Source organism: Rattus norvegicus, chromosome 6 (assembly GCF_036323735.1).
Source record: "Rattus norvegicus strain BN/NHsdMcwi chromosome 6, GRCr8, whole genome shotgun sequence".
Taxonomy (NCBI): Eukaryota; Metazoa; Chordata; class Mammalia; order Rodentia; family Muridae; genus Rattus; species Rattus norvegicus.
The window spans coordinates 120,115,143-120,259,321 of record NC_086024.1 but is presented as its reverse complement, the minus strand read 5'-3'; the positions used below and the strand labels follow the sequence as shown (position 1 = coordinate 120,259,321).

The following is a 144,179-nucleotide window of genomic DNA, read 5'->3' as shown; positions in this document are numbered from 1 at the left end:
CTGATGACTCTAACTTGTATGAAGTTGACACAAAACCAGCCCGAACAATGGTAAATGGGAGAGAAGTTAATTTCAAGTGACTAATGCAAACAATATTAAAGCAGGCATTAACTAACAAAATTGTATGTACTAGACTGGGTACTATGCACACTTACGATTATTGCTTAAAATCTACCATTGTTCACTAGGTATATACTATCACATCTCTGTGATAAATAAATGAATTTATCTCAGAGAAGATGAGTAACAATTATGCAACTATTCAGCACAGTCTTTATAGAAAATAGGAATTATTTTAATTGCATCATTTCACGGTGCCTTTTACACTACCATGTCATTAAAAGTGGTAGTGAATATAACTTGTTTTTTGATGACTCAAACCATCACTTGAAGGAGCAGTTATTTGGTTGTTTACAATACACTGATGCATGAAGAAGAAAGGGGTATGGGTGGGTAATTTCTCTTCCCCCAAATCAGCACAGCTTAGTTCATTTGTGATTATAACAGTTGATTTTAATGGCTCTCTTCTTTGCTTTCCTATCAGATCATTAGCTGTCATTCTGCTTTGCTCTCAAAATATTGACCTCTGGCAGTAAAACTCTATCCTGCACGAAAATTCTACTTCAAGTCTTTATATAGTAAAAAACTACAAAGCAAATGCACTCCCTTATAGATCTAAACCAAGAGTAGTTGAGTCTGAGGGAAAGCAGGAGGACACTTTCCAATTTTTGTTCGAAAGCATCAAAGTTTGCAAAGCATATATATATATATATATATATATATATATATATAAATTTTGCTTTGCAAACTTTGGTATGTGTGTGTGTGTGTGTGTGTGTGTATGTAAACATTAAGTGCTTTACCTCCTAGGTGTGCATGTTGCCTAGATGTGATCATTGTATAACAGCAATTTTATAGACCAGTTCAAGCATTAACTTTTCTCTCAATTTCCAGTTGCCCCACCCCTCTCCCTTCCCAGCAATCTTAATCTTCCTTCCCTAACTGTTCCTGTCTCATTGCATGTTTCCATCTGTATTTTGCCTTATGCCCTGCAGAAAATGCTCCAAGATACTTTATCCAAGAACCTCAATGCAGTTGGTTTATTGTTTCGTTCATTTTTTTGTTCATTTACCACATAAATTAAACTCAAGTATCATGTTCTGTGAAGCACTTAATGCCCATCTTAACATTGCTGTGATTCGGTATGAAGCAACTTCCACATCAGAAAAGCTAACTGCATCTCCAACAAAATGATGGTGGCTAGTGCTGTGGAATCGGTACATAGCTAGTGATTTCCATATGCCTCCTGATTTGATAATGTAATAAGATGACAAATCAGACACTGTATTATGACTTTAGGGGTAAAAGGGCTAGGTCAGAAATTAATTAGTCTGTCAAATATATCATAGCATGTACATTTGGAATTCACATAGAGTTACTGAATTCCCAAACTGTGATTGCAGATAAACATACTTAAATAGATTGAAATGATATATGTTTTATATATGTGTGTATTATATGTTATATATATATGTGTATGTGTATTATATGTATATAAAAATATATTGCATATCTAGATTCATTACTTTCTATGAATACATGTTCAATTATAGGTGAATATATGTGTAGATATGTATAAATATAGATATAACTAACAAATATAGAAGATCTATAGCTAGACAAAAAAAGAATAAATTTTGTGGCTAATTTTGTTGTAACTCTCATGAATGTTTTGGTTTTCATGTATTATGAAAAGTAGATCAATAAGGTGTCACAGTCCATTGATATGCAATAAAGTTGTTCCCAAAATATATGCCCATAACTTCATTCAAAATACCTTTACTTAAGAATGCTCAGGTTCATCTCAGCTTTTGATAAGATACAAAGATTTAGCTGATGGAGAGTGTTGCTCAATATCGGTGACTGTTGACTGACCAGGGTTGTTGGCTCTAATTAGCGGCCATTACATTGACATGGGAGAATATTGAAACAACTATTTTAAATTGAATAACTTTTACTATCATGAAGCACTTCTCTGAATCATCCCGTATTTTTTGGAAGCCTTTTGTCCAGTATCATAAATATTCCAAACCAGAGTTTACCCTCTCAAACACTTTTACTTAATCATAAATTAGGAAATGTTCAAAAATATTTCCTGTCATTTAAACAATAACTACAGCCTCTCACCATGAGGAAATGCTTTGTAAAAGACGATTTTCTTTGTTTATGCACAAGAATCATCTCTTTTTATTAAATATTTATGAAGATACTGAAGAAATTGGTGTATCTTTAACACCTATGTAACACATCTACTATTACTCCTTCCACTTGCCTTTATCTCTACAAAGTCATCAGTAAGGATTCAAATCCATGTCTTCCAAATTTCTGTTTATGTGAAAAACTCACCTTTATAAATCATAAATTTTCTAAATGCAGTCAGAGTGGCCGACTTTTTCCAGAATGTTTTCTACTTTTCTTAGATACATCAGAAGAAAATTATGTAGCAACTGTGGCATTATACAAGAAGTTATTAAACACAATGACTTCAATAACTAAATTGTTATGATGTATGGGAGTATGGAATGGATATTGTATTCATAAGAATGAAAGTCAACTCATACATTTCTATAGAATCCTCTGAACAATTAGGGATGTTGTTAGTGAACAGTAAAGTTTGGAGGGGATTTTTAAGTTACTTTTTGAGGACAATGTCTCAATAGTCAACTTGAATATTTAGTAAAGGTTGAGAGACCTTCTTCATATAATATAATATCTCGTTTGGATATTTGGCTATTCTGTATTTGCTTAATTTTAATTGACATTTTAATATTTTAAAAAAACTTTAGATAATTAAATAAGGATTTATAGTATTTTTTATTGTTTGAGAATTTCACATACCTATATAATACATTTTGTTCTTAACCATTCCCTTTTCTTACTCTCCAATTCCTCTCTGTTATTATATAGCAGTTTCCTCTATGATTGAAACATTCAATTTTTAAGGGAAGTTCATGAGGACATAAAATAAACAACCTAACGTATCTACAGGAAGTTTCTAAAACTGACCAGATACATGAGGCACCTCCTTTTCCTGGAATATGTAAATATTTAAGATTGCTGAGAGTATTCCTTAGGCAAAGCCAGCCACCTGAAAGAAACAGATCAGTAAAACTGCCTGGAAGAAACAGAAGGAAAAGAGTTGCCTGTAGGAGGCAATACCAGCTGAACCACCTGGAGAGGATACTCACCCACTTTGTACAGCTGCCTATAAGCTGTGCAGTACACGCCAGGTTTCCAGATTTTGTGAGCTGTCAGCAATGCTGGAATTGGACTCTGGTGAGGCAGCTACCATAGGTCAAGTCTTACCTGAAAAGAGCCCCTCTCCCACTCACTCATATTCCTTATAAGCTAATCTCAAGAAAACTCATGGTTTTACTCACTGACTTAGATTTGGTGATATCTGTTCCCTGGTCTATTGTCATTCCTTATCAGGAGGCAAGTAGGTGTTTATCCTCATCTTCTACGAAATAGAGTCACACAACAGGGACCTTTAGCACTGTTTCCTTCCTAACATCATGTGCTCTTCACACACACACATTCCCATGGGTGTGCGCATGCACGCACACAAGCACAGCCCCACCCCAACACACCACAGTGCTCATTTAGTGCTATTTATATGTTTATGGGTTTCAGATATTTGCTGGAGCATCCCCAGGGAAAATGGAGTTTCCCTATTCTAGCAGCCATCAATGCCCTGCTCTAAAAATCTCTAGTTTTTTAAACTAGGGGTTTCTGAGGATGTCACCTGGATTTCTCACACTTGCAAAGCAGGATTTGAACCACTGCCCTTTCTTCCCACTCCAATTTCCTGTATTTTACCCGACTGTTATATTGGCAAGCCTTCTGCTACCATAATGAAACAGAGTCTGTGTTCTTTCTAGAAGAGATGAATGAGAATTCCACCAATGGGATTTAATTCAACCAGACCCCAATTTCCTCAACCTTAAAGTGGACTTCCTACATCACACTGCTTTTATACTGAAGATACCAAACACTACCACTTATAAAACACTGCTCAAACAAATGTCATTAGTGAGCCTGCACTAAGGTCAGGATACCTCCTAGAATGGTCTCCAATCTTTACATGGGATATAACAGAATCAGGAAAACAAAGGAATAAAGCAAATGCTGAGCTCCTGGTCTCAAAAAATAAGGCAAGTTAAATTCATAACAAAAATAACTTATAATGCATTTCAATCATAATCATTATATTTGCCCATATATTCAACAAAAACACAGATACCCACTAGGCATTGTGATGAAGAATATAGTAAATATAATGTCTTGTATATAATATAGTAGATTATAGTTAATGTTAGTCTTTATCACAAAAATCCCTGCAAATTTTGTTCTATAAGTGTATACTGAGTGCTGGAGCATAGTATGTACATCAATGTGAATGGGCAATGCATCTTTGATCAAATGTAAGACATTCAAGCAGACAACTTTCCCTGTGGAGTTGAAGAAGTTGAATATCAGTTCAAATGCTCCTAAATACAATGTTTGGACTTCGCTAGTAAATTTCAAGGGAAACAAATTTAAGGTGAACAGCGGAGGATGAGATGAAATTCTGTGAAGATAAATGGCTGAGTACTGAGTACAAAGATGACTATTAAGGAAAATTTATCATAAGGTGTAGGATGAAGTCATACAGGTGAAGGCAGGCACAAGATAAAACAAGGCCTGTCTTTGGAAGAGAAGGATGGGCGGAAGAAAAGTTTGAGGGAAGAGGAGGAGACCGTAACGGAAGGAGACTGGAGGGAGAAGCCACTAAAAGAATATGGAGGCTGATGTTAAGATTCCACTCTGTACCTTTATAGGTTGTTATGAATGTTCTTAAGGGATGGATGTGTATAGGGCTTTGTGTGTCTAGGTAGGCAATTAAATCTTATCAATAGGATATGAGGTTTTGTGTTGTGAGTTCTTTCACATGGCAATTTGAGTCAAGAGAGTATGTGGTGGCTGTTGACACTGGGCTGCCATGGAATTGGGATGTATATTTCCGGCATGGTGGCAGCCTGCCTTGGGAACTGGATGGGTAAGGAGATTGTTGCCAAGTTCAGAGAGAGACCATTGGCAGATATGAAATGGATCAAAGTGGGTGAAAGGCTTTGCTGACTGAAATTAAGATATCTATGAGAAATCTTGGGGCACTATGGTGCCGGCCCTAGTGGGGGTAAAAAACAACATTTTATTTTTTATTATTTTACAGAACAATAAGTTTGAGAAAAGACAGAATAGAGTATGGGATAATCTAGAAATTGTAGGTCATGCTTACAACCAGTAAATGACAAGAAGGTAAATCAGAACAAAAGTTCCTTAGTAAACTGGACACATCAAATGTGAAAAAACACAGGAAAGAGAATCCAGAGAGAAGCCGATCCAGCATCATACAGAGCCTTGTAAACAGTAATAAGACTTTTAAATTTGGCATGGAGGATTACAGCAAACCCAATTCTACAGAAGAAAATTTTTATCTGATTTGTCTAGTCTTCATTTTCACTTTTCTACCCCTAAATATGTAAGAGAAGGATATTAAAAGTCAACAACACAACAAAATCTAATGCAAATAGGAGATGGAAATGAAAAATATAATACATGGATCATTCGCTTCTAAGAATATATCTGTGCCCTTACTTTTTTTAGGCACATATGTGATTTTTAGATATGTATGATTTGCAAGTATATATGATTAATAACCAAAACCTTTATAGATGTACGCAATCTGGGTCACCATTATAATCCCAGCCTCAAGGGCAATGTATAACATATAGTATTTGAGTGGTTAAACAAGAATTAAAAACAGAATACAATTGCTACTAGCTCTCAGGACTTGATCATATTATACTGTTCTATGTCAATAAATATGGCTGCCTGTGAAATTTAGTTATAATCAAAACATTCAGTTAGGAAAAGAAAATAATATAATTAAGATAATCGCAAAAATGCAATATCTTTTGTCTGAAAGTAGGGAAATCATAATTTTACCAGATATTTGGCTCCTCTGAGTTTTTCTTGTACTGGGACTGAGAGCTTAAGATTTTATCCATTTTTTTAAATGTAATAACAATTAATGAAGGCAATACTTTTAAAAGTATATTGTGTTTTATTTCTTTTTTCCATTATGCTGTGCAATATATGAGCTAACTCTATCTTTAAATCTTTGAAATCACACAGCATGTTACAATACTTTTCATGATTTTCATTAAAACCCAATCTCCACTGTGTCCCATGCTCAAAGGTCTAGAACACCCATGGTTTTGGTTATTAATACTCATGCATGGAATGCAGTATTTCTCAGTAGTTGTTAGCATTAACATCATGAAATTAAAAAGGAAGTGAAATACTCATGTTTCCTTTAAAAGCAAGAAAAATAAGTATAATCATCTGAAGTGTGTCTCATTGGAAATATATCTTAAGCCTCAAACTCCTTCAGAGAAATTCATTTATAGCAGCCTCAGTTAAATACACCAGAATCTAGTTTTTAATTGAGGATGTTGAAACAATAATTAAAAAGGAATGTGGCTTATTGTAAAATGAATCAAAATTAAGTGTCTGGTTTATTCCTGTTCAAAACAATGCATTCTTCTTCAACTCATTCATTGACATAATTATTTTTAAATGACATCCTTTTTTCTACATGAAGAAGTGAATCTGAGTCTATATGAAATAATGTAAGATTGCTAGCATGGTGCTTTGAATTATAAGTTGCAGCTTTCTCTGTTAGCTTGATAAACTGCATCTTGGACAAGTTAAATACAACCCCTTCATTTAAAATATCTGAGATAGACTTGTGAAGTATTTTTTTTTTGCATCTGACCTACATTTCTAAAATTTTCATTCATTCATTCATTCATTCATTCATTCACATCCCTCCTAGACCTATCACCATATTCCTGTGCCATCATTAACCCTCTCCTTCTCCTCAGAGCAGGGGAGGACACCATGAGTACCAACCCTCACTGGCACATCAACTCACAGAAGGACTGAACACCTTCTCTCTCACTGTGGCCAGACAAGGCATAAATTTAGGGGAAAGGGATCCAAAGCAGGCAACAGAGATAACCCCTACTCCAAATGTTGGTGAACTCACAAGAAGACCATGCTGCTCATCTCCAACCAGGGGCCATAGGTCCAGCCTATACTTTGGTTGGTGGATCAGTCTCTGTGAGGCTCCATTAGTTAGCTCTGTAGGTCTTCTTATTGTGTGTTTGACTCCTCTGGCTCCCTCAATCCTTCCTCTACTCTTCCCCAAGATACCCTGAGCTCTGCCTAATGTTTGCCTGTGGTCTCTGCATGTTTCCATGAGCTGCTGGATGAAGCCTCTCAGATGACAATTGTACCAGGCTCCTGGCCATCAGCATTTCATAATAGCATTAATAGTGTCAGGGGTTGGCTCTCTCCCAAATGATGGGTCTCAAGTTAGGTCAGTCTTTGGTAGGCATTCTTCAATCTCTGCTCCATCTTTATACCTCTTGTAGGCAGGGCAAATTTTAGGTATAAGGTTTTGTAAGTGGGTTGGTGTCCCCCTTCCTCCAGTAGACTTCCTGCCTGGTTAGAGGAAGTGGCCATTTCAGGCTCCATAGCCCTCAATGTTAAGAGTCTCAGCTAGAGTCATATATAGTCCCTTCCAGGAGCCTCCCATTCCCAGGGACTCCACTAATTTCCTTTCTTTCTCCCAGCCCTCCCCTGACCCCCATTCCTGCTTGTAAGATGCCTTAAAATAATAGAAATACATCTTTCTGCGTGACATGTAAAACAACAACAGTTTGATATTGCAGTAGCAAAAATTAATTTGTAAAACTGTAGTGTTTTGTTTTATTTTAAGTCCACAGAAGAATTAGAAGAATCAGTTCTTCCAGCAGATGAGATCACACAAGTGGATTCTGTCACAACTTCTATCAGAAGAGGCAGTACTGTTTGTTCAAATCATATCTGCCACCTGACTCTATGGCTAATTATATTAATACACATTTCCCAGTACTATAAAAGCCACTCCTAGACTCATAAATATTGGTTTTAGATTGTATTTCTGTGATGTTTATGTCAGTCTCATATCTAAAAGTTATATTTTCTTGCTTTGTAATGTTTTAGAACATTACAGTTTCCTACATAATGTGTTATATTTTAAAGACAGAAGATACAAAAGGCCTGTGAAGAACCATTTAAGAGTAACTGCAATCCTACTTCCAGTGTTTTCACTGTAGGTTTGTGATCTAGAGAATCATGACCCTTCACAAAATATGTCTGTGACAAGTAGCACAGAGGACTGAGTTTTTAGAATGTATAGAAGCCAAATTTTCTTCAAAATAAAGCTATGTTTTAATACAAAGAACAAGACTTTCTAAGAACACTGGAAACCACAATCTCATTTCACTCTGGATGCTTTGAATAACTTAATGGAATTGCTTAGTGGACCCATCTGAAACTAAGAATCTGACAAAATTATGTACAAATTACATTTTTTAGAGGTGTATAAGCAGAAGGTCCTTGATGATCACTATCAAACTCTTATTTTCTTATTACTGTTTTTTTAATAATCCAGTCATTACACCTCTTTTGGTCTGCCCTCCCACAGTTCCTCATTTCTTCCCCTTACCTACAAGAGGATGTCTCCCCAACCCTAACCTGCCAGGCCTCTCCATTCCCTGGTGCTACAGTGAGGACACACACACACACACACACACACACACAAACACACACACACACACAAACACATACATACAACACACAGACACATAAGCACACACACACATTGTGTCTGCAGTATATGTTTATATTACAGAAATATATATTATATGGTCTCAACCAAACACACTGATAACAATTTTTGAGGTTCTCATATTTGTTTTCAAACAATGGAGTTGAAATGCCAAAGTATGATGGTTTATATATGCTTGGCCCAGGGAGTGGCACTATTAGAAGGTGTGTGTTGCAGGAAATGTGTCACTGTGGAAGTGGGCTTGGAGACCCTCATTCTAGTTGCCTGAGGATGCTCAGTTTGTTCCTGGCTTCCACCAAGTGAAGATACAGAACTTAACTCCTCCTGCACCATGCCTGCCTGGATGCTATGATGCTGCCACACTCATGCCTTGAAGATAATGGACTGAACTTCGAAACCTGTAGGCCAGCCCAAATTGAATATTGTCTTGTATAAAACTTTCATTGGTCTTAGTGCCTGTTCACAGTAATAGGACCTGAACTAAGATAGAAGTTGGCCTCAGAAGTAGGATATTACTGAGATAGGCCTAAACATGCTTTTATTTGGAAAAAAATGAAGATTTTGGGACCTTGGATTTGGAAAGCAGTAGAATGCTTTAAATGAGGCCTAATGGGCTATCTGAGTAGGAATTCGGAAATCTTTGTTACCGAGAGTGATTTGAATTGTACAGGCCTGGCCCAAGACGTTTCAGAGGAGAAAAATTTCAGTATGTTCTGTAAAGACTTACTTTTGTGTTATTTTGGTGAAGAATGTGGCTGTTTTTTGCCCTTGTCTGAAGAGTCTGCCTGAGGCTAAAGTGAAAAGACTGAGATTAATTGCATTGACAAAGGAAGTCTCAGAAATGCCCACCATAGACTTTGTTCTCTGGTTAAGTATCATGAAGAACATTTTAATGAAAAAAGAGAAGTTGAGAAAGGAAAAATACAAAATATATGGTTCAACTATTAAAGGGACACCGAGAAGTGAAATGGAACTGAATCCTGTGTTCAAGAATATAAAATTGAATTAAGGGAGTAATGACCTTGGGGCAAGAACCCACCCAGCTAAATTAGCTCCAGGCAACTTAGTACCAACTTTAATCCCAGGATACAGGCATTCCAGATACAGGCATTTTCAGATCTCTAAATTTAAGGTCAATCTACAGAGCAAAATCCAGGACACCCAAACTTAGGTAATGAAGAAGTTAGAAATGTAATAGAACAAGGGGTCATAAAGAGTAGCTGAGACTGGACACTGTGTGTGGTCATGGAAGTCTATTGGTGAAGTATGTATAGCCTCAGTCACAATTGATGATTCAGGACTGAAGGGGTCATGCAAAGGAGTTGATGCTTGGCACCATGAAGAGAGCCTGCGAGAGGCTACTGGTGAAGCCTAGTTATAACAGAGGACCCCAGTGTATAAGAGATGCTACTAGCATTAGATGATCACCAAGAACAGCTGAGACAGTGGAATGGATCAACCTGAGTGCTACAGAGGACAGAGCTAGAGAAGTAAAGTCAGCCCCTTGGAAGATCGTGTGTGGATTCTAGACACTAAAACAAACTGTAGCATTGAAGCTGCATTGGAGACCCAAAGATATTAAAGATGCCAGAGCCATGGGATATCTGCTGAGGAAAGCTGATAACAGGAGGTGAAACCAGCCCAGGAGAAAGAAGTTTGTTACAGTCAACAAAGATGGAAAAAAGAGTTGAAGACCTAAAGACTGCTTTGACATCAGACATAGAGAAGGCAGAGTTTAGAGGTTGCCCAGCCGGTTGCCTGTCTTAATTCAGGGATTACAGTTAAGTGGTTAGATAGATCTCAGAAGAGACTTTGAACTTTGGACTTTTAACATTGTTGATACTGCTATAGACTATGGGGACTTTGGAAGTTGGACTAAATGTACTTTTTTTATTATACTATGTTTAGATATGGCCTTTCTAGACTCATGTGTTTAAACAAGCATATGGAGACCAGGGAGTGGAATGTGATGGTTTACCTATGCTTGGCCCAGGAGGTGGCACTATTAGAAGGTGTGGCCTTGTGGGAGGAAGTGTGTAACTGTGGTTCTGGGCTTGGAGATCCTATTCCTAGCTGCCTGAGGATGGTCAGTCTGTTCCTGGCTTCCTTCTGGTGGAGATGTAGAACTCAGCTCTTCCTACACCATGCCTGCCTGGAAGCTGCAATGCTGCCATACTCCTGCCTTGATGATAATGGACTGAACCTTTAAACCTGTAAGCCAGCCCAAATTAAATGTCCTGTATAAGACTTACATTGGTCATGGTGTCTGTTCACAGCAATAAGGCCCTAAGACACAAAGTTTAAATCAACAATGACCATTGTTTTGTGGTTGATGAGTAGGAAAGTAAGTCTTGCATCTACTCATGAGTTTCCTCCAAAAGTGAACCATTTGTTCTGGCTCCTACTTAGGATTTGTTTCTTTGTATCATTGCTTTTATGTGATTTGGCATTTATGATGTAACAGTGTTCTCTTAGGTTTCCCTTGTCAATTTCTGACTTGAACTTTATCATTTTTTTTACTTCTTTATTAAGGAATTACATATTCAGTTAATGTAGAAAGTGTGAACATAAATCTGACTAGTTCATTCACATAAAATTATTTCATATTGTAGAAAACTAAAAAATTAAGTCACTGCTCTTGGTAAATTACCAAGCTCACATTTGAGTTAATTTGATTTATACAAAATCACAATCCATGTTGGATATTGCTAGCGGAAACGTTCGTGGAATGAAACATCAATACTAATTCTAATTTATCACAATTATCTAACACAAAATGATAATTATTTAAAATATATGTGCAGAGGTATCTGAAGGGACCTTGAAGAATTGTCAGAAGCAGCAAACATCCCATGCTGTATGCAGTGACAAGCAGAGCTTATACAATAAACATATTCACTTCAGAGTCAAAACACATGATAGAAAATTTATCCATCATCATTTTCTAAACGAATCTAGGAAAGTAGGAATGCATGATCTTTGAGTTCCAGATAATGTTCCAGATAAATGTTATGAACTTAGTGTGACAGGTATATAGATAAGGGTAGACTGTGTCTCTCACCTTCAATAAGCTGTGACTTCAATTCCCACCACCCTGTGCATTTTTCTAAAGCTGAATGATTGCTGTGATCCTGTTCAACCTGTTTTATGACATTGCATTAGACACAGCGAAGTGTTAGGAGGTAGTTTTCTGAGTCCAGACATCTCAGGAACAAGTTCCACCCTGTTGGCAGGTTCAAAACTAAGTTCCTGTTTCCAATTCCTGCAACACAAGTCCTGTCGTGCTTCATGTTTCCTGTTTATCTGTTAGCCAGGAAAGGATGTAAGGAGAGAAGATGTTGTTATCCTGTTGGTTTAGTCACCACTGTTCTTCCTGACTGGACTTAATTGACTACATGCTGCTTGCCCACTGCTTTGATCCCTTATCATTCTGAATTCTGGGACTCCGGGTTCAGTTGACTATGTGGTGATTCCCCCATTCCTTTTTTCCTCTAAATTCCAGGCTATAGGTCAGGAGCAGACTTGAGTGCAAAAGCTGACTCAAGACATTGAAACCCAGTGGCCTGGATTATGTCAAATCAAACTTCATTCTTTAACTCTGGGTGTAAAAGTAGGATTGGTCAGTGCAACACTCCCCCTTTCTTTGCTTTCCCATTGTATAAAATTTTCCAATCTTCTTTCAGGGACATAGTTCAAATCTTAAACAGACTGCTTCTTAAAACACTCAGAAAATAAAACTTTAATTTTTAAACTTCCATGTCTCAAATAAGTTCAGTATGCTTCCACCCCAAACCCAACAAATGAACTTAAATTAACAAAGATATTTACTATTAATTAAGTTTCACATTTTAAAACCAATGATAATTTATTAAATTTATATTGACTTCATTAGTAATAGTTTAATGCCCTTTAAGAAGAAAGATGGTTTAACATCTAAACTACTGCTCCATTTCAGTTTCTTATTATGGATAACCCAGCTCATATCTGTGTGGACATAGTAATAAATGCTAAAGACAACTGGAATCTCTAGGTGATAAGCTGATTCACAAACAATATGATACTTGAGGCTTACTTCGTTCTCTAGTAGCTTGTAAAGCATCTTCTTGCACCCCGAACATTAGCTAGTAGAGATGGTGATTCCAAGTGAGTACCAACTTGATCTCTCCATGGTCCAGAGACCAAGTATATGGCGTTCTCAACAACAGATTCTTACCCTCATGTTCTGGGTGTGGGTAAGCCAGAGTATTAGTGATAGCTTCTTACACATTGAAAACCATGTGACCCCACTAGTCATTAATTTAAAACAAAGAGCAATTCTCAATCTCACCCAGCTTTGAACCCTGCAAGCTATACCAACACTCATGATGATAAAATATGTCCACTGCTACAATAGTGGCTCAAATATTATTGTACTAATCAACCATTTTCTAATTTGATTGGAGGCCTACTATATAAGATGGAACCTATCAATAGCATTGTTATAGTGACCAAGAACACTCCTCCCCCATTACTAGGCAGGGTATAGCCCCTAGGAGATAAGTCAGTACTGTTATTCTGCTAAATGGACACAGTATTAAAATGATAATGATTTATACTTATTTTCATAGGTAAAAACATCTCTCAATTCTTATTAGTGTGGGTTTCTCCTTGCAGTAGACAACATTAACCTAGAGACCTGAAACTGGTAATGTGTAGAGAATATAAAGGCTTTTATGGGTTCAGCCCTAAATGGAACATTCATATATCACACCCATCATCAAATGTACTCTTTGAATCAGGAATCAGAGTGCTTCCAGATACGTGTTTTCGCAAATGATATTCAACCTTCTAACCAAATGTCATAATTTTATTGGAACATCGATGTAAAGGATGTAGTTAGACAGAATATTGTTCTACCTCTGAGTACAAAAAGCCAATTTGTCATTGACACTAACAAGAGTTCAGTGACTATTGTCCCTAATGGATATAACTACACCAGGAGTGAAGAAGAGGCAATCACAGAGAGACACAAATGCAGTTATTCTAAGAGACAATGGTAAGAGTTGTGGGGCTAACAGGAGGGCTGAATGTGGCCCATGTTTAGTAGTTGTACTACCTTTTCAGTATATGTAAGCATGCCATTTTTGTGTTACATTTTGAAACCCCTTACACTGGTACAGTGTATTATTATGAAGTAAATAGCTTATCAACAAAATAAGCTTGCTTTTCATAGTTCTGATATCTAGGAAGACTATGGTCTCGCTGCCATCTGAACTTATATCTTTAGATTTCAGTCCATAGTCAACTGGCTATATTGTTATGGGGTGGATAAAGTGTTTCACCTTAGAAGCATACAAGGGAGTGAATCTACTCAACTCTATGACAGGTTTGAAAGATAGAAAGAGAAGGGGGCTGGGATCACATATTCCAAGCTCATATCTTCAATGATCAGAGGCCCTTCCAGTAAGCTCCACTTCCTAAAGGTTCTGACATTTCTCAGTAGGGCCTCATTAGAGGGTAAGTTTTTAACTCACAGGACTGAAGGATACATTCCAGATACAAACTACTGTGGCTTGCTTTCTTATGAATAGGCATCTCTTTACAGAGATCTTACTGTGTAGAAATCAGAAGAGACATTCCTTCAGCCTCTTTTACAAGGTTCCTAGTTTCATTTATGAGGGCTATTCTTTCATTCACTAGTCATCCCATTGAGTACTGAGATTCCAGGATGTGAATTTATAGAAGAAGATATCATGTATTTCATCATGCTAAATTCTTCCTTGGGGAAAATTCATTTTCTTATTCATGCAGGCTATATTCACTCCATGCTAATCTCCTCAGAGATCTTAACTTGTTCAGGTGTAAAATGAGAAGTCTGAAGTTGAAGCATCTCATGTATGTGTTGGAAACTCAAAGGTTCTAGGGAGACAGATAATTGTCTCTATGCTGAGCCTAATTCCTCTCTAGATTGAAAGCCTGTAAATCAGATAAGTTGTGTGCTTCTAAAATGAAATGATGTGGTAGGCAAGAAACAAGTGTTCCCATTTCAAGAGGAGAAAAGTTAAGAGGAAAATAGTGACAGACCCTAAACAATTATAAATATTGAAGAATTTAGAATATACTCTCTTGGCTCTGGACTGTGAGTCTCAGAGCACATGGAAGGGAGTCGTACTAAGATGTGATTTTATTCTCCAAGACTTTCTGAGCACTCATGCCTACATTACTTTTCTTGTTCTTTGTTCCTTTGTTTTCTTCAATAGAGTCCCATGTACCCCTGATTGTCCTTGAATTTACTATGTAACTGATTTATAATTTATGATTTATGATTTATGGTTTTTCCAAGTTCTAGGACTGAAGATTGGTATTACCATGCACGGTGTTTATATGATATTTGGGATTGGATACAAGCCTTTATGCATGTTACCCAAGCATTGTAACAGCAGAACTATATATCCAGGATGCTCTTGGAGTAGTATCTGAATGTTGAACACACAGCAAATTAATTCCTATTTATTGGTGGGTATAATTCCCTGCTATCATTTATCTAGCAATCTGCTCATGGAAATATAAAATTGTGTTTGCAATTAGAGACAATAGAGAATCAAGGACTTTGAAATGATCTCACATGACCTGAATCATAAGACATCATCAGTCAAATGTGGACTATCACAGAAGAATTTCTGAAGCGACCTCATCACATCTTTGCCACTTTATAAAGAACAACATAAATCTTTGTATGTGAAATAAATGTCTCATTAAACTTACTTTTTCATCACATTTGTACAATTAATCAATGAAATTTATAACTGATTTTTTAGAAAGTATATTTTGAAATACTTGATTCTGATCCTCCAGTCTTTCATTAACAATATTGCTGTGTTACTGTGTGCGTGTGTGCGCGCGCATGCACACATCTGTGTGCATGTTTATGTTTACCTGTGCATGAATGAGCATGCACATAGACACACATTTGCAATAAAATTTGTATATAGGCTTCAAAATGTATTCACAGTAGGGAATTCAGGCCATTTTCTAAGATCTTTTTAAAGTCCAATAAGATTTCAGAAATCAAATTTTCTGACAGAAGTTATTCTCTGTACCTCTATCATATAGGCAGGTTGTCTTATTCTTGGCTCTTTCTGGAGAAGATGAAAATCTGACAACTGTGTGATTTTTATTAAGACATAGTGGTAGGGCATGATGTAAAAAGATCCAACATGTCTTTTATCAGGACAGGATACATTTTTATCTTCTTCTATGAGTTTTCTACTGCATTTGACAATTAATAGCTTGTAAATAGATTAACTAATTCAAGAATTTGTTTTATTTTAAGCTAAAATACAGCAATTCCATAGCCCTTGAGTCTATAGATATTTTAATGATTTCACTAGATTTCTCAAAAAATATTAATAAAACAGCATTTAAAACAGCATCTGTCTCACAAAGGCCACTTTAGAGGTAAAATGAAGGTACTTTGGCAGTTTTAAAATTGCTAACTCCATAGGCTAAAAAGCACTCTCTGTATATTAAAACTTGTTTTAGGGCCATGAAAAGACATTAAACATCAATAACATTGATATATCCAAATGGATGTCTTATATCAGGAGGCCATTAAACTATGGCGCAATGAAGTAACCTCATGATATTCTGATGCAAACTGTGCTAAAGCATGGAGTATTTGAACACTGCAAAATTATCAATGACCTGCTATTCATGCTTTAGTGCCCTATGAATGTGGAGGCTTACATTAGAAATGGCCTCTAGCCTGAAAACTCAAAAAGCCTTCCCTTTGAGATTTGGCATATACTTAGAATAGAATCACATTATTAGACATGAAGCCGTGGACAAAAATTATTCAGTCTGAACACAAAATTCTTAATTTATTTTCCATTGATGTAAGAAAAGCAACGACTTATGGAAAGTAGAACAAGTTCTCTGGTTCCCCAATGTTTTATCAGCAAGAGAGTATTTTGTTTTTCATTAGGTAAAGATGAATGAAGGAATTCTTTGCATGGAAATAAAGTCCTTTGACTGAAGTTAGGTCACTGCCAATTGCCATCTCCAGATACTGAAACTTGGAGGAAATTGCAGACCGCACTGTGCCCTTCAAAGCAGTACTTTTTCAAAGTAGAATACCTTCTTGGCAACCTGTTTTCAAATCAGGACTTTAAACATTGTATAGCAACTGGAATGCTGGCGTTTAGACTCTCCTGTACACTTCAGACCTCTCTGCATCTCAGCTTGTAAAATATGACAACTGAATTTGAAAAGATTATTTCTTTCCCTTCTGAATCTTCTCATGAGAATTTTCAGACATATTTAAGCCAAACAGTTATTTTTAATATCAATTCTCCCTTTCTAAAATAATCCTCTGAATTTTCAAGTGTAAGGGAATCACATGGCTTCACACCATCATATAGATAACATTTCCTACACAAATAAGATTGAAGGATAACAACATTTTGTCTATATTTACCCAGGATCGGATTTGATCTGTAATGCTTAAAACAAATTACTGCTACCAGCCAGTCATCGGACACACTTTCCCTTGTTCTTCTCTGCTACTTCAAAATTTCCCTTGATTGGCACAAACCATGGAATTAACTGCTTGGAATGAATTTCTGTGAATGGTTTACAAGGATTTCACGTGGTGTTCTTTGGATGAGTAAATTATGATTATAAAGAGCTACACCTTGGGATGCACTTGCTTTAAAACCACTATGAGTTATAAAAAGGACATTTAGTGAGTAGGAATGAGGATTGATACATAATAGTATTGGAAGTCAAGAAAGCCAGAAGTAAACAAGTGTTAAAACACTACATTCAGAAGCTTTCAGCAATGTGTTATCTAAGGGTGTACAATTTTAAACTGAAAGGAGCTACAAAGAGTTACATGGTCCCTTTGGATTCTTTTTCTGCTTTATTCTGACCAGTTATAAGAGAGAACACCTATAAACATGTGAGAAATGTTAATTATTTTGTTTCAGCCATGTTCAGGTAGGGCGATAAGCTTTAGGAAGTGAATGTGTAATCATGACTTGACCTCAGAGCTATGCCACACAAGGTGCCATTTACGGTGTCCTAAATTAAAACTACGATGAGGGTATTTGTTATTAAGACTTAAAACCTTTATTATATGAAAGCATTTCTTACTTACAAATTTGGAAGAACAGATATGAAGTGGAAATAATGGTTTGCAGATTCCACTTGCCCTGGTTGATCATATTTTCTGAATAATCTGCTATTTTCTTGATTCTCTTTATTTACTTTCATGTCTTTAATTAAAGCTTTCTACTGTTTCAAGTAAATCAATATTAGTGGCTTTGTGACTGTCCAAATACTTGTCCACTCATGTTTCCCCCTCAACATCATCATTTATTAATTCTTTAATGTATATCTCAATGCTTTATTCTATGATTTTTCGAACCACCCCTCTCATGTACGTTATCAAGAACATCCATACATTTCTGCACTTGAAGCCTTAATATACATTGAATTCTCAGCACGCACATGTTGCATGAAAGGCAGCAAATATCTGGTGTCTTTAAGTCATTAATCTGGAAATGGGACAGGACTGGTGGATACAGCCTGTAATCACCACAAGTGAGAGGCTGAGGAGAAGGCACAAAGGTTGAATAATATCATGGTCTATGTAGCAAATATGAAGGCCTTCTTAGAAAAAAACAAACCTAGAGAGAACATTGTTGCAAATTATGATGTGCAATTGAGGGGATCGTCAGAAAGAAGAAGAAGAAGGAGGAGGAGGAGGAGGAGGAGGAGGAGGAGGAGGAGGAGGAGGAGGAGGAGGAGGAGGAGGAGGTAAAGAGACTCACAGTTGACCTGGTGCACTCTGGACATGAAGGCATGAACTAAAGCCTAAACACTGGAAGCTGCTTCCCAAGGGTGGAAAGGGGGAAGCAGTAAACTCTTTCCTGAGTCTTACGGAGGTTGGTAACCTTGTCTAGATCTTGATTTTAGGTTTTTGACCTCTACAACTGCAGGGAAAGGAACTATCAGCGTTTGAAGCCATTACATTTGCAGCAGCATGACAGTGAAATGAATATGCTGTGTAGAAGCTGATAAAGCAAGCGCTCAATAATATTTGATATGTAAATTAATAATGAGGTGACAGAGCATATTCATATCCATCAAATCGGTTTTCTGTGCTTTCCCAGCTCCCACGGGTGTTTTTGACAACAGTTTCTGAGTTAAAAACGGTATTTGCAATAAAGGTTGCTTTCACATTCTCCAAATTAAATATCAACATAATCTTATTTGCTTACTAAGAGGTGAGAAGCAGACAAACTCCACATTGCAGTTAAGATTATACCCTCTCTAAGCTGGCTTGGATTCAAGTGTTGACTGTGCCCCATGTCTAATCAAGTTGTGTCAGTGGTCTTTTTTTTTTCATCTTTATTAACCTGAGTATTTCTTATTTACATTTTGATTGTTATTCCCTTTCCCAGTTTCCGGGCCAACATCCCCCCAACCCCTCCCTCTCCCCTTCTCTATGGGTGTTCCCCTCCCCATCAGTGGTCTTAGTAACTAATTTTTATCCAAAATACAAAAATATCTTCATGAAGATTAAATACAAATTGAAATGAAATAATAGGAATATTGCCTCACTTTCATCATGTGTCAATAAATTTATCTTTTATAATAACAGTTCTTATCATATTTGAAACTCTTTCATATGTGACTTTAGAGTCACAGATATAAACAGGCCAAGAAAACATTTTAGACATTCAAATGTTATCAGCTGATTAAACATATTCAGCTAATGTTTATACTGGAAGGAAATTTTACTGAATATTCTGCAAGTGGCTTCTATGTTGACATTTTCTGAAGCAAGAATTTTCAGTGATAAAAAATTTATCATTTGGGCTTTGAAAATCTACCAGTTGCACACAATCAAATAGAAATGTTTTCCCATTAATTTACTTGTGGTTTTTGTGGTTTTAACCACTCAAAGAAGAAAAGTGCTAAGTGAATAATGCTAAAATTTATACATGCCATTGATAACATCATTTCGTCCTGGACAAAATATCTGACTTAGAACATGGTTCGTAAATGGGAGATTGAGAGTGAAAAGCAAACTAGAGTCCTCCCTTGGTAGATACAGAGACTTTAGACAAGGAATTTTCAATAAGCAGGTTTTTTTCTTTTTTCCCTTTCTTTTTTCTTTTTTCTACATATACAATGAAACATTATTTTTATTACTATTTTGGCCCAGTGTTTGTGAATTTGGCCTTGGCAAGATCCAACTCACTTCTGCATTTATGTTTGTGACTGAAAATTTACAAGTGATCTGCCTTCTATGAAGGGTTCCCTCCAGATAGGAAGGTCTCTGTAATGTCTGACTTTATAGGCTTAGGTCATTCACACTGAACCTGCTGGTACCCTGTATGCTGACATAAAATGAACACATGACTAACTTTTACTAAATTAAAGATATTTACGGAGAAATTATTAGAAATGACATTACATGCCTCTCGGGTTCACTTATGTGAAGAAGAACCTACTGAAACCATTTTAGAATGTCTCTTCTGTTTTGTGTGTATGTGTGTGTGGTTTGTTTGTTTGTTTGTTTGTTTATTTATTGTATTTTTCCATCATATAAAACATAATAATTTCAAGCAATATGTCACAAAACACCAGATATTCTTTTTTTAATAGTCACAAGTATCTCTTTTAATAGTCACAGACTCTTTTTTATATTTATTCATTTGTTTATTTTTTATTAAATTATTTTATTTATTTACATTCAAAATGTTGCTGTCCTCTCAGGTTCCTGCTCTGAGGGAGTTCTTCACCCCATGATCTCTCCCCTTTGCCTCTGAAAGGATGTTTCCCACCCACTCACTCACCCACCCACCCATCTTTACCCTTCCAGCATCAAGGGCATCAAGTCTTACAGGATTAGTCATATCCACTCCCACTGATGACAGATGAGGCAGTCCTCTTCTGCATATGTGCCAGGGCCACAGAAAATCCCATGTATGCTCTTAGGTTTGTGCTATAGTCTCAAAGGAGCTCCCAGGGTCTGTTTAGTTGACACTGTTGGTTTTCCTATGAGGTTCCTATCCCCTTTAGGTCCTTCAATCCTCCCCACAACTCTTCCAGAGGTATCTCCAACTTCTGTCCAATAGTTGGCTGTAAATACCTGCATCTGTCTCAGTCATCTGCTGGTAGACTTTCTCAGAGGACAGACATGCTAGACTTCTGTCTGCAAGCACAACATGGCATCAGTAGTAATATCGGAGTTTGCTTCCTGCCCATGGGATGGATCCTAAGTTGGGCCAGTCACTGGATGACCTTTCCTTCAGTTTCTGCTCCATTTTGTCCTGCATTTCATTTAGACAGGAACAATTCTGTGTCAAATATTTCGAAGGAAGATTGGTATCCCCATCCCTACACTGGGTACCCTGTCTATCTACTGGAGGTGATCCCTCCACTGTTTGGCATTTTAGCTTAGGTCACCCCCACCGAGTCCTGGGAGCCTTTGACTTCCCAAGTCTCTGGGACTTTCTAGAAGTTTGCCCCCAGCCCCACATCACGCCCAGCTGTCTAATTCCATTTATTTTCCTGGTCCTCTGTCCCTGTCCCATCTTCCCCCAACCTGATCCTAACCTCCTCTGCTTCCTTCCTCCCTGTCTCCCTCTGCTTTCTATGATTATTTTGTTGCCCCTTCTAAGTTCAATTGAAATGTCCTTACTTAGGCCTTCCTTCTTGTTAAACTTCTTAGGGTCTTTGGGATAGATCATAGGTATTCTATAATTTCTGGCTAATATTCACATATATTGGTGTCTATTTATTTTTAATTGCTGTTAAATTAGAACACATTCTAAAGTTTATGGATACTTCATAAAATCATTTTGTGAACATTGGATATGGAAACATAAAATTCTGATATTTGCTACACTATTCTTGAGTTATCTTTCATATCTTTGAGTACACTTAGCAAATACTCCTTTCTGAACAAACTCTTTTGCTCAGTAAGTCACTCATGGGTTCACTGAGTGACTGAAAAGAACATATATTCCTCATTTCATACTATATGGAGCACCAGCATAAACGCAGGAGTCTCTGATACAAGATAGAGTGTCATTTATGTTATAACAGCAGTACAATTGCCATTTCCAGGTGAGTCTGTTGTGGTTAAAAAAATAAAATAAACACAGTGCAACTGATTCCTGCTCATACCTCTTGGTGCTTTTCTCCTGACCTCTCCCTCTGACCCTGTTGGTTGCACCATAGGAACTAGCATTAATTTATTTCAGTGCATCTATGCTGGCCCCATGGTACTCTCTAACCCAGGAGGTCCCTGAGCCATTCCAGCTTGCCATGATGCTTTGCTTTCACTCATAGTTAACTTGGCAGGTTGTTACCACCCCAGGCATACACATCCCAATTCCATGGAGGGCTTGGTGTGTCCAGCTACCACACTTTCTTCTTGAACTCAATTAAGTCGCCACATGAAAAAACACACCACACAATAACCTCTGATCCAATAGATACGATGTAATTTGCCCATCTAGAAAGCACAAAATCCTGTCCGCACCCATACCTTAAAAATATTCATATCAACCTGTGTCTATGCACAGAGAAGAATCTTAACATCTACCACCATGTTCTCCCAGCTCCTCTCCTGCTCCGGCTCCTTCTCTTTCTAAAACTTTTCTCCCACCCATCCTTCCTTCTCATCCAATGACAGGCCTTGTTCTATTCTGTACCTGCCTTTCTGGATAAAGACATCAAGCTATATGAGTCAAATTTTTCTAGCATGCAAAATATTGTGGTTTGAGGATAAACCATTTGAATGACAGTCATATTTGTTGTTCTGTCTGCTGGGTACTAAGCAAGGAAGACTTGACACTGTCTCTGCTTATGCATCATATGGTGTTTTACATGTTTTCTTAGTATGAAAATATTTGGTTCCTCCTGATTGTCTCAGAAGATAAAGTCAACTGAATTCAATGAACATATGAAACTATACACTGCAGCACAGACCAGGTTCTGAGTGATAAATTCCATAGAGATTGGGTCTGAGCAGAACTTGTAGTACAGATGCCCAGAAAGGTTAGCACAACAAAACAAAACAACTGTGAGAAATGAAGATAAGCTATAGGTCTGGTAAAGGCTTCATGGTTAGAAAGTTTTTGGCCTGAGGAAATCAGAAAAGCATTTAGGAAACACCACACTTCCTTGTTCATTGGCACTTTCATGATAGAGACAGGAAAGTATTAGTGGGAGATATTAGAGTAAAAAGGTCCACTAATTCTCCTGGCTGGACCAGTGTGTGTGGAAAACGTTTTCTACGCTAACTATGTCAGCTTTCATTAAATGACTGGACTTGGCTAATACAATGTTCTCCGTTTCCAAGAAAAAGCTTTCAGATCCTTCACATCGCCCCACTGTTCTCTGTTCCTTTTGCCCGAGGAATGCTGTGTTCTCAAAAGCTGCTCCATTAGATGGTCCTGAAAATGAGAAGGACAAAGCGAAGACAGATAATGAAAAGAATGTTGGCAGGAAACACACCTCTGCCCAATTAACCCAGTACTATTTGTGAGCTATTAGGTTTTAGAGTTAAATGCAGTTAACTTTACTGATAAAAGAAAGGGAGAATGCATTCTTGAAGGCTGTAGCTGTTGATCTCTTTCTCCCCACTCACCTTTCTTTCTTTTTTTTTCCCAGAGCTGAGGACCAAACCCAGGGCCTTGAGCTTTCTAGGCAAGAGCTCTACCACTGAGCTAAATCCCCAACACCCCCACTCACCTTTCTTATACACACATGCAGCACCAGAGAGAGAGAGAAAGAGAGAGAGAGAGAGAGAGCGAGCGAGCACAGGTGGGGAGGGAGAGATGGAGATGAGAGGGAGGGGGAGGGAGCATAGAAACATGGTGATAAGTAAACATCTATTGCATTCACTGTAGGATGTTACAAAATTGTCAAAGTAGTGTGCTTTACTTAGGGATAAAATGCAGGGAAAGATATGCATGGAAATATATTCTGTGTCCCAATTGTAGAAGAACTCATGAAGTCTGATTCTCATAATAATAGTCTTTATTTCCGGCTTAATAAGTCATATGTAAAAGCATAAACTATTAGAAGTACATCTAAGGAAGCACTAAATCTAAGATATAAAAGATAAAGCTGATGTCATCATTAATATCTTCAGGCTCTAAATTATTTGAGAATGTGTCAGATTCATTAGCAGAGATGATTATTATGAAAAGAATTCCCAAAGCTAAGATTGACTATTTTATAAATATTTTACAAACCCAAGTTATAACCATGATAGGGGTATGCAGATGTCCATTGGACAAAGACTCCACGAGTAGAAATCCTGACACAAAAATTGGAACCCAGTGAAGCATATGCCATCTGCGGAAGATCCGGGATTTGAGTTACATGTTTTATGGAGCGGGATGAGGAAGGAGTCATTCTGAGGAGCTGTTTGGAGAGACAAGGGAACAGAGCTTACTTTGACTAGTCTGTTGTTTGGAATGCCAGGGGATACAATGTAGTTACACACTTGTTCCGCACTGTCAGTTCTGGATCTTTGTGATTCAGAACATGATGCTATGATTCTTATTATTTTTGGTCATCTATTAAATGAGGCAAGAAGTTTTATCTTGACTGTAGGTTGAATGGACTGGTTAAATGTCCCTAAATGTCATGCTTAAATGATTTATTTCTTTTTTCTTTTTTTTCTTTTTTTTCTTTTTTTTTTTCTTTTCTTTTTTTTTTTTTTTTATTAACTTGAGTATTTCTTATATACATTTCGAGTGTTATTCCCTTTCCCGGTATCCGGGCAAACATCCCCCTGCCCCCCTCCCCTTCCTTATGGGTGTTCCCCTCCCAACCCTCCCCCCATTGCCGCCCTCCCCCCACCAGTCTAGTTCACTGGGGGTTCAGTCTTAGCAGGACCCAGGGCTTCCCCTTCCACTGGTGCTCTTACTAGGATATTCACTGCTACCTATGAGGTCAGAGTCCAGGGTCAGTCCATGTATAGTCTTTAGTTAGTGGCTTAGTCCCTGGAAGCTCTGGTTGCTTGGCATTGTTGTACATATGGGGTCTCGAGCCCCTTCAAGCTCTTCCAGTTCTTTCTCTGATTCCTTCAACGGGGGTCCTATTCTCAGTTCAGTGGTTTGCTGCTGGCATTCGCCTCTGTATTTGCTGTATTCTGGCTGTGCCTCTCAGGAGCGATCTACATCCGGCTCCTGTCGGTCTGCACTTCTTTGCTTCATCCATTTAAATGATTTATTTCTAGGCTGACGGTACGAGGAGATAGCACGTTTTGAAGAATGAATATATATATATATATATATATATATATATATATATATATATATATATATATGTTAGCTACATAGTTTATGACATTTCATGATAACAGTGTGAAGGACCAAGGCAGTTGTGAATTTAGAGGACGATTAAGCGATAAGTTTGGCTAAAACACTTCTCACTGTGTCCAAAGTAAGGGAACAATGTTTTCCCTCTTTTTTCAATATCCTTTCTTCAGTGATCTAGTGATTTTGTGAACTTCTGACTAGAATCTCTCGCCTGTCGCGAACTTTCTATCTTATCTCCATTCTTTCCAGGTATTTCCTGACCACTATTCAATGGCACACTATAGTCATAGTCTAACGAAAGATGCATGTCTGAGTTAGTGATTTGCTTGAAAAATTCTTTTCTCTGATGCAAGATGGACCTATAGAGATGTTATGAACTTTATAGGTAAAAGTTAATAAAATGGAAAGCCTGTAGTGTAGGAAGATAATGTCTAGTTTAAACAGCAAAGGTAAAAAAACCAGGAAAACAGCATACAGAAGAACAAATGCCACTGTTTATCTACATATGGAGAATTAAAAAAAATGCACACATTCCCTACACATCTGCCCTATGTCTTTTGATTTCTCGTCAGAGATAGACTCCTGTTTGAAACTTGAGACTACAATGTAATGTTTACTATGTGCTTAGTGTTGAGCAAAGACAAGCCCATTTTGGAATTCTAGTGGCTGTCTATTCAGTGTTAGCTTCTAGATATAAAGATAGCTGATTGTCTGTTCATTGGTATCTTCTAGATCAAAACATAGGCTAATTTTTGTCCTTTCTCAGGCTTACTTGTCAGTTTTTCATTTTTAAACACAATTCAGATGTGCTAGTTTTCCCTAAGCCCAAAGGACATTAAGAATTTTTCATATTGCATAGTATAAATCCAAGTAAAGCTAAATGTTGTTACCATTAAATGTATCAAGTAAATCTGCAATTAAACATTTTTTAAATTTTCAATTTCTCAGATCCTCAATTGTGATATTCTGTTTTCTTTAAGGCTGGGTTTTTGTTCCCATTCTCTTCTTTGTTTCCACACACTTTTTAAAAAATTATTGCCATGTATGGTTTGAAGATGACCCTAAGGATGCAAGGTTAGTAATATGAGCCACGGCATCATAGTTCATAAATCTAAATTCTTGTTTTCCAGCATATTAGATGTTTGACCTTGGCAAACCACTTAAATTCTTTGTACAACACATTCTTATTCTCTAAAATAGAGATAAATAAATTTTCTTACTATAAGGATCAAATAATATTCTGAAAAGTATTACATGATCTTAGGCTAATGTTCCAAGGCATCTTATTACGATTTCTATTTTGCATTTTTAAAATTATATGTGGCATCTTCTAAAGTCTGATGCCTTCTTCTTGTTCTATGACTAAATTTACCAATTTTTAAATATCTATCATTTAAACCCAGGTTGAATGAAGCCTTTTTCAGTCAGTCACCAAGAATAGCTCCATGTGCTTTGTCTTTTGAGGCTGAGAGTGGAAATGTCATTGTCTGTCAATATACATCATGATTTCTCTTAGCAGAAAGTTCTCTTAGTCTTCAAGGTTTTTATCTCTATGCATAAACATTCCTTGGGTTATTGTCATTGTTGTTGTTGTCGTTGTTGTTGCTGTTTTTTAATATTTTCTGAAACCAATGAATGCTATGTCTATGTACTATCTGTCTTGAGTCCTTTGCATGTGGAAGAATGTTTCAAACATCGTAAGATCAGAAGGTGTTTGTTGAGAAATATCTCTTAAAAATCATTTCACATTTTACCCTCATTGTCTTTCATTAAGAAAGAATAACTTTTGGTAAAAAAAAAAAAGAAGGAAGTAGAAAATATGTCAAATGATTTATTTACTTATCAGGGACTCTTGAGCTAACAGAGATTTCTTTTTCCCTGTGATGTGTTCCACTTCTGAACTTGGGCTCTAGGACAGGTCACGCATCTAGGCATGTTGACAAGTGAGGAAACAAGAGTGATTAGGATTTGTTATCACTCCTAACCATAGGTTTGCAGTTTGAATCATATATAGATGTCCATTCTCTACAACTCTTAAAGATGGTTGTGAGGATGTGGCCCATACATATACAGCCATCCAATTAGACAAGATGGATGAAGCAAAGAAGTGCAGGCCGACAGGAGCCGGATGTAGATCTCTCCTGAGAGACACAGCCAGAATACAGCAAATACAGAGGCGAATGCCAGCAGCAAACCACTGAACTGAGAACAGGACCCCTGTTGAAGGAATCAGAGAAAGAACTAGAAGAGCTCGAAGGGGCTCGAGATCCCTTATGAACAACAATGCCCAGCAACCAGAGCTTCCAGGGACTAAGCCACTACCTAAAGACTATACATGGACTGACCCTGGACTCTGACCTCATAGGTAGCAGTGAATATCCTAGTAAGAGCACCAGTGGAAGGGGAAGCCCTGGGTCCTGCTAAGACTGAACTCCCAGTGAACTAGATTGTTGGGGGGATGGTGGCAATGGGGGGAGGATAGGGAGGGAAACACCCATAAAGAAGGGGAGGGGGAGGGATTAGGGGGATGTTTGCCCGGAAACCGGGAAAGGGAATAACACTCGAAATGTAAATAAGAAATACTCAAGTTAATAAAAAAAAGATGGTTGTGAGGGTGGGTTATGGAAAGGTGATAGTACCCAATGGGAGGAGAACCCATCTTACATGGGTGTGACCAATATTAGATTTCCTATTCTCCAGTGGATGTCTCCATATCCGTGTGTATGTAGGCAGCATTCATTGAACTTAGTGGGTTATCAAAAAAGAGGAATGGAGGAAAAAAAGGAATGAATGAATGGTTCTGGGGGTCTCTAAAATCACCAGGCCTGGTAAATTAACAATCTCTGTGAGGCAAGAAAGAAGATTGTTTCAACAGAACTCAGTAGCTGTGTTGGTTAAAACTTCTAGAGTCTGACATGGGGTAGGTTATTTTAGGCATATTTAAGTACAGTAAAAATGGTGGGGATTCCTGTGTAATATTATCTCATATTTCCAGTAATAATTACACTGACACTCTTCTCAAAGGACATGTAATTTCTTCCATGATAATGGGTGTTATAGGTAGGCTATATGTGTTGTCTTATAGGCTTAGAGGAGGATCTGGTATGGTTTGTGTCATACAGAGAGCATAGAAGTCATTGGGGCTATCAACCACTTCTGGTCTTATTTGAGGGAACATGTGGGAGCTCCTGGCCATAGAAATAGCCCAAAGGTCATCTGAACTATTACCCACTGCTATTCTCAACCTTCTAGGTGCAAAGCAGCTTTTTTGTGAAGAGACAACACTGGATAGCTAACATGTCTGCTTCCAGTACTACATACCGGTGAGTAGAAGGACCTTTTGTGCTTCTGATCGAAAGGAAGGAAGGGAGGAAAAAAAGAAGGAAGGAAGGAAGGAAGGAAGGAAAGAAAGAAGGAAGGAAGGAAGGAAGGAAAGAAAACAGAAAGGAAGAAAGGAGGGAGGGAGGCAGAGAAGGAGGGAAGGAAATTAGTGAAACAGCAGAAGAAGGAAAAGGAGGAAGAAGAGGAGAAAGAGGAAGAAGAGGAGGAGGTGGAGGAAGAGAAAGAGGAAGAGGAGGAAATTTAGAGGCTGCTATAGATAAATAAACTAAGAAAAGTTTGTTTTCTGTCATGGAAATTTTTTCTCTAGGGATTTCTCTCTTCTTTCTATTTATTGTAACTCAGTATATACTTTTACTGAAAAGCACAATTAGGTCTAGGAGAAATCGCTGGACCCTTGTCTGTTTAGGATCCATGAACCCAGCTACTTGTTGATATTTGTATAAAAAGATTTGCAGATCAAAATGGAAACCCCAAAAGAGAATCATGAGAAAAATAGGCTGAGAGCTGTAGATTGTTCAGTACCTAAGGACAAGTGTTGCTGTTACAGAGGAGACATTCAGATCCAAGAACTCAGAGAACCCATGTGGTAGCCCACAATAGACTCAAACTCCAGCTCCACGGAATCCAATACCTTTTCCAAGTTCCCTAAGCAATAGCAGGCAAGTGCATGGTCTTAATGAATACACGAAAACAGGCACTTATATATCCTAAACATTAATTAATTAATTAATTAATTAATATATTGAAATGTATAGGCTTTGCAACTATATGTTAAAATCAGTGAAAACATTGTTTTTATTACATTATAAACAATCCTAACTGTAAGGAGTAAATAATTTCATGAATTTTATTTCTGTTTTTTGAGAACTTTGTATATGAGTGTTGTATTTATAGCATTCCCCCTTTTCTCTCTCCTTCCTGCAACTTCTCTTATGGCTCCTTATCAAATCTATCATCTTTTATTCTTTAGTTTATATCATTATAGTTTTACACCCACATGATACCACACAAACAGACACACAAATACATATATACACACACATGTATAAATACAGCCTAATAGATTCATTTAGTCTTGGTCAGATGTATATGTATTGTTTAGGACTGATAGATTTAATATCAGTCGATCATTATTCATGAAAGTCAAAGGAAAATGATGACAGCTCCCTTCTTTTTCTTTGCATGTCTCTTAAATATTACTAAGGACTTGCTTTAAAATAAGAGAAAATAAGATAAACACACACACACATAAACACATGCATAATCACTGCCACTAAAATACATATATAGATAAAGGTGATGAAATTAAAACCTATAACAGAATAGTTTGATTAAAGTTTATTGTCCAAATAAGGATAAATAAGTTATAATTACTTTTATTGTTATTGTAAACAAATGCCTTTGGGGAACTGGTAAGGAAGGGTTTCTTTTGCCCATGGAGCTTTCTTCCCCCTGAGCCATCAGAAGCTAAAACCATCTGTATTTAATCTTGCATTGGGATAGATAAAATTGTAGTTCATCTTCCCTTCTTCTCCAGTGATTAATGGAAACACTCCGTTGTCCAGGCCCTTCATGCTGAGTAAATGGTTTGTGATTACAACTATAATTTGAATATTTAAATGTAGGCATAAGAGACACACTGGAAAATAAAGTATGCAACAAATGTAGCTAAATGAATAAATGAGACAATGTTCAAAATCACTGAGAGAAAGCAAAACCAAGGACTTTTCTTGTTCCTCTTAAAAAACAATTTAATGACTTAAGGAGAAAAGAAAGCAGATATCCATGGTGCCAGGGAGAATCCAAGAAGAGAATACAATCTGGTAAATTTTACTTGTGTATATTTAATACGTTGCATTCTACCAAAAGGATAAATATGACATGCCAAAACCACTTTTATTCCAACTTTCCTTAGGAAATAATTTGGTCCTTAATGACACTCCCAGATTTATTTGTATGTGGTTTATGGCAACATAAAGGGATTGAATGGCATAGGTAAATATGGAGAGAGCAAAGCTGGCTTCTCAGGCCAGAGGAAGTGTGCATCAGCCAAATGAGCTTGTAAAAGTCTTTGCAAGGCATTGTCCAGAGAGCTTCAAATTACTGTGTCTCTGAGCCCAGAGATCATTTTAGAAGACTCTGTAAAACCAGTAATGTGGGATTTTTTTTTTCAGTTCTTTCCTTGAAAATAGACTTCTGTGTCTCTGCTTCTCAGAAATACCAACCCACACACTCTACAAATTTCTTGGATTTATTCTTTTAATATTGACAGAAGGATAGCATTGCATAAGTCAGCTAAAGCACTGTGATCTCTGACTGACCTAGTCACCGGTGCTGCCAGTCCAATATATAAATAAACAAAGCCAACAGAATAACAAACTTATGCCCTGTGAGACTTGACAAAACCTTGAAATTAAGGCTTTAATTGTTGCTAAGTGAATTGCCCTCAGGCAGAGTTAGAAGGGAAAATGATTTTCTTCAGGAAAATGTATAAAGCTAGAGAGAAAGATTCTTTGCTTCAGTCCTCCTATCTAAGTAACTTCCACTTTCTAGTCATACGTATACAAGGCCACTTCTCCTGTCTCCACTGCTACTGCCTCCCTCAAAGCTGACATTTCCCATTTCTCCTCAGAGTTCCCCTACTTCTACGACCCATCACAGAAGGTGCCTTTACATCCCATTTTCTACTTATTCCTCCCTTACCTCAGACATCTGTGAACAGGACCACATTGCTCGGCCATATCCTTGCGTAGGAAAGTTCAAGACAATCTCCTAATTCTCTGGAATAGGCCCAAAAGTCTTACTTTTTACAGTCTTCATCCCTCTGGTCAGACATTGTTTAAAGTGGACCTTTTAGGTTTTGGAGATGGCAGAGTCGGAAAGAGCAATTACTACGCAAACGTAAGGACCAAAGTTTGAAGTGCATTACCCATTTAAATAGTTGGGCATGGCCACCTGAGCCTGTAATTCAGGTTTTCAGTACATAAGCAGAAGGAGGGCAGAGACTATAGCTCGATTAAATAATGCAAAGACTGATAGCAGCAGAGGAACACATCCAGAAACTTCTTAGAATTTCTTCAGGGGACTGTTACAGGTTTACGTACATTTCCACATGTGCTCAAATACCATATACCAAGAATAGCCTTCTTTAGTCATGTCTAAGGAAGCAGCCTTTATCATGATCTGCTTTATGGCCATGATTTCTCCTTGAAATAATTTCATATTATTTTTTATTTGTTCTTTCATTAGACTTTCTGCTCCATGAAGTTTGAGAGTTTATCTTGTTTACATCTGCCCACATGGAAACAGGGTTGATGTTTTACCTTCGATTGGACAATTATCCTTTTTATAATTTTGTAAAAGTCCTTCAAGTGTTTTCTCTTCCAACAAACCCCTAAAGCACCAATCCATGCATCACTAACCATAGATCTTTATTCTCCAAAAAATGACATCAAAAGAATAAGTTAATATTTTGTGTAAAGTTTACAATGTAAACATTGCCAAAATCAAGCCTATGAAGGAGGTGTGAGATTTTCATTCTCATCCAAGAATAACAACTTATTTAAAATGTAGGAATTTTATTTTTATGCTATTGACACATTAATAGGAGACAAGCAGAAACCTAGTCATAACAGGAAGCATAGACACAGCAAGGTGGACACAGTTGCTCCATTGGAAACGTGTGGAGTCCTGGACCTCAGACCATGTACACAGTATTCAAAGGGTGGCTCTTCTTTTAGTTATTGAAAATATGACTGCTGCGTTTGCTTCTAAATTTATTCATTCATCGTGTGGGATCAGGTTTACTTGAAGATTCAAAAATATATTCAGAAACATGCACCTTTTCAGTATAAATGAAGAAATGAGGACCCATGCTCCTGTCTTATACACATTAACACTTGGAAACATACAGTCTCCTCCTCTGACTCATAAATTCCAACTACTGCTTTCACTAGTTTTAAAAGCATTGCTACCTTTAAAACCATTTTTTTTCTTTTTAAAACATTGTTTCGAGAGTAATTCAACATTGATAACAGAAAGCAAAAAAGTGAAGAAAACTTTGTTCCTCCCTCTGACTCCCCTCCTTTACTTTTTATTCTACAACTCTTGGCCTTTCCAGGTAGATCAGTGTCCTTGGTTAATAGAGTCATCTTTAGTTTTGAGAAGTAGGAATATTCAGATATAAAGTTAACTAAGAGAGACACGTTATAGATTTCTTGGCAAGGCAGGTCTATAATACAGCGTTTCTTTGGGACACATTATTGGCTTTTTTCTACAGATTTTCTTGGTACCATTTTCTAAAGTAAAACCTCTGATGGGCAGTTCAGAAGCAAATTGAGATCTGGCATTACTGCCTTTCACAGGCCACCGGTGCCCAGTGCCTCCCTCCGGATGCCGAGTGCAGGATAGAGCGTCACGGATGTCACCTTCAGAGTGAAGAATGGCAGCTGATTTTGTTGTTAACAGGAGTGCTATTATAATAACTTCATACCTCAGTTGGAGCAGTGAGACCAGGCACAATTATAGAATACTTTAGCTAAGCAGATGTGCCTCAATTCTTTGTAGAGATTACTCAATTCTTTCAAAACTCAAGAGCAGGAATGACTTTCTCATAATATTAGACTTGGGAAATCAAGGCAGAACATCAGCACTTTTTGCCCTGAAAACTTTATGCCAGCTTGTTATGCTGCATGGGGAGAAATATTCACAACTCATAATAGTGCTATTACTCACAGAGAGGACAATGATCTGGAAAATGGGCATAGATTACTGAGGAACATTCAGTCAGGAATGTTCATCCAGGCCAACAGCAGGTGAAGACTTGTGGAGTTGCAGAATGGGATGCACGGAGAACACTGGCATTCTACAAATATAGTGCAAATATAGAGTGGTCTTCCTGAAAAAGTTACAGTACAGCCGAGTTCAGGGTCTGTGAGGGGACATAGGTTTAGGTTTTGATACCCAAAGTGGGATGGTCAGAACACAAAGCATCCTTTAGATAGGGCAATGGATCTGATTATAGCTCTCAGCCTCAGTCAGTTCGTCCTGACGTTTGCAACTTTGTCTCTGGAATGAAAGGGAACACCCTGGCCAGTAGTTTCCTATCTTAAATCTGGTACCCTCCAGAAAAACAGGCCCTACTTGGTGAAATATTGATGTACTCTTGTAGTAGGAGAACATAGTTTCTGATGAAATTTGTGCTGAGACTCAGTGATTTTCCATACACTCCACTTGGGCATTTAAGCATCCAGAAAATAGTGATTGTGAACCTGCAAGTTTCTGCTTAGGGAAAAAAAATAGGTTTTCTAAGGAGGAGCGAACATTTCCAAGTTAATTTTATTCCTTCATTATCAATTTTTAGTAGAAAAGCTTTTTGTGCATTTAACCTCCTAGTTCATAATAAATTAAGCATATGTTTACTTAAAAATTCAATAAGAATGCAGAATATTCATATCATTTATAAAAGGATAAAGGAGGAAGAAATTTTCCAACTTGTGGCTAGGATTTGACAAGGTCAGTTCCGTGCCTGTTGCAAAAGTTGGAAACTTCAGTTAGGATCCCCAGGACCCATATAAAAATGCCAGATGTAGTTGTGCATATTTGTAACCTCAATGTGTTGGACAAAGGGGTTGAGACAGGTCGAGCTTGCTAGCCAGCCTGTCTATCCAGCTGGAGAGCACCAGGTTCATCTGTAGTACAAGGAACACACACACGCACACATGCACACACCTGCGCGCGTGCGCGCGCGCGCGCGCGCGCACACACACACACACACACACACACACACACACACACACACACACACACACACATACACACACACACCAATCAACAGGCATTGCTGTTACTTTGGTACTTTTGGGAGATTTTTTTTTGGGTGCCTCACTCCTAGCTTTGGGTGCTTATAATGGTCTTTAGTTTTCCTTCACTCGTTGTGGGATCAGACCAGTGTCTACTTCTGTTGCAAGTTATTCATTATGTACACTTCTGTGTCTCTGTGTCGTTACATGATTTCTTATAAGAACAATAAGCACTTGATTTTGGATATGTCTTCCATTAATCTGACCTTATCTTAACTTGATTATTTTTTACAACTAATTCTATGTCCAACATGGTTCCCGGTCCTTCCATTTATCAGCACAGGGTCTAGAACTACAGAATATGTTTTGGGAAGGACAATTTAACTTGTCACACACATTTACACTCCTCATTTACATATAACATTGAGATACTTCTACCTGAAAAGAAGTGGTTTTGTTTTTTTGTTTTTGGTTTTTTTTTTGTTTGTTTTTTGTTTTTTTTTTTTTTTTTTTTTTTACTCCAGATGTTTTGTTTTTCAAGGCAGAAAGGGTATAGAGTGTAGAAAAACACCGACCATGGAAATCACCCATGTTACTTCTTAAAATATGAAGCTGATTATAATTCTGTGAAACTTGTATCTAATGTTTGGAAAGTAGACAAGTAAAGAATTAGCAGTAACCATTCACGAGTCTTTTTTCTCAATTACAAACCCCTGATTCTGCTTACTTTCTTAACGAAAAACATGTGCACAGAAAAGAAAAAGAAAAATCCATAATTCTAATTAAGATTAGTGGCATTCATGTGTGCTACCCCATGGGAAATTGATCTAGGTTGCTGCTCCTCTGGGCTTCCTCACCTCTATAAATTCCAGGTAGGCTTACTTCCTGCCCTGGGAAGCAAAAGCCACTCTTGAGAACGTAACTCATTTGTAAGGTATTTCCAGAACAGAAGAAAAGTTGTGCCAAATGTTGCAAATCATACATGATCTCTGCCATGAGACCCTCAAATGATTTCATTTACAAGCGAGTAAAGCTAACTGTAATGTGAGCTGCAGGCCTTCAGGAAGATCTGTGTACATTTTGTTTCGCTGAACTGCGGAGGCTCAGACATCAGAGGGTAGGTGCCAGTTATATTTGTTGGGACTTCCACACATTTCTTACTGCAAAAAGGAATGTACAATGTTTAACCATCAGGCAATGACAGGCTACAATTTTATCTTCCAGTGGCCATGAAAAGTAAGTTTAAATATGTCTATGGTAATTTGACCTATTATAAATTAGGTAAAAGAATTTAAAAATGTTCTTGTTAGTAGATGAGAGGCACAGAAAAAGTTTTAATGCACCAAGGATTAAGAATCAAACTTTCCTAGATAGAGTAAAGAATGGTTTTAGCAAACAAAAACATATGGGCTATAAATAACACTGCATTGGTAAATATCTAGGTCAATTTTTGGAGAAAATTAAGATAGCATGTCAGATATGACTTACGTATTACTGTAGCTCTTCAGACACATTCATTTTTCTTTTCACTGATGAGAGGGCCAGAGTGTGAACTCTAACCAACGTTCTGAAACCATAATCCTATTCAAATATTATTTACCTCTCACCTGAGTATCCTTGTGCTGTGGTGACCAGACCCACATAGCTTTTAGCATAAATATCTCAACTTGGAAAATCCATCAGTTCCAGGCACACTAAAACAATTCACCTTCTGACGTTGGCCCCTGTGATGTGAGCCACAGCGGGATGCAGTTAAGAGTGTACTAAACACTGTCTGTGCATTGGGTAATGAAGGAGGAAGGGGACTCTAAAGAATGGGGTAATTTTGATCTAATAGAAACTTTGAGGTGAGTAGCACATTATTTGTCCTTTGTTCTTCAGGACTCTTTGCCCTGGAATAATTTGTGTAGTTTCCCTAAAGATAGTACCCATAGAACTTAGCACTCACTTCCATCACAATGAAGATATCTGGAATTGAATTTGACACTTCCTTACATCTGTGGACAGAATGTCCCCACTACCACTGCTCATTCCCCAAGGTGATGATGTTGAGACAGGTATATTTATTTAGGGAACTAAACCATAAGTGCGAATCCTTCATGGATAGCATTCACGCAATTGAAAGAAACTGTAGGGATACACAGTCATGCTTTCTACTATGTGAGTACAGGACGGGAGAGCAAACATGTGAATCAGAATGGGACTCCTCAAAAAACAGTAAATCTATTGGCTTCTTATTAGTGATCTTTGTAACTTCCAGAAGTGTGTGTGTGTGTGTGTGTGTGTGTGTGTGTGTTGCTTGTATTATAGACACCAACTCTGATGCAACTTTGTTATAGTAGCTTGAGGAGACTAATACAGCAATTTTATAATGTTTTTATCTCAGAATTTAGTAAGCAGACAACATTCCTTTCCCATAGGTTTCTCTTTTACAAAATTTTTAGTTACAGAAGCAAATCTACCAATGGTACCTTCAGAAACAGATTTTGGAATAGGTATGAACCATGTTACTCGTAGTAAGATTTAAGAAAATGGATAGATTCAGCATGTATAATATTAAGGGAGGTCATAGGCTATCAAAGGAAAAAACCACACACAGTCTGCCTCATATGGGAAAAGTAGATAATAATATATGTATATATGTAGAACATAAAATAAAAAATGTTAGTTTAGCAGATATAAGAAAAACTGAATGGGGTCAATAGCCATAAATTACAAATGAGGGTATAAATCTAATTGTTTTCTAGTTCTAATTATGTCATGAATTTTCAGTTTGGCCAAGGATAGATGTGTGTGTGTGTGTGTGTGTGTGTGTGTGTGTGTGTGTGTGTATGTTAATGAAAGTGAAAAATCTAAATTTAATTATCTGGAAGTACACTGAGATACATAAACTTGGAAGTGGTTAATTTTTAATAATTTGTATATTTTTGCTTCCAAGCTTTCAAATAATAGATTTGGTTTAAAAAAATTAAAACAAGGAAAGCCTGGGACAGTAATGGTAGCCCTGTATGCTCAAAACCTAGAAACATAACTCCTAATATCTCCATATCCTTTAGGTTGATGACCTCTCCTTGCTTTGAAATATCCTTTCAAGTAAGTGATTTGCTATATTGAGATTGAAGCATAAAATTATTAATTTATGCTGATTATCTGATGGCCAGTGATGAATCTTAATACACCACTGACCAAGAACTCCATTTCTTGTTATAGGAGGAATATGTTTATACATGAATGGAGTGACAAGTTGCATCCATTATATGCCAGCTACTATAAGGAATAGCTTAACAGTGGAACATGAAAGCTCTATGATGTAGAATTCTCACAAAAGGAAAGACGGACAAAGGAGAGCATATTGTCATGGAGAAACTCAACCGGAGCTAGAGTTTCAATATTACAACAAAACATCTCACCATCTGTTAGTCTAGGGTTGAACTTGGTGAGGGTCACCTTACACAAACAAGGTGAACATATCAGAATTGACCGGTCTTCACCTCTTTGCCAATCTGCACACACACAAACACACACACACACACAGACACAGACACACACACACGCACACACACACACACACACACACACCACACACAGGCACATATACATGAACACAACATATATACATACACACATTCTAAAATAAAATAGATTATCAATCATTCCTTATTGACTGGCTGAAATCAAATATGAATTTTTCTTGGGACGAGGTCCATGACTCTCCAAAGTGAGTAAGGTTCCATTTTAGATACTGCCATTGCATCTTCCGTTATGTTTTTTCTAAGTAACTTACTTCTGTAGGAGCAATTATTGAATATCTGTCACCTTCACTAGATGAAGGTTCTAGAAGGAAAGGACTCAATTAGACTCATATTTTTGCTGCAAGCCTTGAATGTACAAAAGTAGGAAGGACATGGAGAATATTAAATAAAAGAAAACAAAAAGATTTAAAATGAAGTCAGAAGTCAGAATAAAGATGTTAACTGAAACTTGAGATATATCCACCAAGCTACATAGAAAATTCTGGGAAGATATTCCTTCCTCTGAGGCAGAAAAATAGTGCATTAGCTAAAAACATTTTTAAGAAATTACTTAGTAGCTTTCTTTTGTATGTTGAAATAAAGAACGAAGTACAACCATGGCATCGGGATTGTGGCCACTAGTGGGAAAGACTGGCTTTCGGAATGGCAGTGAGCAGGTGGCTACTCCATTCTTAATATCAGAAGGAAGATAGATTAAATTGCTGCAATGAGAAACAGGTCCCTATGACAGAAGGGTTGCCCTTGGAGGACTGTACTAATATTTAACAAGTCACAGTCTTGCAGTTGAGTTTTATTACCATTGTGTAACAGAAGAAATCAAGAGTTGCCAAGTACACTCACACAGCTGTCTGGATAAAATTTGCCATTTCTCGCCTAATTTATAATCTAATTCTGTTCCAAATTCATAACCTACACAACAAAGGACAAATGTCCTCATTTTGAGGAAGATTCCTACAGTGACTCTACAACTATCTATTGGCTAATTCTTTATTCTTTCTCCCCATCCCCCCCAAAGGTGGGACAACAAAGACTAAAAGGATGTCTGGGAAAGGAAAAGCCAAAAACAAAAAACAAAAACAAAAACAAAAACAAACAAACAAACAAACAAAACACAAAACAAAACAAAACAAACAAACAAGAACAAAAAAATCCCTCAAGAATAGATTTAGAGATGGATTGAACTTGCATCTCACCTGATACAGAAGTTGAGACTCCACAGTTTCATAAAAGCTATTTACGCTGATAGAAAAGACAGATCTATATTGTGAAATGCACAATTAATTGGCTAGAATGTTTCTTTTAAAACATTTTCAGTACTAGTTCAGAGCATTTCCTCATTCTTGGTCCAGCAGTTACCACAGTAGCCAGGTCAGCACTCATATTCACTTTCATCCCCACAGGTACAATGTGCTGATCAAACATTTCACATCCTCACAGGCCCTTATCACTTCACTGCCCTAACTATTCTCCAGATTACCCTAATATGGATATTGTGGGGCCAAATACCAGGCTAGATGGTAAACACGGAAAGGTTGGTGATTGGTAGAGCAATCTGTTAGAACTCTGATCATTAGGTTATATAGAAACCCAAATTTCTTACTTGTCTTTTCTCTGAAATTTCACTGCTTCTCAAATAGACAATTTCTTTGGCAGAAGGGAAAAAGAGATGTTAGAATTATAAGGAATGTTAGTGCAAAATAGAGATGGGACATTGTGGAAGGTAAATAAAGGTCTTGCAGCTGGATTTGAGATAGCCAAGCTGACCAGATAAGAGAAAGGATAGGGCTTTAAGAAAACAAAGCCAGGCTCAGCAGGATCTGGAAGGCTGCTTAGAAATAATGCTGAAAGAAAGACACATGAAAAATACTGTCTCTCACCCACATATTAAGTAAGAATGACTTCTAAATGATTCTCTACCTCTTCCAGAAACTAGACCACTTCAGATTGACTTGATACACAAGGAACAGACTATGAAGTTACCAAGAAAAACTATGACAACTCTTGTCATCCAAACATAATGGTGAGCTCTGTGTACCAGTCACAAAGATCTATGGTAAAAAACAGGATTCTATAGTGGGCATAAGAACAAAGACAAAACATGGTCTAATTGATGGCTAGCAGATCCCATCAAGATCTAGACAAGGGATACATACAACCTTATTGGCTGGCAATGTAAAGCAATATTGGCAACAGCCAATTGACTGAGTCAATATGAGCAGCTAACCAGCAAGTTAAAAATGGAAACAGGATGCAGGACTCAACATGGGGCGCTCCCTATTATTCTCAGAGTAGCATGGAATTAGCAAATAATAGAGCCTCTCTTTGATTGGGAGCCAAGGAGACATGGACAGAGCTTTGGGATAGCATTAATTCAGCCTACAGTTAGCACATAATAGTGTAATATCAATATCAATTATTCCAGGCTTTCTCTAGCTTTCTCCATAAGTACTATAGAAAACCTTTAGCCCAAACAGCACAACGGTAACTTCATTCTTGGGTCCCCTTTATTTATCCCATGTAGGCATTCTAATTGTTCCTATAGTTCTTCTACTATGTAGGGGTTCTATTTTTCTCTCTGCAGTAAATGCTCCTTTCATAAGCTTTCTGTGTATAATAAAACTCCTTTGTTAACAGACCCATCATTGACCATGAAGCTCATTCTTCAATTTTATGTGACAAAAGACCCAGAGCTATTGATTCAGTGTAGGCATTGGTCACTCTGAACTTCCATTGACCTAGTCATGGAGATAAGGCCATTTGAGATAAGAAAGTCTCTGTTGTTCTCAAAGATCTCCAGTTTCTGGTTTCATCACGGCAAATGAAATGTAGTCAATTCAGTCATGGCCAACTTAGGTATTCGCCTTTATATTTGCTGTCCTTACATACTTCACTCATGCCAACTAGAATTTCTTTTTTTTTTCCTTTTTTTTTTTTTTATTAACTTGAGTATTTCTTATATACATTTCGAGTGTTATTCCCTTTCCCGGTATCCGGGCAAACATCCCCCTCCCCCTCCCCTTCCTTATGGGTGTTCCCCTCCCAACCCTCCCCCCATTGCCACCCTCCCCCCATAGTCTAGTTCACTGGGGGTTCAGTCTTAGCAGGACCCAGGGCTTCCCCTTCCACTGGTGCTCTTACTAGGATATTCATTGCTACCTATGGGGTCAGAGTCCAGGGTCAGTCCATGTATAGTCTTTAGGTAGTGGCTTAGTCCCTGGAAGCTCTGGTTGCTTGGCATTGTTGTACTTTTGGGGTCTCGAGCCCCTTCAAGCTCTTCCAGTTCTTTCTCTGATTCCTTCAATAGGGGACCTATTCTCAGTTCAGTGGTTTGCTGCTGGCATTCGCCTCTGTATTTGCTGTATTCTGGCTGTGTCTCTCAGGAGCGATCTGCATCCGGCTCCTGTCGGTCTGCACTTCTTTGCTTCATCCATCTTGTCTAATTGGGTGGCTGTATATGTATGGGCCACATGTGGGGCAGGCTCTGAATGGGTGTTCCTTCAGTCTCTGTTTTAATCTTTGCCTCTCCCTTCCCTGCCAAGGGTATTCTTTTTCCTCATTTAAAGAAGGAGTGAAGCATTCACATTTTGATCATCCGTCTTGAGTTTCGTTTGTTCTAGGGATCAAGGTAATTCAAGCATTTGGACTAATAGCCACTTATCAATGAGTGCATACCATGTATGTCTTTCTGTGATTGGGTTAGCTCACTCAGGATGATATTTTCCAGTTCCAACCATTTGCCTACGAATTTCATAAACTCGTTGTTTTTGATAGCTGAGTAATATTCCATTGTGTAGATGTACCACATTTTCTGTATCCACTCCTCTGTTGAAGGGCATCTGGGTTCTTTCCATTTTCTGGCTATTATAAATAAGGCTGCGATGAACATAGTGGAGCACGTGTCTCTTTTATATGTTGAGGCATCTTTTGGGTATATGCCCAAGAGAGGTATAGCTGGATCCTCAGGCAGTTCAATGTCCAATTTTCTGAGGAACCTCCAGACTGATTTCCAGAATGGTTTTACCAGTCTGCAATCCCACCAACAATGGAGGAGTGTTCCTCTTTCTCCACATCCTCGCCAGCATCTGCTGTCACCTGAGTTTTTGATCTTAGCCATTCTCACTGGTGTGAGGTGAAATCTCAGGGTTGTTTTGATTTGCATTTCCCTTATGACTAAAGATGTTGAACATTTCTTTAGGTGTTTCTCAGCCATTCGGCATTCCTCAGCTGTGAATTCTTTGTTTAGCTCTGAACCCCATTTTTTAATAGGGTTATTTGTTTCCCTGCGGTCAAACTTCTTGAGTTCTTTGTATATTTTGGATATAAGGCCTCTATCTGTTGTAGGATTGGTAAAGATCTTTTCCCAATCTGTTGGTTGCCGTTTTGTCCTAACCACAGTGTCCTTTGCCTTACAGAAGCTTTGCAGTTTTATGAGATCCCATTTGTCAATTCTTGATCTTAGAGCATAAGCCATTGGTGTTTTGTTCAGGAAATTTTTTCCAGTGCCCATGTGTTCCAGATGCTTCCCTAGTTTTTCTTCTATTAGTTTGAGTGTGTCTGGTTTGATGTGGAGGTCCTTGATCAGCTTGGACTTAAGCTTTGTACAGGGTGATAAGCATGGATCGATCTGCATTCTTCTACATGTTGCCCTCCAGTTGAAACAGCACCATTTGCTGAAAATGCTATCTTTTTTCCATTGGATGGTTTTGGCTCCTTTGTCAAAAATCAAGTGACCATAGGTGTGTGGGTTCATTTCTGGGTCTTCAATTCTATTCCATTGGTCTATCTGTCTGTCTCTGTACCAATACCATGCAGTTTTTATCACTATTGCTCTGTAATACTGCTTGAGTTCAGGGATAGTGATTCCCCCTGAAGTCCTTTTATTGTTGAGGATAGCTTTAGCTATCCTGGGTTTTTTGTTATTCCAGATGAATTTGCAAATTATTCTGTCTAACTCTTTGAAGAATTGGATTGGTATTTTGATGGGGATTGCATTGAATCTGTGGATTGCTTTTGGTAAAATGGCCATTTTTAGTATATTAATCCTGGAATCCATGAGCATGGGAGATCTTTCCATCTTCTGAGGTCTTCTTCAATTTCTTTCCTCAGTGTCTTGAAGTTCTTATTGTACAGATCTTTTACTTGCTTGGTTAAAGTCACACCGAGGTACTTTATATTATTTGGGTCTATTATGAAGGGTGTCGTTTCCCTAATTTCTTTCTCGGCTTGTTTCTCTTTTGTATAGAGGAAGGCAACTGATTTATTTGAGTTAATTTTATACCCAGCCACTTTGCTGAAGTTGTTTATCAGCTTTAGTAGTTCTCTGGTGGAACTTTTGGGATCACTTAAATATACTATCATGTCATCTGCAAATAGTGATATTTTGACCTCTTCTTTTCCGATCTGTATCCCTTTGATCTCCTTTTGTTGTCTGATTGCTCTGGCTAGAACTTCAAGAACTATATTGAATAAGTAGGGAGAGAGTGGGCAGCCTTGTCTAGTCCCTGATTTTAGTGGGATTGCTTCAAGTTTCTCTCCATTTAGTTTAATGTTAGCAACTGGTTTGCTGTATATGGCTTTTACTATGTTTAGGTATGGGCCTTGAATTCCTATTCTTTCCAGGACTTTTATCATGAAGGGGTGTTGAATTTTGTCAAATGCTTTCTCAGCATCTAATGAAATGATCATGTGGTTCTGTTCTTTCAGTTTGTTTATATAATGGATCACGTTGATGGTTTTCCGTATATTAAACCATCCCTGCATGCCTGGGATGAAGCCTACTTGATCATGGTGGATGATTGTTTTGATGTGCTCTTGAATTCGATTTGCCAGAATTTTATTCAGTATTTTTGCGTCGATATTCATAAGGGAAATTGGTCTGAAGTTCTCTTTCTTTGTTGTGTCTTTGTGTGGTTTAGGTATAAGAGTAATTGTGGCTTCGTAGAAGGAATTCGGTAGGGCTCCATCTGTTTCAATTTTGTGGAATAGTTTGGATAATATTGGTATGAGGTCTTCTATGAAGGTTTGATAGAATTCTGCACTAAACCCGTCTGGACCTGGGCTCTTTTTGGTTGGGAGACCTTTAATGACTGCTTCTATTTCCTTAGGAGTTATGGGGTTGTTTAACTGGTTTATCTGTTCCTGATTTAACTTCGATACCTGGTATCTGTCTAGGAAATTGTCCATTTCCTGAAGATTTTCAAATTTTGTTGAATATAGGTTTTTATAGTAAGATCTGATGATTTTTTGAATTTCCTCTGAATCTGTAGTTATGTCTCCCTTTTCATTTCTGATTTTGTTAATTTGGACGCACTCTCTGTGTCCTCTCGTTAGTCTGGCTAAGGGTTTATCTATCTTGTTGATTTTCTCAAAGAACCAACTTTTGGTTCTGTTGATTCTTTCTATGGTCCTTTTTGTTTCTACTTGGTTGATTTCAGCTCTGAGTTTGATTATTTCCTGCCTTCTACTCCTCCTGGGTGTATTTGCTTCTTTTTGTTCTAGAGCTTTTAGGTGTGCTGTCAAGCTGCTGACATATGCTCTTTCCTGTTTCTTTCTGCAGGCACTCAGCGCTATGAGTTTTCCTCTTAGCACAGCTTTCATTGTGTCCCATAAGTTTGAGTATGTTGTATCTTCATTTTCATTAAATTCTAAAAAGTTTTTAATTTCTTTCTTTATTTCTTCCTTGACCAGGTTATCATTGAGTAGAGCATTGTTCAATTTCCACGTATATGTGGGCATTCTTCCCTTATTGTTATTGAAGACCAGTTTTAGGCCGTGGTGGTCCAATAGCACGCATGGGATTATTTCTATCTTTCTGTACCTGTTGAGGCCCGTTTTTTGACCAATTATATGGTCAATTTTGGAGAAAGTACCATGAGGAGCTGAGAAGAAGGTATATCCTTTTGCTTTAGGATAGAATGTTCTATAAATATCCGTTAAGTCCATTTGGCTCATGACTTCTCTTAGTCTGTCGACATCACTGTTTAATTTCTGTTTCCATGATCTGTCCATTGATGAGAGTGGGGTGTTGAAATCTCCCACTATTATTGTGTGAGGTGCAATGTGTGTTTTGAGCTTTAGTAAGGTTTCTTTTACGTATGTAGGTGCCCTTGTATTTGGGGCATAGATATTTAGGATTGAGAGTTCATCTTGGTGGATTTTTCCTTTGATGAATAAGAAGTGACCTTCCTTATCTTTTTTGATGACTTTTAGTTGGAAATTGATTTTATTTGATATTAGAATGGCTACTCCAGCTTGCTTCTTCTGACCATTTGCTTGGAAAGATGTTTTCCAGCCTTTCACTCTGAGGTAGTGTCTGTCTTTGTCTCTGAGGTGTGTTTCCTGTAGGCAGCAGAATGCAGGGTCCTCGTTGCGTATCCAGTTTGTTAATCTATGTCTTTTTATTGGGGAGTTGAGGCCATTGATATTGAGAGATATTAAGGAATAGTGATTATTGTTTCCCGTTATATTCATATTTGGATGTGAGGTTATGTTTGTGTGCTTTCATTCTCTTTGTTTTGTTGCCAAGACGATTAGTTTCTTGCTTCTTCTAGGGTATAGCTTGCCTCCTTATGTTGGGCTTTACCATTTATTATCCTTTGTAGTGCTGGATTTGTAGAAAGATATTGTGTAAATTTGGTTTTGTCATGGAATATCTTGCTTTCTCCATCAATGTTAATTGAGAGTTTTGCTGGATACAGTAACCTGGGCTGGCATTTGTGTTCTCTTAGGGTCTGTATGACATCAGTCCAGGATCTTCTGGCCTTCATAGTTTCTGGAGAGAAGTCTGGTGTGATTCTGATAGGTCTCCCTTTATATGTTACTTGACCTTTTTCCCTTACTGCTTTTAATATTCTTTTTTTATTTTGTGCGTTTGGTGTTTTGACAATTATGTGACGGGAGGTGTTTCTTTTCTGGTCCAATCTATTTGGAGTTCTGTAGGCTTCTTGTATGTCTATGGGTATCTCTTTTTTTAAGTTAGGGAAGTTTTCTTCTATGATTTTGTTGAAGATATTTACTGGTCCTTTGAGCTGGGAGTCTTCACTCTCTTCTATACCTATTATCCTTAGGTTTGATCTTCTCATTGAGTCCTGGATTTCCTGTATGTTTTGGAACAGTAGCTTTTTCTGCTTTACATTATCTTTGACCGTTGAGTCAATGATTTCTATGGAATCTTCTGCTCCTGAGATTCTCTCTTCCATCTCTTGTATTCTGTTGGTGAAGCTTGTATCTACAGCTCCTTGTCTCTTCTTTTGGTTTTCTATATCCAGGGTTGTTTCCATGTGTTCTTTCTTGATTGCTTCTATTTCCGTTTTTAATTCCTTCAACTGTTTGATTGTGTTTTCCTGGAATTCTTTCAGGGATTTTTGCGATTCCTCTCTGTAGGCTTCTACTTGTTTATTAATGTTTTCCTGTGTTTCCCTAAGTGTGTTCATGTCTTTCTTGACGTCCTCCAGCATCATGATCAAATATGATTTTGAAACTAGATCTTGCTTTTCTGGTGTGTTTGGATATTCCATGTTTGTTTTGGTGGGAGAATTGGGCTCCGATGATGGCATGTAGTCTTGGTTTCTGTTGCTTGGGTTCCTGCGCTTGCCTCTCGCCATCAGATTATCTCTTGTGTTACTTTGTTCTGCTATTTCTGACAGTGGCTAGACTGTCCTATAAGCCTGTGTGTCAGGAGTGCTGTAGACCTGTTTTCCTCTCTTTCAGTCAGTTATGGGGACAGAGTGTTCTGCTTTCGGGCGTGTAGTTTTTCCTCTCTACAGGTCTTCAGCTGTTCCTGTGGGCCTGTGTCTTGAGTTCACCAGGCAGCTTTCTTGCAGCAGAAAATTTGGTCTTACCTGTGGTCCTGAGGCTCAAGTTCGCTCGTGGGGTGCTGCCCAGGGGCTCTCTGCAGGGGCAGCAACCAGGAAGACCTGTGCCGCCCCTTCCGGGATCTTCAGTGCACCAGGGTTCCAGATGGTCTTTGGCTTTTTCCTCTGGCGTCCGAGATGTGTGTGCAGGGAGCAGTCTCTTCTGGTTTCCCAGGCTTGTCTGCCTCTCTGAAGGTTTAGCTCTCCCTCCCACGGGATTTGGGTGCAGAGAACTGTTTATCCGGTCTGTTTCTTTCAGGTTCCAGCAGTGTCTCAGGCAGGGGTCCTGCCGCTCCTGGGCCCTCCCCCATGGGAGCCCAGAGGCCTTATACAGTTTCCTCTTGGGCCAGGGATGTGGGCAGGGGTGAGCAGAGTTGGTGGTCTCTTCCGCTCTGCAGCCTCAGGAGTGCCCACCTGACCAGGCGGTTGGGTCTCTCTCTCACCGGGTCTGGGAGCAGAGAGCTGCTGCGGGCCAGGATCCGCGGGTGTCTAGAATTTCTTTAAATTGCTTACCTTCATTGTTTTGAGCAAAGTCAGTACTATAAGATAAATAGTTATACAGTGTAGTAAATTGAAATAGTTAACCACACAAATTGTATGCACTTTCTTTGTGGTGAAAGATAAAGTGAAATCAAAGAAGAAAGCATAAAATTAAATGCAGAATAAAAAAACACTAGACAAATTGGAAGAAAAAAAGAAAATTCAATTTGTATAGTTTATATGAAAGTTGTCCACCCATAGTGAAGAAGAACATGACATAAAAGGTCCCAATTTATTTCTTGCTTCCAACACTTAACTAAATAGGGAACAATGGATCACATGTTCATTCACTCATTGACTCACATATCCTTTCTTCCTGCCATTTATTTGATGATTACTGATTGTTGTCCTTCTCTGAGGTAGGGAATTGAGGTAATTTTAAGGAACTGGAGCTACAAAGTATTAGTTTACATGGTACTTTGTTCTCAATAACATGCAATTCAAAGAGTAGAAGATTCAAAATGTAAGAGTTGTCATTCTTTTTTTTTAAGATTTATTTATTTGTTTTGTATAAGTACACTGTCGCTGTCTTCAGACACACCAGAAGAGGGCAGCAGATCTCATTACAGATGGTTGTGAGCCACCATGTGGTTGCTGGGATTTGAACTCAGGACCTCTGGAAGAGCAGTCAGTGCTCTTAACCACTAAGCCATCTCTCCAGCCCAAGGGTTGTCATTCTTAAATATATATGAAAACTAGGAATGAACATAGTCCGTGAAACCTTGAAAGAGTGTTGTAACTCTAGAGCCTTGTGAAACAGAAAATAATATGTCCCCAAGTATGAGACTGTTCTTCAGATGCAACTCTTGAAGCAGGTCCACATCTTGTTGGAATGTGTTTGTCCACTGGTGCTCACGGACAGTTCAAAAATGATCGCTGCTTCCCCAATCTAGGTGGACTACTTTCTTTGCGCTTAGTATATTTTCTCTAACAGCAGACAAGTTTTCTCCAGATGCAATTTTACAAAGAATGACAGTTCTTATCTAGAGAAGAATGCTACTGTTAAGTCCAGGAAGATAAATTTCACTACACAGTTTCTAACAGATTGAAACAAAGGCATGGACTAAGTGGTTTGTGAGAGCAGTTGCAGTGGAATTGAGGTCTGAGGGTTCTCAGTAGTAACCTAGATATAAAGGTGGCATTTCCTGATAGTTCCCCTCCTTCTCACACCACAGCCTCATTATTCAGTGTTTGTTGTTGGAACAAAACAAACTAAAATAATACTCAGCAAGTTGTAAAATTTGTAATTTGTCATCTTTTTTTTTTTTTTTTTTTTTTTTTTTTTTGGTGTGCTTCGAGCAAATTATGTAATGGATCGATAGGCAATTTCTTTGACCTGATTTGGAACAATGACGACAACAACAACCAGCAACCAACAACAACAAAGAAGAGGAATAGATATTAGCAGAAGAGTCAGGAAACAGAATTTGCAGAATTATCATTTGACGAGACAGAGAAGAAAATGAACTCTGTACCATGTACAACTTTACAGCTACTTGTGATGATTGGATGCAATAGTAGTTTGCACCCCATAGGTGTGTGGGTTATCTAGTGTCTGATTCATGAGAGTAGGTGTTCTGTCCTTGACAATGATGATTGAGTTTGGCCAGAAATATTGATATGATTTGTATTATTCCATAAAATCCTTATAACAATTGTATCCTTGTAACAAAGGAATTCTATTGAATTTCTTTCTTCACAAAGGGGAAAGAGACACATAGACAATTAAGTCTTTATAGCTGTACTGGGAAAACTGTGAAAAAAAGAAATTAGCAGTTTACTTTATCTTCAAAGTTCAGAAGAAATAAGTGTCTGAGTTCTGAGAATATTGCAGGTAAAGAAACAGAATTTTAGAGCAAATTACCAGAAAGTGCACCAGAGACTCCTGAGTACAAGACAAAGCATATGACATTTCTATTATAATATCTCTCACCGTCAGCCTCTGAGAGCCACAAGACAGTTCTTAGGGGAATATTTGAACAGTTTTTTTGGTTATGTGTTCATAACCAAACATGATCAAATTTCTAAAAAAGTACTAAACTGTAAGTTGTCAGAGGGCCAAGGATTAATTTGTATTTGATTTTTCCGGGGAAATCATGTGTTTGTGTTTGTGTGTGTGTGAGTGTGTGTGTGTGTGTGTGCACACAAATGTGTATGCACGTATATACATGTTGTGTGTATGCGCACACATATATATTGCCTAAATTATTTTCACAATTATCAATTATTTTGCTTCAATGTATTCTATATATATAATATATATATATATATATATATATATATATATATATTCTTCAATTGGCTTCACTGCCTCACTCCACTTCAAATACACAGCATAGACAATATATATATACATATATGTATATATATGAATAAAGGCATACATTTGTGTGTATATGTAAATTCATATAGAATGCACATTTTATGCACATTTTTACATTAGCAGTCATGGAGCTCATTTTCTTGTCACCCTATTTTAATGGCTTTCTTGCCTCCACAGTGAGTCTATGACTTAGTCAGCATTTATTCATGACCATTTGTGCATTTCTTCCTTCTGCTATGACAGGCAATGCCATACAAGCATGTGTGAGCATTGTCAGGAAGATAATTTCTTGGCACATCGTCTGGAAGATCAAAGGATATTTCTATCTTGCTTTTTCTTAATTACCAGTTGACATATTAAACATACTCATTCCCAGAAGATCTTTCTCTGACTGATGGGTTGTGACAACATTTCTTTCTTCAAAGAAAACAGAGGGCATTTTAGGTGGCCAAGGTCTTTGTAGTGTTTTCGACAAGCACTGATGTTGGGGTCAGTCCTGGCCTCCTTAAGTTTCTGTTTGTCCCTTGGTTATTGTTTCAGTGCAGGCTACCCCTGTGCTGTCTCAGGTGCAGAACAACATCATGTAAACAGAATTCCAGAAAGCAGCCCATCTCAATGGGGTGCAGGAGCCTGCTGCCAAACCCCAGATTCATTCAGGAGCAAGATGCATTCTTCTAGGAGAAACACATGACCTTTAGGTCTGTAGCTTAGTATGTGGTTCAAAACAAAACCTTTGATTTAATGGAAGCTTGAATTATCTGAACTTTCATTAGAAAAGAAGAGGTCATGTTCCCCTCTCTGCCCACCACCATCCCCTTTCCTTCATCTCTCCCTCCCTCCCACCCCTCTTGTGGTTGCTTTCTTCTCCCTCCCAATTGGGATTGAGGCTTCCTCACTAGGGCCTGTCAACTTGTCGACCTTTTTGAGTTCTGTGGGCTATAGCTTGGGTACTTTTTTTTTCTTACTAATATCCACTTTTAGTGAGTACATACCGTGCATGTCCTTTTGGGTCTGAGTTACCTCATTCAGGATGATATTTTCTACTTCTATTCATTTGCCTGCAAAACTCAGGATACCCTCGTTCTTAATGGCTGAGTAGTATTCCATTGTGTAAACGAACCACACTTTCTGTACCCATTCTTCTGTCGTGGAACATCTGGGTGATTTCCAGCTTCTGGCTATCAAAAATAAGGCCGCTATGAACACAGTGGAGCACATGCCCCTGTGGCATGGTGGGCATCTTTTGGGTATATTGCCATGAGTCATATTTCTGGATCTTTAGGTACGTCTATTTTCTAACGTTCTAAGGAACCTCCAAATTGATTTGCAGAGTGGTTTTACCAGTTTGCAATCCCACCAGCAATGGAGGAGCATTCATCTTTCTCCACACCCTCACCAAAATGTATTGTCACTTGAGCTTTTAATCTTAGCCATTCTGACTGTTGTAAGGTGGCTGAGGGCCAGCAGAAAGAATAGAAACAGGTGACCTCTGGAGGAAGAAGGTTGGGGGACCCTCCAAACTGAACCAGAGGCCTGGAAAGTGAGAGACTCTCAGGACTTAAAGGGGGTGGGTCCTAGATGAAAAATGCCCTACAATGGGGAGAGGGAACTTGTTGAGCCCACCTCCAGCAGAAAGACAGGTCACCAAGTGAGGGATGAGGTTGCTATACCACAGTCAAAACTGTGACCCACAATTATTCCTGTCTGTAAGAAATTCAGAATGGAAATGGAGAAGAGCCTGAGGAAAGCAGGTCCAGTGTCAGGCCCAAAGTGGGATCCAAATAAAGGGGATGCCCCAAGACCTGATACCATTACTGAGGCTATGGGGCATTCACAAAAAGGGACCTATCATGACTGACCTCTAAAAGACCAAAAAGGAAGCTAAAAGAGTCAGATACAGATTTGTGCACCCAACCAATGAACAGAAGCTGTGACCCCTTTGGTTGAGTTAGGGAAAAACTGGAAGAAACTGAGGAGGAGGGCAACCCTGTAGGAGTACCACCATTCTCAATTAACCTGGACCTCTGAGATCTCTCAGACACTGGATCACCACTCAGATACTGGTTATACCAGCTGAGGTGAGTTCCCTAACACATATATAGTAGGGGACTCCCGGGTCTGTGTTCAGTTAGAAAAGATGCACTTAACACTGAAGAGACTGGAGGCTCCAGGAAGTTTAGAGGTCTGGTAGGGTGGGTTCATCATCATGGAGAAGGTGGCGGAGGCAGGGGTTGGGGGGGCTTGTGGTGGAGGAGGAATGGGATATGGAACAGTCAGAGGGTGGACCAGGAGGGGAATAAAATCTGGAGTGTGGAAAGAAAGAAAGAAAGAAAGAAAGAAAGAAAGAAAGAAAGAAAGAAAGAAAGAAAGGAGGGAGGGAGGGAGGGAGGGAGGGAGGGAGGGAGGGAGGGAGGTAAATGAAAGAAGGAAAGGTTAAACATTTTAGCCACTCCCAATTAATTTTTTCACATCTTGAGATAGTCAAAGCTAAAAATTCATTAATATACCCAAAAAATGATGACACTTAAAACAAACACACTGTGGTTCCAGTTTGCTCAGAAGGTAGGAATTCGTGCACTTGGCTTGCCAAGTTCTCTCTCTGTCTCCTTGTGATGTTCCAAACATGCAGATTCCTTTCCCAGCCTGTCTCCGTTCTTTCTGACCTTCTGACACCATCTATAGATAAAGCTGTTTCCAGGAACATGTCACACCTTTGCTCTCCCCGTGCCAACATTTTAAGTTCTCCAAATATTAAAAGGAAATAACATAGTTCCAGAGTGTTTAAAATCTTGTGTGAATTTTCTTTTTTCTGAAGCGCTGGCTTGTTTCACCTGGAGGGTTCCAGTGATAGAGTCTACTTCCAAGCCTAGTGACGAGAGGTCCATTAACATGTCGAACTGTCTTCTTAGAGTTTTAGTTCTCCTTATTGGATTTACAGTGTCTCTTGATGCTGCTTTCTACTGTTTCCTCTTCTTTAAATGCTGGCTCATTTGATTTTTCAAGCTACTCAAAAATAAACTTCCACCACAAATGCATGTTTGCTGGCTGATAGAGCAGGATACTGTGTGTACCTTGCTCCCACACTGCATAGTCAGGAAAACTCAGCACATCAGTCTGCTCAGCTACCTTTTCAATTCTGTCAAAGTGCCTTTAGACTGAAATACGTCCCTGGGAAGACACTGCCAGAGCTGAAGCAGACTAGGAATCCAGAGGAATGTCTGTGAGACAGGCATAGCTGTTTTCCTTTTGGAGACTTGAATGATTTAATATTGGCAGAAACATCTGCAGATTGACATGTCTCTATTGAGATCCCAACTGTCCCAGGTTGGGGGACTACAAAGGATTGGTTTAAATGGGGTATTAGAAATAAGTATGTTTGACACCATAGCATGAATTTGTGGAGCCTTCCCATCATCCATTGAACATATATCCATTTAACAAAGAAGTTATTTCTCAGTCCTGTACTTGGCAAGCTATAGATAAGACATGTCAGCGATAGGGGAAAAGAAACATATGCTTTTGTATCTTGGTGAACTTAACATGGGATGAAAACATTAGTCAGCTGCTTAGAGTGACACAAAGTTGGGTTTATAAATATTGTAAGCAGAGTGAGCATGACAAGGGTGATTATATATAATAAATTATTCTTGCCTTACATCATCTTAATTTCAATGGGGATTTGCAAACTTGTAATTGGAAATCCAGGAGTATTGTAAGCTTTAACATGATGGGCATGTCTAACTTGATTCCAGATCAACAGTAAAGAGGTCACCGTCACTCTCCACAATTACTATAACTCATCGATTTGTAAAAGAGGAAAATGAAATAAGTCTGCATTGCTGCAGACTCTTCTATGCCACTTCTACAACTTGTGATGAGGCCATCTGTCAAGTTTATGTGGATCTGTTTGGTGGATCACAGTAAGTAGCAGCCTTGTAGAATTGATCACTCTTCTATTATGACAACTGAAGCCCAGAACTGACATTTTCTTCCGATGCCTTGTGCCTCTTTGTAGGTTTTCATAAACATGGCCAAAATACCTACAGCATAACATGGAGAAGCAAAGTGACAAGGAAGCAAAACTAAAAATAAACTCCCTTGTCTGGATCATGAGAGGAACAAAAGCAGAGAAAAGGCAAGAGAATTGTCAACTCACCGTTATTTTTCAATATCACTTAACACCCATGATCCCTTTGACATGATGTGAAAGACAGAATGGGTGTGGCTTCTATAACTAAGTTATAAACAGTAATGGAGGGAATATATACAGCATGGATGAACATAAAGACACAAAACCCGAACAGCCACCCTTTTCTTCCAGCCTGAATTTTGCAATCCTTTATGTGATCGTTCAGTAGTTTGGGACCTGCTGTTCTTTTGCTAGAATGGAGCAGACACTCTAGCTGTGGAAGACTCCCAGTCAGCCAATGAGGATGCATAATCCAGGCTGCTTTGATGTAACAAGAATTGGAGAGTAGCGGGTGGCCTTGCCTGCTTGTTTTTAGTGGAGACCTAGGAGTTGTGTCAGGTGTAGCAGCTCCTCTTTATCTGCATGGAATTTGTGTAAATCTCAAAAGAACAGATGGAGAAATAGTTAGAGACCCTTTCTCACCTCTTAGAAGCACAATCCTCCCTATCCCCTATACTATCAGCCCTACTGCAAGAAAAAAGGGGGTGTCACCCAACAGCTATGGTATAATCACTGTGCTTACAAAACATTTAAATGCATGAATTAGACAAAGAAAACAAAGGCACAGAGTGGCTTAAATAACCACAGCTGTCAAATATGTGTATTTTACGGTCAAATTCTAGATTTAGGTTAAATCAACAGGGTTAACTGTAGAAGTGCTGTGACTTCCTCCAGTTTAAGTGCCTTGTGGACTATTTTGGTGATGGCTTATGAGGCTCGTGGCTCAGCTGACATGGTCATTTTTTTTTTTTTGTATTGGAAATCCAACCATAAAACTATCCGTCAGAATCTTCTCACTAAAATTCTAAACAATTTCTTTAAGGCTCGACCCTTGTTGATGCATGTTGCAAATTACCAGAGATCTCATCCCATTCAAATAAAATAATCTTATTTCTCAGGCATTTTTGATTGAATACTGTGCAACTGGAGCAAATACTTTCAATGTACATGATTATATAAATTATTTTTAAGCTTTTCTATGTGTAACACAGTTTACACTCTGTATGTGTATGTGTGTGTGTATGTGTGTGATTATATGCATATAATGTTTGTTAAACAAGAGTTAATTACAGTCCTGCTTATAAGACATATATGTGCGAAACAATATATTTAATCAGTGAGACTGTATAAGCAATAGTTTTAGAGTATTGCTTTCAAGAAAATTCGTTGAAAGACAAATCAGTGGGTTAGAAAGGTCTTGACACAAAGTATTTTGAAGGTCTTATGAGCAACACAGGCTTTGACCTGCTATTCATTATTGAGTTTCTGTTGACTATTTGACTACATGTTGTGTATTTACTATTGACTTTAGTCTATTTATAATTTTAAAGTATGTAAAAATAATACACTTTAAAAATACATACGCTTAATCACAGGGCTAGAGGACACATGATTGCTCATTAAAGAGACATTATTATTCAAAAAGGAAACTACTTTTTGTTTTTAGGAATTGACTGTGGAGGGATATTATCATGAAAAATGATTACTGTGTATTAATGAACTTATAAATCAAAGCAATGAGATAAAGATCATAGAAAACGCTGGGTTAAGAACTATTGTCATCTTGCTCTCTCCAGGAATCCAAAAGTTTCATATTTGTAAATTTTAATAGAGAAGAAAACCATCAAGTGAGATTATCAGAAGTCAATGATTAATTCTCTGTACACTCATGTCTGAAGAAAATAACCTTTTATACCAAGATTCCCAAATAGTAGAGTTAATTGTTTTTCTCTGGAGATGACACTTGGAAATTTCTGGAGACATTAGTTTTAAGCTATTTGTTTAAGATTTAAATATCAATTTAAGCATTATTTGTTTGTTTATGTTTATGTTTCACTGTCTGGTGCCAAGGTCAGAAGGTAGCTTAGTGCAGTTGCTTCCTCTTTCTGTCCTTTAGTGGATTATGAAGAATAAACTCTCATGGCCGGGCTTGTAAGACCTGTGTCCTTACAGACTGATTCATCCCACTAACTTGGGAGACATTTTTTTTTTATTCACTTGAGTATTTCTTATTTACATTTCGATTGTTATTCCCTTTCCCGGTTTCCGGGCCAACATCCCCCTAACCCCTCCCCCTCCCCTTCTATATGGGTGTTCCCCTCCCCATCCTCCCCCCATTTAATTACCATACTGACTAGGGAGTTTAATGCCTGGCTTTCAGTGAGTAGATGTAATGTATTCTGGTAAACAAATTAGGCCCCTATAACTTTTATCTAGGTTTGATTTCAATACAAATGTGTATTTAAAATGTTTGAAACAGTTTATTATAGATTTTAGTTTTAAGCAGATGCTACTCTAAAGCTTTGTCTTGTCAAATTATGTGTGTGCAGAAGACACATGTAGATGGTTTGAGATTATTAGTAAGGTGATCAAATACATGTCATATTCATATAGTAGTGGAAGTTTTTTCTTTGCAAAGGGGTATCAAAGTATATTAACTTTTACTTTTAGCTTTTATTCTTTCAGAAGCCTTCAACTAAAAAAATTGCCTTATTAAACGAAATTATCCTTGAAATAAAATTGTTTAATTATGAATCCATGATTGAGATTTCCACTTTTAAAACTGTTAGTTTAAAAGCAGCCAAGTAGTTTTATTAGAGCTAATCTGAATCAGCTTCACACATTTCTAAGTATTCATATTAAAACAGGTTTATATAAAAAGGGAATAGAGATGGGGTTTTCATCATGTAAGATTAAGGACTTCTAAAATATTACGCTTTCAAGAAACCAGACAGGAGAGGCTCTTGTATGATAGGCCTTTGGGAATATTTGCTTGGTCAGTTTCATATGATACAAAGACAAAAGGAAATCTTTATAATCATATTTTCTCTTTAGGTCTGTACTCATATTTGATGCTCTTTGTTGATTGACCCTGTCCTTTGTCATAGGAAAGATTACAGTGTCAGTTTATAAGGGAAAGCATTGCATTTATTTATTTTCATTATTCTTTTTGTTTGGTTGGTTTTTTTCCATCTTTATTAAATTAGGTATTTCTTATTTACATTTCAAATGTTATTCCCTTTCCTGATTTCCTTGCCAACATCCCCCTTAACATCTCCCCCTCCCCTTCTTTATGGGTGTTCCCCTCCCAACCCTCCCCCCATTGCCGCCCTCCCCCCATAGTCTAGTTCACTGGGGGTTCAGACTTAGCAGGACCCAGGGCTTCCCCTTCCACTGGTGCTCTTACTAGGATATTCATTGCTACCTATGAGGTTGGAGCCCAGGGTCAGTCCATGTATAGTCTTTGGGTAGTGGCTTAGTCCCTGGAAGCTCTGGTTGGTTGGCATTGTTGTTCATATGGGGTCTCGAGCCCCTTCAAGCTCTTCCAGTTCTTTCTCTGATTTCTTCTACAGGGGTCCCATTCTCAGTTCAGTGGTTTACTACTGGTATTCACCTATGTATTTACTGTATTTTAAAGACACTTCTCTGTTGGAGACAGTGGGGATCAATTAAAATATTGTTAAGATCCAATATCAAGTATAAACTATCAAGAATAAAAACACTGATTATAAAGACATTTGAACCACAATAATCCAAATTTGAAATGTAGAATTAGTTTCTTGATAAACAGGATAAGTGAATTTCTAACAGCTTTGTATTCTTGTCAGAACATATGACATGGCTTTACATCCCTAAAGTAATCCTGAACTGTGGTTTTTATCTCATGGTTCATCAAAGCAACTTGTATATCTCCTGAGTGAAATATAAATTATAAATTCTTGTTTGCTAATTTTTTAAAAGTCTATCACACATATCTACATATGATATATAATATGAAATAGAAGAGCAGTCTATAATCTTTCATAGTTGGTTATCTTTTTAATCCTTAAATCCATGTAATTATTGTATATAAAGTAATTCCTGTGCAAAGATCACTGTACGAAGCAGCATTTGGAAAAGCATTCTGTTGCAGTCTGTCAACATACATTTTCTATATGAAGAAACTGACAGAAACATGTCTAAGCTTAATTTCAGCAAGTCTTCTAATTTATGTAAAATTTCAAGGAAATACATTTAGAAGACCTTACTTCAGAATATCTGTTGTCATGATCACCCACTTCCTCTTCCTCCTCATCTTTCTTTGTTTATTTTATTTTCCCATCCTTTCTGTTGCTCTGATATTAAGTCTTGCTCCCCAACCACTACTATCTTTGTTTCCTTTTAATCTTTCCATTCACGATGCAAGAAGAAGGTAATATTAGCCTTAGCTGTTCTCTACTGATTAAAAAAAAATTCACTGAGAATTGAAGTCATTGAAGAATTTTATTCTTTTTGAAACCTTATTCCCTGAGTCAAATTAGTGAGCAATATTCATGTGGTGAATTGAATAAGAATGGCTCCCACAGGCTCACGTATCTGAACCCATATGGAGTGGCACACTATTTAAAAGCATTAAGAGATATAGCCTTGTTGGAGTAAGTTTGTCCTTTTGAAGGAAGTGTGTCCCTGGGAGTGGGCTTTGAAGTTTCAAGGGTCTAAACCAGACCCAGTGCCTCTTTCCCTGCTACCTCCTAATTTGGATGTAGATCTCTTGGCTCCTTCTCCAGGATTCTGTCTGCCTGCTTACTGTCTTGTTGTTCATCATGCTGACAATGGACATAACCTCTGAAACAAGCCCCAATTAAATACTTTCCTTTTAAACAGTTGCCATGGTCACAGTGTCTCTTCACAGCCTTAAAACATTGATTAACACAATCCCCAAACAAATGAAAACAAACAGTAACATCCAACAAAAGTTCAATTTGCTTTGTGTACAAATGATGCATTGCAGTAAAGGGCTAAGCTGTATTTCTCTCTTGGCATTTCTGGATTAATTATATGTTATGTACGGATTGCATCTTTGATGCACACTTGTGATTGCATTTATATTCTTATGCATGGCTGCTTTGTTATTGTCAAAAGAATTGAGGAAAATATTTCTTCCTATAGTTCATGCTTGATTGCCAAATTTAATGCATTTATTACCTTCTATATTCTTTCCTATTAACCACAATTTGCAAATGCTTGTTTGTAATAAGAAATAAGACCTATAGGGTATATTAATCTAAGTCTTTATCCACTTATTTCCTGATATCAAGGTATGCTCTGCTAGATATAGATGATGTGTTCAGAGCGGAGTACAAATTGGCAAGAACCTTTATCTAATATTCAATGAAGTTAGAGAAGACTGAATGATTTTTTAAAAATGTATCCTTATTCATATCCAAGGCTTCCTCTGCACTTCTGTGCACCATCTGGTCCTGATGGTCGAAGTGCCAAAATACCATAAGGAAAGTTGTTTTTGTGGTATTTCCAGTCCAACCAGAATCAGAAAGTACCAGAAATCTCTTGAGAAAAGCTGTTGTCATAAGACATGGAACCTAGTTTGTCAGATCAAGAAGTTTAAGAGAAGTAGCTAAAATCACACTATGTTCCAAATTTAAATCCTCAACAAAGAGAGGGTATTCTGGATTTAAGGTTTACCAGATGTCACACACACAGAACCCACCCCACTACTTCTTCGTACACATATTTCATTCTTTGATCAGCTAAATTTCTTCATAGTCTTTGATTTGTTTATTCCTATTGCGTTTTTGCATTCATTTTTTAAGAATGTTTATAGATAAATAAAATAACAACAATATCAGTGAGAAACAAGTGGCAAAATGAAGCAGCTATCAAATGGCTTATACAAAACGTTCACATTTTTATAGACTATGTATAAAATGTACAAAAATACTCTATCTTTGTGTATGTGAAGTTTCTAATAGCTACAGAATTCTTCTACATGTCTTTATAATTCTTTATGGGGTATCACAGCTTGTTACTGGAATCTTAAATCTTCAGAGACTCAATCAGCATTGTAAACACAGTGCCCAGAAGGGTTAGAGTGGGTTGTTCAATGTGGCAGAATATTCTCTTTCATTCGGTCCCCAAAGCAGCCCTGATTTATTTAACATTGACTTCAATTCAGAGTAATTGAGCTCAATTAAACAAAAAAAATACTTCAACACAGGTAAAGAGATTAAATTATGTATGAAGGTATGGCAATCATTAAATTAGGCAATGAAAAGTAACCATGCATGTATTATCCTAAAGCAAATGTCTTACAGTACAAACGCTAAGCTTTTGTGTCTGACAGATTCAAATCTTGGTTCTACACCTGCCATTTGTGTAACCCATGGCTATTTACTGCTTCTCTGGTCTTCACATTTTTCATCTAAAAATGTAAAACCAATTATTTTACTGGGATGAAAGGATCAATGAACTATACAATAATAAAGTCTGGGAGTACAGCAGGTGTTCTGTCACCTCACCAGTGCTAGTTTTATCTGAGGATTATGAAATAATAAACAGCTGCAGGGCAGATGCTTAAAGGATTGGCTATTACAAGAGTACCTTAACTTGTGGTTAAGTTTTCTTTCATCCTTTGAAAAAATAGGGTGTCACTGTGGACCTGTGGCTCACAGAAGCTATAGAGGCAAGAATGCTTCACAGCACTATGAATGTTATCCATTCAGTACTTGTGGGCAATGTTTTAAAATGTTTCGTTACAAGAAAATGGAATGGCTTCAGAGGGGTATTATCTGAGCTGAGATGTTTCTGAATCAATGTAAAATACATCTTTCATTCAGACATTGCTGGATAACTTGTGGTGCCCTTGGGCCAGTCCCAACGAGAAACTTTTTCCAAATATTACTGTAAAGTAATTCAAGTCTTCATATTCAGTGTGTGTGTGTGTGTGTGTGTGTGTGTGTGTGTGTGTGTGTGTGTGTGTGTTTGCACGTTTGTATGTCTGGAGGCTAGAAATTCATGTCAAGTGTCTTTCTAAATAGTTCTCTAACTTTAGGTTGAAACAAGATCACTCAATGAACCGGAAGTTCAAAGATCTAAACTCAGATTTCTATCCTTGCTTGGTAATTGAACCATTTCTCAGGCCTCCCAAAAACATTAGTTTTAACTAGAAATAAAATTCCTGTCTTTGAATTTTATGACTGCACTGTATCTTCTATATGAATGTTTGTGTAGTTTGCCTGAACAACAAATCTATTCCTTAGACAACTGGTCCACCTCATTTATGTTTTGTGAAACATTTATTTTCTTTTTCAAGTTAAAGCCTGACAAGAGCCCCATAAAACCACACTGTGTATAGTTCAGAGAACTCTGGCACTGATATATCAGGGTCTGGTCATTAAATCCAAATTCTTGGATCGTCTAGTAACAGCATTTAACCCAGTTGCCGTTCTGTCTGATTCCTTTAGTGTACAGTTTTCCTATTCTCCATTTGCATTCTCTTGAATCACTGAATTACCTGATTCACTCTAATCCTCCTTGCTCTCAGAAACCATCTTCTCTTTCTGAAATTTCCACATAACCCACGTAATAAGGCAATTAAGGTGTCACTTTTATGAAGCACCAAAGGAGTTCAAAAACCCACCTTTGGGAGAAAGTTGAATGAACTTTCCTCCTTGAACCCTGAGCAGACTGAGTGGGAAGTGGGGCTGCTGGCAGTTGCTTTCTTAACTCCTGTCACCCAGCCATGGGGTTCATTGCCCAAGCAAAGCTAACACAAGCGAGCATTTTTTCTTTCAATGATAAAACATATATACTATTCTGTTTGAGCTTTGAGACATTCTGATTAGGAATGCAATATGTCAAGTAAAGCAAAGAATGTCAGAAAAGAACTCCATTGTCTCTGTGTTATGTTACAATACTTTTTTATTAAAAGGTGGAATTCCCGAAGCTGCACCTGCCACTAGGCTTTGGGAGCTGGCCAGAAATGAAAGAAAACTCAATGTGCAGTTAAAATCTGTATGGCGCAGCAGTGCAGCAGTGCATGGCTGTAACAAATACCAGGGCTTGAACAGTTGCCTGGATAGAATCAATCTCTTTCTCTCTCTCTCTCTCTCTCTCTCTCTCTCTCTCTCTCTCTCTCTCTCTCTCTCTCTCCTCTCTCCTCTCTCCTCTCTCCTCTCTCCCCTCTCCCTCCTCCCCCTCCCCCTCTTTTTCTCTATGTCTCCTTCTTCCTGTTAGAATGCAGGGATATAGTGACAGTTACTTGACACAGCGGTTTAGTTGCATTTCTCCATACTTTAAATCCTAGAGAAATTTGTGAGTGCCTTAGCAGCTTGTGTTTTAAAGCATTAACCTTTACTAATAAACATTGAAAATTTTAGCAATAAATGTAAGTATTAACGAAACAACTTGATCAAAACCAGTTAAAGGAGGAAAACAATACATGTAAGTACATGACTATCTTTCTACATAACTATTCACGTACATAAATATAGCCTTTATGAATATGTTAGATAAATAGTTTTGCTCTAAAGGCATATTATTTCTTCAATGTTCTCTCTTTAATTTCTGGTTCTAAATTATTTAGAATATGTAGAAGTGATGCTTTTGACTTTAGAGCTGTTTTTCAGATAATTGGATGGCAAAATTCAGTAAGTTTTGCTTATTCTTTCATTTATTTCTTGGTAGCTGCAGGCTAGGGGCACAGAGGACGAGAGGAGCTAGAAAACTAAGCTGGAGCTTAAGGTAGTGGAAAAAAAACATTACTACAAGTTATTTCTGGATCCTTAATCAAATCACAGAAATAGTACCTGCTTAAGGAATTCTATAGAATCTCTTAAAAAATACAAACTATAAATCAAAGTAGGCAGAGTTTCTCTTCATTAATTAAAGTGGGTTTTAATTCCTGGGAACTTTCTTTGAGAAATGAGACAGTGAGCCCAATTATCTTTCTAACCAAATTAATGGTTAGCTGCCACTGACTTCCAGGTTGAAAACTTCAGCAAAGCTGCTTCTTGGCCTTTGCTCCATATATCTGACGACCTTGGAAAGTGATGACTTTATAGCATGTGACCACGTGGCTCTCACCACTGTGAGGTAAGTGCAGAGCTCCAGCTTTCTCCATGGGGGAGCAGAAAGAGAGATTAACTGAGTTCCTTTGAACAGGATGCCAAAACATTTCTCTTCAGACTCATGTGAAACTTCAGCTTGCTTTACCCAAGTTAGTGAATATGTTCTAGCACAGGCATGGCTTTCTGTGTGTGAAGATTTATGGAGGAATGGTGACTTGGTGTAAATCAAACATGTGAAATGCATTATATTCTCTTCTGTATACCTTACTTATCTCCACAGGTCAGGATCCAGGTTAAAGAAAGGTGAAGTTCCAGGTCACTCAGAATTTTTAGCATGGCATGTTTTGCCTTTTCGCTTCCTCTGGGAATTTTTGTCTCACTGGTGTGTTTGTTTACAGTAATAAATCAGACTTAAAAGCCATTATGCTTTCCTGAAATGTGACATTCTTCTCAACTTTACAATCAATTGCATTGATTCAATTGTAGAACATAAGTGAAGACTAATGGTTTTTGTGTTTATCAGCTTCTAATTTACATAAGATAAAAGATGTTAGAATAGGCCAGAGTCTTTCTGGAAAACCAGTTTTGATGATTGAAAGAAAATAGGACTTCCGTTTTTCATGTGTAACAAAACATTCTTTAACGTAAATCCCACAATTCTCCCTCTTTACTTGTGAGAGAACACTTAGGAACTTCGCTTTGAGTCAGGGCAATCTTTGTCACCCTCTCAATTGCTGTTATAAGCAACGTGGGTTTTCACCAAAGTTTTACCAGAAGTAAAAACATAACAACATGTGATCTCTTTGGAAAATGTTAAAGTATAGTAATATTCCACAGTCAATAGAACTGTGAACTTAGAAACTTTGAAACACTTCCCATTAGTATGTCACCTAAATAACTTCCCATGAATATTTTATGAACTCCCATGCCTCATGAAATGGTTTGTTTTATTTCTGAATTTTAATCCTTTGTAGATTTACATTGCAGATGTTAATGTAATATACTATTAAAAAATGATTGCAAAAATGCATATGCCACTTCGTTTAATCAAAGGGAATGTCATTCACTTACGGAGGACTTGCAGCCATCCTTGGCATAGTTTCTTGCTAATTTAGATTTAAAGTAAAACTCTCTTACCGTTGTGCTGAACTTTTCTTCTTTGCACATTCTGAGGCTCCATTTCCATGCCTTCAAAGAGAGTGCAGGATTTCCGCCTCCTTTTTCAGAAGAATTACATTACCCTCTATTCAGCTACTTCGATGACTTCCATTAGAAAGTGCTCAGTGATGAGACCTCATTGGTTATTCTTCTTGTGTTTACCTCTTCCTGACCTCCATTCATCCTGGCATGTTTACTTATATGGAAGACAACGCGTGTATTCCATTGTTTTAGATTTGATTTTGCTGTAGAAATAAATGCATGCACTGAGGGAGAAAGTGGGGCATTTTTGGTTGTGGAACTACATGAAATGAAGGATAAATTAGGAAGGTACAAATGAACTCATAAACTGCTCTAAAGGAGTTATCAAGGTCACAGCATTGTTCTTATACTTTCTTGTTTTGAAGCATTTATTTTGCTCTTCCTTGTCAATTCTTATACAGCCTTTTTTTTAAAAAAAAAAAATCGAATCTGAGCAGACTATGTGAAAGTTTTCAAAGCTGTTACAAACATTCAAAATTTTCTCTGAGGGAATAAAGCTTGATTCGGTGGGGCCTGCACACCCCACCGACTGGCAAGAAACTCTGTAAACTCTGTACTCCTTGACGGCTGTCAAGAATGAAAAAAGAAAGGGGTACAGAAGAATTCACAAACACCCACATGCACACACATACAAGGTAGATGAAGCATGATAAGTTCCAACAACTTCATACATACACATGCATACATAAATACATACATACATACATACACACACATACACTCACACACAGCCATACTTTGAGTGGATAGAGCAAAGCTCCAACCAACTTTATACATAATAAATATTTACATATACACATTTGCTGTATGAAGCAAACTCCAACAAGAAGGCTTCAATAGTTTATATATTTTCTCCCATAATTTATATATTCTAGCAAAATCTTTTAAGGAGTTCAAAAACCACAGTGTGGGTACATTTTATATTTCATTAAATGATGTATCATGATGTGAATGTGTAGAAAAGCATGTCCTGAATACCCTCATGTGGATAAACATATACTACAGGTTAAGAGAACAAAAGCAAACAACAAAAACATATTCCCAAGAACCCACATACATTCATAACTAACAAACTTTTGTAGATTGATAAAATGTAAACAAACAAAGTAATTTTCTCAGCCAGTTCTTCCTTACTTGCAGGTGACAATTTGTGGTTACAAAGAATGAATAGATTATTTTAGTATTGATCTTAAAAAATAATCTTATAAAATCTTAAAAGAATCAGAAATCTAAACTCTTATATAAAAATCAATCAATCAGTCATTCCTGCTTTAAATCCTCAGATTGCACAGTAATCATCAGTAATTTTTATTAAGTCATAACAGAAAGCTGGGGGCAAAAATGGGTACAAGAAATTAATCATCACCTTGATCACCAGTTCACCTTCAGTAAAGAGTTATTTCGTTCACTGCCATTAGGCTGCCATTGTTTCTGTTCCCTGACCTTTAAAAAATTACCTAGTTTAAATATGAAGGGATAGGTGAATGGGTGGGGAACACCCTCATAGAAGAGGGGGTAAGTGGCATGGGATAGGGGGTTTATGGATCGGAAACAGGGAAAGGGGATAACATTTAAAATGTAAAAAAAAATCTAATAAAAAAAGTTTGTTTTTTCTGAACTTCAAATTGTTCTCTAAGATTTTCTACAATACAGCCACTAACAAAACTGTCTTGACCCTACTAACAATCTGCTTCTCCAAATTCTTTCTAAGGGTGTTGACCACTGCTAATAATGTGCATTTCTAAATTCTTTCCAAGGGCCATGATCGAATCATTAATATGCTCCAAGAGCAATGCCTGAAACAGATCAAGCACTACTATTGTGAGTGCGGGTGATACTGCCCAGTTAGGGGCTGGAAGTCCCCTTTAGAGTTTTCATACACTTCTTTTGATGAAGACAGATGTGAAAGCAACAAGCAGAGAAAACCCCCTATAGCATGAAGATGAATAGCAAATCAGCTTTAGAATTTACTGAATATGGCCCACTGGTTAGCACAACCAAGAAGGGTATCCCTAGGAGAGGCAGAACCCCAGGACTCATCTTGCCTGGCCCTCGACAATGATAAGGCTGCCATTGCTTCAATTACCCAAACAACTAGGTACCTCATCTCCTTTATTTTCAAAAGTGCTACATTTTGAGACATTAATACACTTTTTAAATGCATCTTAACATATTCAAATACCTGAATGAAATTTGAAATGCATATTTGCATCACATTTTGATTGATTCGGATAAAGCATTCTTTGAGAAGCCCAGTCATTTTGCAAGACAAGATAAGAAAATGATTATTCAAAATTGTATTTCTTTGATTTCAGGAACTGATACTTATAAAGGGATGAATATTAGTAAAATTAAGAATTTAGGATAGAGTTCAGTTTGACATTGCAGTAACCCAATATCATAGAAATTATAAATGAAAGGAATAATCCTCTTATAAAAGAGAAGGATCTTGAGAAATAGGTAAGCTGTAGTGATTGGACCACTATTCTGTTTCATTTTTTATCTTTAGTAAGTGCCATTTGTCCTCAAAGCTAACTCATGACCAATGTTGGATGAAAAAGAAAAAATGACTACACAATAAAACACTAAATTGTTTAAGAAAGCAAGGCAAGAACGAAATATGACTTACTACATTCCTGAAGGAAAAAATAAATTTATTTTTATGTTATGTCATGTCATAGCAAATGCTTGTGACCAATTTTGACAATGTGATATGGGGACTTTGATTTATAAGTGGATACATTTTTTTAAATAATGGAAAATGATAGAGAAATGGCAGATAGTTACAGAATTAACTTAGTTTTCAGAATGATGGAAGGAAATAACTGTTGATGAAACAACTATTGGGGCTATAGAGTGGGTTTGGGAAGAACAGTAGTTGAGTCTTTCCAATGGACTTCTGCTTTAAGTGCAAAATTAGTGCTCTCTCTTTCCTTCTCTCCTTCCCTTTCCTCTGTTTCTTCATTTCTTTCTCATATATTTTTTTCTTGTTTGCTTGTTTATGATAGTATCTTTCAGTATAGACAAGAATAGCTTTTACTTCATAGTGCTCAACCTCTGTAAACCTCCTGAGTCCCAGGATTACAAACATAATCCATCATACCTGGATCCCTGTGCTCAACATTAAAGCATATTAAAGTATTTGTAATTTTAATTGCAAGTAGTTATAACCACTCTATCGATATATAGGCATTATTTCTCTCTAAGGTGCGTTTATGGGGTGCATTTATTCATCCTCCATGTACTGCCAAGTACCTACTATGTGCCAGTCATTTGTTGTGTCCTCAAAAGAATCATAGGGTGGGTGACATTAGTGTGTGACAGTTACCAAATGAGTTCATACATCACTTTCGAAAACAAAGACATTTAAGACTATTTGATGACAAGAGAAAAAAGCCAGTCAAGGAGGCTCGAGAGTGGCCATACTGAGTAAAATAAAAGGACACTGAGGATATCCTGACACTTGGGTCTTATAGAAAGATATAAGTGTATGTGCATGACCATGTTTGTTGTAAATGTGTCTAATGTATAAGCTGGACACCTCAGACTAAAAATATAAATAAATATATTCTCTTATGTAAGCTCTATAAAATGCATAGATTAAAACATTTGGCATAAATATCGATTAATATTTCCATTTAAAGAAAAGAGAACTCAGAAGCTGCATGTCACTACTTAGTTCATGGGTGTGAGTGATTTATTTTTATGGGCTTCTTTTTTTTGTTCCAAGATTCCTTCATTTTTTTGCTTTTATTTTGTTGGATATTTTATGTATTTACGTTTCAAGTGTTCTCTTCTTTTTACTGCAAAATAACCTAAATTTAGCATTAGTATTTCCTCACTTATTTTGCTAATTACCATGTAATGGCTTTGGAAAAAATGTAGTTTTAAACTTTAAAACTCTTATATCTTACTGGTCTTGAGTACTTCCTTTAACCTACATGATCAGTATAAACACAAACCCCACTGATTATAGTATTTGACAATTTCAATGGTTTAAATTCCTTTAATTTCTTCTATTCGCTTGTACTTCCTAAAGGAAACAATTGTCTGTAGAGTTATACAGAAACGTCTCTATCTAGTTTTTCAGCCTCGGAAATATAAAGATTCAAGTATCAATCAGAGACTTAATTCTTCAAATAAGGAGGCTATTACAGAGTGATATGCTTAAGACAAATGTACTTTTTTCTTTTGATGTAATTTATTTAATTATGTATCTCTATGAATTTATTTTATTAATGATTGTATATTATTACTGTTTCATACAATCTCTCTGATATTAAAATTTATTTCTTATGAGCTTAGAAAAGCTAATGCTAACATAAGACTGCCTATTAAATGATTAAGTGACACCTTTGAGAAAAAGTCATTTTAATCTATTATCTTCTCATTTTTTACATTCATTTGCTGTTTTCCCCTCCATCTCCCCTCCAAGAACCCCATTTATTTCCCCTCTCACTCAGATCTATTCCTTCTTCACTTTCAGAAAACAGCAGGCCACCCAGGGGTATCAATCAAACATGGCACATCAAATTAGTAGTAAGACTAGGCACATCCCCTCATATTAAGGCTTGAGGAGGCAATCCTGTAGAGAAGAATGGGATGCCAAAGCAGGCAGAAGACTCAGAGATATTGCCAGCTCCAACTGTTAGGAGTTCCACAAGAATACCAAGCTATACAACCATAACATAGCTGCAGAAAACCTAGGTCAGACCCATAAAGGCTCCCTGGTTGTCAGTTCAGTCGTTGTGAGGCCCCTGTGAGCTCTGGTTGTCCTCTTTGGCACCTACAATCCTTCTTCCCCCTCTTACACTGGATTCTCAAAGATCCACTTGATGCTTGACTGTGGGTCTGTACATCTTTTTCCATCAGTTGCTGGATGATGATTCTGCTAGGTTCTCGTCTATTATTAATGATACAGCAGTGTATCATTAATAATCATTTAATTGACCTTTTGGGGCTGGTCTTGGTTGGTTTTATTCTAGGTCTCTGGGCTCTTTAGCTTCTGCTACCTGTCCCTTCAGAGGTGTCAGATATTGGTTCCATCTTGTGGGTCTCAAGCTATACCAGTCACTGGTTGGCCACTCCTAAATAAGTTCTGTGCCACACAGTTAGTAGGCACAATGAATTGTTGGTCTAACGTTTTGTGGCTGGGTTGGTGTCCTGATCCCTTTACTAGAAGCCTTACCTGGTCCAAGAAAATTCTGGCTCATGCTCTGTACTCCCAATGAGAAGGAATGTTAGCTAGGGTCATCTTTGTAGACTCGTGGGAGTTTTCATTGTGTAAAGGCCACTGTTATTTCCTTAGATGGAGAGGTAAATGAGAGCTGTACTGCAAGCCATGCGAATATTTGGCTTGTGCTGAGGACAGAGCATGTCCTTCTCTGTTCTAACTATTCCTAGAGCTAGACTTGGAAGCTTTTAGCCTACAAACAAACCAATCTTCCAAGCTGACTGATTCAAACTGACTTCTCTTGTTTTCTAACTGGACTGCTCTGCTTGGCCACAAACTATCATCGGCAATCTGTTCTAACCTTCTGGATCCTTCTCTTTCTCTGTTTTCACTTGTAACTTGTCTCTGAAAAACTGTCCCAGTAAAATTGCCCCTCTCTGTCTGTTGCTGTCTTAAATTACCTCTCTTATTTTTCTCTGAATTGTCACTTTTTTCTGCTCCTCAATTAGACAACACTTTCAAGCATGGCTATCTCCTTCTACAAACTAAGTTTACCTTCATTATTTAGGATTAAAGGTGTGTAGTAAGGGCATGACTGTATTAGAGCCAGGACATTTAAGGTTATGAACTAAGGGTGAACAGATTTCATTTTATACCTGTCAGAATAGCTAAGAACAAATCCAGTCAGAGGGATTAATGGTGTTTACATTCCAGATTGATCACATAGACCTTGAAGGTCTTTGCGTATGATCACTTGCCAGAGAAGTCATGTTGCTGGATTAAAATTCCTATTGCCATTACATTAAGTTTCTATCTTGTCCTCCAAATGCTATCCAAATTTTCCCAATTCCACTCCCCCCAGTACTCTATCCAATAACTAGTTTCCAATAACTATTTTCTCCTCTTCTCAACTCTACCTGCCAGAAGGATTCATTTGCACTCTCTGCTCCTTGAGCCCTCCTTGTGACTCAGCCTCTTTGGGTCTGTGGATTATAGCAAAGTTATCTTTCACTTTAGAGCCAATAGCCACTTATAAGTGATATATCATGTTTTCTTTCTTGGTCTGGTTTACGTTGCTCAGGATGATTTTTTTCTATGTGCCTCCCTTTGCCTGAAATTTTCATGATTTTTGTTGACAGCTGAGTAATACTTCCTTGTGTAAGTATACCATATTTTTCCATCCATTCCATAGTTCAGAGACATCTGACTTGGTTCCAGTTATTGGCTAAGATAAATAAAGCTTATGCACCTAGTTGAGCAAGTGTCCTTGTGGTAGGATTGATCATCCTTTGAGTACATGCCCAGGAGTGGTAGAACTAGGTCTCAGAGTTTTTGAGAAACTGCTATAATGATTTCCAAATTGACTGTACAAATCTGAACTGCCATCAGCAAAGGAAGAGTGTGACTCTTGCTTAAGATCCTCACAAGCATCAGCTGTCACTTGTGTTTTTGTTCCTAACAATTCTGACAGTTATGAGTTATAACCTCAGAGGCATTTGGATTTGCATTTCCTGATGGCTAAGACCTTGAACATTTCTTTAAGTATTTCACAGGCATTTGAGGGGTTTTTTGTTTGTTTGTTTTTGTTTCTTTTTTTGTTTGTTTGTCTGTTGTTGAGAATTCTCTGTTTAACTCTGTGCCCATTTTAATTGGATTATTTCGTTTGTTTGTGGCTAAATTTTTTGAGTTCTTTAAATATTTTGGGTATTAGCCCACTGTCATATGTGAAGTTGATGAAATTTTTTCTCATTTTGCGGGCTGCTGTTTTATCCTATTGGCAGTGTTTGCCTTACAGAAGATTTTCATTTTCATGAAGTCCCATTTATTAGTTCTCGATCTTAGTGCATGTGATACTGGTGTTCTGTTCAGGAAGTTGCCTCCTGTGCCAATGAGTTCAAGACTATTTCACATTTTCTCTTCTATCAGGTTCAGTGTATCTGGTTTTATGTTGAGGTCTTGGATTCATTTGAAATTGAGTTTTGTGGAAGGTGATAGATGCATTTGTGAAGGTAAAATCTTAATAGGCCATACAAAGTAACTAGAAATCATCTCCAAAATGGACATAATTGAAAACAGAAATTAAGCAAACCAAGGCAAAATTGCCAGTTACCAGAGACAGGGATGTATGTAGACGGAAATGTGTGAGTTTTTGCATTTGAGTATGAGATGGTGGGCTCAGAATGGGAAAGCATGTTGGGGGAGTTGCTGAAAAATGCACCGTGAAGTTTGACGTTAATTTCTCCTCCCTACCATGGGTAGGTGCTGGATTCATCTGTGCAGTGAGTTACTCAGATTTATATGAGAAACAAGCTCTCCTGGACAATATTTATTAGAAGAATACAGATAGTAACAGTACACAGAAGAAAATCATAGAGACAGTAGGTGCTTGTCAGGCTAAGGAGAATGGTGGTATCAACAGATTTGGAACGTTGTGTTTAAGAAGAGAGAAGAGTTGCCAGATTCCTGTAATCTTTAAAAGGTAGAATCAGTGGGGCTAGCTATTTTGTAAAACTTAGGAAATCTGAGAGAGAGATAGAAGGAGGCCAATTTTAGCCTCAGCTCTGGAATTATGAGATCAAGGCTAAAATTGAGAGCCATAGAGAAAGTCTGGGCTCTGGTTATATTGCTTAGCCTAGTGTCCAAACATAAATTATTAGATAATGAGTGGCATTCATGTGGACATACTGTATAGGTCTGGCTTCAGACAATATGCAGTATATCATTGGTATGTAGAAATAAGCAGAGGAACAACACTAAGAAAAATGGTGAGGAACAGTAAACAATATGGATCAGCCAGAATTAACTAGAAAATACATCCACACTGGAAGATCAGATAGGTGCAAGGAGAATTACTAGCAATAGAGGAATGAATTGCAGAGAAAAAACAAAGCACACAGAACAGGAAGTAAAATCGTCAAACAGAACAAACAAAGCAAGATTCAAAAGGTATAGTAATATGCATGAATGAGATTATGCCATTTTTAAACTTTCATCTAAAATTAAAAATAATATATCCTCACATTATAACAGCATTACAAACATCTTGATTAATATTTTCACTTTAGAAAACCTTTAGTGTATAGAGAATAAGGAAGTTGGACTCATAATAAAATATATGCATGAAGAGGAACACAAAATAATTTCTATACTTCTTTCTAGAGTTAATATTTATCATATATATATGTATATATATATATATATATATATATATATATATATATATATATAGTGTGTGTGTGTGTGTGTATGTGTGTGTGTGTGTAAATTCCAGTACTTTCTTTATGTATGGGGGTGTATATCCACATATAAATCAATGCATTCATTCTCTATCCTTACAAAAAATACTGTATTACTCATGAAATATTTTAATTACACTATGTGATCAGTAGCTATACTAGGCTTCTGATAATAAATAGCCACATAGAAAACTTTATCTTTAGTATCTAAATATTTTGAGCTTTCATATATATTAATTGAATTTTTCTTAAAAAATGCAGAATTAGTAAAGGATAAATAAGCTTAAGAATCCTGATAGATTTTACAGCATGCTTTCCAGAAATAAAGATTTTTCTTAAAATTTCATCAACCTATAAAGCTTCTTATTTCCCTGAGATCTCATCACTGTGAAGTGTTCCCATTTTATCTGTATTTTAAACTGGTCTCCACAGACATTTCACCTATAACAGAAAAGTACCTATTGATGCCGAGTAATTCTAAGTCGTACAATAAACAAAATATTAGACCATAATTGATTGTTGTGAGTCCAGTATTCAGTCTTTGTTGCTGAGCTGTTTCCCAAATCTTCTACCACCTTCTGCAATCCTGTTCAGATCTATGAATGTAATAATTACCTGTCAAGTTTTCACTCTATTCTTTTTGTCCAGGTTACCTACTGTATCAATTTGAAAAGTTCACTTCTAAATGTCTATAGAAATGAACATTCAAACAATGAACCATTGAGGTATACATTTTCTGGGTAGTGTGTCCACTAATTTTCTAACTGGTGTTGGAAGGTCTTTGGGAACAATAGAGGTTCATTTCGCTATTCTCAGTTTGTCACCTGTGAAAACAACTTCGCATGACACTGGATAGCCCCTTGGGGATTATAATAATCAATATCACAAACCCCAAAGGCTTGAATTGTCTATGAAAAATGCCTATTTGAAATAAAATCATGGATGATTTTACTTTAATTGATTGTTATTTCTGTTGGTGTACACTCGTTGCACAGAAGTTTGGCTTTCCTGAAGACAGTTTTATTCAAATTGAACATTTCTATGAATGGTTTTGTGAATTAATAGTTGTGATATATGTGTGTATGTCATGAAATTGCATAGAGAATTGGGTATGAAATTGTGCAGTCTTGGGTAGGAAAGAAATATTATCATTTTGTATATATAAATTATTCTTTACACCTTTCTCCTGTGCTACAAAGGGTTGGAACAGGAGAGAGTTCTTTCTTTTTCCAATTATTTATTTATTTTATTCATTTTTACATCCCGATTGAAGGCTCCCTCCATCCTCTCCTCCCATTCCTGTCTTTACAAATCCATCCCGACATTACCCCTCCCCTTCTTTTCAGAGAAAGGCAAGTCCCCTTTGGGGTACCACTCCAGACTGGGACATGTAGTCTTCAGCAGGACTAGGCATATCCTCTTCTGATGAGGCCATACCAGGCAGCCCAGGTAGAGGAAGGGTATCCAATGGCAAGCAACAGAGACAAGAACAGCCCCAGCTCAAATTGTTAGAAGACACACATGAACACCAAGCTACACATCTGCCACAAATGTGTAGGGGGGTCTAGGTCCAGCCCCTGTATGCTCTTTGGTTGTTGGTTTAGTCTCTGTAAGTCCCCAGGGCCCATGTTAATTGGCTCTGTAGGTCTTCTTGTAGTGTCCTTGACCCCTACAGCTTGATGAGTTCTAACCCTCACTCTTCCATAAGACTCTTTGAGCTCGTTTGAGGGCAGGTCTCTGTATCTGTGTAACTTTAGTCAATTTGACACCCAAAAGCATCCAATACAGCCAGTATAACTCCTTTCAAGACCTAGTAACAGCTATGAGAAAAGGAACAGAGAGATCATAAGAACCAGAGGATGCAGAGTGGCACTATTCATGAAACACTCTGCTAGTTCCGCCGTACTCTTTGGAGCTAAAGTTATACAGCACAGGTGCCTACCCGCACAAGAATTTTATTAGAACAACAAAAGAGTATAAAGGTAGAAGGGGACTAGGTGACAAGAAGAGAGATAATAGATATAGGAGAGGGATAAAACGGACATGGGCATGATTATGATCACAATGTATCCTATATTATATTATATTATATTATATTATATTATATTATATTATATTGTCAAAGGTGTTAGTTAATGTGAAAATAAGCTCATGGCTAAACTGTTAAAACACAAAAAGGAAATGTTTTTGAAATCTACGAATCAATTTCAAGCCTTTTAACTGTTAGCCGTGAAAAATGAAAAATAAATAAATAAATAAATGGGTTAGAATACTTCTCATTCTTTTTCTTTTTCTATTTTTTATCACTTGAAATTGTTCATGGAATAATTCTATTTTCTATAATTAATTTCAAGTGGAAATGTGATCTCAGTTCCCAGAAAAGAGGGCAGAAAAACTTTAAAAGCTGGGACAGTAGAGGGCCTTGAAAAGTCAATTACCAGAGACAGTATGATTTTTATACATATAAAGCGAAAACAAATGTACAGTATGCACAAAACTTGCACAAGCTCAAGCATGGAATTCCAGGATTAAGGTGGAGAGGTGAGCACAAAATTCCATGACAGCTTCTGGGAAAGAGTCAGCTTTCTTTAATGATTTGAATCCTGGTTGGTTGACTATGCTGATTCTTCAGAGAAGGCCACACTTTCAAGAGCAGAAGGGTAACACAAAGTGGATTCAATGGGAGTTGAAGAAGAAAGAATGAAAGGGAAGGGAAAAGGGAGGGAGGGAGGAAGGAAGGAAAGAAGGAAGAGTAAGGGGAAATGGCATAAAGAAGAGACATAAAGAAGGCAACTCAACACTGGGTTCGTTCTGAAATGAGAATGGTGAAGATATTTGTGGAAAGAATTATGGGTGGGGCGTATATGGTCAAAAGATGTTATATAAAATTCTAAGAAAGATAATAAAGTATCTTACTTTAAAAAACAATGAAAAAAAAGGAAACATGATCCTCATTTGAAAGCATAGTGAGTATGGCTTCAGACTATCATGTTTCTATTTTTCCAACAGTGCAGTGAAGCTCAGATCAGCAGTAGATCTATCTAAATAGGTATAATATGCTGCTTTTCAGCATCTTTAAGATTTTGAAAAGACAAGGCCTTTGTAAGCAATTTCAGTTTTATCATTCATATTGAAGTTTCTTACTTCTAGACAGATTTTAGGGGTTTTAGAATAAGGACGTTTTTATCCCTTTTGCTCTTAATTATACTTGTATTTCTTTATTTTTAATATTCCTGTGGATTTTTTTGTGTATGTGTGTGAGAGTGAGGGGGGCATGTGGGAGGGAGGGAGGGAGGGAGAGAGAAAGAGAGAGAGAGAGAGAGAGAGAGAGAGAGAGAGAGAGAGAGAGAGAGAGAGAAGATGTAGACACAGTAATCTCCCCCTGGAAATTAGATTACAGATAGTTGTAAAGACCCACAAGTGGGGTCTGGGAACTTCACTAGCATCTTCTGCAAGAATAGGAAGCATTATTAAGCAGTGGGTTACCTTATCAACCACGTCAGCATTACATATTTTCTCTCTTTCTATCCTGCCTCAGTATCTTTTTACACAATATATTGTATTTATTTTTACGGTTGTCTCCACAGCATTTCTCTTTGTCAATAAAACCACATGGATTGGAAGTGTTAAAAAGAAAAACCATCCAACCTTCTCCAAGCACAGTTCGGTGTTTGTATGTTTGAGAGCGACTGCGTGTGTATGTGTGTCTACAGAGTGTGGTAGTGTTGGAATTCGTACTTACAAACTGTTACGTAGCGGGTTACACAACTAGAGTGTTTTAGTGGTGTTAATAGTAATGGCTAAGTAATTAGTAGCCATTTCCAAGGGTTCAACTGCTTAAACAGTCAAACCGCTGTAGAGTTTGCTTGTCTAACCTTATTGGTACTAGGACCTCGTGAGAGCGGCAGCAACTGTGTTCATCCCTGTGGTTGTCAGTGGCTCACATCTTTCCATGCTTCTGTGTTAAGAATGAGATGTGCACATGCCTGTGGGTATCCTGGCACTAATTAATGAAATCGTCTCAGTTAAGTCAAGTCTGGACAGCAAGGGATTTTTCATGCTGACCTCCAGCCTCAACTCTCTCCGCGGAGAAAACAGTTACCGCCTCTTCTACCTGCTCACGTGGATGTAATTTCCGTGATGAAGGAGCCCTTTTAATGGGAAGCACTCCTGTTTCTGGCGGGGCTCTGGTATTTTTCTTTATTTCCCTGGGATGTAATTATCCTATGATAAGCACCTTTGTGTCTAATAACTTAATTAGGTAATCACATCATTTGCTAGGAGTGCTGTTTTATGCAATGGAAATGTGTAATACACAGTAAATCATCAAAGCTCCTCTGTGCTGGCCAGAAAAGCAAAGCACACTGTCTAGGAGTAGAATTCCCACCTTCCCCGGACAGGTTGTTTTATTTTACAGGAACTGGTGGGAGAGAAATTACGTCTTTACCCTAAATAGGTGGAGAAGCCTAACATGGGGTTTCCTGGATTTTGCCATTGTTATCTGCCCTCCACGCATGAGTGCAGAGTTTACATATAAGAATTGCCTCTTTTCTTCAAAATAGACCCATTAGAGGGAGAGCAGCGCCAGCTGCCTAACAGCTAAGATTTCATTTCCTAGTGTCTGATTATTTATTCATTACTGTCTGTATGTGTGTTGAGGGTGTGTTCAGCAGATATAAACATTTTTGGAACTGTACCGTTTCTGCTGCAATCTCATATTCAGCAGTGTGTACTAAAGTGAAAATGACTAAAGATCTTATTTTGCTGTAGTCAGTTAACCAGTGAGGAGTGGCTTTCTTTACCTGTGACACCGTTGTTTAGTGAAGCACAAACAAACAAAAAAATTTGAACCCATTATTGCTGAGATGCCCCTGTCAATTGGATTAGGTAGGAAGTACGTTGTTGTGAACTTTGACCAATAATGTTTTGAAAACAGTCATTCTGTCAGAATACGTTAGCCGAGCCAGCAAGGTTAAGAAAAGAAAATGAGGTCCAATTGAAGACAGAACACCATAAATAAACTCAAACCCTTCTCTTCGTAGTTCCATAGCTCTTTGATGTTCGTATAACCTTATGTTATACTAAAATGCTAGATTCATTTAAATTCTAGATTACTTTCTATTCATTAAGGAAGTCCGTACTATAGGAAACTAGCCACATTTTCCCCTAGTGCCTAATATTAATTGGGATGATTATATTTTATTTATTCTGCTGTTTGTGTTTTATTTATTGGCTTTCATTCTCTTAAAAGACTTTGGGAGACTGTGAAATGCTTCAATGAATAAAGGCTACAGTTTCAGAGAGTGATAATCTGAGTTCAGTTCCAAGGACTCGCACGGAATGAGAAGAAAACCAATTGAAGAAAGAAGAAAGATGTTCTCTGACTTTCAAACACACACACACACACACACACACACGCATACACACATGCACACACACACATGCACACACACACATGCACACACACATACACACACGTGCATACACACACACACGCACGCACACACACACGCACACACACACGCACACACACATATGCACACACACACGCACACACACACACACAAATGCACACACATACACAGAGAAAATTTCTAAGTCATGTTACTCTGTTTTGTAACATAAAGGATTTTACACTATCACCTACACTTAAGAATTATTTTGATTCATTCATATGATCATACAGTTATTCACTTTCTTTAACAGACATTTTTTATATAAAATATCTACATTATTTTTGGTGCTAGTTGTTTTTATATAGTGTTTTATATAGTAAGTTGTTGCTTCAAATTTTTTTGTATGAAAATGCTAACTACCATTTTATACACAGGATTCTAGACTTAAGGGTTGAGGCCTCACAAGGTGTAAGAATAGCAGTTGCTTTTATTTTTACTGTGGCAAACATCTGATGTAAAGAAAGTTCAGAGAAGAACTTTGTGTTGTAGCTGTGGTTGTTTTGGACTATAGTTTAAAGTGATACCATCCATCCAGGTAGAGAAGTCATGATGATATGTGTTACATTATGTCTGCAGTCAGGAAGCAGAGAATGACCTAAAAACAGGGCCCAGTTGTGGAATTTCAAGGCTCATTGCCATTGACCCTCTCCTTCCTTTCAGGCCTTTTTTGAAGGCACACAAATGTTTGGGACCAAATGGCCAGCCATTTAATGTTCAAGCAATTACAGAAAAGTAATAATTACTGAATGCCTTTGACACTTGACTCTTCCAGTCACCAAGTCTCTAAAACAAATCAAATTCTTTCAGTTGTTCAACTGAGTACACCCATTTTACAAGGAAGGATTGTATTAAATTTTGTAGATTGTGTGACTTCTAGGAGTCTATCAATTGACACAAATGAAATGCAACAAGGTGTGCTTCTCAGGAAGACTGACACATGCATAAATGTAAGACGGTGCAGAGAAGTCCTGAATTCCCTATAACACACAGACAGGAGGTCAAGATAGGCAGAGGGAGCTATAGGTTTGAATGAAAGGGTCATGAAAGTTTTTGGAGGCTCACGTGAACCAAAGAAATAGTGATTTTTGACAGTTCGTGATGACATATCCTCAGACACGGTAGCAGAGATTTTCTAGGTAGTTTTTTATTAAGTTGTGTTGTTTTAAACAGGACTTCTGAACTGAATAACAAACGTTTTAGCTTGATTCTCTATTTATTTATTATTTATCTTAAACATTTTATTTATTTACATTTCAAATGATATCCTTCTTCCCAGTTACCCCTCCACAACCTCCCAACCTATCCTCCCTCTCCCTCCTCCCCTTTGCCTCTCTGAGGGTGTTCCTCTACGCATTCATCCACTGCTACCTCATACTTCTAGCATCCTCCAACACAGGGGCATCAAGCCTCCCTCACATTGATCTCAGAATCCTCTGCTACAAATGTATCTAGAGTCCTGGCTCCCTCCATGTATACTCTTCCTTGGTGGTTTAGTCCCTCAGAGCTCTGGGTGGTCCTGTTAGTTAGTTGCTATTGTTCTTTTCATGGAGTCATAATCCTTTTCAGCTCCTTCAGTCCTTCCCCTAGCTCTTCCATTGGGGGCCTCTGGCTCATTCTGAAGGTTGGCAGTGAGAGTCTTGCACTTTTTAGAATCACCTGGAAAACTTGTTAAACTTTAGGCACTGCCTGATTTCAAAAAGTATAGCTCAGATATTCCCCAGGATGAGAAACACTACAAAGGTGATATGATTTAGGGCTTTTTAAAAGATGCTAAGTACTGCCTCATGGCTAAACTGAACTCTTTCAGAAGGCTTGGAATAGGTTTTTCACATGGAATATCTGATGGGGATTCCCCAAAGACAAATATAGCTGTGGAAGCAAAGGGGAAAAGAAAGTAGTCTCAGAAAAGAACTCTGAAGAAGATGTTTTTTCCCCAGATGCAGAAGAAGATCCATCTTCAGCCCCAATGAGTCATAAATGTGCTCTACTCTGGCAAAAGTAAGGAGGGTGTGTACTCCTCCCAGTGATCCCTTTTCCACCAACTGAGGACTGTTTGAAGTCAGAAATCCATCTTATTCTGCCTGTGGTACTCTAGAGAAACAAACAGAGATTGAATTGTTTCAAAATGACGGAAAATATGTTTTCATGGTTTTGGGGAGTAGAAAGTCTAACATCAAACCTAGAGCAGGTTCCGTGTGCAGAAACCTCAGTCTCTGACCCAAAGATCCATCCTCCAGAGGAGATTAACATTCTCTGAGGGAAGGAAAAGAGGCAACAGATACTAGAGCACTTGTTTCAACCTCTATTTTAAGATCAGCAATCCTATTCATGAGAACCATGCCCTTCTGATTCCTACAGTTCCAAAAACATACCGCCATTCAATACAATCCCCTTGGCAAGTAAGTCTTAACATATGAATCTGGGGAACACATTCACACTGTAGCACCCTCCCTTTATATAAATATGTATAAGTTAAAAGAGGAAGAGCTGGAGAAAGATTTCTAATAATGCTAGATTTCAGCAGGATTTTGCTAAAACCATTGCAAGCTTTGGATTGGAATAGGCAACAGAAGTAAAGCCTCTTTATATGGTAATGAGATGTTCAGTGCTTTGCCTGCTCCTAGAGAGGGGACTTGATCTGCCTTAGGAGACCTAGGAAGAGCATTAGCCTAATAGCCCAGCCTGGCTTCAGGTTGATAGTCTCTAGGTTGCCTCGGAGAATAAGTTTTCCTGCTTTCTGAATGTTAGGGATGTAATATTTATGGCTAATTTTGGAAAAGAAAATAGCCTGATAATGAGACTATTTCTTAGATCCTAGGTGCTAGCTAGTAGCTCAACATAAAATTCTTAAAAGCAGGCTTTTCTGAATTTCCAAGAATTGAGAAAAAGAACTGAAATGTGAGCAGAAAATTTCTTCCTTGGACACTGGGCATCAAGTAAGCTATTAAGACAGGCATGAGAACAGAGTGCTTTCAGGAAGTGAGTGTTTTATTTAAGCTGGTGAGGAATAGCAGGTATAAGCAGGACTTAGTGATCTGCCCTTCCTGCTATGAAGCAAGTTATAAGAGTCCTTTCTGTAAGTTTGTGCCATCGAATATAGATCAAAGCATCCTGCAGTTTAACTGACAATCACTGACCTTCTTGACCCTAAATAATGGGTCTGATATTTCTAGTTGATTGTTTTTATTAATGGGAATAAATAGACTCTAATATCTTAAATTTGGCTGAATGTATTCCTTGTTTAATATTAAAAAGCAAAACCTGGGAGTTATTTGACTAGTTAAAACTAGAACAACAACAACAACAACAGCAACAACAACAGCAGCAGCAGCAGAGCAAATACCTCCGCCACCACCCACAAAATAAAATTCTGGAAATCCTCCCTCTAGAGGGAAGAAAGGAACGCTCATATCTTTAAGATAGGGAGGATGATGAGAAACTTGAAGCATCCAGCCTATGGAGTTCTGTAAATTTATTCCCTGTAATCCCACCTTCCCTTGTAACAGCTTTCCATCAACTTTGCCCCTTCATCAAATGTTAAGTAAAACCACTTTGCCCCATTAGTGGTCTCGCCGAGTCTTCTGTATCGTGTAAAGCTTATATTAAATAAATTTGTTGCTTTTCTCTTGGTGATTTCTCTATCATCCTTCTTACTTCTGAGTTGTTAACTAAAGTACCAAGTGTGTGTAAATGTAAATATCCTTTCACCATAGCTGTAAGCTTCTAACAAATGCTAATACATTTATATAGCACGAAATATTATAGTAAATTATTTCAATTAGGTTAGCTAAGTAACACAACCCTAGCACAGTTAGATATAGCTGTTACTAAAGTGTGGATTACACAGTGATTTGCATCTGGGATTTTGTTGGAAGCATGTCTTTGAGGGACTGAGTGAAAACTCAAAAAACAATTGTGCCATGTTTTCCTCTTAAGTGGATGTTGTTGTGACATGACATAGAACAATGTAGATGCATGCTGCCTTTGGCTAACAACAGATATCCTGTCATAGCCAACTCTTTCATTCTCAGCCCCATGTCAGTTACTGGAAACAGAAGGAAAATATGACACAAAGAGAGAGGTCTGTTGCAAGGATGGAGAAAGTTAAAAAAAAAAAGTCAAAGTTCAGTATATTCATGTCAACTACAGTCTGTATTTTTATCAACCGGAAAGCAAATGGCCTTCGATGTTATTGCAATGAGATATTAAACATCTGATTCATTCAGATATTAATGATCTAATTCTCCCAATGGAAATACAGAACGTAGCATGGAACTAGTTTTGTTGTATCGGATATTTATGTTGTGTCTGGTATGAGCAAATCCCATCAGGAAATTCTCCTTTATCCTATCTTCAGCCCTATGAGGCCATTTTTCCTGTAATGTATGCTCATGTCCATGATTTCTGCCTTGGAAGGAGTGAAAAACAGGTGGTTGCAATTTCTATGAAAAGATGTTAAAAGAACCTTCTACATAATTGGAGGCCACTGCTAAATTGTTCCTCAGGTAACTCATTCCCAGGCTAAATAATCTGTTCTTTAACCTTCCTTATTACCTTTATTCTTTAATCTTGAAAGCATCCTTTGGATTCTAAAGGGGTGTTTGCACTTATTATATGAGGCAAATGCAAATCTCAAAGTTATTTCTATGTATACTCTACACATGCTTAAACTGCCAATAAAGCCTCTAGAGTAAAGCAGACTCCTAGTAGAACTAACTAAGAGGAGACCTAGTCTGAGAAAAGTATCACCAGAGTGCCCCCCTTCCCAACTTCTCCTCCACAAAACCCAGCCCCATTTCCCCCTCCCCTTTTCCTCTATAAGGGTGCTCCCCTCCCACCCACCCCCATTCCCACCTCACTGCTTTAGATTCCCTCTACACTGGGGCATGAAGCCTCCACAGGACCAAGGACCTGCCCTCCCATCGATGCCAGAAAAGGCCATCCTCTGCTACATATGTAGCTGAAGCCATGGGTCCCTCCATGTGTACTCTGGTTGGTGGTTTAGTCACTGGGGCTCTGGATAGACAGGTTAGTTAATACTGTTGTTCTTCCTCATCTGACCAGTACAGAAGCAGATACATCCAAACTTTGGACTGAGCACTGGGACTCCAGTGGAAGAGTTAATGGAAAGACTGAGGGGCTAAAGGGGAATTCTTGAAGTTCACAGATTAAGCGTCTGGGGCTGTGTGTTTACCTTGCTGCTGGGATACTGGAGTGACTCTGACAAGCCCCTCAAAAGAGGCAGAATGCAGTCTATGCTAGGGGTCTCAGTTCATGTTTCCCTGATGAGAAACAGTAAGGTCTGGGACTGATGCTGAGGTTCTCAATGCCTTGCGTACCCAAATACAGTTGTTGACCATGAGGAGTTGAGAATGGAGGTCCTGATTTCTCCTACCTGCCAGACAGGAAGAGGATGACACTCCACACTCGTCAGAAGGAAACCAGATTCTGCCTGGTGTGGGCTCAGCCTGAAGTTGGGATGAATGTGATTAAGATACAGCGTCAAAATGATCAAATATTTAATAAAATATATTATTAAATTATACATGTCTACTAGCAAGCATTGTTAAATACTCATTGTATATTATTAAAAGCACTTGACTGCAAGGGTTTAAAGATAAGATGATGCCCACCTCTTGGCTTCCTAAGTAATCAGAGTAACTACTAATTAAGCATAAGCTCACATTAATCATTCATAAAATGCCACCTAACCTCAAGAACTGTGCATTAGATCATATCAAAGTATGGCAAATTCAGCAAATACATGACTGTGAATAGCTTCTTTCCTTGGATTTTTGTTCTCATCCCTAAAGTGCTAACTGGAAATGCATGGAGTAACCTCCAGTGACACCTTCAGATTTCATGATGCCTAATAAGATAAGATGATGCCCATATTATTTAGATAAACAAAGTCAGTTGAAGTTCATATAATTACATCATCTTACTTCTGGACTATTCCCTCCCCCAGATTAAGTCTTAGTCCTATTTCAGTCATTTAATAAAAGCATAATCTATATTAGATTGTATGGCTAAACTTGATGGCTGAATTCTTCTAATAGTTGAACATAATGGAAATTGGAAAAAATAATAGTAATGTTTATTTTTAAATCGATTTTATTAAATACATTTTAAGTTTAAATAAATTAAATTTACATAAAAATAAATTTATACTGATTTAAAATAAATATATTCCTTAAATACACATAAATATACTCTGGACACCTATTAAAAGTTTTTTCTGCTTCATGTAATATTTGGCCACTTAGAGTATCATTTCCATTATTTTTCAATAATTTACAGATTTAAATATTTCTGCAGCTAGACCTTATGTGAAATGAAGGAGGAGGAGAGCAGGCATTAGGAAGCCAAGCCTGAGGAGAAATAATTCAAATAGAACCTGGCTTCTTCAAGATTTTCTTCTTTCAATAATTGTCTTGTTTCCAATTTTTTGTATTTATGTCTGTGTTTTGGTTTATGTACATGAGTACAGATGTCTGTGGTGAGCTGCCTCACCTGGAGACCTGTGTCTGAGCTCAGAAAGACTGTAAGATAAATATGAAAGGCTAAATAGTGATTCTCATCAGCCCTACCTTTTTCTGTAAACCTAAATGTGAAGGATTACTGAGCTCAGCTCCCGTTTTGGTTCTTATGGTAATCATTTGACAATTAAATTATATAGGTCCTTTTTTCTTAAATAAAACCTGATTTAAAGAATTTAAGATGACTAATGTGATAGTTAAGCAAAGTTTCTTCAGGGTGAATTATCATTGTTTCTTTGCGTAACTTATTATTTCCAGCAGTGCTCATGAATGTTGAGTAAAGAAGGATGATTTTAAAATAAACAAATTACAGGTGCGGACAAAAATTCAGAATTTGAGAAACGTGGAATGAAGCATACGTGGAAATAAAAAGTGTGATGACCAACAGCATAGTTTGAAACTCTTAAAGTCAGTTAGATGAGCAGATTCAAAAGCTTTGGGCTCAATTCCATGAAGAGTTGAATATTGAAAAATAAATAACAACAAGTATGCTAGTGATTTGTGAATTTTAAATCAACTAGGGTAACTATTCTTCCTCGGAAAGAAAAGAATTCAGAATAGAGTCTTTATCTTACCCAGGCCAGGAAAAGTAGAATTATGGCTGTCAGGAAAGTTTCCTATTTTCTTTTGAATGGCAGAATCAGATATCAACACTGTCATATAAACGGCTGGTCTGGGATTAATTCTCTGGCCAGAATGAACAGACACAAAAGACTTTTCAGGAAAGTTGTGCTAGGCTCCTGTCCCTGCAGTGCTGGTCTTTAAAACAAACAAACCAACCAAAAGAAGCAGGAAGAATTCTCAACCAGATGAGAAGTAAATCATGAAACCTACAATTACTCGTTTTAGGAAGGAAATGACAGGCTATCCAGTGATATCTGTCCATTCTACAGATTATATTTTCTTTAGGCCATGATTATTTAGTGATTACTCCCTTGCTTAAACGCAATCAAGTTAGAGACTTCAACAAACATTGTTTCATACAATAGGAAAGATTCAGCCTAGTGTTCCATTCATCCATGATAATTATGGACTTTGCAATTGATGCATGCCAATTTATTATGAATCGGATTATCCCAGGATCAAAATGCAAACTTAAAACATAGGGGAAATAGTTTAATTTATAAACTATTTATAAACAAAGAGTAACTTTGCTTCTCTACCCCAACCCTAACCTGTCATAGAATGTGCCTTGCCAAGAAAGATTTAATCATTTTTTGTTTAGTTTTGTTTGGTCTTTTCCTCCTTTTATTGAAAATGGATCCTTTCTTACATAATATATTCTTATTACAGCTCCTCATCCCTCTATTTCTCCCAGTTCTGTCCTATCTCCCTCTTATGTGGACTCTTTGTCTGCCTCTCCTTAGAAAAGGATAAGTTATAGTTGAGAGTAAAATAAAACAAAATCGAACACCTCAGAATTGAACTCTAAACAAACAAGCATAGGGAAAGCAGTGCAAGAGAAGTCATAAGAAACAGATACAGACACAGAGACCCACTCGTATGCATACTCAGGAATCTCATAAACACACTAAACTGGAATCTATAATACATACACAAAGGATCAGTAGGATAAAAGACAAAAAATAAAAGAAAAGAAGAAAAATATTTTAAAAAAAAAAAGAAAAGCCCTCACATGACATTGTAAGAAAAGAAACCTTCAAAGTCGCCATTTTGTTTTCTGTTCCCCTTTTACTGCTCCGTATAGGATCTATCTTTAAGAGTAGTAGGTTTCCCCAGAAAGCCTACCTTACAGCAAACTAAGCTTTCATTTGTGAGTGCTTATCAATTAGAGATCACTTCTAGACTAAGGATGGGGTCACATGGTACTTCTTTCATCTGTAGGACCGCACCTGGTGAAGACCAGCATGGGTCTTGTGCATGCTACCTCAGTCTCTGTGGGTTTATGTGTTTGTTGATCCTGTTGCTTTAGAGGGCCTTGTTTTCTTGGTAATTTCCTTCACATTTAGCTCTTACGCTCTCTCTACTGACTCCTCTACAGGGTTTCCTGAACCCTGGAATTGATGGAGATATGCTTTGGGCTGAATGATCCAAGGTCTCTCATTCTCTGAATACATGGGGAGTGGCATTATTAGGAAATATGACTTTGTTGGAGTAGGTGAGATCTTGAGGGAGGAAGTACGTCACTATAGAGTCAGGGTTTGAGGATCCCTATGATCAAGCTCCACCCAGTGAAAGGAATTCTTCTCCTTGTTACCTGAGAATCAAGATGTAGATCTCTCAGCTAATTCTGAGGCACCACGTCTGCTTGCACACTGCCATGTTTTGTGCCACCATGATTAATGGACTAAACCTCAGATGCTGCAAGCCAGCCCCAATACAATGTTTTTCTTTAGAAGAGTTGCCTTGAACATGGTTTCTCCTCAAAGCAATAAAACCCTAACTAAGAGCTATATCTATATTTATACCTATATCTATATCTATCTATCTATCTATCTATCTATCTATCTATCTGTCTGTCTGTCTGTCTGTCTGTCTGTCTGTCTGTCTGTCTATGCAAATACATACCATATTTGTATGGAATTTTATACAAATATTTGTTATCTGTTTGATCCTTGTGGTTTATAATATTAGTTACCTCCAGCATTTTTCTGTTTACCTTTTTTTTTTAAGAGGCACACTCTACTGGTGAGAGTGATGTAATAAAGCCTCCCACTATCATGGTGTGAGGATCAATATGTGATTTTCATTTATGAACTAAGGTGCCCTTGTGCTTGGTTTGTAGATGCTAAAAGTTGTAGTGTCCTCTTGGTGGATTTTTCCTTTGATGAATATGTAGCATCCTTTTCTTTATCTTCTTTCTAAGTTTGGTTGGAAGTCTATTTTGTCAGATATTAATATTGCTACAAGAGCTTACTTCTCATATTTATTTGCTTTGAACTTTCCCCCTGGAATTATTTCTTTCCTTGATGTTAAAAAAATGGATCATGTTCTCACATCCATTTTGTTAGTGTGTGACTTTCTATTGGGCAATTGACACCGTAGATATTGCGAGATATCAATGCACTGTTTTCATTGATTCCTGTTATTATTCTTGTGGACAGATATTTATATAAATTTCATCCAAACATAAAAGAATGTATATTATTCTCAGTGCCTCACCAAAATTAATCACAAAACGAAGGTAAACCAAGTCTTAAAATATACAAGAAAATTTAAATAACACCCAGGATCTTATGACACCCACTATGAAATAAAGCTTAATAACAACAACAGCAGAATCAACAAAAATCTTACAGTATCATGAAGACTAAATACTTCCCTTCCAAATCAAAATTGGATCAAGACAGAAAATCAGAAAGAAATTAAAAACTTTGTGGAGTCAAATGAAAGTAAAGAAACAACATACTCAATCTTATGGGAAACAATAACAGAAGTTCCAAGAGGCAAGTTCATTCCTTTAATTGCCTAATCCAGTTAGACATTACTAGTAACATAGCAGTACGTCTAAAATCTCTAGAATAGAAAGAATTCTCACTCAAAGGAGTAAATGCCAAAAAAGTCCTTAAACTCATCACTGAAATCAACAGAACAAGGAAATTAATATAAAGAATCAATGAAACAAAGAATTAGTTCTTTGAAAAAAATTAATAAGATCAACAAATCTTTAACCAAGTTAACTAAAAGGTTGAGGCAAATGATCCAACTTAATATAATTAGAGATGAAAGGGAGACATGTCAATACATATCAAGGAATTCCAGATAATCATAAAAATATACTCTGAAAACCTATAATCTAGCAAATTGGAAAATCTATTCGATAATTTTATCAATACGTTTCATTTATCAAAGTTGAATCAAAATAAAATAAGCAATTTAAACAAATATATAAACTTAGCGATTATATGCAGTCATTAAAATTTTCCCAACAAAAAAAAACAACCAAAAAAAACCCCATAATTCTACTAGACAACCAAACATGAGCTAATGAATTATTCTATAAAATAGAAACTGAAGGAATGTTGCCCAATTCATTTTACAAAGTCACAGTTACCTTGATACTAAACATGGAATACTAGTATATGATCTGCACATAAGGATTCTTTGATATCTTTGCTTCTGCTTTCTCTCCTTTAACCTTATATTGAATAGGTATGGTGAGGCAAGGTAAAACTTTGTCCTGCTCATGATTTTAGTGGAAATTATTTGCATTTTCTTCATTTAAGTTGATGTTTGCTATGGACTTGCTATACATTTATTATTTTAAGTATGTCTTTTGTGATTCTAATCTTTCCAGGAGTGTTACCATGAGGGGGTGTCGGATTTTAACAAAACCCTTTCCTTCATCTGCTGAAATGTTCATGTGGTTTTTGTCTCTCGATGGTTTTATATGGTGGATTATAATTTTTTGATTTATGTATGTTGAACATCTCCTGCATCTCAGGATTGAAGCTTATTTGATTATGGAGAATGATCTTTATGATTTGTTGTTCAGTAAAGTTTGCAATATTTTTGTGAGAATATTTATACCTATATTCAGATGGGACATTGGTCCATAATTCCCTTTCTTTGTGGGCTTTTCATGTGGACTTAGTATCAAGTGTGGTGGGTGGGGGGAGTGGATGTCCTAAGAGTTGCGGATCAGTGCTGGGAAGACTTGGAAATGAGAGTGCTTGAGATTCATAATGTGAAATTTCCAAATAATTAATATAGATATCTTTTAAAAAGAATTGAAAAATGGAGGGAGAGGAGAAGATCAGTAGTTATCCTACTTGTTTCCCTGGACAGTGTCTCATTGCTTGATTCTTGTTTGTTTGCTTGTTTATTTATCTTAAGTATTTAAGCCTTGCGATTGTTCATTTTGTCTACACAGTAGACTTTTATTCTATTTCCTATCTTTGATTGTAGAAGTACATATTTGTTCCTACAGAATGTTTTCATGGATAATTCTATAATCAGAGAATGCCTGTTGTGATTAATACCCTCTTAGAGAAACAATTTCACCTGCTGGTCTAACCTAATAATTTGAGAGAAATCCATTTTTAATTAGGCACATTCACATTCATAATTTCAATAAAATATGTCTTGGGCTTTGGTTTTGTTCTCTACAAAGTGCATGTTTAAGAACAGCCCAATGAAGCTAATAGCATAAGAGGAAAAATAACAAAAATAATCCATGTAGTGTTTTAATTATGCTTACGATTTTGTGCTGGTCTTTATTCCTAGCTCCCCTGAAGTTTATTTGGTGGGCTATGGTTGAGGCATATGTTAGAGACATTATCTTCCAAATTATAAGTAGAGAGCTATTTTTAAGTAATGTTATTTAATAACTATGAACTTTAAAGTACAATGTTTAAATACAGACTTTCTTCCCCTAGATATCGTGATATCACATGACAACATTGAGTCATGGTTGTCAAGTTAACTGAATTAAGAGACGTCTAGTCGTGATGAAACAGACACGTGTATAGTCTACTGTGATTTCCAGGGAGACTCATACATAAGAATGACTAGCTAAAGACCAACCCCGTATACGAATTGGTGCCTCCCCAATATGTGGCAAGGCAGTGTCTCTTTGCATATGTGAGGAATTCCTCTCATTGTGTGTTGGTAATTGTTATATTATGTGTTGAAATCAGACTACAGATACCTAGTTTTTAAACATTGAGACAATAGCAGTGACTGTAGGGAACTTAAAGCGTAATACTGAGACCACCACAGAATCCAGCTTGTTACATTGGACCAGCCTGGTTCTGTGACCTCCTCACATGTAGCTAACCATTATTAGATTACAGGCTCCTATTGTATAAGGCAACTCATATTCCCTCATTTTAATTAATTTTTAAAATTTCTTTGCATTTATAATATATTTGGACCACTTCCTGTTCCTTCCACTTCTCTCTAAATTCACCCAAATACCATTTTTTCTCCTTTTCAAGTATATGGCCTTCTTTTTTCATTAATTATAAATGAAATGAAATATGTTAAATGAATATATATATGTGTGTGTGTTTGTGATAGATCAACATATAGATGAGAGAGAGAGAGAGAGAGAGAGAGAGAGAGAGAGAGAGGAGAGAGAGAGAGTGAAATAGACACAACCTTCTCAGTCAGTTGGTATACTTGTATGTATGTTTTTAGGGTACTCCTCCCAGATTATTTCTCCTGGGGGCCTGTAATTCATGGTGTAAGTTGGAGATCTCTCGAGCACTTCCTGTCAAAGTTAACAAGTCCATTGTTGCTGCCTTTGTTCAGCTTATGAGTAGGTACTTCAAGGATATCGATTCTGAGATTCCAAGACAACACCTTCTCACAGAAAACTACCTAAGTAAGAGGATTGTCTTGATTCAAAATGCACAAATATTGTCTATCAGTTCTGTTCCTCTCAAGAATCATAATGCATTATTATTATTGCCTTATTTTATTTCAAAAGACGAAAGTTCTGTGATTAAGTACCATCATTCTATACCCAAAGTTACCTGAACTGAAACTCACATTCTACTTTAGTCAACTTTGTATTGTATCAATATTGTACTGTAATCAATATTGTATGACTTGAGTTGTTAATGAATAGTCTGTTTCAGTTATTTTTCATGTTTGATGTAGGTAAGTGCTTACAGTTAATATTGATACTTTATTTAAAAACATAATCCTAGGACTAAATATGCTTCGAATCTTGGTTCAGGGTATTAATTTACAAGGGGGAGAATTAAATAAATGAACTTAAAGAGTAAAACCAAATAAAGAACAAAAAAAGAATAATAATCAAGTAGCAATAACTATAAAATAATGAATAAATTTTATAATTGATTTTGTTTACATGCTCCCTACACAGTATACAAAGGAGCCAAATACTAAGGCATTTGGTATAAGGTATCATTTTACAAATGCGAATAGCTTTGCTGTACAATAAACAGGCAGATGCATAGAGTGCTAAATTCAAATATGCTTCCTGGTTAGTGGAATCATAAATGTTTATGGGAGGGAAGAGAGTATAAGCTGTGTGCTTATTTGAAGGTGAGAAAGAAATATTTTAGCATGCTTCCATGAAAGGATGAGCAATTACTGTGGTTTTTTAGTTTGAGTTATGTTTTATACAGGAGATGTTATACTTGTGTTGTCAAAAGGCCGCTGACCTGTAGAGCTGGCTTCTGCACATACTCTGGAGTGGACTCCAGAGGATTTTCCTGTAAAACAACATGAACAGTGTGTTATGTAAGGAATGTATATCCACATGTATTATAATTTAGGAATGTCTGACTTGTTTCCACGAACCCCTCCTGTGCTGTGATTTTGTTTCTCAGCTGCTGGAGTATGTTGAGAAATTTTGGAAATTTCTGAGGTGAAACCAGACTAAAGGAAGTAGGTCATTAGGGATGTGTCTGCCTCTCTGCTCCATAATTTCATCAAAACTTTTGCAACCATCATGCTCTTCCCAAACACATGTGATTAGACATTCTTGGACTGAACTCTGATAGCTTGAGCCAAAGTAAATCTGTCCATGTTTATCAGCCCTCGTCTCTCAGTGATTTCGTCATGATAATGAAATAGTAACACTGGGTGAGTCTGCATCCCCTATTTTCACAACTAAACAATAAAGGCATTGTTTAATACACAATATGTATCTCACCATTAATGGCAGCAAAGTAATTCATAAGTATATTATTTGCTGAATGGTAATATTGCTCTTAATTGTTTCCCATCTCCTATGAACTTGGCTTTGGTGGGAAGATTCCCTTCCCAAATATTTGTATCTCCTTGGTCATTTGAGAAGAACTTCATTGATTCTATCCTTCAATAATAACATTGACAGATGCCAGGCTAGTGTTTAATTCTAAATCCTTGTGGTTTTGAACAACTATTAAATAAAGAGTCTAATGTTGGTTGCAGAGAATGTGGCTAGAGAAACATGGCAAGTCATCTATAACCATTTCTAGGTATCAACAGGGGTAACTGCATGGTTTTGGCCATTCTCATTTGTTCATACTTTGCTTTTGCCTTTACTGGACACCAGGAGGCCTATTGTAGTCACTATATTTGTGAATGAGCTTCAGTATCTCCACAAAAACATGTCAAGACGAACCATGACGATAGACAGCTTTTGGATTAGATTGCATGTATACTTGTAGAGTTTTGATTTCTTTAATGTTTTTATATTAACTTTGTTCTTTAAATAATGAGTATGTCAACTAGCTTGAGTCAATATCAAAGTCTGTTGATTATGAAGACAATACCAAAACAACATCCTGCTGGTCTATAGAACTATAAGTTCAAAACTGTGTCCTCTGGCTGCTTATCATTTTCAAAGACTACATTTTACTTTCCTAGAAACTCGGTAAGTTTTGATTTTGCTGGCATTCCCACTATTCCATGAGCTAAAACTCCACCACCAAAATTTTAATCACAGTGTGGAAGACATTGATTTGTGCCATGTACACCGTCCAGTTTGTCCCTGTCTGGGTAGATTTCCTATTACCTCAATTATTTTTTAATATTTCCCATAAAATTTATAATTATTCTATAATTTTAGCTAATAATATTTTACATGCAAGCTTTTCTGTTGAAGTTATGGTACAGTTTCCCATCCCATCTAAATCATGATTGATAGAATAAATTACTCAGCTGAATTGTACTTTAAATGCAGATGCTTCCTAACTGAGTAAATCCCTCAAAAAAGATTAAAAGAAGAGAGTAAAGAAATACCTTATCATAAGTGAGGCTATGCATTAAACAAAATACAATCTTAAATAAGAATTTTTACAGTATGGAAAGGTGACTATGACACATAATCTTTGAGAGTTTTCACTCATTTGTTCAATAGCTATAAGTCTAGATGTTTTATCTGAATTTCAAAAGAAGTTATTCAACTTCCACAGATGAATAATTAAGTAAAATAATGCATGCATTCATTCTAACAAGTAAAAACAGAACAATCACTAGTGTTTTTATATTTGTCTATAATATTAATCCAGTGTTATATATGTTGAAGATATTAGGATCATAAACCACAGTTATGAAAAATAATATCTAATCATTAGGATGTAGACAGCCCATAACTTCTAAAATGATTTTTAGACTATAAATATGCTGAAGGAGAGAATCAAATGTCATTTCCAGTAAATAAAATGACAAATAATTGAATGGATATATATATATATATATAAGTTATAGCTCTTTAAAAAAGGGCTGAGCTCTCTTAAGAACAAAAAAGAAAAGGAACACTGATGCTACTTAGTGCTTCCTGTGCTTGCATGTGTCTAGGTCCATCACTGGAGTATGGGTTCCCTTTCAGGGTTCACCTATCATCTGAAGAAACATAATTTCCTTCCCCCAGTAGCCATAATGACAGCATATGAAGTTATAGGGTAAAAAGTGGAGGTTGGGAGGGGAAAGGATCTAAAGGGGTAAGAATGGGATCAAACCACAGTACATGCACATATGAAATTCTCAAGAATATGAAAAAAATATGAATGCATAAATAAATATTTAATATTGCTTCCAGGAGACTGTCAAGATATGCTGGTTTGCAGAAAAGAAATTGGGTTTTGAGATAAGCCATTTTCTTCCATAACTTTGGTTTGTAACCTGCTATCTAGATCATCTATCTACCAAAGGGTCCTTCCTCAAATGTTCATCTCCAAAATACCCAAAATACTCCATATATTGTTCCTTTTGGTCCTATGAATCTGCAATGATATGACTTGCCTTCATGTATTAGTTGTATCAAAGCCCTCTGTTTCCCTTCCTGTCCGTTTTGTCCTCATGAGTATTCTCTTCCATCTCTTGGGCATTGCTATCAACACTGTCTGTGATACAGATTGGCAGTGTAGTTCAAATCTCTATTTGTACTATGGTAAGTTACTTATATTTGCTATGAGGTTAGTGTTTCTTTTTTCCTCAAATTCATGCTGAAACCCAACCATCAAAGGATGGCACATAAGTGGTAGCATCTCAGGGTTCGTGGATAGATCTTTGAGGTAAGATCTTCATAAAAAGGATTGTCATATTTACAAGAAAAGGGATGAGCTCACTCTCTCACAGCTTTGCCACAAAGGGCAGCAACATCCAAGAAGAAGGCCCAGGATGATGCTCCTATCTCATTTCTCATTCACTTGTGCAGAAGAATACCTTTTTGTTATTAAAGTCACATAATTTGTGATACAGGATTACAGTACTCTATCTTGTTTCAGATAAGACTTTTGTTTGAAACCTTTGCCTTATCATTAGCCTGAGGCAATTTCTTTCTCATCTACTGCATTTATTTTTAATCTGATCAACAGAACATATTTTATCTCAATGAAATGTTTCTGACACTGACTAAGAGTCACTGGTGTGAAAGTTCTCAAATAATGCCCCAGAGCTTCATAATCTAAATATGCAAATTCATAACAATTATTCCCACACATGTCCATGAGAAAATTGTTTAGAATGCTTTGTGGATAATGAATAATGATTAACCCATGTAAAATGTATGTCTTGCATTTCCTTAGCTATCTTTTTATTATTGGCTATTTTATGTATTTACATTTCAAATGTTATCCCCTTTCCTAGATTTCCCTCCTAGAAACCCCTATCCCCTCCCCCCTCCCCATGCTTCTCACACCTGAAGACATAGAAGTGTAATCATGACTTCTGTGTGATGAAACAATACCTCTGAAGCAGATCTAGTGTTTGCCTTGAAAAGGTCCTAACTTAAAGCCAAGGAACTGAGTGATCCACTGGATGCTATGATAAAATAAAGGGCTAGCAAGTGACTAAGCATGATATTTTCAAGGTGACATTTGTATATTTTGAAACCCTAAAATAATAATACACTGTTCACTGCTTAATATTTTAAATTATATAAACAAGGAATGATTAGTAGAATATAGAATCTCAGAATTTACTTTTCAATTAAGAAAACACATTTCACAAATTATTTAATTGTGCTCTAAATATTTGCTGAACATTTTGTTCTACTTTCAAGGTTTTTACAAAAACAAATATCAGATTTGGCACTGAAATCCCAACAATGAATGTTTCTTTAGGTTATTTTATGTAAAATAAATATTTGAATGCTACTACATGTAAACCTCAAGTAGTTGCAATGGTCTATTAGGTATCTAGGTCTAGACATACTAAAAAGAATATTAGTCAGGATAACAATAACTTAGAGGTGGAAAGAAAGGGACATATTTCAAATAAAATAGGAAAAAAACAATTTTCTTAATGTAAAGAATTGTACCTGAGATAGTCGAGTACTTTCAACTCTATTAACAGCTAAATATATGTTCCATACATATCAAATGTGTTGTAGAATTTGTAGTCAAAATAATCATAATGTGTTTTATAAAGGATTTATCTATACCTTTGTTATAGCTTCTGGCAAATTCTAACAAGATAGCAATTTTACATGCAGTTGCAAATTTCACAGTTTTAATACATAATGACGTTCATTTAAGAGAAGACTTTTAATACTTTTGTAGATAGTACATAAAGACATATTTTAAAATTGATATCTGCATTTTAAATAGATAATCATCTCTTTATCTTTTCTAGATTTATTATGCTTTGGCTGTTTGGGTTGAAATGTACAATAGCAGTACAAATGTATAATAACTTATCAAAAAGGTATATATTATTAGTTATCTTCGAAATGTTAAGTGAATGATCAATATGAAAGCTGAACTAAGACTATAAAATGTAGTTCATTTATATTCTTCAAAGCAAGAAGCCTTGAGAACATTCAGGAACTACCTCTGGATGTGAAAGAAGAGTCACTCAGTGTCCTTAATTCAACTATAGTTATTTCAGAGGGGCTTGGAGTATGAAAGGCCAGGAAATAGGAAAATATATGTACATATGTTCTATACATATTGCTTCTGCCTTGAAGAAGGAATGGTTTCAGATGTAATGATTTTAATGTAACAGAAAGTGCAATATCAACCCAAATCAGAGAATTAATGTCATGAGCTAAAATCTTCTGAAACTTCTAATAGTACAATTTTGTTAAAACACAACATTTTAAGAAGTGCTGACTCATGCAGTTTGGGCTACACAGAGCCCAAGGAAGACCAGCCATGCAAGCTCCGATGATGGGAAATGGTGGTAAATTTATCTTTTCTGCACAGAGTGCCAAATGGAAAGAGATAAGGAGGGAGTGATAGGATGCTTCTGAGTTTTCAGAGGAAAAAAAAAATACAGAATTGACTTCGAGTCAACATTCCATACTCTTATCATGTGAAGATAGTGGGATTTATTTCTCTCCATTAATTTTTGTTAAGTTTGAGAAAAGTTCAATCTGTAGCATATGAATGTACTTTCCCTCCTTCCTGTAAATAACTTAGATCCTGTTCCAATTTACCTCCGTTGGATGTTTACAAGCATCCCTTTGACTTCACTCTGAGTGCTCTTTAAAATAAGACACAAGGCTCAATATATGGAGATGTTTAATTAAAATAAAATAAATTTTCTGCTCTTAAAAAATGCTGAAAACTCTGAATTAGAAACCAGAATCCTTTGAACTATTGTCAGCCAACCTGGGAGTCCTAATTACCAGGGCTTCTGCTAGAAGTAGAGCCAAGTGGCCAAGCATTTATGCTATGTTTTACACAGCGCACGACTCGACTTCAGGGAGACTCTGAGACTCACTTATAAAATACAACTATTCACAAGTCTTTCCACCTTGTACCATCCTGGAAGCCTAGTTGTAAGTCTGAGCTGGGAGGGGCTGTCCTGTGCACTGCAAAATCTTAGGTGACACCCCTGGACTCCACTAAAAGAATGTTACTCATATTCAGTGGCTCCCTTCAGCTTGACAGAGAAAGGCAGACAGCACGCCATACCACTTTTGGGTAAAATGACTACCTCCTGTCTCAATGTTTCCTTTCTTCTAAATGACTGGTTTTCAGCGCACCTGCTCTCAAGACCTGTGCTCAGTACCTGCTCTTCTGTTAAAAAAAACAAGAAAGGGATATCAAGTCCTCAGAAGCCATGGAAGCACTGATAGAGACTTCCCACAAGAATCTGCCTTCCAGGGGAGGTGTTTCCAGTCTGTAGTGAAGAACTAGAAGAATCTGTAGAAAATGACACACTTCTTTGTGTTTGTGGGCCTTAAGGCCCAGGTAAATACCTGAGCAGCAGGATTGCTGTTTTTTTTTTTTTTTCTCATCTGCCACACAGCCTCTGCCAGGAGTTCATTAAGACCCAGGTCCCCAGCTCCTGTGAAGCCTCTTTGTAAGTCTTTTTCATTCAGCAGCCAATCACATTTGCATCATTTTGACTTCCCTCTTAGATAATATCCCTGCTGTGACTGAGGAGAAAATCATCCTATTCTAGTTTTCCTGGCCTGTATTTGCAGCAAGGAGCTACCTATGCGGGTTTTTTCCTGACTATGAACGCTATTTTCATCTCCTTGATGATCTGATTGCTTGACATATTCAAGAAGTTAGCACTGGGACCTATCATAGTGTCTGGAATAAGGTGGGAAGTAGACAAAGTACCAATTGTTCTTTAATAGAATGGGAAGCTAACTCTGTCTATAAGTTGCTGTTTTTTCTCCTTTAAAATAGTAGGACCCAAAAGAACCCAGTCAGTGATCAATATGTGTCTGGACTTTCCTTTCTTGCCTAGACATTCATGCTTTCTTCTAAGCATGAATTTGTCTTTTGAGAGCTGGAGGTGAATTCCATGACCCTGTGTACATCAGCCAAGCACTTTACCACTGTATCCTTTTTCAGCTCTTCTGAATTCATTTGTAACAACTCAAGCTCTCCTAGTTCTCAGTGACTAACAATCGGTCAACTTACCACCAAAGACGTCTACAATCCACATCTAAAGGTATGAGAATTTTGAGAGCCCTCAAAGCTTAGAAGTCATATTTAATTATTTAATCACAGAAAATAAAAACATGCTATGCTCTTGTTTGGTGGAGGTCTGCTTTTTATTTTGGACCATTCCCTTTTGAGCATGATTAGCTCTGATATCCATAGTAATGCACCAGAAACTAGGTAGTTATGATATAGTGGCCCTTGACCTACTACAGCTAATGTGATCATAGTTATTATTAATCAGCCTTTACCTACAAATCCTACAAGGGTCATATATAAGATCTAAGGTCTAGATGCTTTCATGTTCTTAAGGAAGTTTCCTTCTTCTGAACAAAATTTCATTTTGCTAGTTGTCAAGGTAAATTACATAGTTAATCTCTCTTTCATATTCCATATATGGAGATTAATCTGTGTAGTAATAAATGGGTGTGTTTTCTGAAAACAAGAAGTTTAGCCAATGGATTCATTTTCAAGCTTTGATTAAGTCATTTAGTGAAATGTAGCAGCCAAAGTGATTATTTTTCTATTTGGAAAAAATTTAAGTACCCATACTACTGATCCCTACAGTCCTCATGAATATTTTATTCGTGTGTCCCATTAGTAGCCATATCAATAAAATCTACAATTATTATGGTAGAATTCTTAATGGGTTTAACTAATCTTTGTTTTCTTCCCTGTAGGGAAAAAACCCCACATATTTCATTCCTTCCTCTTCTTGACTATCTTCCCAGAACTTGTCTTTCTCCACCCTCCTCCTTAATAAATAGTTCCAGTATTAAGTACATGCCTTTTGCACCTCTGTTAATCTTGGCAGACCAGGGAATGCTGAACCATGCTGGCTAGTGAGAAAGAAGATGCCTTTCATGTGGCTTGGCAATGTGAACATTGGAGAGTGTTCACTTCTCTTCCATAGAACTTACATACACTGAATGCCTATGACTTTATGTATTATAAAAGAGAGACAATGCTTTAGTGCAAACCCCCGCTAAATGGCAAAGACACATTTTAAGATGTTTATAAGTGAAAACAGTTACTTTTCTAATATTTTTCAGGTTTTAATTTTTAATGTAATCTTTTTTCATATATTATATTTCTACTACAGTTTCCAGTCCTTCTCCTCTTCGTCCCTTCTACCAACCTCTGCTCTCCCCGAGACCCACTCTCTTCCATTTAGAAAAAGACACCCCCCGAGGGATATCAGCCAAACGTATCATATAAGATCAGGCATATCCCCTCCTATTAAGGCTGAACAAGGCAAACAAGTAGGAGGAAAAGTGTCCCCAAATCAGGCAAAAGACTCAGAGACAGCCCCAGATCCCACTGTTCCCACAGGAACACCAAGCTACACAACTATAACATATGCAGAGAATCCAAGTCAGACCCATACAGACTCCCTAATTTTCAGTTCAATCTCTGTGAGCTCTGGTTAGTTGATTCTATGGGTTTTCTTGTGGTGTCCTTAATCCTTCTGACTACTACAATCCTTCCTCCCCCACTTCCACAGGATTCTCCAAGTTTCACATAATGTTTGGCAGTGGGTCTCTGGATGAAGCCTCTATGATGCTCATCATGTTAGGACCCTGGTCTACAAGTATAGCAGAGCATCATTAGGTCTTTGGCCTTGCTACTCTCTTCTTATTTCAGTCTTACTCAAAAATTATGCGAAATATACAATAAAATAAATATCTAGAGTATAACAAATACTTAAGCATACAAGATGTTCCTCATTTTATTTGCTAAGAAATTGCAACATACAGTCTTTGTAAATCAAAGATATTTCTAAAAAATAAATACCGAAAATTGTCTTTAAATTCGAGTTGCTCCTACGGAAGATTAGCTTGCACTTATGTATACTTGCTTTTCAACAAATCTAGTTTTTCTTGCTGCAAAAGTAATAAGCATTTAAGGGTTATCAAATCTGTAAGAGAAAGTGTGCATCTAACTGAGAATATAGATACTCTGATATAAAACTTGGAGATAAGAAAATACCCTAGGTTCAGTTGCTGTACAAAGCAATGGGATAGGAAATTGTGTTGCAACATTTGGCATAGCTGCCTGTTAAGAGTCAGCTTATACATACAGATATCCTGTTTTTTTATTAGGCATATTAATGGTTATATAATTATATCACATCCTCTCTTCCCTGTTTTCCTTAAAACCCTTCTTTACCCCATCATGACCTCTCAACTTGATAGTCAATACTTTTACTTTTGCATATATAATACATAATTATACAATTAGAACCTGCTAAGTCTGTTTAATATGGCTTGTGTGTATATGCATCTAAGGCAGATTACTTCTTATTAGATAGCCAATTGGGAAATTCTTACCAGGAACAGGTTAAATGTTCCCACCTTGGCAGTGAAAATATATTACATCTTCCTGGTTTTCTACCCTCTAAAGGAAAAAAAAAAGGCATTCATTCACTTGTCCATTTAATCCGTAATTTCAATATCTCTATATATTTATTAAAAGCATACAATATACAGACTACAATGTCTTTCTTAAAATTTAAGAATTTTAATACAGAAACATATAGAGTACAGGTAAGGGCAAAAGCTGATGTAGCTTGAACTAATTGTATAGACTACTGCAAATGATATCACTATGTTTTTAAAACTCTGGCTGTACCCCTTAATATGAATATGTATCCTTCTGTGGAATGATTAATATATTTCACTGTGGTCTGGCAAGATCTCTTTGGGATATTATGTAATACATAAAATCTACATTCTGAATTCTAAACTACTTTTGACCATAGGCATTTTAAAGCACAGACCAGTGGATCAACAGCTTTCATCACATGAGAAGGAAGAGCTGTGCGAATTCACAGAGGGTGGTGGTTTTTGTTCTTCAAGGTGAAGAAGTTTCATTCAAAAGTTGTCAGCTGGTACGAATCCCTCTGTGGCGTTCCCTGCATGTGTGGGGCTAAGGTTTGCTGAATAGTCAAAGAATGGAAGTCTTTCTCTTTGAAGATCACCAGGCGCCTACCACGGAGATACAATGACATCCTGTCTAACGGTGGTAACTAGTCTCTACCCATGTGGTCAGAAATAAAAATAATTGAAACATGGTGTTACCGAAGTTTCCAGCTTCCTCTCCTAGCTAAAGAAAGGAGAGAACACAGTGCACAGGGCAGGGTTTCGGGTTTCAGCTTTTCCTGTCTTTCAGACATGAACCCACTAAAGAGAGTAAAATTCAGAAACGAAAATCTAAAGGACTCGAGCCTATCAAGTGCATTGGGATGTGGGAATTGGAGGCTGAATATATCATAAAGTGGCTCTTGGTACCAACTATGTTCTAACAAACTCACAATGGCTGAGGTTAGGTCACTATATTAATACACTATAAATCATTCTACAAACGGAAAGTGAGCCACAATAATCAGCATACTTATCATGCTCATAAGTCAGAGAAATGCCCCAGTCTCAATTCATCACATGGTTCTCTGTATAATCCTTGTCCAGTTTGTGCCTAAGTGTTTCCATGTCAATTGTCCAAGCAAACCAAAGCAGTGGATTTCAACACTTGCTTGTAGATAACCACATGAAAGCCCTCATGCCATACACACGCTACTATTCCAAACACAGGAGCAGATATGAGTCATGGGTACAACCTCTTTAGTTCCAAAGGTAACTACTGCACAGGGCTTCCCAGAACCACGTTAACGTGAAGAGAATAACTTTAAAATTCTCCTTACTACAAACTCTGCACTGAAAAGTACAGAAATGATTTAACTGATTTTGAGGGGAAGACATCAAGAACTATCTAAGACACACTCAGTTTATTCTACTGGATTTAGATTGAATTGGCCTCTCAATTACAGGCGATCCTTTTAATTCAGGAAATGAATGTCACGTGGCCCATTTCATCTTAGAGATATAAAAAGACACAGAGAGTACAAATCTATCAAGAACTTACTGCCTATGCCTTCTGATTTAATTTTTATTGTAAAGGACATCAAAACCAGTATTTAGTGGGGAAAGAAAGATGGTTCAGTGGGAAGAAGAACAATGACAAGAAAGACTGCTTACGATGAAGAGGATGATCCTGCATTACAAAAGATTTCAGAGGGCATCGTGGACATTTTGTGTACTGTGGGAAGCGGTAGAAAATAATGTGAACCAATTACAATCGAGCTTTGTGCTTAATTTTTCATGAAGATTTAAGCTGCAATGCTTCACACAAATGTTGTGATATCCACCCTTACAGGGGTTCATTTTGAGTACAATATAAACCTCATATGAGCAGTACTATAAGAATTCCTATCAATTCACAAGCATCCTCAGAGCTGAGACCATCACATCCACGTGCGAGGACTATTCTATATAGATCTCTCTTGCTTTGCAATCTAGGGAAATTAAGTTGGGAAAGAGAATTCAAGGTGTGTAAAACATTCCGGTATCTTTATAAGAACACTCAATTTAAAAAAAAATACTTTTCTCTGATTAGACCACCATAGCAATTTTGAGGTCTAGATGCCAAGCTTTTCTTGAGAAGCCCAGAGCAGCATATCCATAGCCAGTATCTAGTTGTTATCAAGGCTATAATAGAACAAACACAAAACATTTTGTGTCCTGACTAGATGTTTATCTTTCCAGTATTCTTAGTATTTTGCTGAATTCAGCCCAAGCAGAGTATCCTCTAAAATAGGCCACAGGGTAATTGTTTTTACCTGTGTCCCATGTAGCTTTACATAGTCACTTGGAGATGGTTCATATTGAATTCTCTCTGGGTATCTTTGAAGAAGCCCTCCAAGAAGAAATAGCAGTAGCACCTGGAGGAGCACAGGGACCTCATTAGCTTCACTGGCCAGTTTTAGGCCACCTAGATTTCTGCTGCCAAGGACTAAGGGCTACTTTACTCTGTTCCTCACTCCTTTTCACAAGTAAAATTTATCTCTGGTTTTTAGACAGGTGACATCTGCTTATGGAACAAATGATGAATTGACTTTTTATTGTTGTTTTTTCAGATATTTATAAAAATAAAGGTATATGCTACTATAAGAAGTGGAAAAACCCTGCATGCATGTGTAAAGAGAGAATAAATTCACCAGCAAATGTGTCTGTCTGTCTGTCTCTCTTCCTCTCTCTCTCTTTCTTTCTTCCTTTCCTTCTTTCTTTCTTTCTCTCTCTCTTTCTTTCTTTCTTTCTTACTCCACCTCCTCCTCTTCTTCTTGTTCTTGTTCTTCTTGTTCTTCTTGTTCTTTTTCTTCCTGTTCTTGTTCTTGTTCTTCTTGTTCTTGTTCTTCTTGTTCTTCCTTCTCCTCCTCCTCCTCCTCCTCCTCCTCCTCCTCCTCCTCCTCCTCCTCCTCCTCCTCCTCCTTCTTTCTTCATGTACATGCCCTTCTTCCTCACTGGGGTGAGGCTCAGAAGGATATAACAGCCTTCTTGTGGGAGAATATGAATGCTGACAACATGGAAAAGATAAGTATTTGCAAATAATTGATCTGCATGTGCAAAGACTAGCAACTAAGTCTACTTTATCTGGATGTTCACAGCATAGGGATTTCTTGCCTACAGAGGCCTTTACCTGAGACTAGCTAGACATTCCTGCCTTACATTATCCATAATAAGCTCACTAAGTTTTTGTATTGTATATTCAGTACCATTCCACCAGACTGCAAACAGCCAAAATGGCATGTGTCTGTCCTTTCTTCCTTGCCTTACCATGGCTGCCCAAGCAGTAGGAATAGGGATCACTGTATGGAACATCAAGTCTTCTGTCACAATAGTGACTGGGTGAAGACTTGTTCCCTGGGCCTCCATTCTATTCCACTATATCACAAGTGGCACCATCAGTCATGAAGATGATGGCAAAAGCTGTCCATTATCATTGCTGCTTGAACAAAGAAGGCAAAACAAAAGTGGTCATTTCAGGTGAAAGACAAAAATAATAGATCCAGAGTATCTCTCTCACCTGCATTTGAAATCTCAACCATTTACTGCTGAAAATTTGTCTGTCAAGCATCTAATCTTGAATTATTTTCCATACCCACATCCAATTTTTATCTAAGCATTTTATTTTTTCTATTTGCTTCCTTCAAGAAGCATATTTTTAATTATTTTATTTTTATTGATTGTGAATTTCACATTATACACCTCAATCTCACCCCACATCCCTCCATATTTACCCTCTACCCTTGCATCCACTCCATAAAAACACAAAACAAAACCACAAACAAATAAACTTCTCTCTGTGGAAGCTGCAGAGTGTCACAGAGTATCACCTAATATACCCTTCTGTCCAAGCAGCTTCACTAGCAAATGCTCATTGCAATGAGTCAGATGCTGTTGGTTCAATGGCTTCAGCTTTTCAGTATTGAATTCTCACCAGGACTCTTCTCAGACACCTGCTCTTACCCTATGCCATGGAGATCCTGTAGCTTTAGTCTAATAGGACTGACCCCTTCACATACTCCAAAATTTCATAGATTGATTATGTGTTGGGGTGGGCTAACTCAAAGTCTTGGATCTGGGCCATGGTGGTTGCTAAATTACTCTGACCATCAGCTCTCCTACACCTATGCCACCAGGACCCATTGTCCCTCTTTGCCTAAATTGTGGGCAGGACCAGTGTTCCTGTTTCCAGAAGTCAGCAAGGGTGGGACCAACTCTCCTATCCTTAGGTCAGGGTCAGTTCTCCCATTCTTTAGCCTTTGTGGATTACTCATCCCTCTCAGCACTCATGCCACCAAGACAGCTCAACAGTGCTGCCCAGATACCTTGTAGATGCTCAGTGCCAGCAGTGCACGGAGACAGATCTTTTGCTGTCCAGGACAGTATTCCCACATGAGGAATGGAGCCACCTTTGCTTAGTTTTGAACGTCTACAGCATCCCAGGGAACAGCACAGACAAGAGCTATTTATGGCCTTTGATAGAATCATGGGCCATGGAAGTCAACACCTTCTGCTCTTCAGGACCATGGACCCAGACAAAGACATGGCCATTGGCTGCAGGATGGGCTGACAGCTGACAATGGTCTCAAGTGGCAGTGCACGCTATTCACATCAGGCTGCTTCTCACCACTCTCCTGTCTCCAGGTCCACCTCTCTTCATAGTGCACAAGCTGTTCTGCTTCTCTTTCTCTCCCATCTCTCGTTTACGTAAGTTCTCATTATAGTGGCACCATAAGCATCTTTTTTTGAAAGGTAGGGTGGTTAAATATTTGTCCAACCTGAAGTCCCCAAGGAAAATACGTCTCTGGCCAAAGTTAAACACAGCACAGAAAAAACTATAATTCAACATAGAGTTGGGCAGTCTCACTGTTGATCCACCATCACAACTAACTAGAGAGATTGGTAAATGATGAGTACTAAGCAAGCAGGACATGTCGACTCATCGCAGTTCTCCACTCTACCAGGACCACTCTTATTCCTGGGTGAGGATTCAGCTCTGAGAGTCAAAGCAACTCACCCAGTAATTAAGTGTGTTTCCAAGGAAGAAGGAATAGGCCTCCTGGCACTGGTGTTGGTTAGTTCTTGGCTCTATTGATGGAAAGTATAATCCACCATTTCCCAAGGAGCAAGAATAGCAACTGCCCGTCTTTCGCTCCACCTCATTTCATAGCACATAACCCACAAACAGTTCAGCTTCTCTTCATCTTACATCTGCCCTCCAATTTGCCTTCCTCTTTCTCTTTCATGATCCCACCACCTATGTGCTTGTCTCCCACTGCAGAAACATTTTTTAAATTACAGATTAAATTTGATTTTTTGTTCTCCCATCACTAGTAGCTTCCTTTGATAATCTGGTAAATGCAGCATCACTCCTAAATGATAACTAATGGCTGTAGTAAAAGTCTACTTAAAAGCATTTTCAAGTCAATGAATTCACCCTTTGACAGTAAGTGGCACTTTACCTGAATATTTAATAATTTATGATCTTCTCCCAGTTTATATTGATATTTTCATAATGGAAATGCATTTAAGGTGTTTGAGATTTCGGTTCATTTTATAAACTGTCCATTTTGAAATGCTTATAATCTGGGAGCGACACTAACATTTCATATTTCATCATAAGTATCATCATTGGGATAAAATACCAAGTCAAATAATTTAAGTAGATTCAATATCATGCTTTCAGTGTCATAAGTATATTAAAATACTTAGAACACTTAGCTTTCCATAGTTTTTGCAATGAGACTAATTTAATGCGCTCTGGCTATTATTGGCAACCAAACCTGGTAGCCTCATTTAGCATTAATTCATCATGATCATGAGGTCATTTACTCAAAATGATGAACAGTCTTTACAGTAGAGAAACAGGAATAAAAATATTGTGCATTTTAAGTGTCTAAAAGTGAGAAGTTCTCAGAATGGGTCTATTTTCATCAGGTTAAATTATGTAATTTGAAGAAAATTCTACAGCATTGATTGTTTAGCAGTGATTTGCTACAATTTCATATCTATATTCCTTAAATCTGAAATAGGGTATTATATTCATTTCTCAGAATAAATAAACAAATGTGCAATTATTATTATTCCCAATTTGAAAAGAACATAATTGTTCATCTTTATAAGTTGTCTATAATTGTCCTTAGACTATCCTTCTGACCAAACTCAGATTTTTGTCTAGTGAAATTTCCTTATATTTACTTTGTTTGTATTTGGGGGATACATACATACATTATAAATTTTTAAAAAATTAAAATTTTATTTAAAATCAGTTTTCTCCGACAGAATGCCACTAGGTAAATCAACCATGTTCCAGACCAGAACACGTGCTAGAGTAGATATCCAACCCAAAAGAGACTTCATGTTTTTTGTGTTATTTGCTTTGTTTTGGTATCAATACGATTCATTTAAAAAGCACTGAGAATTATCAAAGAAGCAGAAACAATTGCTTCTTATGTAAGTTAAAATTAAATCCAGGCAGATTTATGTAGGTTTTTAGAAACTTTGTATTTCAACTATCAGTAATATTTCTGGGATATTCATGGTCATGCTTTGGGTAGTACAAAGGACATGTTAAGGACTCGATTTACTTTAAATGTGGGACTCTGGGAGTGTGACCATGGTCCATTGAATATGTGGACAAGACAAATTATGCTAGTTTCTTCTGATTCCTCCTCCTCCTCCTACTCCTCCTCCTCCTCCTCCCTCTCCTCTTCCTCCTCCTTCTCCTTCCTTCTCCTTCTTCTTCTCCTCCTTCTCCCCATTCCTCCTCCTTTTCCTCCTCCTGCTCCTTCTTTTTTGTAGGTGTGGGGTGGTCACAAGGCTGAGGAAACTGACTTGGGAGAAGTGAAAAGTGAGAGTAATATTGGGTGCATGAGATGAAATACATAAATAATCAATAAAAATACGTTCAAACAAAATCCCCATAAACTCTATTTTTATGCTACAGAACAACTCTAGTTGTCCCATTTAAAGTTAAGTTTTCCAATTTGAATCTTACACTGTAGGATATCAACTTCTAGGAACTGTTTGCAAGTTACAATAAAAAGCCACATTGTAGAAGATTCAGTTTTCGCCTTTCACTGGAATTTCAATAGTCCTTTTTCTGACCATGTATTGGCACTGAGAGATTTTGGAGAAAGCAACCAAGCTTCATACATTCCAAAGCAAGTCTATGTACGTCTTATGTATGTCTTACTTTCTTTACCCCAGGAGACCAACTTCCCAGAGTCAGCGGCCATCTGTATGGACTACTTACCGATTGCAGTCAGGGAGTTGACTTGAGTACTTCATTAAAGTTTATAAATGAATCTTGCCAGGGATAGATCAGAAAATAGAATTAACTTAAATTCTACTTTCCCCTTTCTCATGGCCATGATTGACATCTGTTCCTGTTAAAATGAAACATGTTAATGATTCTTACATATTAATTGTTAATCTTGAAATCGTGCCTATGTTTCCTGTTACGCAATTGAGACTCAAGTGTTGAAGGTCCAAAGGGTAGACAAAGTTTGGTGACTAAAGCCCAAAATCAGAGCTAAGTTTCTTCTCTCCAGCTCCTTCGTCTTCATGTTTCTAATGGTCATGAAGCTGACCTCTTTGCCTCCTCAACTGGCCTAGATGATGTATTCAGAGAGATCTCCCTTGACTATTCAGATCATTCAGTGAGTACACATGGGCCCTCGGGTATAGCAAACAGCAGTAGGGAATTAAAAGAAACACAGTACAAGCTCTACAGTGTTCAAACAATTAGGTCGGTGTTTATGCAGAACTGGTGGCCCCTTTTTAACCCTGTTCAGAACAGCATAAAAAACAAATATCACTGGTTCACAGGAGAGAAGCAAGGCCACATGGACATAATTTATAAGTTAATTAGCACAGTCTCCTGGGCCAAGAAGTGACAGACATGACACCTGCTTCCAGTGAACAAATGAGGAAAGATGAAAGGAAAGTAGAAGGAGCTTCTTCTCTCTGGAGGTGCGTGGTCACACACAGGTCGCTTTGTCTGCTCTACGAATTTTAATAGACTGAAGTGACTTTGCATGTCTAGCTATAAATACGAATGCAATTAAAATGTTAACACTGAAATTTCCAACTAGATTAACTGTTATTGTTATGTACCAAGAGGAGCATTTATACACTGCGTTGTTTCAGATATCAAAAATGCTGTTTATTTTTTTTTAAAAATATCTATTTTCCTAGTATGCTGTTTAAGCATTTTCAAAAAATATCTTTAAAAATAAAAACTATTAATTCTATACATTTTTATAAATAAATTAACAGAAAGGAGTAATTCATATTTGGCTCTGTCCATATATCATCTATCTATGTATCTATCTATCTATCTATCTATCTATGTATCTATCTATCTATCTATCTATCTATCTATCTATCTATCTATTTGCCTATCAATCATCTATCTACCTACCTACCTATATACCTACCTATTTATTTATGTCTTTAAGAAAGTCTGAAATGGGGCTGGAGAGATGGCTCAGAGGTTAAGAGCACCGACTGTTCTTCCCGAGGTCCTGAGTTCAATTCCCAGCAACCACATGGTGGCTCACAACCATCTGTAATGGGGTTGGGTGTGTCTGAAGACAGCTACAGTGTTTATATACATTAAGTAAATAAATAAATCTTTAAAAAAAGAAAGTCTGAAATGGGTGAGAATAATACTACAACCCAGTATTCTGAGGTTGTCTCTTTTAGCTGCAACTAGATATATTAACATTTCCAGGAACTGATGAAAATCAATTACTGCCTTTCAACTAGACAATATCTTAACATCCTGTTTGTATAACAAACATGCAAAGTAAACAAATCAATAAACTTATAAAAAGCTGCTAGTGTAAACTCAAGAGGTGATTGGTTATAATTCCCCAGGTAAGAGGTCTGAAGCATACATTTTCCTGCAGCTTTTTTTTATTAAAATTTACTATGGAGTGCAATGTCTGTTGGGTATGAGGAAAAGAGGAGAAGCAAGAGTAGTATGGGTTAGAAAGCAGAGCACATACAACAGAGGCTCAAACACACAGACCTCAGACTGTATCAGCCCTAAGGGTGGTCTCGAGTTAATAATGAGCTATTGGCTTTTATCACACACACACCCAAAGCCTTACCAACATATACAAAGAGAATGTCCTTTGTGTGTGATAGTGTGTGTGTGTGTGTGTGTGTGTGTGTGTTTGAGCGTGCACATGATTGTGTTTGTGCATGTGTATGAGAGAAAGAGAGAGTTTATAATGTTTATTACACCACCATTATACCATGGAAATTTAATCTAAAAAAAAAACCCAACTAAAAAAGCATTTTGTTTTTTAAATAAAAAGCCATAATATAAAATTCATCCAACATAGTGGTTATTATAAAAACAAAACAAAAAACCAAAGGAATCCAAAAAAGCAGCCTTTCTTCAAGTAGCATTAATAATGAACACCTTGGAAATTACCATTGCTACAGTTTCTCTAGTCCGGCCCAGGATGACTGAATCTAAAGTTCTGGTTTATGCCTCAGCAATTTCCTTTAGGAAACAAACCCTCCAGATGGTTCTGAAGCGCTCCAAAGTTTTAGAACCACAGACTTAGTACAAGACTTTGAAAATAAAACTGAGCACGAGACCAAGGCAAAATCACAAAGCTGATCAACATGTCTCAGGACTCCGTGACAAGGCTGGGACTAAGACCAGGTCACACGCATGGTTCAATTGTTCAGATTTTGGTTTCGGTGAATGTCGTTCAGATCCTCCTCTACTGCTTGATCTGTTTGAATAACTTACGCAGGCGGTGTCTGGCAGCGTTACACCTGCAGAAGGTACTGTGTTGAAGGTTCACGCATCTGTGCTTTAAGAAAAGGGTGAACAGGAAAAACACGTTACCTTACATGAGTTGACAGTAAGAAGTAAGGCAGCCTTGAGATTGACAATGTTTTATACCTTAGCAAGTCTCATCAAGGCCAGGAAGTGGTTCGTCTGAGATTAACAATGGCAGAGCAGAGAAGATGCCACGGCAGCGGAAGTTTGTGAGAGGAATTATTCTTTCAACAATAATTTGTCCTATGAGATTGTACCTAACCCTTTCTTTCTAGAATTTTAGATGACTGTAATTTGAGTAAAGAGTCTTGCAGCATTAAATGCCTAAAGAAAAGTTTTCAGAATTTAAAAACAATAAACTCTGGACAGAAAGAAAAGAATCACTTGACAGTGGGAGCATCAGGCGGATACTTCTTAACAATGTACTAGAGATTAATATTACCAGTGAATTGTATATATGTGAGGATTCATTTCATTGTGTGTTTATTCTGGTCTACATAGTTTCCTCACCAAGTCACCATATTCACAAGGATTATACACTCTGGGATGATTTCTATAATTTATCGTATGAATGAAATTATTACTGTTTCAATAAACAGTAGGTAGAACTACAGAAATTTATGAGTACATGTAAATTTCATTTTAGTAAAAATTGAAATACTGTCAGTCCTATTATTGTTCTGTTTCTGTGGATTTGTGTGTGTGTGTGTGTGTGTGTGTGTGTCCGCACGTGCGCGCACATGCACATGTGCACATATGCATGTTTGCAGGTACAGATTTAAATATATAGAGACCAAAGGTGGATGCCAGATGTCTTCCTATCTTGATATTCATCTTATTCTTTCGAGACAATGTCTCACTAAACCTGGAGCTTGCCCATTAGACTATACTTCCTGGTCATCCAGACCCAAGAATCCCTTCCTCTTCATGTCTCCAGAAGCAGGGTTATAGTTCTAAAGCAGCACATGTGGCTCCTTGTACACTCTCATTCTTGAGAGTTCTACTTGCATCCTCATAGTTGCTAGATGTCTGTTTTATCAACTGAGCCATTTCCCTAGCACATATTTTCCTAACTTTATTCCTAAGGACGAGAGCTTTCACTACAGCCAATTTATCCAAGTGTATATGAAACATCAAGCTGTATAACTAATATTGGGCATTCAAATTCTTAAACAGTTTTCACCAGGCGTTAGACATCGTTTCAAGATTACATGGAATATATGCAATTTCTCTGTGCTCTGGCTCATCTTCAGAGACTATACCTGAATGTAACACACTATATCTGAACAGAGAGTGAGGCTCTATTAGCAGATAAATCCATTCCCTCTCCATAAAGCTGGTGATGCAAACACTTCATTTCTCTACAGATTTAGAAACTCATAATTCACTAATGCCATAGGGTGATGCTAGTGGGAGAAAAGACAGAGCATTCTGCAAAAATCGTGCTGAAGCTCTGATTAGATGGAAAGGTGTGCTCAACTCAGATAATGAGTCACAGGCAGCGATACACAGCTCTCATAGCTGTAGAGTAAAAAAATCACTTCAAGCCCAGGTCTGATTAGCCTTTAGGGACGGATGAGATCAGAAGCCCAGTGTGTCTGGCTTTAGGGTATCTGTTCCTCTATGATGGAATGAATGTCCCTTCACTCAGGAAGGTTATAAGGAAACAGGTCTCCTGATAGGTGACTCGGAGATATAGGAACGGGGGCCAACTTTCAATCTTTGTAGAGGGAGACTTGCCGTTGAAATGCCTGAGTTTTGACAGGAATACTGCAGTTGGTTGTACTCACGCCTTAAATTGGAGTGAGGGAAAGGCAGGGTCTGTCATTGGCTGATGATGGATTTTCATCTGCTCATAACAAACCGAGGAGCTCCGACAGCCTGTTGAAATAAATTTAATGTTATTTTGGAAAAAGAGAAAGAAAGCAATAGTGGAATCATTTTTTTGGCAGCTAAATTCAATCCTGTGTGGAAGTAAGGCTAACATAATTTCAAGTGCCATAGGAACCTTTAATCTCCCACAGGACTTTTTAACTTGTCCCTTCCTTCTGCTTCCCAGGTTTCCTTTATTCCTTTCATGAGTCTGGTTTTCTATACCTTGCCTCTGAGTGTCTTTTGCCTGGACATTAAGGGAAGTGATCCATGATTATATAACATAAACGTGTACTTAATTTGATTATGTTTCTCATAATCCCCAGGGAATTTTTATCTTGCTGAATAGATGAAAGGACAAATAAACCCCAAAGGAGTTACTGGTTGGCTCTGCACTTTCTGTGTTCCTAAGATAGCAGTTAATAAGGATAGATATGCAATCTCTCCTTTGGGGCAATATTTGATCCATAAAAATGGGTTTTCTGTTTTCTGACAAGCTGATGATGATGATGATGATGATGATGATGATGACAGATGCTTTTTCTTTCCCAGCCAAAACAAACGATCATTCCTAGAGTATATCCTGCCTCAATAATAGAAATACCTATTTTACACAACATTGAGTTATATTTATTGAGATACTAGAAATGATATTATGTATAAAGAAAATGATAAATATGTCATAAAATTATTATAGCAGAGATATCCTCTTCTCATACTTGTGTTATGGTTATACCTTAATACTTTTGTAATATTTAGTGCTCTATCTCTCTTTCTCTCTCTCTCTCTCTCTCAAACACACACATTCACACACACAAACACACATGCACACACACACATACATTAAGTAATAAATCTTTGGAAAGATCTCTTTTTATTATATCTCCACATTCTTCACATTTTCATTGATACCGATGACTTTCTTTCTTGTTGTTTAAGATACAGTTCCTCAAAGTGTAGCTCCTATTCTAACAGCATCTCTATTACCTGGATTAATGAGAAAGATTCTCTGGTCAATAGCTCAGATTTGCCCGACCATAAATTCTTGAGTCAAAGCCAGTAAACTGTCGCAATATCTCCCCAGTAATTCTGGTACATGCTAGTAAGTGGGAACAGCTGGTAAGCAGTGTTTGGGAGTCGGAGAGAATTCCCAGTTCATAACACCATTGGGGGCATTTGTAAGTTTTGTAGCAATACTGACATGTTGCTATGGAAACAGACAATATCTACAAAATTCAACTATTTGTCCCATGTTCTCCTTTCTTTTCTTTTAACCAACTCTGAAACTAGTGGTTCTTCTGACAGACTTTATTTAAGGTCCTTATCATTCTTACATTTGGAATATACTTTCATAGTCACTCATGTGAGTGACTAGTCTAATCTCTTGACATTATCCCATGCAAGCCTTTCTTCATTGGTAACTCTATGGTTTGGATATATAATGTTCTCAACAAGGTTCATGGGATAAAATACTTGATCCCTACTGATGGCTGTTTTTAACAGGGTGGTGGAACGTTTAGAAGGTGGATTTTCACTTGAGGAAGTAGGAGCCTGAGGATAAGCTTTGAGATTCTATAGCCTGATTCCATTTCCATGGATACAGCATGGCCAGATGCATCTCTTTTCTCTTTCCCTGCTTCCTCCACGATAGTGAATTCTATCCCTTTGGATCATAAACTAAATTACAACATTGGTTCCTCAAATTGCTTACTTTTTGTTCTTTAAATCTTTTGACTAGATGCTGGCAACTATAGAACAAGAAAACAATAATTTTACCTCTATAGTCTTCCTAATTCTTAACTGGGATGATTTAGACAGAGTGATTTAGTTTTCTACACAATGAGAGAATAGCAAGAGAAAACCATGCATATCTTTGAAGCTTTGTTACTTCATTTATACATTGTAGATACTTAGAGACAAGAGTAAAGTTAAGAAAGGTAAAATGTTTAATGGTGAAAATCAATGTACCAGGGACTGTTATCATTTTAGAAGACAAACTTCTGGGAATCTTTGTGAATATGTTTCTGGATTAAGTTAATTGAGTTGGGAAGATGCACTCTTAATATGGAACTGAGATCCTGGACTGAATTAAGAGGGAAAAAAAAAACAAACAAAAAGACAGACAGAGAAACAAACAAACAATAAAACAGCCAAACAAACAAGTTGCATACCAGGATTCATTTCCTTAGGCTTACTCATTATGGCTGCAATGTTACCAGCTGACTCAAGATCCTCGAATCCATTTTCTCTTCCATCTCAGATTGTGTCTCTACTACTGTATGTAAGCCAAAATAAGCCCTTCCTGTGTTAAGCTGCTTCAGGAAGAAATTTAACTGTAGCACAACTAATACAGGAGGTGACTTTTAGCTTCAATACTGATTTCTCCTTAAATAAATATGGGTGTTAGGAAGGCAATACAGGGGAGCTGACTAGGGAAGGCACAGGAAGAGGGGGTGTTAGATTCGCCTGGCTAACTAGTCTTTGGTGCTCCTGCCATTCTGCTTCCTGCAATGATTTTCCAGTCTTGTTTCCCAGTAGAAGAGAGATTTATAAAGAGAGCTCTCCTTTAAGATTGCCAAGTCCATTTAAAAAGGACAAGTTCTACTTAGATTCAGAACATTTCCTGTGTCTGTACTTTCTTAAAATAATGAGCTCAAAATAATCCTTATGGCACACAGGCATGGTTCAGGATAGTTTATTCTGGTTTCCTGTAGTCCCACTTTTGAGTGTCCTACTCTGATCTGCTGCAGATCTCATCTGCTGCTGCATACTCTTCCAGACTCTGTTTTGGCCATTGATTTTTAGGAATTCTTACCTTGACATAATCATCCTGAAGTAGTCTTGCAAAACTTATAGTGCAAGGAGATTTCATTCTTCCTTGAGGTGTAACTTCATTGCACCTGTGCAGGTTTCCATGTTAGTTTAAGTCATGCGATTCCTCAGATTCTAATAGAGCACAGTATGAAGTTCTCACCAGTGTCTGTTTAGTTTTGACAGGGTCTTGCTACATAGCCCTGGTTGCCCTATAGTGCACCAGGCTGGCCTGATACTCCCAGACATCCACCCACCTATGCTTCTCAAGTGCATAGATTAAAGGTACACAACCACTACACGGTATTGTTCAGTGTCTTAAATGAGTTACCCCTTTTGAAAAATTGACAGGAATGAAGGAGAAGATATTATTGTGAAATTCTTAATACAGAACCAAGTAACAAGTATTCTTTGAATAATAGAGCTTTAAAAGAGACTGATGAGAGAGTTTTCTGAGTAATGATTTTTGCCACAGACCCTGTTAACCTGGGTGTGATCCTAACACATGTTCTTGCTGTCATTAAGACCATTTATAATTTTTAGTATGAGGTACAAATATCAATATTAACAGGAGTTTGCAGAAGGACTAACCAATAGGAGTTTAAAACTTCATTAGAAGAAGAGCAGGTAGATAGTACAAACAATAAGAGAAGAAAATTTACAACTGGATTTTGAAACTGGGACTAAACTTTTGCCTCTGCAGGTGGGCAGATGATTATAAACTAGGAATCTATTCTCACAGAAGAGCAAAGAAAGCTCAGTTGAGATGGGATCTGTTTCCAATGAAGGGGATATCAAAGGCTTTGGCATTCTACAAGCTCAGTTGACACAACAAATGTTTAGAGAAGACTAGTTTTAATTTCTGTAAGTTTTATTTGTGCAAAATGCTAGCGCAGAGTACTAAACAATAAAAATAAAAGCGATGGCTCATTATATGATCATAACATGGAAGGGTTCACTAGATGATTACTATGAGTTTGGGGCCAACACAAGCTACAGAGTGAGGGCCTGTCTTCAATGCATCCACAAGCAGTATCAACATTGACACTATCACCATCACAACAAAACACTACAGAACCTTCGAAGAATAGAAAGATGCTGTGACAAACTTTCTTGCTGCTTTAAGATAGGCGGTGTGGAAACTTAGTGTAGCTCAACTTTCTGGAATCGGTGAGGGTGAATCAAATGAGAACTCAATAATGGGGGATATGGAATTGGATATGACCATATGTTGTATCTAGGCAAGGCTTCCAGTGATTGAGTTGATTGGTTGAGGAGATGCCATCAGGATCCCCAAACAACCCAGGAAGATGCTAGAACAGAATGTTGTTTTCTGAAAATTGGCAGTGGAGTCCCAGTGCTAAGGACAATATCTACACAGCTTATTGAGTGTAAAAGGGTCTAGCTGGTGTCTATATGGAGCCTTCAACCCTTCATTCTAGTTTTTTTTGCATGAAAAGGTACTCATCAGGGTATAAAAAGAGAAATCCAGGCACCAACACAGCCACAACACTTGGTGAGGGAGCCTAAGCTCTGGAACCTTAGGGAGACTGGATAACCCAGAGACCTGGGGTAAATCCAAACACAACTGCAAAACAGATCAAGGATATGCTTCACAATGGTAGTCTGCTATACTCCTAGAAAGGTAACTTCTACCAGCAGCAGATAGAAGTGGGTGCCAAGACTCACAGACAGATGTTATGCAGAGAGTCTAAACTGGAGTTATCCATCAGGTTCTTCACCCTATCTCTCCCTGGAGCTCCAGAAATCTGACAGAAGAATGTGAGAAAAAACTGTGGGAGTCAGAGCGGATAAAGGACATCAAGAGAACATGGCCCACTGGATAAACTGTGCAAGGCTCACATGATCTCACAGAAATTGAAGCTACAAGACCTGCTTGATTCTGCATTAGGTCCTCTGCACATATGTTCTGGACATCACTTCCTGCTTTTGTAAGACTCCTAACAGTGGGCGAAGGTGTGTTTCTGACTCTTTTGCCTGCTCTTGTTTCCCATTTCCTTCTATTGTGTTGCCTTGTTCAGCCCAGATATAAGAGCTTTCATATCTTGTTTTATAATTTTGGGTTGTTATCTCTTGAACGGTCTTCTGAAGGCAAACAGAGAGGCAGTGGATCTTCAGGAGACTCAGGTGACAGGAAGCTTGGAGGAGTGGAGGGAGGGGAAATTGTTAGGATGTATGGGATGAAAAAAGATCTTTTTCAAATAAAACAGAATCATAATAACCACCTTACTTAAAGGGTAACACTGATCAAGACCCTGACCACCATGATGGTCACAGAAAGGTCAGACTACTATACTAGTTTTTAACAATAAAGCACTTAAATTATGGCATGAGCATTGCTGTTTTAGATCTGATGCTATTGCTCAGTTTTAGACTACACTGGATTATAAGCATAACTTTTATATACACTGGAGAACTAAAATATTCATGCGGGCTTACTTTATTGCAATGCTTTCTTTATTGCTGATATGAAACCAAACCTACAACATCTATCATGTGTGCTGTATTGAAAATCTGGTAGGAGAGTAGGTTATTTGTCCAATAGACAATAAAGTAGATGTTAAACACTATATATCAAGCAATGGGTTTAAAATATTTTTATTCAAATTATTCTAAAGAGACTCATAGAAAATTAGGCAATTCAATATAAATTTGAGGAATTATTTTCATCTTGTCTTACTGTTCTCATTTACTCATTAAAAATAATGTTCTAAAATTATGTCAACCTTAGTCTATTTGGCTAGGAAACAAAGTTGGACTAAATAATCTTGCTTTAAAATAGAGTTGATTAAAATAAAATGATACTGTATTGTTGGAAATAGCATTTGAAATAACACTTATTTGTCTTCTCCTGTTTTGATATCTGATAAACCAAAGAAAATTAAACTGATGTCACAGAAATAAAAATTAAAAGTTAACTACACTAATGGACCAGCTATATACTTTATTTTTATTGTGCATGTTTCAAGAAAATTCATTTTCTGTAAATATTGATGATTTACCTAAGGGGCCCATTTCACTCTCCTCCATGATTCGCTAAACTTTTGATCTTGTTATCTTGCTTGACCCTTAGCTTCTCAAAATTTAGTGACTAGATAATGTTGTCAACTTTGATATGGTATAGAATTACTGAAGGGATAAGTTTCTGGATATGTCTGTGAGGAATTACCTGTGATGAATTATCTATAATAGCTTAACAGAGGCAGAAACAACTATCATAAGTTTAGGCAGTGCCATTTCATGGTTAGCGCTACTGAGCTGAATTAAAATGAGAGAGTAGATTGAGTATAGCATCGAGCATTACTTGATTCATCATTGTTGGTGCAATGTGGTCAGCCACGCTCCCACTCCTGTCACCATTCTTTCTCTGTAGAGTTCTATCCCTTTGCCTCCAGAAAGGATTTTTTTCTAACTGTAAGCAAAAATCAACCCTTGCACACATTGACATGCCTTTCAATGATAGCTACACAGAGTTGTCATTATGGTATAGACATATACATGAGGAATCAATCATGGCACCACACAAATTGGAATCTCTGTGTTAGATCCCCTAATCGTTTCTCTGATCTGGACTCAAAGAACACTACTAATGTACCCAACTTAAGTATCTCTCATCTCTTACATCACCTAACTGGGGGCCAATCCTCCAACATGGGAACCTTTCAGGAGATAAGTCACAACTAAAACATAGCAATCAGCAAAGAAGACGAGCCTTATGTCAGTAGTATTCTTGCATAAACACACAAGAATACTGCCTAGTAGCTTCCAAATGAGTATGTTAGATCACTGTTCCTAGAATCCCATGATGATAGAAAGGAGTTGATAGTTAAGAGAGATGAAAACTTTTGTTATATACTCCTTGTGATTATGCATATATACATATTTTCTTTGATAAAATACTATGAAGCATAAAACATTAGACTCACTTATGGTCCCATTAATCTTCCAATATGGAAGCTTCTTTGGCCTTCTGTACACAGAAGAGGTTCCCATACTGACTAGTTCATCCTACCACTCAACAATTCTATTCCTAAGTACACACCTAGGTGATATCTATGGGATGCTAAAAGTAATATAGTAGCACATATTGTAGATATCCCAATCTCATCAAAATGAAATTGAGAGAAACTTTTATTAGGGTTTCTCACAAATATGAATTGCATATACCACAAATAAAGAAGAAAGTATGAGAGAAACTTTTATTAGGGTTTCTCACAAATATGAATTGCATATACCACAAATAAAGAAGAAAGTATGAACTGTATATAACTGTCATAAAAAGGGAATGTAAACTGTAGATGTGTTGTGTATCTGTGTGCAAGTTTAGACTAGAAGACTGAAAAAGTCTAATGCTTAATTTATGTGTTAACATAAATGGAAAGTAGACTGTCCAGTTATTCTGGGGATTTTAATAAAAGTATTTTGAATGTGATTGATGTTTAAATCTTAGTAAAGCAAGTTTCTTTCCCTACTATAGCTGATCCTCATCCAATCAGTTAAGGATCTGAATAGAATTATATGGGGTTTCCTCTTACTTGGGTTTTTAGGATTAAGATACTGGCCTTTGTTTATCTTGAAATCTGAATTGAATTACAAACCAGCACTGTCACCATGCCTATAGCTAGTCAATCTATATACTGAAATTAATTTCCTTGCCAACTCACTCTCTAGAGGTTGGCTTTGACAACTTTCATAAATGTACCATCAAGTCCTTATCTTCAGACATGCAAACCATGTATACTCACTATTCTATTTCTGTGGACCCCAGAAGTTTTGTCATGTTTCAGCAATGCTTTAATCTGAATTCAGTTTACTGTATCTTCATCAAAAAAGTCCAAACATTGGAGATATTTTCCTTTAAGTTTTCAGAAACTGTCAGTTAATAGAAACTTTCTGAGACTTCTTTTGATGTCAGAGGTTATCAGACTTTCAGAGTCATGAAAATTCACCATGACTGTTCGAATAGCAGAGTATGAACCATGATCTACACAGGGACTTTTAGTCACTCACAGGCCAGAGGGTCTGACATCAACCACACTGCTCCTTCAAGTTCTCCACACATCTGCGAGAGTGAATCGAAGTGTTATTCTACTAGGGTGAAAACTTACAATCACAGAAACTGTATCTGGCAGCTTTGATGTAGACTATGTCATGATCTTCACAAAAGCCTCCTCTCCTGAGACTTTTCCGTTACTCTACAATGGACAGGAGAAGCCTTGGTAACCTGGGCAACATCAGTGCAGAATTCCAAGAGACTGATTGTTCATGGGATTTTGTGTATGACCCTATCCTCACTGTATTTTAAAGTCTTTTGCAGGGGCTTAAGACTCCTCAGGGAATATTGTAGCTCTTAAAGGATACTACATTTATAGTTTAAAAATGTAGAGACCGAAAATTTTTCTTAAGTAGTCAGCGTCCATGTTTATTATCACATTCAGAATTATATTTCTAAGCTCTTTTCACCACAATCATAATGCTGCTCACTCTGGGCTTTTTGCCCTTCCCAATGGACAAAATGCTAATATTAAAACTTGTTAAAAGCTAACAAACTAAGAAATGAAGAAAATCACATACCTGAAGATAGACTTATTCTGGGCTGTCCCACGCAATGCTTACGGCAAACATATTAGTGAGAATAAAAAGGAGCAGAAATTATGTATTTGTCAATCCCTAGGACCAGGAGGTAAGATTTTAATGGATTCACCAATTTTTATTTAGAAAGTGGATTAAAACAGTAAACACATCATGATACCCATGCAACTAACATTTTATATTCACAACCTCCTTGGGTTTTGCCCACAGCTTTATCAGTCATAAAAATAAAAGAATCCACCCAGACTCCATATGGCCAATGTTTCTTTGATACCTTTGAGACTCTTAACATATGTGGGGTTTTTTTTGTTGTTGTTGTTGTTGTTTTTAAATACAAAAGTTTGGCACTTTTCATCAAGTAACTGGATTTTTTTTCCAAAAAAATAAATGTCTCCTTTAGGGGTGCTTTTCAAAACCTGTCAATCAAAATCTGTATTGTTGAATACTCTTTGCAGACTCTTTGTCTCTTTGATTTTCCTGACTACTTCATCAGTTCTTCAGAGTAGCCTCTTGGATATCCAATTCAAGCTTTTGAACAGAGTCCTTTCCAATTCTCTAGTCATGAAATGACAGCCAAAATCCTTAAATGCATACAAATAGTTCCATGTCTTGATTAATCCCGGACTCATTTGAAGGCACTGGGTTATATTTCCTAGTGGAGAACACCACAGCCATGAAATATTGGGGAATGTGTTTCTCTATTCGCCTAGAGGCTACGTGTATAAACAAAAGTAAATGAAACGGAGTTTTAAAGATAAGATCTCAATCTTAGGCCAACATCCAGCTTGTATATAACACAAAGAGACATAAAGCTGGAATGGATGTACAAGATGAGATTAAATCCATTAAATATGGTAATTCACGTACAGACAAAATATTTTCAATAAATATTATTGAATATTCTTGGCATCAGCTGGCATCTGGTATGCAATGAGCATATATGTTCTCTTGAACTAATTAATGAAGGTAAGGCCATACAAAATCAAATGTTGGGACTCCCCAGTGACAGTGGCTATACTGAAAGATAATCAAATTTAAATGAATTTTGGAGAAATTTTTTTTCTAGGTGAAAGTGGAAATGACATTACCCTGATCTTTCTATGTTGGTATATGAAGCTCTCATCTTCCTACAAATATAACCCTGGGAGTCTTTCAATTATGTTTCACTTCTCCTGCCCAGCTACAGGTATGGACCAATCTTGACCAGTCCTATTTACTGTAATACAGACAGCAGCAACTGACACAAGGGCTGAACTAAAGAACAAGGCAAACTTGAAATATTTATGTGGAAAGACACATGGAAATGAGTACAAAGAAGGTCTCTTGCTGTTGAAATGATGCATTTGGACTTAAAGCAACCATGTACCTTGTAGCATGAAGAAATCTGATGTGTAATTAGAAAGAATGAGATAAGCATGGACAAGCAGAAATAAACGCTGGGCAGATAGAATGTCCTGGTCATGTTACCTCACCCACAGAACTTACAAGCACACATTGCTGAAATCTGTTTTCCTAAAATTAGTGATAAGAACAAGTGTACTACTGAGTATGCCCATTTTATTTAAATTTAATTATTTATTTGTGTGTGTGTGTGCACGCACGCATGTGCGTGCATGCGTGTGCATGCATGCGCATATGTGCGTGCATATGTGTATGCCATATTTTGTGTGGGTGCCTGAGGAGGCAAGAAGTAGGCAGTTGTGAGTCACCAAATCCAGTCTGGGTGCTGAAAATTGAGCTCAAGTTGCCTGGAAAAAGCCTTACCAGTGTTAACTGCTGACCCATCTCTCCAGCCTCCACAACATTAAACTGTAAAGGTCCTCTTCAGCTTATATTATTAAAAATTGCCTCCTTGTAACTCTCGACCTGAACGTCTCTGAAAAATCATGAAGGAGACGACTCAAAGTATACACTTAAAGATCTCCCGTATTGCCAGAGCCTCACATTTCTCTAGATAAAGTATCACTGAGTTCCACTGAGAGAAACAAAGGCGACTGCCGTTGAGCATGAATGTGTTCCAGCATGACATATCCTTTGTTCCTCAGAGGTTTCACTGGCAGGTCAAGGGTAATAGCTACACAGAGTGTGAGATCTTAGATGAAGTCTGAGTGTAGAAGTGAAGTGCTGGAAAGGTATCCCATGTAAAACAGAACACTGCACACTGGAGAGAGATGATGAGAATTGGCTTAAAGAGCGTCGGGATACTCATCTTTTTAAAAATCGTAGGGAGGATAATACATCTGATTTGAAATTCCAACTAAATTCAGCCAAAGCTGAGGAATTGCCAGAGCAAGTCAGTAAGGAAAAAAATGCTATATCAAATTATAAATGAAAGCATAAAGTACCACATTGAAAATTTAGTACTTCAGGAATTTTAATTTGATCTTCCAATTGACAGAAAAATCTGCTTGCTCTAAAAAGATTCAGGATATACGAAATAGATGAAGTTACATAGAAATATCTAAAGATCTGGTGAAATAAGAAAGTATCATCTTTACTGGTAATATAGGCATTCACCGATGAGTTGCAGATAAGAGACTGGGATAGATTACTTCAGTTTTATATAGTCTTCTCAAACCCAAATTACTTATGTTAATTCTGAAGAGCCCCTTTATTAGTCTGAAATTTCACACAATAGAAATAGTGATCTTAAAGGATCTAGTGAGACTCTATAATTTAAGTTTAAAAGGATTCTAAAATTAATTTTTTGTCAATGTCCATGGACTTGTCTATAATTTTAAATATCAGAGGAAATATTTAGCCTCATGGATGAAAGTTTGTGTGGCATATTTTTAACTGAACTTTATTTCATTATTTCATGTTATTTTGTATTTTTCAAGGAGCCAAGAATATGATCATTTCTATAAAAATCAAAGAATATCTTCTACATGAATATTTTTTATCAATGACTTGTGAACTTTTAAAGGAAATTCTTGAAAAAAATTTGCTAGATTTAGTGTGCAGGTGCCATCTCTAAACTATTTTTTTACTTTTATTGAATATTTTATGTATTTATATTTATAATATAATTATATTTATATATTATATTTATATATATGATATAATTATATATTATATTATGTTTATAATATAATTATACACATATAATTTATATGTATAATAGTTAAAATATAAGTATTTATATTTTAATATTTTAATATTTTAATATTTCTTCCTTTCTCCCATCCTCCTTCCCCCTGCTTCTATGAAGATGCCTCCACTCCCACCTCAACACACTGGCATTCTCCTACACTGGGGAAAGAAGCCTCCCCAGTACCAAGAACATCTCCTCCTATTGATGCAGAGCAATGCCCTCCTCTGTTACATATGCAGCTGAAGACATCAGTCCCTCCATGTGTATTCTTTGGTTGGTGGTTTAGTCCCCAGGAGCTCTGAGGGGTCTGGTTTGTTGATGTTCTTCTTCCTATGCATGGCAAACACCTTCAGTCCTTTCTCTAACTCCTCCATTGGGGTCCCCATGTTCAGTCCAATGGTTAGCTGCAAGCATCCTCATTTGTGTTAGTAAGGCTCTGGAAAAGCCACTCAGGAGACACCTATATCAGGCTCTTGTCATCAGGCACTGCTTGATATTAGCAATAGTGACTGGGTTTAGTGGCTGCATATAGTATGGTTCCCTAGGTGGGGCAGTCTCTGGATGGCCTTTCCTTCAGTCTCTGCTCCACTGTTGGTCCCTATATTTCCTCCTGTGGGCATTTTGTTCCCCCTTCTAAGAAGGACTGAAGCATCCACATTTTGGTCTAATGGATAGATGACAAGATAGTATTTTGTTTGAGGTAGTATTGTAAAATGTTTGACCAGGCATTGTGGATAGCCTGCAATTCTTTTCCATTGATACTGTTTCTGGAGCAGGCGAGCAGAGTAATTTAAGGTTGTGAACTGTAGTGCAATGTATTGTTAGATTTATTCACAATATATTACAGATTAAAACACATAGGGATTTGAGTAATATACCACGAACATGACCTTTCCATGGAGGCTTTCTAGAAAAGATTTGGTGGAGTGTAAACTTCACGGGAAGGAAGAAACTACCAAATGAAGTCCAACCTATGTAAGATAACAGGGGAGCATATATCTATTATCTAAGAAACAAGGATCTATAAGGCTTTTTAAAAGTACAAAACTAAGGAACATTCAGTGTATGATTTTCTAGGCTTTAACACTATGTTGGATTCCAAAATTTAACATCTTTCCAGAGGAGAGAAAAATATAGGATGCATTTCGATGCAATTATAAAAGTCAGCATGTTATATATATAATTTTGAGTATATATCAAAATTCCATTATAATTAGACAAGGGATATATACCTTTATTTATGTAATTTATGTAGCAACACAATAAGAAAACTGACATAATATTACAGGTCAGTCTCAGGGAAAATACAAAATGTTTGTTGATCATAAGAGAACTCTAATGGCTCACGCTCTAAGATCAAAAATGGATAAACGGGGCCTCATGGAACTTGAAAGCTTCTGTAAGGCAAAGGACATAGTCAATAAGACAAATCAGCATCCTACAGATTGGGAAAAACTTCACTAACACCACATTGGATAGAGGGTTAATATCCAAAATATATAAGGAACTCAAGAAGCTTGCAACCAAAAAGAACAAAGAACCCAATAATAAATGGTGTAGAGAACTATACAGAAAATTCACAACAGAGGAATCTCAAATGGCTAAGAAGCACTTAAAGACATGTTCAGAGTCCTTAGTCATCAGGGAAATGTAAATCAAAATGACTCTGAGATTCTACTTTACACCAATCAGAATGGCTAAGCTCAAAACCTCAGGTGACAGCACATGTTGGTGACGGTGTGAAGAAAGAACACTCCTCCAATGCTGCTGAAATTGCAAACTGGTACATTCTGGAAATAAATCTGGAGCTTCCTCAGAAAATTGGAAATAGATCAACCTGAAGACCCAGCTTACTATTCTTTGGGCATATACCCAAAAGATGCCCCAGCATGTCACAGGGACGTGTTCCACCATGTTCATAGTAGCCTTGTTTGTGATAGCCAGAAGCTGGAAACAACCCAGATGTCCTGCAACAGATAAATGGATACGAAAATGTGTTTTATTTACACAATGAAATATTACTCAGCTATGAAGAAGGAGGACATCCTGAGTTTTGCAGGCAAATGGATGGAACTAGAAAATATTCTCCTGAGTGAAGCAAAGCACACCCAAAAGATCATGCACGGAATGTACTCACTAATAAGTGAATAGTAGCCGAAAATACAGAATGCCCAGGATACGATCCACAGAAATCAAAAAAAAGTTATCAAGCCAAAGAGCCTAAGTGTGGATGCCTCAATTCCACTTGGGAGAGAAAAGGAAGCAAATACAGGACGGGGAAGGGAAAGAGGAACCTGGGTGGGGAAGGGGACAGGGAGGAGAAGAGGGGAACATGATCAGGTACTGGGTGGGGAGAACAGGACTGAATCTCTGAGGGCCAGCAGAAAGAATGAAAACAGCAACCGCGGGAGATAGGAGGTGGGGGAACCCTGTAGAGTGTAGCAGAGACCTGGGAGGTGAAAGACTCAGAACTCAAAATAAGGGACCTTAGATGAAATGTCCTACAGTGGGGAGAGGGAACTTGTAGAGCCCACCTCCAGAAGAAAGGAGCATCAAATGAGGGATGGGGCTGCTACTCCACAATCAGAAACTGTGACTCAGAGTTGCTGTTGTCTGAAGAACTGCAGGGACAAAAATAGAGAGAACCTGAGGAAAAGGAGATCTAGTGAAAGGGCCAAACTGGAATCCAGATAAAGGAAAAGTTCCAAGGCCTGAAACTATTACTTTGGCTGTGCTGTGCTCACAAACAGGGTCCTTTCATGTATGCCCTCAAGTCTGAACAAGCAGCTGAAAGAGTCATTTACACCCAACCTATAGACAGAAGCTGGTGACCCCTATGGCTACATTAGGGAAAAGCTGGAAGAAGCTGAGGAGGAAGAGAACCCTGTAGCATGAGCAGCAGTCCCAAGTAACCTGGATCCCCGAGATCTCTCAGACACTGCGCCACAAAGCAGGCAGCATATAAGAGCTGGTCCGAGGCCCCCAACACATATACAGCAGAGGAATGCCGGGTCTGTTTTCAGTCAGAGAAGATGAGCCTAACCCTCAAGGGACTGGAGGCCCCAGGGAGTGAGGATGTTGGGTGGGGAGTGGTATGTGGGGTCTTGTGGAGATGGAGTGGGAGCGGGATAAAATCTGGACTGTAAAAAAAATTAAATAGAATAATTACAAAAAGAAATCTTTGAAAGTCTAAGTTGATACTCAGATATTAAGCTTAGGTTTATCTCCTTAAATAGCATGGTTGTAGAATTGAGACATCAACTATACTGCCAGTGATAGACCCTGAGTATGGTAGTTGGTAAACTTGTCCATTCATAATCAACAGAAATGCTTGAAAAAAAATCATTTTCTAACTGAACTAATGTGGTTCGTTTTGCTGAGACATGGAGAAGAAGACTTAAAAATGGAGAGACATATCAAGCCCACAGATGGGAAACTGAATATGATAAACCAATTTTCCCTTTTTAGATTTTATGCAAATTCAGTAAAATCATAGCATGGTGTTTTTGTACTTGACAATACAAACTTATGACTCATTTGGAGAAATGTTGATTGAGAACTCAAGAGAACCATTTTTACACATTATAACCAGTGCATACGTGACCACACAGCCTTAAGTTACAAATATTTGCAACGAAATTGTAAAAGATAATGCTTATCAGTACTTAAACAAAAATAGATAGACCAAATCAGCTATTCACAAAATTGAAGAAAAATGAATGAAATTATGTAACAGCCAGGAGGTAGATGCTGAATGATAAGTCATTATTTATAAATAACATTTTTAAGGCTATTGAAGTTTTTAATTAAACATTCCAAATGTCACATATAAACATTGGCAAATTACATGTAACACAGAACAAATGCAATCAAAGCAATTGTTTCTAAGCTGGACCGAACAGCTGAAAAGAGGCTGAGGGACGACTGTGTAATCAGAAGTAACATAACAAAATGATTTCTCTGCACAAATGTAAGTCTGCGATGCTTCAGAAAGTACTGTAAATGCAAGCACAAGTTCAAGAATAGCATTTTGTTACAAATAAGTTGAAGAGCTAAAAGCCCTCATGTTTAGAATGATTTGAAGAGTAAAACATCACTAAATAATATTTACAGAATGCAAAACTAATGGATTGCTACCTTGACTGAAAAGACAGGTTAATACACTGATGCATCCTTTTCGTTGTTGTTGTTAAAAGACATAGGAAAGAATGTTTCGTCCGTATAGTCTTGGTTGTATTTGTGTATGTACATATGGTCAACCTTGTGCATTTTTATCCCAGGTGAAGGTCCGTGTACATCCCATGCCAACAAAATACAGTTTCATCTGTTATCATGGGGATTCTCCACGTTGCCCTTCCGCTAACATGCCTACCTCACTTTTGTCTCTGTGCATCTCTGACTTATGGAATCCTTTCATCGGTTCTCACCTGTATGATACTTTCAGATTAAGATTGTTACTGTTCTAGCAGAGCCTAAGAAATACAGAGATAGATGCTCTCAGCTAACATTGGACTGAGAACAAGGTCCCCAACAGAGGAGTTAGAGAAAGGACTGAAGGTGTTGAAGGGTTTGCAACCCCATAGGAAGAACAACAATATCAACCAACCAGACACTCCAGAACTCCCAGGGACCAAACAATCATCAAACAATTACATATGGAGTGATCAATGACTTCAGTAGCATATGTAGCAGAGGATGGCTTTGTTGGGCATCGATGGATGATAACTATTGAAGTGTAAATAAAGAAAATAATCCAATAAAAGAAAAAAATAATTAAAAAAATTCTGATTTTGTTTTCCCTATTACTTGTTCATGTATAAGTCCCTTAATAAACATGCAATTGTTACATGTAATAATTCATGTTTACTGCAGGATGGCGTGTCCTAAAGATTCTCCTGTTCACTTAATTATTCATTGTTTGAAAAATGTGCCTGTGTTATATCCACTGCTGACAGTCTAGGGATACTATGAGAGTTAATAGTGTTATATATATTTCATGCAGGTTTTGGTATTAACATAATTTGTTATTTCTCTGGGATTGAATCCCAAGATTACAGAGCTACCCAACTTTTTTTTTAACTTACATTCCCAATTCCTATTAGAAAACATTGAAAAATAATAGCAGTAACTAAAATGCTTATTAAAATTTCCAGAAGATATACAAGATAATTTCTTTAATACAATCTGTATAATGGTGTAGTATGCAATCCTAAATATATTCAGGATCTTAAATGTTGATTAAAATAATGATTTTTTTCTATGTGATCAGTACCTAAATTAGGTAACAGAATTATACTGGGATCTCAAGCCATAGCTAGAAGGTACTGTAACTAAAAGTGTCAGTGTAACTACACCTATGTTCTCAAGTCCTAAAGCTATTCTAATAAATAGAGACTTTACATAAATAGATTCTTACATTATATACATTTCCATCTCTGTAATTTATGAGATTGATCCATGATTTGGCATATTGTGGTGTGCATAAGGTTGATTTATTTTCCTTACTGTGTCTGCTTTTAATCCATGAAAATTTTATTGCTGGTTTTACCAATCATTTTTAATTTTTGGTATTAATTACAAACAGTCTTGTGTATAATATATATATCTCTATAAGGATATAGATACACTTGTTTAGGATATCTATCTCAAGGAAAAATTAGGATTTCCTAGTTCAGAAGGCATGCATATACTCAATTTTAGGAGGCTTTGCCAAGTAGTTTTCTCAACCATATATGATAATTTATGTTCTCACTTATAGGGTATGAGATGTCTGTTCACATGTGTGTCTCTACATTTTTTTTTCGACACAAAAAAATACAATATAATACTGTTTAGAAGTTCCTTAATGTCACAAAGCTAATGAGTTCTTATTTTAAACAAAAGTTTGTTAGTCCCTAGTAACATAATTTTATATTAGAACATAATATCTATTATATGATTTAAGTTAATATAACCCATTGTGTCTTGAACTCTCTCTGTAAATAAGTGGTTCATATATTTTGTTACACTGTCATTTTTTTATTCAAGGATAAATACAAAATTCTGAGCCCTTGTTTCTCTCATCACAGAGTCCTATCCATTTACTTCTGCTAACTAAGATAGCTTTCAATACCCAACTTGTCATATCATCACATAAATGGATCTGATATTTTGTTATTTAAAATTTTTAGTCATTTTTCCATACATGACATAAAGATATTGTAACAATCTAGGGTAGAATATATATACATATATATATATATATATATAGATATGACATATATATCATATATAATTAATTTCATTAACCTGGACTTAAAAGGGGTATCCAATATTTAACTGAGATAACAGATGAATTAAAGGAAAAGCCAGGAAAGTGAGAAATTGGAGACATTCTGCATATCTACTATTAGAGTTGTGAAAGATGCTGAATCCAAAATGCTGATCAGAGTTGAATTTAATTCTTCCACGTCTTTATGATTTATAAACTTTCACAGATAATTGTATATAAAACTTTAAACAGAAGAAACGTAAACGAAGAAATGCCATTACTTTTCTAACAGTTTATTTCTAATGAGGTTTGAATAATGATGGACAGTTAATGAAGCTAGAATATCTGGCATTCTCAAGCATAAGACTCAGAAAAAAGGTTTTATTACCCCATAGAAAGGAAACCTTGTTTTGTATCTACATGTGTTGGCAAATATTTCCTATAAACTGTTGGAGTGATTTAAATTGGATGATACTTTTTTCAATTCTTTACAAAATGAAATCCATAGTGAAGATTGAAGGAATGGTCAAAGGAATTCACATTTCTGCTCTCATTTTATCATCTCATTTCCTGTAATATCATCACTTCTCAACAAGTCCGCCTTACAGTATGCAAACTGAAGTTAATCTTAGAGCAAGACTAAAATCAAATAATGAACATCTAAATTATAAAATTCCTTGCAGTGTATAAACTTTCCCATGGATGGTATCCAGTGATAAGTGGTGTCAAATTTCTTTATGACCTGAAACCATCTTCCTCGACAATTTATACCTTTTTAATGGCCATTATTAGCATGATTAATGTATTGCACTATTTCTATGTGACTCAGTTTTTAGTCAGTAAGTTATATTTTTAAAAAGTAGAAATAATTACATAATACAAGAAGATGCTAACTTGCTTAATTATTTGAATGAGACAAATTATAGTAATAACATGTCTATTACCCATTGGCTTGTAAAAATTCAGTTCTCTTTTTCAGAAGTGCTATTTTTCTTGAAAAATACTTCCATACAATATATTTGGATCACAGTTCCCCTCCCCCATTCCTCCCACTTCCTCTCCACCTACTCACTCCACATGATTTCCTTCTCCCTGTATTTAGAAACTAAAGAAGCAAAGAAACAGCAAACAAATCATAAAAGTAATAAAAGAATAAAGAACAAGAAATGTATACACATTAACATGAATACTTTCAGAAACAATAGTCCTAGAAATATAAAACTGGAAACTAATATACAAGCAAATAAGAAAGTGAGATTTAAAAAAGTACCCAAACCAAACTATGTGAGATAAAAAGAACTGTGAAAATAACATTAAATTTGTTACTTCTGGGCACGGGACCTGTCTTTACGTGTATTTGTATATCCAGTGAGATTCATCTGGAGAAAACTGACTTTTCTTTTGTAAGTAGATGCCAATTAGAGATAGCTTCGTGGCTAAGGATAGGAGATTTTGTCCATTTACTCTTCTCAGGGCTAGAGTGCCATAGTTTCTGCATGTTCATATATACATGTGTACTTTTCTAGGCTCTAACTACTCCCTCTAGCTCTCCTAAACAGTCCACAACCCCCTTTATCCTATTAACTTTCTCCAATTCCTTTGGCCAGTGGGCTAGAAGGGAGGTTGACATATTAAGGAGTGCTAAGTAAAGTAGGCTTTGAAAAAATCTAAGACTACAGGTAGTAAGCAACATGGTGTGAGCATAATGGGTAATTTTGCTTCTAAGGTAGTAAATGAATAGGCAGGTTTTGGTGGACAGAAATAGTGTTTAAAGAGGTTAGCAAAGTAGCAGCTATGGCTGCTGGGTAGTATCCTGTTTTGCCCTGGAGGAGGTTTCCTGATTTTGCTTGTGTGCCATTCTGAAAAAGATTGGGAGTGGGGAAGCTGAAAATTCAGAGGGTTGACTCAATTCTCTTGGGTTAGAAAAGGATTGCAGAGTAGGCGCTGCACTTATAGAGGTTCTGAATAGAGTTCAAAGTGCCTGGAAAGCAAAAAGTGCCAGTAGGAGGAGAACAACAACAGGGTCCATTCAGGCTTGGTGTCTGAGACTGGGGATTTACTACACAATGGAAGAAAGGCGCAAACTAGGCTGGAAAGTAAACTACTGCTCTGCCCTGCTCCAAGCACTTTCAGTGCCAGGTGCCCGGAGCAAGTCTGTGAGTCCAGGAGCAGTGAAGTTCAAGAGGCAGAATAGGGCCAATGTCTAGTGTTCAGCTAAGTTCATCACTAGCAGATTTGCTTGGGGCTACACAGGCACCTTCAGCCTTCACATTCTTTTTGAAGCTTATTCCTGCTAAAGATAATGGTTATATGAATGACCTGACATGGCATCCAATGGAAATACTAAATTAAAGCATTTTAAGGAGGTTGTTCTATAGCTCACATTCTCTACTTCCTACAGAAATGTTAAATAACAAGTCCATACAGCTTAGAGTAGTTCATCCAGATTGAAAGGGAATGGTGTCAGCTATGCTAAAAGCTGGTCAGCAATTACATTTTTGCATAGTGCCCATGCTATAAAAATGGAACAAAGTAATATAGTAAGGAGGATTAATATTGCTTGGTAAAGAATAAAACTGATCTACAAGAACAGATCTGATCTGGTGATTTTGTAATTGAACGATGTTGTGTTGCAGCTTTAAGAGCTGGGGATATGATTGAGGCACTGGGGGAAAATCTACTTCATTTTCAAACATAATGTAGGGTCCTGAAGAAGCATTTACTGACTTCTGACAAAGATTGGGTTCAGCTGTAAATAGAAGAATATCAGACACTAAAGAGTCATTGATAGAGATCTTGGCATTTGAAAATGCAAATATTAACATTGAAAGAGCAATCAGATCATTGAAGGCGTGAGGAGCCCTGATAGATGAATGGATAGGGGAGATAATTAGTATTGGTTCTCCAGATCATCCATCATGCCACTATCACAGGATGAGTAGTATCTAGAAGTTTCAGACATGAAGTGTCGCTTTAATTGTGGTGAACTTGGCCGTTTCCAAAGAAGTTGTAAGGCTAGAATATTCAAAGCTCAAAATAGGTACATTGACTCAGGAGAATATGGTATTTCTACAAGAGAACAAGCAAGCTCTGGTTATTTAAGTCACTGTGGAAAGGGCAAACATTGGTTTAATGATGATAGGTCCAAGAGAGACTTACAAGGTATCCTTTTGCCATTGAAAAACAGAGGGGATTGTCAGCTCAAGACACCACAGCAAACAATACAACCCATCTTCCTTTGCTGAGCCAGGAGGCACCAAGCAGGCAAGATACTCAAAACTAACTCTTTCTGATGCTACAAAAAGAAGTGAAGCTTTGGATCTGGCCATATGTACACTGCTTTTTTTTGGAGGCGGGGATAATTTATTTATTTATATTTCAAATGTTATTTGATTTCCTGGTTTCCCCTCTGGAAACCCCTTCCCCATCCCCCTCACTCTGCTTCTATGAAGGTGCTCCCTTGCTCACCCACTCCTTCCAACCTCCCCAACCTGGCATTCCCCTATACTGGGGCATCAAGCCTTCACTGGAAGGACCAAGGTTCTCTCCTCCCATTGATGCCCAACAAGGTCATCCTCTACTACATATGCTCCTGGAGGCATTGGCCCCTTCACATATACTCTTTGGTTGGTGGTTTAGTCCCTGGGAATTTTGGAGTATTTGGTTGGTTGATACTTTCTATGGGGTTGCAAACCCCTTCAGCTACTTCAATCCAGTCTCTAATTCTTCCACTGGGGACCCTGTTCTCACTCCAATGGTTGACTGCAAGTATCACCTCTGTATTTGTCAGGCTCTGGCAGAATCTCTCAAGAGACAGCACTATCAGGCTTCTGTCAGCCTGTATTTCATGGCTTCTGCAATAGTGTCTGGGTTTGGTGACTCTATGTGGTATGAATCCCAGGTGTGGCGGTCTCTTCTTATACTATCCCCAAAAGCTGAATGTTACAAGTTAACCACAGTTGTTTATGGTTCTTTACCTTCAGGGACAGTAGGAGAAATCTTGGAAAGAAGTGGGTTAACTGCTCAAAGATTTACTATCTATTTATGTATAGTAGATGGGGCAGCAAGGAAGCAATTAAGATTATGATATATGTGAAAAAGGAGATGCAAATTAAAGCAGAGGATAGAATTGCTCAGTGATTCTTTTCATCACGCAAGACTGTTGTAATAGAAAGATCATGGACTTTTGGGAGCACTGGGAATTGGTACAAATGAATGGTGCTGACCTAGAAGTTTTGCTGGATATAAGAGCTAATGTTAGTATACTTTCCCAAAAGTCTTGGAGTACCAATTGGCCCCTTCAGAAGGTTTACATACAGCTTATAGAAAATTGTTAAATTATCATAAATAAGACAACATATTCAATGTATTAGCTATGTGGAACCAATAGGGAAAACAGAGAACCTGAAACCTTATGTCACTAATGAACCCATAAATTTATGGAGAAGTACAATAGGGTACTCAAATTAATATTCCTGCAATTCTAGGTATAGCAAATAATGAATTTAGGGGTAACATAGTAGATGTTCTTGGGGAAGATTTTGATATGGGTAAGTGCGATCAATCACAAGCTGTGACCATTGTCAAAACACAGGCTATCACAGGGATGGGGTATATGTTTATATATGGGTTATTTTAATATATATATATATTAAAATCTCTACTGCTACCATACCATCAGCCTATTCCCTAGAAAGGTTATGAAACAGACATGTGGTATGGCAAGAGCAGTGGTACATAACAAAAAGAAAAATTCCAGGCACTTGAACAACTAATACAAGAATAGCTGCAGGCTCAATTTACAGAACAGTCTACTATCCCATTGATTTCCCCTGTGTTTGTTGAAAACCAAAGCTAAAGCCAACCCCCCAAACCAAACAATAACAACAAAAAAGAACAACAACAGGAAAATAGAGGATGAGACATATATAAGAACAATCTAGAGTAATTCAACCAATAGGTTCTTTACAGCCCTGACTTCTTTACTTTCTTTGTTATTGAGATTGTGACCAGTAATAATAATTGACTTGAAAGATTAGTTTTTCACAATACCCTTGCATAAACAGGATAAGGTAAGGTTTGCTTGCTTACCAACTACTCAGAACAACAGTAGTCCAACAAAAAGATAACCATTAGAAAATACTTCCATGGTGAGTGTTAAATAGATCAATTTTATGTCAATAATTTGTGCAACTACTCTAACGACTGATAGAATGCTTCTATCCAAAATATACAAACAACTCATGAAGTTAGAATGCAGGGAGACAAATAACCCTATTAAAAATGGGATTCAGAGCTAAACAAAGAATTCACAGCTGAGGAATGCCCAATGACTGAGAAGCAACTAAAGAAATGTTCAACATCTTTAGTCATAATCCATTATGCAAATCAAAACAACCCTGAAATTCCACCTCACACCAGTGAGAATGGCTAAGATCAAAAACTCAGGTGACAGCAGATGCTGGCGAGGATGTGGAGAAAGAGGAACACTCCTCCATTGTTGGTGGGATTGCAGACTGGTACAATCATTCTGGAAATCAGTCTGTAGGTTCATCAGAAAATTGGACATTGCACTACCTAAGGACTTAGCTATACCTCTCTTGGGCATATACCCAAAAGATGCTTCAACATATAACAAAGACACATGCTCCACTATGTTCATAGCAGCCTTATTTATAATTGCCAGAAGCTGGAAAGAACCCAGATGCCCTTCAACAGAGAATGTGGTACATCTACACAATGGAATATTACTCAGCTATCAAAACAATGACTTTATGAAATTCATAGGCAGATGGATGGAACTGGAAAATATCATCCTGAGTGAGGTAAACCAATCACAGAAAAACAGACTTGGTATGCACTCATTGATAAGTGGCTATTAGCCCAAATGCTCGAATTACCCTAGATGCACAGAACACATGAAACTCAAGATGGATGACCAAAATGTGGATGCTTCACTCCTTTTTAAAAGGGGAACAACAATACCCTTGGAAAGGGATAGGGTAGCAAAGTTTAGAACAGAGGCTGAAAGAACACCCATTCAGAGCCTGACCCACATGTAGCCCATACATATACAGCCACCAAACTAGATAAGATGGATAAAGCAAAGTGCAGGCTGACAGGACCCAGATGTAGATCTCTCCTGAGAGACACAGCCAGAATATGGCAAATACATAGGCGAATGCTAGCAGCAAATCACTGAACTGAGAACAGGACCCCTGTTGAAGGAATCAGAGAAAGGACTGAAAGAGCAAGGTGCTTCAGACCCCACAGGAACAACAATGCCAGCCAACCAGAGCTTCCAGGGACTAAGCCATACCCAAAGACTATACATGGACTGACTCTGGGCTCCAACTGCATAGGTAGCAATAAATAGCCTAGTAAGGGTGCCAGTGGAAGGGTAAGCCCTTGGTCCTGCCAAGGTTGGACCCCCAGTGAACGGGTTTCTTGGGGGGGTGGTAATGGAGGGAGGATGGGGAGGGGAACACCCATATAGAATGGGAGGGGGAGGGGTTGGGGGATGTTGGCATGGAAACCGACAAAGGGAATAACATTTGATTTTTTTTTTTTTCCGGAGCTGGGGACCGAACCCAGGGCCTTGCGCTTGCTAGGCAAGCGCTCTACCGCTGAGCTAAATCCCCAACCCCGGGAATAACATTTGAAATGTAAATAAGAAATACCCAATTTAATAAACATGGAAAAATATTAAAAAATTTAAAAATATGAAATAATTTATAAGCAATTTCTGTAATCTATCTTTTATCATTACATGGATGATATTTTGTTGAATGATTCTGACTAAGAGGAGTTAGATAAAATGTTTAAAGAAACAAAAGAATTTTGCCATGCTGTTGGTTATAGATTGTTCTAGAAAAAAAATAAAATGACCACATTCACTTAGTCATTTGGATTATAAACTCAGTCAACAAAATATTCAACAACACGAATACAGATCCATAGGAACCAATTGCAAATTTTTAATGATTTTCAAAACTAATGGGAAATATTAACTGGTCGAGGCCTACAATTAGATTAATTACTCATGAGTTAATTAATTTATTTCAAACATTACATGGACATTCTAGTTTAAACAGTCCAAGATGTCTAACAGCTGAGGCAGAAACAAAGTTAACTTTTATAGAAGAAAGACTGCAAGGTGTATATGTGGATTGAATTGATCCTCAACTTTATTGGATTGGGGGCATTTTGCCTTCTACTGGGTTCATTATGAAAAGGGAAGATAGTATTATGAGATGGATTTTCTTAGCTAATACACAATGCAAAAAATGAAGACAGACATTGAAAGGATTTCTAAATTAATTATAAAAGGTAGAGTCAGACTGTGAATTTTCAACAATTGATCTAGACTAAATTGCAATACCTCTTATTAATGCTGAAATTATATTATTAAGGCTGATCAATAAAGAGTGGCAAAGACCTTATGGTAACTACTCAGGAGAAATTAATAACAAATATCCATAGAACAAACTTGTATAGTTTCTAAAAAGAACTAATTGGATTCTTCCACATACTGTAAAGAAAACACCAATTCTAGAGGCACCAGCATTATGTATGGATGCAAACAAGATGTGGTTGACTTGTTATAAGTCAGGCAAAATAAGCAAAGTGATCAAAAGTCCATATACCACAGTTTTAAAAATGAGAAGTTTATGCAATTCTTATTGTACTGTTAGATTTTCCTGGATCTCTTAATATAATTACTGACTTTTTATATGCATAAAGAGTTGTTTTGCATATAAACACTGCTGAATTTGCATCTGATAATTCAGAATTAACTTTGCTATCTAGACAATTGTAACAGGCCAACAGAAGTAGAAACTGTCCACTATATATTACTCATATTTGGTCTCACACAGGTTCTTCAGGTCCATTAGGTCAAAGCAATGACAAAATTGACCAACTGATGTATTAGAAGCCTCAAAATTTCAATAAAAGTACACTTATGAGAAAGGTTTAAAGTAAAGAAAATTCTTTCACTTGGCAACAAGCCAAAGAAATATATATTTTTTTAAATGCCCTATGTGTTTTCTTTTTCACTGAATACTAGAGGCACTAAAAGAAATGGTAGATGGATGTTTTTCATTTTGCAAAATTTGAAAAATGAAGGTATTTAAACCATACAATTGACATGTTCTCAGAGTTTCAATGGGTAACTGTTTTAAGTTCTAAAAATAGGTTGATCGTGTTATTATGCACTTATTGGAAATACAGCAATTATAGGGAGACATACACTAAGACTGATAATGCTCCTGAGTATGTATCCAATAAGATGAAGCAATTATTTGCATATTAAAATATAAAATATGTTACTGGGATACCCAGGATAATCCCACAGGACAAGCAGTTATAGAAATTGTACTTAAAAGGGATGTATATTAAACAAAAAGGAAGAATAACACCCCCTCCCCCAGGAACAGACTAAATAATGCTCTGTTGACAATAAATTATCTCTCTAATGGTTAAAAAGAAACAGCAGCTGAGAGACACTGGGTTATTTTAAAAAAAAAAAAGGAGAAACTAGGCAAACCAATATATTATAATTTTGTGTTGACATGAGACTGAAAACATGCAATAGTTTTAAGATTGAGATATGGTTATGTTTATGATCTATGGAGGATGAGAAATATGATTACAAACAAAACATACAAAATTAGATCAGACCAGGGAAAACCTCTTATTAGCTGAAGAATAATTTTTTTCACAAACAAACAGCCCAGGCAATTCACTCTCACCCACTGTACAAGTTACAGATTTCTCAAAAATAAGCGTGTCAATCAAAGTAAAAAGCCCTATCCCAAATGATGCATCACACAGAGACTGGACAGACAGCACAGAGACTGGACAACAGGGTCTATAGCTTTCTTAAGACTAACAGTTTTTTTTCTTGTGCCCCATACAAGACTTCTTTACCCTAATCCAGCAGGAAGGAATGGGAAGGAGACTATTGTTCAAGTTCCTTAAGTTGGAATGGATAGTTTTGGTCATTTGATGTATTATGGTCATTAGCATCTAAGGTGGTAGGTTGCTACTGGTTATCACCAGGGAATCAAGAAGGTAAAGCTTGAGTCAGGGATTTCTTTACTCTATTTTTTTCTTTTTATGTTATCTCTCTCCCTCTCTTATCTAATGATGGGAGGAAAAAGGAAAAGCAGAGTAATATAACAATAAATAAATAAATAAATAAATAAATAAATAAATAAATAAATAATAAAAATAAATGTACTACTCTTTAATATTTTACTTTGGCATGGATTAATGTATATTATTAAAAATTTAAGTTTGTTTTATTTGACTATTCTTTAAGGTCAATTCTTGACGTTTTCTTTTATGACTTTTATTTGGTACGTTGTACATAGCAGCTTACTTAAAATTGTTAGGTAAAATTCTAGTTTTACGTTTTTCATAATGTCTTCTATTATGTGTATACTGTTAATGTTAGACAAGTGTTTTCTTTTTGGTTTTGTATTATTTTATTTATTTTTGTTTTTTAAGCAGATGCTGGTATATGAAGTGGAAATTTCTGGTTTCTTTGGAAAGTAGGTTGTGTCATGTGATGTTTTTATGGAAGCTGTCTTGTGAGAGGGCATGTGGTGTTTTGCTGACACAGATACTTGAAAGGATGGTTTGCTGAAGCAGACATGTGAGAGACCATGTGATGTTTTGCTAGAGCAGACTCTTGAGATGACACACAATGTGTAGAAAGAGTATAAATACCACCTCACAGAGAGCAAGAGGATGCTTTTGCATGGCTATGACTTGCAATGCTTTGCTGGTCTTCGCTGGTCTTTGTCCTGAAAGAGAAATGTGCCAGAGAACTTCTTGTGGTGATCCAGCTGCCTCTTGCTGCTTCCCCTGACTTGTTCCACTTAGCAGAGCCTCCTGATTTCTGCTGAATAAAGCTGCTGCTACTGATTCATGTTTGATGTTTGCTGTTGGAATGGAATTGGAATTGCTGATATCCTGGTAAGGTAGATTAGAGTCTTCCCCCCAAAGAACTACTTCTAAATAGGTTCATGACTTTCTTTGTCAGATTAACCTTCTCCTTTCCTTTGTATGATGGTCTAGAAGGGAGGTTGATGTGTCATAGAACCCTAAATAAAATAGACTTTGAAAATTTTAAGCCTATACTTTGCAATTTTGTAAGGTTGTTGGCCCTCTGGAGAGGCAGAACTCAGAGAATTTGACTATCTTTACTCCATACCCCTGCTCGGGAGGATGCAAGGCTGTAGGGAAGTGTAGAGCAATCTCAGTTGCAGTGCTAGGTGTGGGAAAGATGGAGCTGTTTCAGGGGTCCCCAGGCCTGTCACAATGCCCCAGGCTGTGGAGTTCTCACTCTTGGACATTCAGACACTGTAGGGAGTCTCAAAAGAGCAGAGAATGAAGACAGGAATAAGAGGTCTGGTGACAGAATCTCTAGCCCAGGACGGGGCTAGGGTGCAGGGAGGGAGGGAGCTCAGGGATGATTGTTCTTTGTTCTTATGTTCGTGGTGGTGGGCTTGGTGGTGGTTGTCTGGGAGCACAGAGAGGCCTTCTATGAGAGATTAGGTTGCAACTGTGTAGGTGAATGCCTCTTCTTGGCTCCCCACAGCAGATCTTGATGAAAAAAAGACGGTCCTTGGTTCTAAACAGTTTATTGTCATGGCAGAAAATGGATGTGTAAAACCATACCACACTTCTCAGGGAGGGCCTGAGATCACATACCTTTTGCAGGGAGGGATGTCTGGGAAGGGAAGCTCATTGGCTAAGCCCTCTAGGCTTCTAGATACCTCATTAACTTGGAGAACTGTTTTGAGCCTATGTGACTACAAGTCACATCTCTTTTATGTGACAAGCACGGCACATGTTCCAAGTCAGGAGTCCAGCAGGGAGCTGGGAGTCACCTAAACCTCAGGTGTGTGCCCACCAAATCTCCAGATCTCTACCTGCTCTACCTTACCAAACTTCCTGGCACGGTTTTACATCCCACACAATTTTATATCTTAAAATCTGGAATTCTAAAATATCTGCAGAAGAGTGAGGCATATAATTCCTTGGTAGAATGATGGCCAGTTGAGCAATCCATAGTAAAACGTCAACACAAATAAAAGAGATATTAAGGCAATTAAAACTAAAATTTAAATGAAAATTCCCTGCCAAGATTCTTAAGGATTTATGATATGGAAAAACCAGTTCACTGACTCTTCAGTACTATACTTTATTAAAAATAGCCATGCTGTGGGTGTGAGATAGTATGCTCTTTTACCCTCAGCACAGGGGAGGAAGAATGGGCATATCTCTGTGAATTAGAGGCCAGACAGTTCTATATAAAATGGCAATTTCCAAGTCAGGCGAGCCATGATGTGAGACCCTGGCTCAAAACAAACAAAAAAGCTCCATTAATGAGGTGTTGCAGAAAATGGATTCTAATTGATAAGTAGTAAAAAAAGAGTAAGGTCACAAACTTGAATATTATCTAATTCCCTATATTATAAATTATATATGCTATTTTAAGAATATATAGTAAATTATATGTGAAATTTTAATGGATCTACGTTAATCTCTCTTTCTCTCTCTCCATATCTATATCTATAACTATATATATGTATATACGTATAGATAGATAGATAGATAGATAGATAGATAGATAGATAGATAGATAGATAGAAAGATAGATAGATATACGTGTGTGTGTGTGTGTGCTACTTACACTTGTAATATCAACCAAAACCTGGCATTTTAGTTATAATGAAACTTGGCTTGGATGAGGGAGAAAAACTAAGTCCTTCTGTTATAGAAATCTAGATGGAAAACATTTGGAGAGAGAATTAACTGCCAGCTAACTAGAAAAAGCCATTTCTCCTGAGGACGTTCAGGTTGGAGAAGATGTGCGAAGCCAGAATAACATCTTTCAATATCTTTTGTTCTTCCAATACCTGTCCCATACCTGGCTTATGACATCTCTGGTGTGGTACCAATAGATCACCCACGTTGCCTTTTTAGCTTCAAATTGTAAGCACATTTAGATAAAGCAATCAATATAGAGTAACCCCCTTATAATTTATAGCTTTTTCTCTTAATTCAGTGCTTTTTTTGATTTTTTTTTTAGAGAATACATTGATCATTAATTATTACTTTCCCACTTTTTGTGCTCAGGCCTCCAGACATTAGAATCGTTAAAGTATACACTCTGTCCTGGTGAACTATGAATAATGATGTGTGTGTGTGTGTGTGTGTGTGTGTGTGTGTGTGTGTGTGTGTGTGTACCTCTTTATCTACTCATCTATCAACTGATTAGGAAAATCAGAAATTATTCTGGAAAAAAAAGTGGCATTTAACCATCTGTTACTCCAAAACACCATGTGTTGAAAATATTTATCAGAAATTACAATTTTTCTTATTTCATTGTTCACATTCAACGTAAGTTTTATTTTATTTTATTTTATTTTATTTTGATTCAGTGTCTTACTCATTTATTTCCTTCCATTGAAAATAGATGAAATCATAACCTTTAAATAGGGAATTTTAATATGATTCAAGATACATTAAACTATACTCATGTCCATAAATTTCTTTTAAATTTATACCTCTATCAAAGCAACTACTTCACATTAAACTGATACTGAGAATCAGAATGTGTGTCCATTCCACCAGGATTGAATAACATTACACTCAAAGTGTGCTTCTCACACACATTTCCAGCAACAAGGATCCCATGGATCAGAGAGAAAATCACACAGAAGGAGGCAGCGGGCCATCCTTATGTCTATTTAGCTGCTTTTCCATACCTGCTCCTCTGAAAAGGATCACAGATGGAAAAGTAATTAATGCACAAACTAATTAGAGATCTCATTTGTCGATTTTACAAGATAAATAAAACAGATTGCAGGAAACACTCAGCTGGCTGAAGCAAGGTGAAGAGATGTTTATCACTGACTTAGTAGAGGCTGTGCAATGCATGATGTAGTCCCTTGTCTGTCATTTTACCAAGGTGGCAAGAGAAAAAGAGCGGAATCTTTTGTTTTTCAATTACGATGCAACTAAAAACATCATATAGGACAACAGGCATTCTTCTAGTATTTGATTTATTGAAAATTATTATTCATGTGTTCAAATTCACTTTTAAACATTGTCTCATCTTCTAAGAATAGCCACAAACCCTTTCCCAAATGCCAAATATTGAAACACTAAAATTCATGGTAAAAATATGCATTGTCAACTTCCACCTTTTCTTTGAAAACTTTTAGTCTGAGTTTATTATACTACAGAAATTATTGATTTCCCAACTGGTGTCAAAAGTCATCTCATGCTGTGGGCAGGGTTTCTATGCACTTCACCAAGAAAACTGTGGATGCTGAAATATGAAAGTCAAGAATTACTGCGATGACATGGGACTCAAACCAAACTTCTCTGTGTTCGCAGCACAGAGTGGAGCTGCAGGGCTGCTCTTCACCGTGATAGACTCTCAGACATCTCATTATAATGTATACAACAGACAAGCATGGCTTCCTATGCTGTAAGGAAAGAGTCTTCATGATAAACAAAATTATTGTCCATTTCTGGTCTTTCTTATCTCATTTTGAGGATTCTTAAAATTCTTCAACCCTTTCCCTAGATGCATAATTATAATAATGTGTTGATAAAACCCATTGAATTAGAACCTAAGAGCACTTACATGGACAGAAGGTGATACTAAATATCAATAATCAATCATCGTCCCTATTCCAACTTCCCTTCACTCTCTCATCTCCCTCAAACTCACTTCTTATCTTCCTTGTAACATCAGAAGCACCATGTATATTGGAAGGAAAATGTTGATATTGTTGTCTCAAAACAGAAAAAACATCCAGAAATCCCATGCGGCATAGAATCTACTATTCTGGCAAGATAGATAGAATCCATCACACACTGAAGCTACTTTAAAATAGAGAAGGGAAGATTTCACTGATATTTTGTCAAGAAAAAAAGTCCCATTTGGGTACACACAATATCTCTCACTTTTTCCATCACTAACAGTATTGAATCCACCACCCAAATAACATTAAAGGCAAAACACATTTAAAAGAAATTCTGGGCAATTTGACTCTACTCCTGTGTGCTGTCCTTAGTAGTTGACTTTCAGAGTTTAAAATTTTCTAGATATTGAAAAAAATACTTCTGCAATCATCAGAAAATCTGGAATGATTTCTTTTGAAGTTAAATCTGGAAATATATTTCAAGCCATTTAATTTTGTAATAGTGGAAAACTGAATGATTTAGTTCACTTACCTAAATTTTAAATATAATCTTATATACTTATTATTTATATTTAAACAGATAAGGCAATGTTAAAGAAAGATATGTCTTTATAGATGCTGTCCCATTTTTAGGACTAACAACTGTGAAATCTGTTATGTAAGTAAATTTTGTGGTTCCCACTA

The 144,179-nt window shown here is 37.2% G+C and overlaps 2 long non-coding RNA genes across 9 annotated transcripts; one reads left to right on the top strand and one right to left on the bottom strand.

Annotated features, from left to right (window-relative positions):
* Positions 1-61,707: 61,707 nt before the first annotated feature.
* On the top strand, positions 61,708-100,994 carry LOC102549614 (uncharacterized). 2 transcript variants are annotated; one of them, XR_005506169.2, is made up of 4 exons: positions 61,708-61,916; positions 62,460-62,567; positions 97,826-97,925; positions 100,677-100,994. It is a non-coding gene; the product is annotated as an uncharacterized LOC102549614 (long non-coding RNA). The 2 variants fall into 2 exon arrangements; XR_010052784.1 differs by lacking the exon at positions 97,826-97,925.
* Positions 77,982-120,042, bottom strand: LOC102549466 (uncharacterized). Of its 7 annotated transcripts, XR_010052781.1 has the most exons (7): positions 114,810-120,036; positions 107,570-112,003; positions 102,591-103,304; positions 100,246-100,312; positions 91,244-91,294; positions 83,003-83,075; positions 77,982-79,698 (listed from the first exon to the last, which is right to left on the bottom strand). It is a non-coding gene; the product is annotated as an uncharacterized LOC102549466 (long non-coding RNA). The 7 variants fall into 7 exon arrangements; XR_010052783.1 differs by lacking the exons at positions 77,982-79,698; positions 83,003-83,075; positions 91,244-91,294 and having other exon boundaries at positions 94,693-103,304; positions 107,570-107,702; positions 110,090-110,148; positions 111,913-112,003; positions 119,935-120,042; XR_005506166.2 differs by lacking the exons at positions 77,982-79,698; positions 83,003-83,075; positions 91,244-91,294 and having other exon boundaries at positions 94,693-103,304; positions 107,570-107,702; positions 110,090-110,153; positions 111,913-112,003; positions 119,935-120,032.
* Positions 120,043-144,179: the final 24,137 nt, after the last annotated feature.